This window comes from Diprion similis, chromosome 1 (genome assembly GCF_021155765.1).
Source record: "Diprion similis isolate iyDipSimi1 chromosome 1, iyDipSimi1.1, whole genome shotgun sequence".
Classification (NCBI taxonomy): domain Eukaryota; kingdom Metazoa; phylum Arthropoda; class Insecta; order Hymenoptera; family Diprionidae; genus Diprion; species Diprion similis.
Genome location: NC_060105.1, coordinates 12,707,761 through 12,829,656, shown reverse-complemented (window position 1 = coordinate 12,829,656; position 121,896 = coordinate 12,707,761). Strand labels below are relative to the sequence as shown.

General features: G+C 37.7%; 5 protein-coding genes across 7 annotated transcripts; 2 read left to right on the top strand and 3 right to left on the bottom strand.

Annotated features, from left to right (window-relative positions):
- Positions 1-15,356: 15,356 nt before the first annotated feature.
- On the bottom strand, positions 15,357-18,713 carry LOC124408191 (nucleolar protein 11). Of its 2 annotated transcripts, none has more exons than XM_046884944.1 (4): positions 18,473-18,713; positions 17,428-17,959; positions 16,297-17,336; positions 15,357-15,518 (listed from the first exon to the last, which is right to left on the bottom strand). In XM_046884944.1, exons 1-4 carry the CDS (start codon positions 18,602-18,604, stop codon positions 15,390-15,392), a joined length of 1,833 nt encoding a protein of 610 aa, XP_046740900.1. In that variant the 5' UTR covers positions 18,605-18,713; the 3' UTR covers positions 15,357-15,389. The 2 variants fall into 2 exon arrangements, with proteins under 2 accessions (XP_046740900.1, XP_046740908.1); XM_046884952.1 differs by lacking the exon at positions 18,473-18,713 and having other exon boundaries at positions 17,428-17,739; positions 17,877-17,959.
- Positions 18,714-21,701: 2,988 nt separating this feature from the next.
- On the top strand, positions 21,702-44,297 carry LOC124408153 (SRSF protein kinase 3). 2 transcript variants are annotated; one of them, XM_046884901.1, is made up of 6 exons: positions 21,702-22,344; positions 33,000-33,195; positions 36,364-36,679; positions 38,943-39,536; positions 43,092-43,407; positions 43,619-44,297. In XM_046884901.1, exons 1-6 carry the CDS (start codon positions 22,136-22,138, stop codon positions 43,908-43,910), a joined length of 1,923 nt encoding a protein of 640 aa, XP_046740857.1. In that variant the 5' UTR covers positions 21,702-22,135; the 3' UTR covers positions 43,911-44,297. The 2 variants fall into 2 exon arrangements, with proteins under 2 accessions (XP_046740857.1, XP_046740849.1); XM_046884893.1 differs by having other exon boundaries at positions 32,982-33,195.
- A 2,317-nt stretch (positions 44,298-46,614) lies between these two features.
- On the bottom strand, positions 46,615-66,850 carry LOC124408168 (zinc transporter 9). The gene is made up of 11 exons (XM_046884912.1): positions 66,618-66,850; positions 64,358-64,888; positions 63,991-64,186; positions 63,808-63,890; positions 63,495-63,618; positions 53,186-53,324; positions 51,832-52,155; positions 50,753-50,965; positions 50,458-50,592; positions 50,274-50,387; positions 46,615-47,036 (listed from the first exon to the last, which is right to left on the bottom strand). The coding sequence occupies exons 2-11, from the start codon at positions 64,860-64,862 to the stop codon at positions 46,992-46,994; spliced, it is 1,878 nt and encodes a 625-aa protein (XP_046740868.1). The 5' UTR covers positions 64,863-64,888; positions 66,618-66,850; the 3' UTR covers positions 46,615-46,991.
- A 13,207-nt stretch (positions 66,851-80,057) lies between these two features.
- LOC124409252 (macrophage colony-stimulating factor 1 receptor 2-like) lies at positions 80,058-86,570 on the top strand. Its single transcript, XM_046886760.1, has 12 exons — positions 80,058-80,145; positions 80,603-81,217; positions 81,461-81,763; positions 81,830-82,120; positions 83,302-83,408; positions 83,509-83,659; positions 83,944-84,168; positions 84,266-84,422; positions 84,783-85,029; positions 85,194-85,525; positions 85,635-85,740; positions 86,428-86,570. Exons 1-12 carry the CDS (start codon positions 80,058-80,060, stop codon positions 86,539-86,541), a joined length of 2,736 nt encoding a protein of 911 aa, XP_046742716.1. The 3' UTR covers positions 86,542-86,570.
- Positions 86,571-90,387: 3,817 nt separating this feature from the next.
- Positions 90,388-98,157, bottom strand: LOC124408254 (glutathione S-transferase 1-like). Its single transcript, XM_046885055.1, has 6 exons — positions 98,132-98,157; positions 95,515-95,680; positions 95,373-95,431; positions 92,327-92,468; positions 91,263-91,430; positions 90,388-90,720 (listed from the first exon to the last, which is right to left on the bottom strand). The coding sequence occupies exons 2-6, from the start codon at positions 95,656-95,658 to the stop codon at positions 90,577-90,579; spliced, it is 657 nt and encodes a 218-aa protein (XP_046741011.1). The 5' UTR covers positions 95,659-95,680; positions 98,132-98,157; the 3' UTR covers positions 90,388-90,576.
- Positions 98,158-121,896: the final 23,739 nt, after the last annotated feature.

Below are 121,896 nucleotides of genomic sequence, written 5' to 3'. Positions count from 1 at the left end.
GTTGCTCGCAGCGTATCGGGACTGCGATTAATCGATTCCTCTCGCAAAATCACGTCGGAATAGTACCCCAAAGAATTAATTGCAGCACTTTTCAAAGTCGTCGAAATTTCCGCCAAAAATGCAAAGGGGTTAGCCTTGGATTTTTTTTGGCCGAAAAATCTTTTGTCTGGGAATCGATCCGTATGACGCTTTTTAGACTAATTCGACGCCCAGGAACTCAGAAAACACATGAAAAATAGCCTAGGACCAGCAGCGGAGAAATGACGATGAAAATCTGCAGTTTTTCGGCTGTAACTTTGCAGGTGTTGCTCGCAGCGTATCGGGACTGCGATTAATCGATTCCTCTCGCGAAATCACGTCGGAATAGTACCCCAAAGAATTAATTGCAGCACTTTTCAAAGTCGTCGAAATTTTCGCCAGAAATGCAAAGGGGTTAGCCTTGGATTTTTTTTGGCCGAAAAATCTTTTGTCTGGGAATCGATCCGTATGACGCTTTTTAGACTAATTCGACGCCCAGGAACTCAGAAAACACATGAAAAATAGCCTAGGACCAGCAGCGGAGAAATGACGATGAAAATCTGCAGTTTTTCGGCTGTAACTTTGCAGGTGTTGCTCGCAGCGTATCGGGACTGCGATTAATCGATTCCTCTCGCAAAATCACGTCGGAATAGTACCCCAAAGAATTAATTGCAGCACTTTTCAAAGTCGTCGAAATTTTCGCCAAAAATGCAAAGGGGTTAGCCTTGGATTTTTTTTGGCCGAAAAATCTTTTGTCTGGGAATCGATCCGTATGACGCTTTTTAGACTAATTCGACGCCCAGGAACTCAGAAAACACATGAAAAATAGCCTAGGACCAGCAGCGGAGAAATGACGATGAAAATCTGCAGTTTTTCGGCTGTAACTTTGCAGGTGTTGCTCGCAGCGTATCGGGACTGCGATTAATCGATTCCTCTCGCAAAATCACGTCGGAATAGTACCCCAAAGAATTAATTGCAGCACTTTTCAAAGTCGTCGAAATTTTCGCCAAAAATGCAAAGGGGTTAGCCTTGGATTTTTTTTGGCCGAAAAATCTTTTGTCTGGGAATCGATCCGTATGACGCTTTTTAGACTAATTCGACGCCCAGGAACTCAGAAAACACATGAAAAATAGCCTAGGACCAGCAGCGGAGAAATGACGATGAAAATCTGCAGTTTTTCGGCTGTAACTTTGCAGGTGTTGCTCGCAGCGTATCGGGACTGCGATTAATCGATTCCTCTCGCAAAATCACGTCGGAATAGTACCCCAAAGAATTAATTGCAGCACTTTTCAAAGTCGTCGAAATTTTCGCCAGAAATGCAAAGGGGTTAGCCTTGGATTTTTTTTGGCCGAAAAATCTTTTGTCTGGGAATCGATCCGTATGACGCTTTTGAGACTAATTCGACGCCCAGGAACTCAGAAAACACATGAAAAATAGCCTAGGACCAGCAGCGGAGAAATGACGATGAAAATCCGCAGTTTTTCGGCTGTAACTTTGCAGGTGTTGCTCGCAGCGTATCGGGACTGCGATTAATCGATTCCTCTCGCAAAATCACGTCGGAATAGTACCCCAAAGAATTAATTGCAGCACTTTTCAAAGTCGTCGAAATTTTCGCCAAAAATGCAAAGGGGTTAGCCTTGGATTTTTTTTGGCCGAAAAATCTTTTGTCTGGGAATCGATCCGTATGACGCTTTTTAGACTAATTCGACGCCCAGGAACTCAGAAAACACATGAAAAATAGCCTAGGACCAGCAGCGGAGAAATGACGATGAAAATCTGCAGTTTTTCGGCTGTAACTTTGCAGGTGTTGCTCGCAGCGTATCGGGACTGCGATTAATCGATTCCTCTCGCAAAATCACGTCGTAATAGTACCCCAAAGAATTAATTGCAGCACTTTTCAAAGTCGTCGAAATTTTCGCCAAAAATGCAAAGGGGTTAGCCTTGGATTTTTTTTGGCCGAAAAATCTTTTGTCTGGGAATCGATTCGTATGACGCTTTTCAGACTAATTCGACGCCCAGGAACTCAGAAAACACATGAAAAATAGCCTAGGACCAGCAGCGGAGAAATGACGATGAAAATCTGCAGTTTTTCGGCTGTAACTTTGCAGGTGTTGCTCGCAGCGTATCGGGACTGCGATTAATCGATTCCTCTCGCAAAATCACGTCGGAATAGTACCCCAAAGAATTAATTGCAGCACTTTTCAAAGTCGTCGAAATTTTCGCCAAAAATGCAAAGGGGTTAGCCTTGGATTTTTTTTGGCCGAAAAATCTTTTGTCTGGGAATCGATCCGTATGACGCTTTTTAGACTAATTCGACGCCCAGGAACTCAGAAATCACATGAAAAATAGCCTAGGACCAGCAGCGGAGAAATGACGATGAAAATCTGCAGTTTTTCGGCTGTAACTTTGCAGGTGTTGCTCGCAGCGTATCGGGACTGCGATTAATCGATTCCTCTCGCAAAATCACGTCGGAATAGTACCCCAAAGAATTAATTGCAGCACTTTTCAAAGTCGTCGAAATTTTCGCCAAAAATGCAAAGGGGTTAGCCTTGGATTTTTTTTGGCCGAAAAATCTTTTGTCTGGGAATCGATCCGTATGACGCTTTTTAGACTAATTTGACGCCCAGGAACTCAGAAAACACATGAAAAATAGCCTAGGACCAGCAGCGGAGAAATGACGATGAAAATCTGCAGTTTTTCGGCTGTAACTTTGCAGGTGTTGCTCGCAGCGTATCGGGACTGCGATTAATCGATTCCTCTCGCAAAATCACGTCGGAATAGTACCCCAAAGAATTAATTGCAGCACTTTTCAAAGTCGTCGAAATTTTCGCCAAAAATGCAAAGGGGTTAGCCTTGGATTTTTTTTGTCCGAAAAATCTTTTGTCTGGGAATCGATTCGTATGACGCTTTTCAGACTAATTCGACGCCCAGGAACTCAGAAAACACATGAAAAATAGCCTAGGACCAGCAGCGGAGAAATGACGATGAAAATCTGCAGTTTTTCGGCTGTAACTTTGCAGGTGTTGCTCGCAGCGTATCGGGACTGCGATTAATCGATTCCTCTCGCAAAATCACGTCGGAATAGTACCCCAAAGAATTAATTGCAGCACTTTTCAAAGTCGTCGAAATTTTCGCCAAAAATGCAAAGGGGTTAGCCTTGGATTTTTTTTGGCCGAAAAATCTTTTGTCTGGGAATCGATCCGTATGACGCTTTTTAGACTAATTCGACGCCCAGGAACTCAGAAAACACATGAAAAATAGCCTAGGACCAGCAGCGGAGAAATGACGATGAAAATCTGCAGTTTTTCGGCTGTAACTTTGCAGGTGTTGCTCGCAGCGTATCGGGACTGCGATTAATCGATTCCTCTCGCAAAATCACGTCGGAATAGTACCCCAAAGAATTAATTGCAGCACTTTTCAAAGTCGTCGAAATTTTCGCCAAAAATGCAAAGGGGTTAGCCTTGGATTTTTTTTGGCCGAAAAATCTTTTGTCTGGGAATCGATTCGTATGACGCTTTTCAGACTAATTCGACGCCCAGGAACTCAGAAAACACATGAAAAATAGCCTAGGACCAGCAGCGGAGAAATGACGATGAAAATCTGCAGTTTTTCGGCTGTAACTTTGCAGGTGTTGCTCGCAGCGTATCGGGACTGCGATTAATCGATTCCTCTCGCAAAATCACGTCGGAATAGTACCCCAAAGAATTAATTGCAGCACTTTTCAAAGTCGTCGAAATTTTCGCCAAAAATGCAAAGGGGTTAGCCTTGGATTTTTTTTGGCCGAAAAATCTTTTGTCTGGGAATCGATCCGTATGACGCTTTTTAGACTAATTCGACGCCCAGGAACTCAGAAAACACATGAAAAATAGCCTAGGACCAGCAGCGGAGAAATGACGATGAAAATCTGCAGTTTTTCGGCTGTAACTTTGCAGGTGTTGCTCGCAGCGTATCGGGACTGCGATTAATCGATTCCTCTCGCAAAATCACGTCGGAATAGTACCCCAAAGAATTAATTGCAGCACTTTTCAAAGTCGTCGAAATTTTCGCCAAAAATGCAAAGGGGTTAGCCTTGGATTTTTTTTGGCCGAAAAATCTTTTGTCTGGGAATCGATCCGTATGACGCTTTTTAGACTAATTCGACGCCCAGGAACTCAGAAAACACATGAAAAATAGCCTAGGACCAGCAGCGGAGAAATGACGATGTAAATCTGCAGTTTTTCGGCTGTAACTTTGCAGGTGTTGCTCGCAGCGTATCAAGACTGCGATTAATCGATTACTCTCGCAAAATCACGTCGGAATAGTACCCCAAAGAATTAATTGCAGCACTTTTCAAAGTCGTCGAAATTTTCGCCAAAAATGCAAAGGGGTTAGCCTTGGATTTTTTTTGGCCGAAAAATCTTTTGTCTGGGAATCGATCCGTATGACGCTTTTTAGACTAATTCGACGCCCAGGAACTCAGAAAACACATGAAAAATAGCCTAGGACCAGCAGCGGAGAAATGACGATGAAAATCTGCAGTTTTTCGGCTGTAACTTTGCAGGTGTTGCTCGCAGCGTATCGGGACTGCGATTAATCGATTCCTCCCGCAAAATCACGTCGGAATAGTACCCCAAAGAATTAATTGCAGCACTTTTCAAAGTCGTCGAAATTTTCGCCAAAAATGCAAAGGGGTTAGCCTTGGATTTTTTTTGGCCGAAAAATCTTTTGTCTGGGAATCGATCCGTATGACGCTTTTTAGACTAATTCGACGCCCAGGAACTCAGAAAACACATGAAAAATAGCCTAGGACCAGCAGCGGAGAAATGACGATGAAAATCTGCAGTTTTTCGGCTGTAACTTTGCAGGTGTTGCTCGCAGCGTATCGGGACTGCGATTAATCGATTCCTCTCGCAAAATCACGTCGGAATAGTACCCCAAAGAATTAATTGCAGCACTTTTCAAAGTCGTCGAAATTTTCGCCAAAAATGCAAAGGGGTTAGCCTTGGATTTTTTTTGGCCGAAAAATCTTTTGTCTGGGAATCGATCCGTATGACGCTTTTTAGACTAATTCGACGCCCAGGAACTCAGAAAACACATGAAAAATAGCCTAGGACCAGCAGCGGAGAAATGACGATGAAAATCTGCAGTTTTTCGGCTGTAACTTTGCAGGTGTTGCTCGCAGCGTATCGGGACTGCGATTAATCGATTCCTCTCGCAAAATCACGTCGGAATAGTACCCCAAAGAATTAATTGCAGCACTTTTCAAAGTCGTCGAAATTTTCGCCAAAAATGCAAAGGGGTTAGCCTTGGATTTTTTTTGGCCGAAAAATCTTTTGTCTGGGAATCGATCCGTATGACGCTTTTTAGACTAATTCGACGCCCAGGAACTCAGAAAACACATGAAAAATAGCCTAGGACCAGCAGCGGAGAAATGACGATGAAAATCTGCAGTTTTTCGGCTGTAACTTTGCAGGTGTTGCTCGCAGCGTATCGGGACTGCGATTAATCGATTCCTCTCGCAAAATCACGTCGGAATAGTACCCCAAAAAATTAATTGCAGCACTTTTCAAAGTCGTCGAAATTTTCGCCAAAAATGCAAAGGGGTTAGCCTTGGATTTTTTTTGGCCGAAAAATCCTTTGTCTGGGAATCGATCCGTATGACGCTTTTTAGACTAATTCGACGCCCAGGAACTCAGAAAACACATGAAAAATAGCCTAGGACTAGCAGCGGAGAAATGACGATGAAAATCTGCAGTTTTTCGGCTGTAACTTTGCAGGTGTTGCTCGCAGCGTATCGGGACTGCGATTAATCGATTCCTCTCGCAAAATCACGTCGGAATAGTACCCCAAAGAATTAATTGCAGCACTTTTCAAAGTCGTCGAAATTTTCGCCAAAAATGCAAAGGGGTTAGCCTTGGATTTTTTTTGGCCGAAAAATCTTTTGTCTGGGAATCGATCCGTATGACGCTTTTTAGACTAATTCGACGCCCAGGAACTCAGAAAACACATGAAAAATAGCCTAGGACCAGCAGCGGAGAAATGACGATGAAAATCTGCAGTTTTTCGGCTGTAACTTTGCAGGTGTTGCTCGCAGCGTATCGGGACTGCGATTAATCGATTCCTCTCGCAAAATCACGTCGGAATAGTACCCCAAAGAATTAATTGCAGCACTTTTCAAAGTCGTCGAAATTTTCGCCAAAAATGCAAAGGGGTTAGCCTTGGATTTTTTTTGGCCGAAAATTCTTTTGTCTGGGAATCGATTCGTATGACGCTTTTCAGACTAATTCGACGCCCAGGAACTCAGAAAACACATGAAAAATAGCCTAGGACCAGCAGCGGAGAAATGACGATGAAAATCTGCAGTTTTTCGGCTGTAACTTTGCAGGTGTTGCTCGCAGCGTATCGGGACTGCGATTAATCGATTCCTCTCGCAAAATCACGTCGGAATAGTACCCCAGAGAATTAATTGCAGCACTTTTCAAAGTCGTCGAAATTTTCGCCAAAAATGCAAAGGGGTTAGCCTTGGATTTTTTTTGGCCGAAAAATCTTTTGTCTGGGAATCGATCCGTATGACGCTTTTTAGACTAATTCGACGCCCAGGAACTCAGAAAACACATGAAAAATAGCCTAGGACCAGCAGCGGAGAAATGACGATGAAAATCTGCAGTTCTTCGGCTGTAACTTTGCAGGTGTTGCTCGCAGCGTATCGGGACTGCGATCAATCGATTCCTCTCGCAAAATCACGTCGAAATAGTACCCCAAAGAATTAATTGCAGCACTTTTCAAAGTCGTCGAAATTTTCGCCAAAAATGCAAAGGGGTTAGCCTTGGATTTTTTTTGGCCGAAAAATCTTTTGTCTGGGAATCAATCCGTATGACGCCTCTTAGACTAATTCGACGCCCAGGAACTCAGAAAACACATGAAAAATAGCCTAGGACCAGCAGCGGAGAAATGACGATGAAAATCTGCAGTTTTTCGGCTGTAACTTTGCAGGTGTTGCTCGCAGCGTATCGGGACTGCGATTAATCGATTCCTCTCGCAAAATCACGTCGGAATAGTACCCCAAAGAATTAATTGCAGCACTTTTCAAAGTCGTCGAAATTTTCGCCAAAAATGCAAAGGGGTTAGCCTTGGATTTTTTTTGGCCGAAAAATCTTTTGTCTGGGAATCAATCCGTATGACGCCTCTTAGACTAATTCGACGCCCAGGAACTCAGAAAACACATGAAAAATAGCCTAGGACCAGCAGCGGAGAAATGACGATGAAAATCTGCAGTTTTTCGGCTGTAACTTTGCAGGTGTTGCTCGCAGCGTATCGGGACTGCGATTAATCGATTCCTCTCGCAAAATCACGTCGGAATAGTACCCCAAAGAATTAATTGCAGCACTTTTCAAAGTCGTCGAAATTTTCGCCAAAAATGCAAAGGGGTTAGCCTTGGATTTTTTTTGGCCGAAAAATCTTTTGTCTGGGAATCGATCCGTATGACGCTTTTTAGACTAATTCGACGCCCAGGAACTCAGAAAACACATGAAAAATAGCCTAGGACCAGCAGCGGAGAAATGACGATGTAAATCTGCAGTTTTTCGGCTGTAACTTTGCAGGTGTTGCTCGCAGCGTATCAAGACTGCGATTAATCGATTCCTCTCGCAAAATCACGTCGGAATAGTACCCCAAAGAATTAATTGCAGCACTTTTCAAAGTCGTCGAAATTTTCGCCAAAACTGCAAAGGGGTTAGCCTTGGATTTTTTTTGGCCGAAAAATCTTTTGTCTGGGAATCGATCCGTATGACGCTTTTTAGACTAATTCGACGCCCAGGAACTCAGAAAACACATGAAAAATAGCCTAGGACCAGCAGCGGAGAAATGACGATGAAAATCTGCAGTTTTTCGGCTGTAACTTTGCAGGTGTTGCTCGCAGCGTATCGGGACTGCGATTAATCGATTCCTCCCGCAAAATCACGTCGGAATAGTACCCCAAAGAATTAATTGCAGCACTTTTCAAAGTCGTCGAAATTTTCGCCAAAAATGCAAAGGGGTTAGCCTTGGATTTTTTTTGGCCGAAAAATCTTTTGTCTGGGAATCGATCCGTATGACGCTTTATAGACTAATTCGACGCCCAGGAACTCAGAAAACACATGAAAAATAGCCTAGGACCAGCAGCGGAGAAATGACGATGAAAATCTGCAGTTTTTCGGCTGTAACTTTGCAGGTGTTGCTCGCAGCGTATCGGGACTGCGATTAATCGATTCCTCTCGCAAAATCACGTCGGAATAGTACCCCAAAGAATTAATTGCAGCACTTTTCAAAGTCGTCGAAATTTTCGCCAAAAATGCAAAGGGGTTAGCCTTGGATTTTTTTTGGCCGAAAAATCTTTTGTCTGGGAATCGATTCGTATGACGCTTTTCAGACTAATTCGACGCCCAGGAACTCAGAAAACACATGAAAAATAGCCTAGGACCAGCAGCGGAGAAATGACGATGAAAATCTGCAGTTTTTCGGCTGTAACTTTGCAGGTGTTGCTCGCAGCGTATCGGGACTGCGATTAATCGATTCCTCTCGCAAAATCACGTCGGAATAGTACCCCAAAGAATTAATTGCAGCACTTTTCAAAGTCGTCGAAATTTTCGCCAAAAATGCAAAGGGGTTAGCCTTGGATTTTTTTTGGCCGAAAAATCTTTTGTCTGGGAATCGATCCGTATGACGCTTTTTAGACTAATTCGACGCCCAGGAACTCAGAAAACACATGAAAAATAGCCTAGGACCAGCAGCGGAGAAATGACGATAAAAATCTGCAGTTTTTCGGCTGTAACTTTGCAGGTGTTGCTCGCAGCGTATCGGGACTGCGATTAATCGATTCCTCTCGCAAAATCACGTCGTAATAGTACCCCAAAGAATTAATTGCAGCACTTTTCAAAGTCGTCGAAATTTTCGCCAAAAATGCAAAGGGGTTAGCCTTGGATTTTTTTTGGCCGAAAAATCTTTTGTCTGGGAATCGATCCGTATGACGCTTTTTAGACTAATTCGACGCCCAGGAACTCAGAAAACACATGAAAAATAGCCTAGGACCAGCAGCGGAGAAATGACGATGAAAATCTGCAGTTTTCCGGCTGTAACTTTGCAGGTGTTGCTCGCAGCGTATCGGGACTGCGATTAATCGATTCCTCTCGCAAAATCACGTCGGAATAGTACCCCAAAGAATTAATTGCAGCACTTTTCAAAGTCGTCGAAATTTTCGCCAAAAATGCAAAGGGGTTAGCCTTGGATGTTTTTTGGCCGAAAAATCTTTTGTCTGGCAATCGATCCGTATGACGCTTTTTAGACTAATTCGACGCCCAGGAACTCAGAAAACACATGAAAAATAGCCTAGGACCAGCAGCGGAGAAATGACGATGAAAATCTGCAGTTTTTCGGCTGTAACTTTGCAGGTGTTGCTCGCAGCGTATCGGGACTGCGATTAATCGATTCCTCTCGCAAAATCACGTCGGAATAGTACCCCAAAGAATTAATTGCAGCACTTTTCAAAGTCGTCGAAATTTTCGCCAAAAATGCAAAGGGGTTAGCCTTGGATTTTTTTTGGCCGAAAAATCTTTTGTCTGGGAATCGATCCGTATGACGCTTTTTAGACTAATTCGACGCCCAGGAACTCAGAAAACACATGAAAAATAGCCTAGGACCAGCAGCGGAGAAATGACGATGAAAATCTGCAGTTTTTCGGCTGTAACTTTGCAGGTGTTGCTCGCAGCGTATCGGGACTGCGATTAATCGATTCCTCTCGCAAAATCACGTCGGAATAGTACCCTAAAGAATTAATTGCAGCACTTGTCAAAGTCGTCGAAATTTTCGCCAAAAATGCAAAGGGGTTAGCCTTGGATTTTTTTTGGACGAAAAATCTTTTGTCTGGGAATCGATCCGTATGACGCTTTTTAGACTAATACGACGCCCAGGAACTCAGAAAACACATGAAAAATAGCCTAGGACCAGCAGCGGAGAAATGACGATGAAAATCTGCAGTTTTTCGGCCGTAACTTTTGATCCGTTGCTCGCAGCCTATTGGGACTACGCTTAATCGATTTCTCTTGCAAAATTACGTCAAAATAGTACCCTCAAAAATTGATTGCAGCTTTTTTCAAAGTCGTCGAAATTTTCGCCAAAAATCCGAAGGGGTTAGCCTTACTTTTTCTGCGATGTTTGGAGCTGAAAATTTCTGGTCTCCGAATTCATTCGTGTGACCATTTCTTGGCTAATTGAAACCCCAGAAACTCAAAAAACACATCGAAAGTAGCGTAGGACCTATAGCAGAGAAATGACGACAAAAATTCGCAGTTTTTTGGCCGTAACTTTTGATCCGTTGCTCGCAGCCTATTGGGACTACGCTCAATCGATTTCTCTTGCAAAATTACGTCAAAATAGTACCCTTAAAAATTGATTGCAGCACTTTTCAAAGTAGTCGAAATTTTCGCCAAAAATCCGAAGGGGTTAGCCTTACTTTTTTTGCGATGTTTGGAGCTGAAAATGTCTGGTCTCCGAATTCATTTGTGTGACCATTTCTTGGCTAATTGAAACCCCAGAAACTCAAAAAACACAATAAGAAAAGCGTTGGACCCGCAGCAGAGAAATGATGACAAAAATCCGCAGTTTTTTGGCCGTAACTTTTGATCCGTTGCTCGCAGCCTATTGGGACTGCGCTCAATCGATTTCTCTTGCAAAATTACGTCAAAATAGTACCCTAAAAAATTGATTGCAGCACTTTTCAAAGTTGTCGAAATTTTCGCCAAAAATCCGAAGGGGTTAGCCTTACTTTTTTGCAATTTTTGGAGCCGAAAATTTCTGGTCTCCGAATCAATTTGTGTGACCGTCTCTTGGCTAATTGGAACCCCAGAAACTCAAAAAACACATTGAAAGTAGCGTAGGACCTATAGCAGAGAAATGACGACAAAAATTCGCAGTTTTTTGGCCGTAACTTTTGATCCGTTACTCGCAGCCTATTGGGACTACGCTCAATCGATTTCTCTTGCAAAATTACGTAAAAATAGTACCCTAAAAAATTAATTGCAGCACTTTTCAAAGTCGTCGAAATTTTCGCCAAAAATCCGAAGGGGTTAGCCTTACTTTTTTTGCGATGTTTCGAGCTGAAAATTTCTGGTTACCGAATTCATTTGTGTGACCATTTCTTGGCTACTTGAAACCCCAGAAACTCAAAAAACACAATAAGAAAAGCGTTGGACCCGCAGCAGAGAAATGATGACAAAAATCCGCAGTTTTTTGGCCGTAACTTTTGATCCGTTGCTCGCAGCCTATTGGGACTGCGCTCAATCGATTTCTCTTGCAAAATTACGTCAAAATAGTACCCTAAAAAATTGATTGCAGCACTTTTCAAAGTTGTCGAAATTTTCGCCAAAAATCCGAAGGGGTTAGCCTTACTTTTTTGCAATTTTTGGAGCCGAAAATTTCTGGTCTCCGAATCAATTTGTGTGACCGTCTCTTGGCTAATTGGAACCCCAGAAACTCAAAAAACACATTGAAAGTAGCGTAGGACCTATAGCAGAGAAATGACGACAAAAATTCGCAGTTTTTTGGCCGTAACTTTTGATCCGTTGCTCGCAGCCTATTGGGACTACGCTCAATCGATTTCTCTTGCAAAATTACGTAAAAATAGTACCCTAAAAAATTAATTGCAGCACTTTTCAAAGTCGTCGAAATTTTCGCCAAAAATCCGAAGGGGTTAGCCTTACTTTTTTTGCGATGTTTCGAGCTGAAAATTTCTGGTTACCGAATTCATTTGTGTGACCATTTCTTGGCTACTTGAAACCCCAGAAACTCAAAAAACACAATAAGAAAAGCGTTGGACCCGCAGCAGAGAAATGATGACAAAAATCCGCAGTTTTTTGGCCGTAACTTTTGATCCGTTGCTCGCAGCCTATTGGGACTGCGCTCAATCGATTTCTCTTGCAAAATTACGTCATAATAGTACCCACAAAAATTGATTGCAGCACTTTCCAAAGTCGTCGAAATTTTCGCCAAAAATCCAAATGGGTTAGCCTTACTTTTTTTGCGATTTTTGGAGCCGAAAATTTCTGGTCTCCGAATCAATTTGTGTGACCGTTTCTTGGCTAATTGGAACCCCAGGAACTCAAAAAACACATTGAAAGTAGCGTAGGACCTATAGCAGAGAAATGACGATGAAAATCTGCAGTTTTTTGGCTGTAACTTCCGATCCGTTGCTCGGAGCGTATTGGGACTGCGCTTGATCGATTTCTCTCGCAAAATCACGTCGGAATAGTGCCCTAAAGAATCGATTGCAGCACTCCTCAAAGTTGGTGAAATTGTCGCCAAAAATCCAAAGGGGTTAGCCTTACTTTTTTTGCGATATCCAGAGCCGAAAATTTCTGGTCACCGAATTAATTTCTGTGACCGTTTCTGGGCCAATTGGAACCCCAGGAACTTGAAAAACACATCAAAAGTAGCGTTGGACCAACAGCAGAGAAATGACGATGAAAATCTGCAGTTTTTTGGCCGTTACGTTTGATCCGTTGCTCGCAGCCTATTGGGACTGCGCTCAATCGATTTCTCTTGCAAAATTACGTCAAAATAGTACCCTAAAAAATTTATTGCAGCACTTTTCAAAGTCGTCGAATTTTTCACCCAAAATCCAAAGGGGTTAGCCTTACTTTTTTTGCGATTTTTGGAGCCGAAAATTTCTGGTCTCCGAATCAATTTGTGTGACCGTTTCTTGGCTAATTGGAACCCCAGGAACTCGAAAAACACATTAAGAAAGGCGTTGGACCAGCAGCAAAGAAATGACGATGAAAATCTGCAGTTTTTTGGCTGTAACTTTTGATCCGTTGCTCGGAGCGTATTGGGACTGCGCTTAGTCGATTTCTCTTGCAAAATTACGTCGGAATAGTGCCCTAAAGAATCAATTGCAGCACTTTACAAAGTTGTTGAAATTTTCGTCAAAAATCCAAAGGGGTTAGCCCTACTTTTTTTGAGATCATCGGAGCCGAAAATTTCTGGTCTCCGATTTAATTTCTGTGACCGTTTCTTGGCTAATTGGAACCCCAGGAACTTGAAAAACACATTCAAAGTAGCGTAGGACCAACAGCAGAGAAATGACGACAAAAATCCGCAGTTTTTTGGCCGTAACTTTTGATCCGTTGCTCGCAGCCTATTGAGACTGCGCTTAATCGATTTCTCTTGCAAAATTACGTCAAAATAGTACCCCCAAAAATTGATTGCAGCACTTTTCAAAGTCGTCGAAATTTTCGCCAAAAATCCAAAGGGGTTAGCCTTACTTTTTTTGCGATTTTTGGAGCCGAAAATTTCTGGTCTCCGAATCAATTTGTGTGACCGTTTCTTGGCTAATTGGAACCCCAGGAACTCAAAAAACACATTGAAAGTAGCGTAGGACCTATAGCAGAGAAATGACGATGAAAATCTGCAGTTTTTTGGCTGTAACTTTTGATCCGTTGCTCGGAGCGTATTGGGACTGCGCTTAGTCGATTTCTCTTGCAAAATTACGTCGGAATAGTGCCCTAAAGAATCAATTGCAGCACTTTACAAAGTTGTCGAAATTTTCGTCAAAAATCCAAAGGGGTTAGCCCTACTTTTTTTGAGATCATCGGAGCCGAAAATTTCTGGTCTCCGATTTAATTTCTGTGACCGTTTCTTGGCTAATTGGAACCCCAGGAACTTGAAAAACACATTAAAAGTAGCGTAGGACCAACAGCAGAGAAATGACGACAAAAATCCGCAGTTTTTTGGCCGTAACTTTTGATCCGTTGCTCGCAGCCTATTGAGACTGCGCTTAATCGATTTCTCTTGCAAAATTACGTCAAAATAGTACCCCTAAAAATTGATTGCAGCACTTTTCAAAGTCGTCGAAATTTTCGCCAAAAATCCAAAGGGGTTAGCCTTACTTTTTTTGCGATTTTTGGAGCCGAAAATTTCTGGTCTCCGAATCAATTTGTGTGACCGTTTCTTGGCTAATTGGAACCCCAAGAACTCGAAAGACACAATAAGAAAAGCGTTGGACCAGCAGCAGAGAAATGACGATGAAAATCTGCAGTTTTTTGGCTGTAACTTCCGATCCGTTGCTCGGAGCGTATTGGGACTGCGCTTGACCGATTTCTCTCGCAAAATCACGTCGGAATAGTGCCCTAAAGAATCGATTGCAGCACTCCTTAAAGTTGGTGAAATTTTCGCCAAAAATCCACAGGGGTTAGCCTCACTTAATTTTTGGGGCAAAAATCTTTTCTCTCGGAATCACTTTGAATGGCTTATCCTCGACTTATTGGACTCCCAGGACTCTAGAAAATACTTTAGAAATAGGGTAGGACCACAGCACTGAACTCACCACGGAAAAACCGGCAGCAGAAAAATGCAAAAACAAAGCGTTTTTTTTTTTGCTGTAACGTTCAATACATTGCCTTCTTACAAGGTTTGCTTATTTCAAAATAATCCTACAATTAAACAGTTTGGAGAACTGTGAGTGTTCGATGATACCGAATTGTCAATGAGCATTCCAGCAACTCTGATTGTATGAAATTTGGTTTGAGTCAAATGTACCTTTGCCACTGATTCAGCATCTGAAAGCCCCCATATGTTATTGAGAGGGACAATTGACACAATTTGCAGCACTAAATATCGACACCAAAAGTGGGGGAGAATGCAAGAAAAAATTAAGTACGGCTGAATCTTTATACGCTCATTCCGGACTCAACCATAAAGTCAACTTTTTGGACCTGAAAAGAAAGACGAAACTGACATTTTTTTCTCGCTTAACTTTTTTTCTCTTATTTACGGGAAAAAAAGTTTTTTCATCAACTAGCAGAATCAACCGTGATTTAAGTGCGCTGACTTCAAAATTGTACGTTAAAGTCGGTATTAGGGTCAATTTCATCCCAATGAGGAAAAGGAAAACATTAAATACAAACCGCCCAAAAAGGGCACCACCCACTCGCGCTGCGGTCGACATAGAACACTCAGCTTCTGTGCGTGAGTGATTCTCACTGTTTGAGTCAATAAATGTGGCCAGAGTTGAGTCGGAAATAAAGTCATATATGTAACAAAGGAATAAAAATCGATTATTCCCTTGGGTGATTACTGCCCGAGCGAGCCACGAGAATAATCTCCGACTTTATTCCCTTGTTGCATAATGTACTATTTGTCTAGGACGTAATATGTGTGTTTCCTTCTTGTTCTAAAGTTAGTATTTTATAAATGATCACCTATGACCTTTTTATGCCAGACAGCTACGATATGAATTGTGAAACAATCCATATAGAATGAATTCTGGACTCGCTGTGATTGATTCATGACATAAGAAGAACTAATATTAAGTTAAACGAAATGCAGATGTCTTAATGTGCAAATTCATCTTTATTTCTTAGTACCTAGTACAACTTCACTTCTTCAATGGAATAATATTTCGAAGCACCCTTCGGAGTTGGCCCGAGAGATTTACCGTCGGAAAGTCTTTCTACCAACGATCTTACAGTTTGTAGATCATCAATGACATGAAACTGGAAATGATGAAATAAAATTATAACATAATGATAACTAGTTACTATCAAAGAGTCAGTTATTGATAATGATATGCTACCTTATAAGTGTCATAGCTCAACTGAGTTTTTCTACCAATTTCATAAATTTTCCTATAATTACCGCGTATTTATATTCGTAATTAAACAATTCAAAATCAGTGATAAAAAATTTGTTTTTAGACGAACTTTTTTTATTGCCAAACTATTTCTGTAAATTATTGGTTCGCTTTTCTGAATGTATTATACTGACTATACTACAAACTTAGCTGTAAATATGACTGTTATTAGTGCCGAAGATATCAGAGAGCAACTGCTGCCCAACAAATGATTAACATATAATTTTTACAAGCTTTTAATTGACATAATACTGTTCACATTAACAAAAATTTAATTTGAGATGATCAGGATTAGACATTGGTAGAGTTGGCGTAAAATATCCAATATGATAGTCTGAATGATGTACAATGTTCAAATGTAATTAATAATTTAGCAAAAACAGTATCTACTTGACCATGTACATAAGTTGTCCACGGTATTTCCGTAATTTTTTATAATAAAAGCTATTGATTTCTATCCATATTCAAACGACTATAAAAAATAACAATCGAATTACGATTTCTTTAAATTTGAATTTTGAAAGAGATCAAGAATAGAATATTTTCTAAGAAGTAATAAATGAAGTTGTTTGTCAGTACCATTTTAAATCTTGCAGAAACCTTTTATACTAATTTTATTGAAAGTAAATGATGATACTTACGTGCACTTCTAGCACTGAGCTGAGTTGCTGTAGCAATGAATAGACTTTTGGGTCTTGCGACAGGAGATACTGTTGATAATGCGAATCGAGTAAAAGGCTGGCCCAGTCCAGTAGCTGTTCTTCACTAGGCTGAGATGTTCCTGTATGTGGCATTTCGCGATCTTCTTGTGTAGTGTCCAGAGCAGAAGTCAAATAATTGAGTAAAATCAAGATCTCATTGAAGCTAAGACCAGTTTTTAAATGAGACATTAGGCAAATGTCCGAATAATGAACACTGAGAATATGATTCAGAAAAACAACCCTCCCATAAGGCTCAACTATAGAAAAATTGGTGAATCCATTTTGATCGGAATCGAACGAATCGTCACATGTGGTAAGACAAAACGATAAAAGGTTGATCAGAAGTTTTTCAGGGACATCTCTGAAGTTCTTTAGACACCAAATTATATTTTTAATATCTCTAGATTTTATTAAAGCAGGGATTAATGTTTCTAATATGACAGCTTCAGGCAGACCATCTTTGACTAGCGTTGAGAGCTGTACTTTTATATCTTTAGGCACAGGATCAGAGAATGTTGCAGCCTCCGTCACCTCTGATCCCCAACTAGCAATTTCCATCTCTTGTATAACAACAATTTCGTTGTCGTCTCCGTTTACATTGGTATTCGAATTGGGTGCAAGACGCGAAGATCCGATCATTGCTTCAATTCGCTGTGGTGTTAGGCTGAATGGAGCTACTGCTAAGTGGCGATTGGCCGCTAGGAGCAGCTTGTCTTCTATTCTCCACAACTTTGCCTCTTTTGTATAAAGTTTAAGTTTCTGGATTGCTTGTACCAATTTAAACGAAAGGTTGTAAATAACCAAAACCGCTCCTTCCTCTTGAATATCAGCACCGTAAGCTGCAATTGTTATTTCATTCAAGGGAGTCATTATGATCGGATGCTTCGTGTTCAGTGCTGTTACGACACTCAGTAAATTCCCTGGTGGTGGATTAGCAGAGCAGCCAAGTAATGGATAACTGTAAAGTCGTCCATGTGACCCTGAAAAATTAGGTAAAGTTGAACTATATTTGAAGTTTATTTAACACAATCAGTCAAATTTTGATATCATTACTTGATTTCCTTTACTTACACAAGGTGAGAAGGTAAGCATTATTTGTATCCTGGATAACTACATGGCCTACAAGTTTTTCTGCAGTTCTTTGCAGCTTAATCCTCTTTACATTTTCAGAGTCTTCAACATATGTCTGGCCATCAAGTGGAACGACAATATAATCATGGAGATTGTCTATACACGTTAACATACACAAGTACATTTTTGAGCCAATATTTATGAGCTGAGCATCTCTTATATTCTCTTCCTTTTGGAGCACCCCTTTGCTATACCATGACTTTCGGTTTGTCAAAGCCCAAGTAAGAGATGCTGTCGAACCATTTTGACAGACTAGGATTGGGGGATACTTATCTATTCGAAGTATAGCGTGAAACGGGCTATGAAATTTATGCTTCTTTACTTTGTCAAGGTCGCTAGCACTCTCATGCCATACCCTAAGGTAAATTTCATTGAAAACTGCCACATACCGACCATCTATTTCATCGTAGATTACTTGTGTCGTAAGACGGTCCTTGGTAGACCAGCTGCTTAACTGTTTCAAATCCTGTAACTGCAATGGAAAAATCAAATTGGATAACTGCAGAGTTGAATCTTACCATTTTGATAATGGTATGTGAATATTTATATAAGTATTTGATCATACAAAAAATGTGCAGGCAGCATAAATCAGAAATAATTCCCAACCAGATAGCATTGTGTTGCCAAGAAATTGTGTCCCTATTTGATTGTTGTATTTGAAGTGCCTTGAGTGAATTAAATTAGACTTTATGTAGCTCTTAGTAAAAATGTGGCAATAAATGGAAAATCACAACTATGCAATCTAATGAAACGGTGAAGTACAATAAGTTTCTGTCAATCTGAGGGTGAATTCTGCATTGGCTAGCATTTTGTTGCTATAAATGTCGATTGCTAAAAGGATATGTGGACACTCAATTTACTGCATTTTTGTTCATTATAATCAAAGACTGGTAAACAATTAGGCTATCTGGGTGTGACAATTAAAAATTTTTTGGCAGTTTCTAAGGTTGCGGAGAGTGTGGAAGATATGGTGTCTGAAAATAACCTTATATCTGATAACGATATTTTTTCCCAAAGTAACTATCACACATCCAGGATTACAATCCTTTTCGACGCCCAGAAGATTCTGTTGATCTATAAGTGGGCACAAAGTGTAATATGAACTAAGTTTAGCCATTATAACATATTAATAAACACAATACGTATATTATGAGATCTGTCCGGTTGCACGTGGCTATTTAAAATACGCTGATATCTCCACACTGGTTAGTAGTTTATATTTACATCAATGATCTCTGTACTATCTGGATCTGAGTTTGTCTCAGACTGGATTTTCATGGGCAGCAAAATGCTGCCGCGGTATTTTGCTGCCGAACTTTTGACCAATAGGAATGCCAATAAAGAGGAGCGCTACTTGCGGTGCGTTTCGAAATTAGCTGGCAGTGCTAAAAACTCCCTAGGACAACGAACTCGTCAGTGCAAAACTGATAGAAGGTTGTGAACAGGGGGCTCATTACAGGTTTCACTTCTAACATTTCTCACCATTCAAGCATTCTGATTAGTTGATTAAACGTACTAAACCAATCAGAATGCTCGGATGGTGGGAAATGTGAGCAGTGCAAAACCGTAATAAGCCCCCAGTACAGACAGTATACTAAATATCGGAATGCGACCAGCGACGTGTGACGTCACAATGGTCACTTCTGGACAAGTTAAGAGTTAGACTCAAAATTGAGTTGTGAAAATGAACTGGGACATACGATCAGTAGTTTGGGTCGCCAAAATATCGATTAAACACTGACGTGTAATGGATAAGCATCAAAAACCCGCGTAATTGAACTATACTTTAATTATTATGTGTAGTAAATAAGAGAATGAACTTGATTGGAAATAAGAGTTCGAAGAACTTACCTTGCTCGCTCGATTCAATATTATATAATCGGCAACTAGTTCTATGGTGAAGCGAAGGATACCGTAGGCAAGTTGTCAATAAGTGAGGAATCAATTGATGGTTTTAGGTTTTGTAATTAATAAATAATTTGAATTTTAACTTTGACCTCGGTATATTTACTTCAATATTCCGAACTGAGTTGATAAGAATAGATTACAATCTAAAGATAATTGGACTCAAGAATACCCAACCGGAATTGAACAAAAGAATGGGCAGAGTAACGATATATCAAAATGCTCTATGGTCAGAGTAGCAATGTATCAATGAGAACTTGTATTAAAAAATGCTCTTGGGCAGAGTGACGATGTATCAATTAGAAATTTGTATAACGAAAATGCTCTCTGAGCTTGATCTCCACTCGTTTATATAGGGTACAGGTCTCCTATGCTCCTATATAATTTCGGTTGACAGATTTATTACATTGATTACACAGGTCCACAAAAATAGCAAATTTGTGCGCACTGGGGGTTGGTCTGTGTTTCCCTTGTGCATTTTCTCTTGCTAAATACGAATCTGCAGTCAGAATTGGGGGTCGACGTAAAAAATATTTAAAAAAAACCACGAAAACCATATTTCGCAATTTTTTCTTATGGCTATTGCATCTAAAGTTTTTTCGTCTGTTTTTCTCTGTAACATACACCAGTACTCTACAAATATGTATTTTTACATCATTTGGGACCATTCCGAGTTCATACATAGTTAAAAACATGTTTGTGATTTTTTTTTCATACGAGCGGAACAAATACCATCAGAAACCTGCTACCACGCTGGCTTCGATACGACGAAATGTTGAATGAACGAATCATTCTACACATCCCGTTAAAGAGTAATTGTCATCGCAGTCAAAACACTCCATGGTAGCAGGTTTCTATCGGCAAGTTGTAGACACTGGTCTTTACTTGCCGGCTAGTTTGCTAGCTACACGGAGAGAAAAATCAAGCTTTGAAACGATGGAAACATCTCAAGCTTTGAAGGCTTGGAAAGACCATCCTTTTAAAGGATGAATTCAACCTTCTAAAGCTTGGAAGGAGTTCTGCTCGAAACGCATGAAACTCATGCTTTTGCAGCAAGAACCTCGTCGTTTTGGGACCATGAATACCACCGGGTAGAAGCTTGCAGTAGCCCATGGTCCGAAAGCAAGACTTTCACGGTTCTAAACTGTGAACCTCTTGGTCTCGAGTGTTAATAAGCCGCTAGAGCAGGGTGGGGAAACGCTCAAAACTCACAGTTTCAAGCGGTGGAGTCCATGGTTTGGAGGCTTGAATCATTCCGAGCGTTCAAACGATAGACTCCATGCTTTTGGACCACGAAGTCCATGCGGCTGAAGCATGGATCTCCTCCTTCTAGCCCGTGAATAGAATCTCGCTTTTAAACAATGAATTCACCGGTTAAACTCGTGAAATTCATGCTTTGAAAGCATGTAAAAATTACAAGGTCCGAAAGCATGAAGGTTCATCGTTTCAAAGCTTGATTTTTCTCTCCGTGTAGATGCTAGTGCTCCTGACCGCAGTCACCCTCGATTCACACTAGCCACGCTAGCCCCGCAAGGGCTGCGCGAATACTGCTTTTGATTAAATCTAAAACTACTAACGATAAATTTTTCAAGGACGCATTTTTTCTATGCTCCCCATTAGAGTTAAGTCTCCTTTATTCTAGTCTCCATGCTATAGTCATGATGTTAACAATGGAGATTGGGTCCGCCTCTGAAAAGCATTCCTGTATACTAGTAGGCTACATTGTCTGCAATACGGCGGCGTAGAAAAATCATATAATTTGAATTAGATAATTGCTGTTATAGTTTTCAGATGTTCCGCGGTAATGTGTCTTGCATTTGAAGCATTAAACTATATTATATCCAAGCATTTGAATAATTTTTACTTTACACTAGAGTACATACATTGGTAAGTCACTATGTCGTCTCATTTCTAAGATAATATAAAAATGAGTGTTATGAATATCGGGTTGTCTAAAATAGTGATTAAGCATGTAACAAATAGTCTTGAAGGCTATTATTTAGATGGATATCAAAAGGATCTGTAGTGTATCACGTTGTTATACACCGTACAATAAAAGTTGTAGTTCTTTGTAGCAGCAAAATAGTGCGGCAGCATCTTGCTGCCCGTGAAAATCCGACCACAGTCTGCTGATCTCGTAATTTCAACATGGAGGTCTGGGTGCTGTGGGTGCTAGTATATTTTGGCATCTCTCATCTAGGGATATTTTAAGTAGTGAGATGATTAGCTTATATGTAGTTTAGATATTTAATCGCAGGATTCTGACATTTAAAATCGAGTTGGTTTAGAATTAGTAGTATAAAATGGCGATAGATAATAAAAAATACTAGCATTCCGGTCGGATGTTACAACCGAGTACAATTTCCCCAGTTTTCAATCAATAGCAGAAGCGAGATCCTAGGAACGTCGTACTCAGTGCGCACATGGTGTGCATCGAGTGCAGCCAGTGAAAAGCGTTTATATATTTCAAGTCGTTCGAGTGCTATTGTTTCGACGATCGCAGGTGGCGCTCGCTAAAAATAAAATCAAAGGTAGGTAAATCTCTAAACGGCGTGTCGGCCATACTCAAACAATCGCCGATTGAGACAGTGTGCGAATCCGAATTGCGACTGGTCTGACGGTGTGACGAAATGGTGGGATAATAATCTGAAGGAAAAAGTGCCGAAAGCTTATCATCGTGGTTTGAAATTGTCGCTAGTAACGTGGGGGTGACGGGCAATAAAGTTAACATCGCGCTTAACCGATGAGCGCTAAAACCGACGTGAACAGGCGAGTCCTCGCTATTCAGGCTAAGAAAAAACGTCATAAGCCTGGAAAACGGAAGGGCAAAGGCTCGTCAGGGGAATTAGAGCCCCCCGGGTCAAACGCACCTCAGGGAGGCTCGAAAACTGGATCGTCAGCTCAAGAAAATACCGTCCCACGGTTGGTTCACTCCGGTGGAAATCGTAGCAGGTACTGATTTCCTTGTTCTGCATTCTATCTATCCCACTGAATATAATAATATCTCCACAGGTCCTCTCCAATATATTTCTTTGCTATACTCGGGCACATTGATTCATTCTTTTTAACTCTGTTCGTTGACAGTTCTGTCAGAGGCAGGGTCTTTGGCGACTAGTTGCACCCACAATGAAGTATGTGTCGTAACGTATACATACATTGATGTTTGTTACTCGTGACATTTAGCAAAGTTCGTATGAACTTTGTAAACTTTGTACGACATTGCAGAGGTTTTTGGATTATGGATAGTTTCTTGTCTTTTCCTTGATTGTTAGATTGAATGGCGCACCTATCTAAGTGTCTCAATATCATTTTCTAATACAATTTGGAAAGTACCAATCACGCTGCAGTTGCATTTATTTCAAACAAGATCCTTTTAATTTATGCCAAATAATGAGATCACTGCCATACCAGGAATAGATACTTGACCGTTGATTAGATTACGACAGTGAAACTGGTATGCATATATTGACCGACTCAAGCTTGTTGCTCCGATGACAGTAGCTTCTGCTGGTTTCACTGTGATGCTTAATTTCTAAATCATCCAATAATTAGTTATTCGAGAAAATGAAGCTGAAGCTGGCAATCAGAATTGATAGCCAATTGTGTTAAGAAGGAAAACCACCTGTATTGGAGTTAATAGTTCTTATTTCATCAAATTAGGTGTGTTTGATTCACTGTAAAAGGAAATGATCGATGAATATTTATCATTTGTGATTTCAGTTTATAGTCCTGTGTCATTTTGCAGAGAAATCATTGATATCTGTTACTTGCAACCGGCATGAACGACTACCAGAATAACAAAATTCAGATTCAAATAAACATAACTTTGAAAATTAGCAAAACAGGTCTGCTTTCTGATTGAATTTTCCAAAGTGAATTTTGCAATCAATAAAATCTTGAGCTTAGCTAAAGTCACTTTTGTCACAGATATTAGGTCCAAATTTTCAATTGTTTACGATTAGATAAAAATTTGTTGGGATATACAAGTGGCCAGACAAAACAATGTGATTTCAAAGCAAGGCTCCAAGTTTTACAATTCATTACATTTATATAACAATTGTTTATGCAAGGATAGAATTTTGTAATAAATTAAGCTGTTTCCGATCCATCTGCTTCAGTTTCGCATCATTATCATTATAAATTTCCACTGCGTTATCTCGATGAAAAGCACTATTTGATATAATTTAAAAATCATATCTATAAACATTTGGATAGGATAATTCAGTCGTTTCCCAGGTCGTTTTTGAACATAGAGAATCTGTAAACACCAATTTTAACGCGGTGAATTTTCTCCGAATATTGCCCATGCGGCTTCGTCTCTTTTAACAGACAGGCGATGTGCGATTAGTAAGCTGTGCGCTCACTGAGCAAAAGACATCTTGATAGTGAGTATTATAATATTTATCAAACTCTCCAACACCTTGCTTGATTTGATTAAAATTCAACTGAATGAAGGAAATTTGTGAGGTTGAAGTTGGTAACGTTATTGTAACGATGCGTGTTTAGGAAGCATCGTTATTTCGCACGATTAGAATTGTCTGAAATTTAGTAAAGCATATAATAAACGATACATATACTCATAACTTCAAAAGTCAACTTCTCGAAAGTCATTCCAAAGTTGTATGTACACAATAATGAACTTCTCTCTGATGTTTCGTTACGTTAACGTTTCTAACTTCAACCTTGTGGAAATTTGTTAAGATTAATTTATTTATATTTTTATTTTACTAAAATGTTTCTTTAAACTAGGTGACTGTCGTCTAAAGACTTTTCAAATGATCAGACTATTTGAATCCCCAAATTTTATTCATTTGGAAAATTTGGTGAGTCAAAAATCGTTACTTTAATAATTTTACTACGAGATATTAGTGCATCGAGTATTCATCAAATTGATATATTCGTGAGCTATAAAAATTTCTTTGGACATATCAGAATAATAAAATCCAAAATTATAAACGAAAGCCCAGATATCGACGTTTTATTTTACATTAATTCTAAATAATGAAAACTCTGATAAATTTATTCGATTTTACTCTACAATGACTTAATATATTTTGAAAACTTATTTTAACAAATTCACCAAAACAAATTTTGTTTCTTGAAATATTTAATTCAATCTTGCTATCTGCTGATCGTGATTAATATTAGTGCTATATTGTATACTTAAATATTCAACAATCCCAACATAATAAAAAGAAGTGTTCCGGTGGAATTATACAAAATTATATCTTAAAAAAAAGTAGCCATCGTAAACGAAGATCGAAAATATCTACTAGGCTTTTCATTACTTTGTTGTCATTTAAAACTGAACATTCCATAACCAAGCTCTAAATAAATAATCAGTTTGTAACCATTTTGTAAGAAAATTTGTCAAATATTTCTGGCTCACCAACCTCCTTTCCATAAATAAGTTTCAATCATTTTCGAGTGCTAGATTAATTTTAGTAAATCCACTAAATAAAGTGACTTGAAAAGTTGAGTAAAATCTACTCAAATTACGCAAATAAATTTTACTCAGCTAAAATTCAACTAATATATTAGATTTAACTTGAATTTACTGATCGAAGAAATTCGCCAAAGAAGAGTTAAATTTTTTAGTATCAAGAAAACGATTTGAAGATTCATATGAATATATATGTGTTCCGTTTCCAAAATCCTTACATGATATATATAATATATAGTTTAAGAAATAATGTAAATGAGTTTATCTACAAATGCATCGATCTAGCAATAAGTGTACTTCTTGAATTCAGTTGTATTGCAATCAAATCAAATAAGGTGTAGTGGACGTGAGCTAATATAATACTTGCTGCTGGAATATTTTTTTCTCAGTATGAGCATATAGCTTCTCACTCGCTTTCCACCTGACCTAGAACGAAAGACGTCTGTGAAGTTGGCTCGGGACATTTGTCAAAAAACGAATTTTTGTTCAAGAGTTATGGCATCTTTTGAAAAATTCGTAGAGTTTCCAACAGTTTTTATAAACAGTTCTGGCGATATCGGTTTAAAAAATGTATTTCAAAAATATGGGACGCCAGCTGCATGATTGATCCATTTTTGGAAAAACCGAAAAAATTGACTTAAATTTTAAAAGTGGTGAAGTTTCACGTTTTTTGGTGAAATCAAAGCTGCACGAGTTCTGGGTTGTGCCACCAAAATACAGTTCTGACCATTATAATCATTTCCTTCCTTACTCCGTTTTTTGGGAGTGCAACAATTTTTTGTTGTGTTGTCTTTGTTGACTTTATTAGGATTTATGGAAGAATGATTTTCTTCTTTACTTCCGACGATTAGTTTTCGAATATTTCTATGGTTCCTTATATGACGAATAGTTGCAAGTGTTGATGACGATGAAAAAATTCGACAACAAAATGACTTCATCATCCAGATGTGTTTTTAGAATATCAGTACAAAACTGCTCGGCGCATTGGAAAATGATTTCGAATGTGAATTTTCGGCTCACTGTTCTAATTTATGTCAAATTTTTTACTTGACTGTCGTTTTCGAAAGGAGGATAATAATTTTAATAATTTTAGAATTGTTCAAAATTGATCTGGAATTGTTCAAGATTTTTTTAGAATGGATTTTAATTCTTTCTCAAGTTCCGAATATATTCAGAAAATGTTAAATTTGAACTCTTCAAATGAATTTAACTTGCATACAAATTGAGATATTGATAGAATACATGGTTTTTTCCGTATCAAATCCTGGATTTCTGGAAAATGATGGGAAAAGAAACACCTCCTAAAAATCCGTAACTTTCCGATTTTCTAACAGAAAGAATTTGGTATAAAGAAACTCCAGTTTTATTTTCGCGCGCAAAATATCAGTGAAATTACTCGTTGTTATATTTTTATTATTGATTTGAATTCAAATCATGTTAATTTTTTCACGGAAGAAAGTTGGTTTTCCGTGAATTAAGAAGTTTGCCTCAAGAACTTTAAAATTTGGAAATTTCTTTTCATTTTTCTACAGAACAAGTCTTTCACAATTAAACACAAATTTTCACACTCTCTAAGAGTTGAAATTTTCTCTATATTTTTAATCTCAAAAAGAATTAAGTCAAGATTTTTAAGAAATTGTGAGAGTAGTTTTCCCAAATCTATCACGGATGATCTTTCACTCGATAGGGTTGTTTTATCAAGTTAGCACTGCTACATGTTTTTTTTTTTTTTAAATTAATAGATTCATATTATTTCCGAGTTATGTTTTTTTCGAGAGTTTTTTATTCGCTGACTTTCCCACGGGGTTAGATTCACGGATAAAAACAATGGATTTTCTGAATGAAAGGTGGTTCGGGATTGAAAGGGGTGTAACATTTAAATCGAGTAAATTGTATCTCTGGAACTCTTAATTATCTTTACCGTTGTTCATTTTTTTTTTTTTAATTCCTTTTGTGTGGCGATTCCAGCTTAATCTCAAACCAGTACTGCCACAGGCTATTTTTCTGAACGAAGAGTGTTAATTTCTGTTATAACGTATTTAGAGTGTCTTTACATAGTCTTTAACTTTGGCCACAATTATTTTCTGAAATCAGCCGTTATTTACGTTTGTCTTTGTCGTGGTGGTTCTACCTTGATCTTGGTAAACCAGAACCGCCACGGGTTTTTCTTTTTCAAAATTGAAGAGCATTAAACCCGGGAGTAAGGTATTTAATCAGCATTTAATTAACCACTAATTATACTGTGGCGATTTGCTCGCATTTCTTGCCCCGAAGCCTTTCTTCTGACGCTTATCGATGCAACTACTATTGAAGAATCGTGGTGCAAGTAGAACTGATGTTATTGTTGATTTGTGGATTCTTAAATTTTCGATGCTAGATATCTCCCTCCCTCCCCCTCTTCTTTTCATCCCTCCCCGCTATCTCTCTTCCTTCTGCTTCTTGCATATTCAGCTAGACTTTGATCGCTTATGCTACCCGCAATTGCACTTACTAAGCTGCATGTGTTCTCCAACTTTTTCAATCTGATGCACAATTCAAGTGTTCACATTGTACGTTGTCTGTAAATGACTTCTAGTCCACCTTTCACCAAGTGCCCATTATTTTGAACATTCGTCAAATTAACTTTCATTTCGTCTTTCATAAAGTACAATCTACAATCTTAACTCTCACATTCTCAACACGTCAAGTTCAATTTCCTCTTCCAAAACCCTGATAATCAAAGTTCTGAAATCTACTCCACTTATTAAAATAATTTATTTTATTGGAAATGGCCAACTTTACAAAAGAATATGGACCACGTAATTCAGTGACATAGGTTAGATGCACTGTTTTTGGCCATTACACCATCTTTGGTCACACTTAAAACATAAAATGTTTGACTTGTTTGCAGTACCGTGAATCTAACCTATTATTAACTCGACTATACGAAAACACACCTTAATAGTAATAATAAACCAAACTCCTTATTATTTAATTGTTCAAAACCCAATACTTACAATTATTAAACGTGATCATACAGTTGTGTGCCTTTTGTGGCCAGGTCCTTATTTAGAGGTAATCTTATGACGACAAATAATGGATCAATCGATCGCCACATACGGTGCTGTGGTGTCCAAGAACGCCTAGTAGTCACGATGAGAATACTAAAAGAGAGTCGGTGCAGAAATTGATTTTACCGAAACTAAAAAGCGCACAATTCACTCTGGAGAATACTGTGATCGATGCTGTCATGCCTGCATGCGAATCTAGGGAACGGTAGTAGTACTCGTGTTCAAATCCCCAGTGAGTCGAGGACGACTTAAGCCACACCACACAAGAATGTAAGACGGGTCACGTTGTTTAGGCGCCGAATTTGCAAGCTAAGGTTCGAACTCAGTGTAGCTATATCTGGGCAAAGTTTTCTGCAATTTTCCTTATCCACCGTGCAAATGCAGGCGTTTCTGTTTAATATCTTGAGACGGCTGCGATGCATAATGATTATCATCAGCATCATTATTATTATTATAATTGACGTAGTCAGTACATCTTTCCCAAAAATCCCAGAATTTCTAAAACGTGATATATCTGATATACGTGCAGTTTTTAAAAATTGTGCCAAGTGATCGACGAACTGTAATGAAACTGAGATAACTCGTTAGAATGGTTAGAACTGACCCAACTCGGCAGAAATGTTAGAAGTGAGCTTACTCGGTAGAACGATTAGAACTGAACCAACTCATCGGGAAAGTCAGAAACGTGGTGTGAGTATTCATGGCGTGTCTAGAACTCCTACGACACGCCCCTTTCCAGGGTGTCAAAGCCTTTACGTGAGATGTGTACCAACTGTCTAAAAAAATCCCTGTATTGTTAGGGAATCATTTTTCTGCTGAACGCTACCCTGCTCGGTAATGCCATCATGTAGAGTTGTGGTGTGAATTATTTAAAGTCCCGCTCATTTTTTTTACACGCAGATTCAACGTCGCAACAATTAATCACAACTTATCTAGGGTATTTTGGCGTCGTTGGTACACATCTTACTTAAATCCAGTCCAGCGTGAGCGAGAAACTTTTTTGGAGAAAGAATCTGCAATCCTAAGCACACCATGTATACTCACACCATGGTCAGAAGTGACTATTTATGTTATAGACTGTACCGATTAGAAATAATGGGTGCACATTAGAGTCCCGAACTTCAGAAGTCCCGAATACCCCAGCGCCCTGAAAATGCATTGTCCTGATCGCGCGTTGTTTCGAATTACAAAAGACACGTCTGTTCGTCGCTCCGACCTATGTGAACCTGGCTTACGAGACTGAAGTAAAAATTTTTTTTCTCCGATGATATTCGTTTGTGTTCGTACCACTAAGGGTAAAAATTTACCAGGGAGTTGAAAATACTCAGCCCCTTGTTTTGAAGAACCAGAATTTATCTATGGCAGTTTGTGGTAATCTGATTTTACCCGCTGGTGCCAGTGTGAATTTTGGTTGTACCCCAAGGAATGGAGTGGTGTTGAAAATGGTCAGCCCCCCATATGGAGTGCGCCCATAAACCGATTTAATCGTTTCTCCCGCAATTCCTATTTTTTGAGAGTGCCTTCGAAGCCTGATGAATGCCGATATTAAGATCGACAAGGAAATCAATAGTGGCACGTACTTGCATAATCCGGGCACGAACGAATACCGCTCGGAAAACTTTGGCTTGTTAGAAGGGTTGAAGGACTTATTATTTACAAAAATATCCGTATATATATTCTTACTGTGGGGGGTAGGGAGAAAATTCTCAGTGGCTCAAATGGGCACAAACGGGGCACAAACGGGGTACAATCGAGGGTACAATAATAAAACGACACTTCGGAAAATATTGTCACTCAATATGGGCGACTGGCCATTCTTAATACTACTCCATTTCTTGGGATACGACCAAAGTTCACACAAACTGGTACGATCAGAGTACAATCAACTGGCGTAGTTAAAAACCGGATTTTTCAAAACGAGGGACTATTTTTAACTCCCTGGTAACTTTACACCCTTCATATCCTTAAGGAAACAACGAAAAAAATAGCACAAACAAGTGCCGACGATAAAAAAATTTATTTCACGAATAAGTATTTTCGGAAGCAAAATAAACGCGAAGGAGTCTACTGTAGTTACCATAGAATAGATATATCGTTCGTGATCACCTTAGTACCGTATGTGGCCCTATCTATACCGTGCAAAAAAACAAAAAATAATAAAAAAAGCGAATTGCCTATAACCACCTTTGGGCAGCGGAGCTAATCTACTATACAGTATACTTTATTGTAACTACAATAAATCCCTTTTGTGTTTGCGTTGTTTCGGTAAATACTGATTTGTAATTTGTACCGTTACGACGATACGAGCGGTCGTAAAATTTGTGATTCGGGACAATGCGAGCCCTGTGAAGTTGGTATCCGATTTTAGAGAAAATCATTTTTTTTAGGGAGTACTGGAGCCCTTTCGAGGAGTTCTGGATTTCCTGATGATTATCAGAAATATTTCCGGTCGATAAGGGTTCGAAAAAATATGGGGCCCTAACTTCAAGAGGCACCTCATTTTGATTTTTCAAAAATATTGTTTTTTTGTAAGTTTTGGATAGTTTTAGAATAGTTCTATAGTTCTATGCCCATAAGAACAATATTTCTGAATTTCAATCATGAAGAATGCTCAAAATTAATTGGCATTACAAGCAATATGCGTAGGAATATTGTTCAATATTGCAGTAGCTAGCGCAACGGAATATAAATTCTTTACTACAGGGAACTGTAGAACAGAACTGTTTCTCTTCCATCCCATTTTTTGGCAATGATATTTTGAACCCTTATCGACCAAAAATAATTTAAAAAATCATCAGAAATTCTAAAATTCCTGGAGAGGATCTCAGAAGTTGCAAAAAAAGATTAATTCTTTTAAAAATGAGCTCTTGTCTTCAGAGACGTTCATTGGGTGCAGTTTTAACTGGTCCGGTGCGTTAGCTCAGTTCGACCCGTTCCACCGAGTTGGCTCAGTTCTAATCGTCTCGACGAGCTAGCTCAGTTCTAATATTTTTGCCGAGTTAGCTCACAATCATTTCTAACCGTTCTGACATGTTGGCTCAGTTCCAACCGGCTCGCGAGTTAGCTCAGTTCCATTAACTAACCTGTCGAGTTGTGCCTAGACATGAAATGAAAAATCTGAGTGTTCAGAATTACAACCTTACGACGTGACCCCTGTGAATCTAGCCCCTCAATCTTCTATAATGAAAGTTTCATTGAGAGTTCCAGATGGCGTTTTGGGGAGTTCTAGAATCTCTGATGATAATTCAAAAAAGTTCGGTCACCGAACGCGAAAAAACTGATTTTAAAAATATGGGGAGCTAACTCCACGGCGTCGCCCCATTTTGAATATATTGGAAATGCGAATAGAGTCCTGGCTCTAGAAAATAAGGTTCCAGAGTTCTTTTATAGTTCAAGCAATAGTTCTGAATCCCAGAAAAATTTTAAAAAGTATCAAAACTGCGATACATCGTAATCCAAATTGTAAATCACTTCGCGAATTTAAATCTGATTGCAACAAGCGCGCTCGAAATTCGAAGAACTTTTGAGACGCTACACAAAACTCTGAAACAAATAAATTTTTGATTGCGACATGTAGTTTTTTTTTTTTTTTTTTTTTTTTTCTTTACATTGTCCGCTTTTCGTGCAGTAATATTTTTTAAACCATTTTGAACTTCTGATGGTAATTGTGGCTAGCCCCCCATGATTTCTGTCGATGATTTCATTGACACTAGGACATTCAAACAAGTTCAAAAAAATTTTGGTCGTTTTTCGATTCCAAAAATCGAAATTTCTCTGTTTTTTGATCACTCGAAGTCGTGTCGCGACGACTGTGCCTGACAGTCCGAAGAACTTTAGTGGGGCTGCCTAGAACTCTGGTATGGGGGGTTAGCTTTTCGGTAAGCTGGCTTCGCCACTTTCGATAATTGATCTCTTCACCACAGAGACGCGCTGAAAAATCGCTGTCATTTGTTGCGTTACAGTGTTGACAATTAGCTCTTTAATGTTTTCTTTCATACATTTTTTCCACCAAGTGCGAGGGAAGGGAGCAGTTTCACGGACGTCTCATCTGTGCATGTTTCCTTCTTACTAATAATTTATAAAATTTTTAAGACACGTTCTTGCTTGTAAGTTTATCACATATGAGCAATATGTAATGCAGATTTTTTACGAATATCATATAAATAAGAATGGGCGTCCTGTTCCAAAAAATGGAAGGCCTAGAACCAATCAAAGTGTAAAAAAATTATAACGAATGATCACAAAACTGTTAGATTGGTTGGGTCTTATTACTGAGTATAAATCTATTTTTTATGGCATGGGCATTGAAAAGTCCACTTTTTGTGGCAGTTTTCGTTCCGTAAAGTGACGCTTTATACGGCAGCGAACAAAGTTGAGGAATAAAGTCTTTATTCCGCAGTTTTGATGCGCAGTTCGAAGTGCGCATCCCAAACTGTCGAATAAAGTAGCTTCGTCGAACAGATCGCGACATAACCTCACTCTTCGTTTTGCTTTTCAATGCCCATGCCGTAAAAAATATTGTATGTGGCATCCCTGTAAACCGTTTTTTGGCTCGGATAAATTCAGTACTCGCTTCCGGCTCGCCTACAGCTCGTCCTGAAATCTTTATCCTTGCCAAAAAAACAGGCGGTTTACGGGCATGCCACATAAACAGCTATTCTCGGCATTTATTTCAACGTGGTTTGCCTGAATGCAGATTTCATTAGATAAAAGACTGACCATCACAACGGCTAAACAGTAATTGATTTTCATATCCTACATACATTGTCATACATTACATTTTCAGATGTTTTGTATCGCAAGCGGGAGAATTTGTATAAACATTCACCGACTTCTCTTTCCCAGTGGATTTGCAAATATTCAATCTCCAAAAATGTGGTGGCTGTTACGCTTTTGAAGTCCATTGGACAAATACGATGCAGATTTTCCATGATATAATTCTTACCTAATGGTATCGATAAATCGGTTTACTGCAATCGGTCTCAAGTTAAATTTTTTCTAACAAACAGGAAGGCAATTTTAATAGTGAAATCATCTGATGAATATATTGTCTCACCTCTTCAATATCCACCCAAATTGCTGGAACGCTAATACAGGTTGGAGCCTTGTCACAGCTCAAGCAACGAGACAATCGAGGACGACGACGAGTTGTACAGCAGCGATGACGAAGAGCAGGAAGACAGCAGCGACTACTGCAAAGGAGGCTACCATCCTGTCAAGATTGGGGATCTCTTCCTGAATCGTTATCACGTCACCCGCAAGCTTGGATGGGGACATTTTTCAACCGTATGGCTATGCTGGGACCTTCAGGTAAAATCCTTTGACTTCTGAATCAGGTATACCTAAAATAAATATATGGTAGATATAAGTCAGATATGACAACGTGGATGAGATTCTTGGAAATAGTTATGGCACCGTAATTATTGTCATTTCTAGAAGATATTTGAGAACATCTGTCTTAAAAAATCGACAGTTTACCAAGAACATTATGCTAACGGTACGATGATCAATTTGGCGGCGATAATGACGACAATAAATAATACACATCGAAATAATACAGTATATAGAATTTTGCGAGTGTATTGTTTTCTAGTAATGCCAAACAACTCCCAGTAATGAGCCATGAATGATGAACAGCATTGTACACTCATGATAAGAGATGAGAGTCAGACCGGATATACGAAGAAGGGGGTCATTACACATAGTTTGTTGATATGGTTTGAATATGATTTATTCATTAAAAATAGCATGTTTATGTGATTCAACTACGAATTCCGGGGGTGATCATGAAACTTTAGACACGGTCGCGGGTCATTTCCTTTTTTTTTTTTTTTTTTTTCATTTAAGAACTCAGAATCGCTTGTCCACATGCTCATCGACGTTTGTGCAGTGATATTTATGTATGCCCACTTGCTATCTATTTTCGGTCTGAAAATGCGGATTCGGTTCTATACTAATTATGTGACATTGCGTCCTCTTTTCTCACGTCGGTAGCATCCGTGGGGGTGAGTATGCACGGTATGCCTAGGAGTGCAGCTTTTTTTTCCAAAAAAGTTTCTCTCTCGCGCAGGACTGGACTTGTGTAAGATGTCTACCAACGGCGCCAAAATACCCTAGATCAGTGGTGATTAATTTTTACGACGTTGAATCTGCGTGGGGGAAAAATGAGCGGGACTTGAAATAATTCACACCACAACTCTACATTATGGCATTACCGAGCAGAGTAGCGTTTGCCAGAAAAATAATTCCCTAATAATATAGGGATTTATTTAGACAGTTGGTATACATCTCACTTAAAGGCTTTAACCTCAAAGAAAGGGGCGTGTCGCAGGAGTTCAAGGCACATCATGTATACTCACACCACGGTTGCATTGCCAGTCATTGTCATAAAATTTGTGTGAAATCGAACTCGCGTTTTGTTTCGGATCGAAAATAGGTAGCTGGAAGTGGATAAGCATACATGAATATCACTGCACTATCTCGTGCGTTGCCTACGCTGGCTCTTAAGGAACTCACGCATGCGTACGAGTTCGCAACTCTCCCGCGGCGTGGCGCGGCGGCACACAGTACTGTACTTGAGCGTCTTGACTCCACGACGTTTCGTTATGAATGAACTGATCGTTTCGGATCTCACCGCGGTCGCATGCGCATGCGCAGAATCGATCGATTTATCGGACTGGCTAACGTCTTTTTCGCCCTAATGAAACTCTTTGTAATGGGCTTATATCATACAATACACAATCTTTGTTACTACTTATGTTTATGCGAATTTCTTTAATAGTTACATTCGCTCAGTAGTTCAAAATACGTGGGAGTATTAATGGTGCCTACCGTTTCGTTACGAATATATAAAGGAAAATTCATAATAACAAATAATAATCACACTTCATGTATATGAATAAGGCGAAGAATAATGTTAGTCATCGGAGTTTGTTTGCTCAAGATTTTTTCTGCCTTATTGTTTATGGAATCTTGAATATATCCTCTAATTAATAAACTTTATTTTAACCTTAATGAAATGATGCAAGTAGGGCATATTTTTGAACCCTGTTAATTGCTGTCTACCTCTACTTTTTTTGGACAAACGGTTTTTTTTCGAATCTGATATTGTAGTGAACGCATTTTGAATCAGCGAATAAAAGAAGGAACGAAATATTACAAATATAATCAAAAATGATAGATATTATAAATCTCCATATTTCGTGTGAACATCGCAATAAAGAACCATTTTTAAGTAATAATTATTTTAAAAAATTGTCCGAAATATAGTATAAAAGATTTTGGAGATTTGACATAAGTACAATTTTGAGTATCGAGTCTTGAATAATAAAGCAGCAGTGAATAAAACCGAAAAATTGCAGCTTTTAGTGTACGGTACGGAAAAATACAAACATTCTTATTTAAAAGCTTTGACACTTTCGGCGTAGTTCGAAAACAAAAACGGCCTACTATTATTGATCAGACCCATGGATATTTGAAAAAAAAACCACGAAAATTACGATAAGTTTTCCGAGGTAGTACATACAGCCATAAAATCGATTTCGACCCGGAAAAATTTGGCATAATTTAAACTTTTAAATACAAATTTTTTGTAGAATAGAGCATACTTGAAGAGTATGTTTTTTTATACATGCAGATTTTAGATCAAGTCATAGAAGTAACAAAACAGAAAAAAATGTACTCAGTTGTCTGTTTAACACAGCGTTTTGTGACAGACCTATTTTTGAAATCCTTTATTTGAAAATATAGTGCACTCTATCAATAGGATCGCAGCATTACAGGAGGGAAATAGATTTTTCAGGAATCGGAGGCCCTCAACTTCGCGCGAGAGTCGCATCACGAAAAAGTTGTTAACTCTCAGTCGGGCCAGCCTCTCATGGACGCCCGGATACATTATTTATATCAGTTAGACTCCCATTTCATTGTTTATCCACACACCCCTTTTTTTCTTTATAATTATTCATTTAAACGTTTTACATGAGAGATTGTGTGTTTAACGGGAATAAATGTGTATTTGTGGTAATAAAAATTACAGAATCATTGCGTTTGCTGCATGGCCCTATTGAGAGAGTTGTGCTTCAAAGATAAACTTGGGCCAAGAAGTGGGGGGCAACAACCGATTACGAAAGCGGGGAAGCAACCCTATTAAGGACCTGCATTATGATAAAGAGGTCTAGAATATTGCATTTGAACATTCGACAAAGCCGTATCATAGAATGAAATGAATTAATTTGCATATGAGCAATTATTTATGCGAATAATTCAGTTCATCATATCGTGTTTTATGATTTAATCATTATTTAATGGACAGGGACATAATTAGTGTCGCGCTTTTAAGTTATCCAAAAAATGCAGTCCTGCGTGACTGAGCTACCTTAATCTATTAAATGTGATTTATAATCAGTCTTCTTTCAGTCTTTACAACGTATAGTTTAATAAAGTTATTTTTCTAAAACTACTGTGAATGTTTTATTACAGGATAAACGATTTGTCGCTCTTAAAGTTGTAAAGTCAGCATCCCACTTCACGGAAACTGCTTTGGATGAAATTAAACTACTCAAAGACGTCCGTGACACAGATGTCAACGACCCAAAGCGGAATAAGACCGTTCAGTTGCTGAACGATTTTAGAATCAGTGGAATTAATGGCCTCCATGTGTGCATGGTGTTCGAAGTCCTTGGTCACAACCTCCTCAAACTCATCATAAAGTCGAACTACAGAGGCATTCCAAGAAACAATGTTAAGAGCATCATCAGACAAGTTCTCGAAGGCTTGGATTATCTTCATAACAAATGTAATACAAATGAAAATACAATTACTTAATGTCCAATTAATAATTTCGAATTTTACGGACGCATGTGCAATTCGAACGACTTTCCCCTCACGGTAGTGGCTAGTTTGAAAGCGCGGAGTCTTTGTCGTCTTTGTGCTTAGTGGAACCCGTGGCAGTAAGACGAAGGCTTAAGGTGCCTTGCCACTAAAGCAAACATTTCTGGCCCACTTGTAGAGCTACGCCACATGGTCCAAACCGCCAAAAGAAAAGCAAAGACCTCGCGTGTTGTACCAAAAACTGCAATCCAAGACTGTGCTGTGTTTCTAGAGAACACTTTTGTTCGAGGGGGTTAATTTTGCTACAATAGAACCTCTCAATAATGTCACTTCCAATAGTGCCGTTACTACACTCCGGCGGTTTTTACATTCTCTCAACAATGCTGCTGGTGAAATGAGAAAACGAGATTCTAAGAAATGTATTCCTCTTACAGCCAGTGAGCGGCTTTATTGAGAGGTTGCACTGTATTTACATTCCATATGTTCTACCGTATATTCAGTATACCGTGAATTTATGGTGAACCGGGAAGTTCGAGTGCGCATGTGTCTAAGTATGTACAAATTTAACACGAGTAAACACATGCTACGAACTGTTGCGAGAGACTCCACTGAAGTAATGTGGAAAACGATTGATAAAATCGATTTTATTGGTAGCAAGTGATAACTTCAATATTATATACTAAGTTTCTTAGTCAGTACTGAGTATTGGGTTCTGGTCAAAGTTCTGAATGATTAATAGCCCGAATGGTCAAACCTTCAAACGGTAAAAATTCTAAATGGTTAAGACTTGGAAAATCACACCAACCTTAACACATGTGACAAATTTGTTCACTTTTTCGGAACATACTTTTTTGTGTTACTGTTATTCCAGGTTCACGTAAAGCCAGCGAAATTACTTTACTAAGAATAATTGTTCTTCTTATTCATTTATATGACGCCCTGCTTCAAAATATAAAGAACCATAAGGTTATCTTATTTGAGAAATAAACTATCGGTTCAAACTGAAAGTAACCACTAGTACGCTTATTGGTCGGTAATCTCTTTTCTAGGCGTCTTTTCTGGGTTTGTTTGCTACTATTCTGCCCTTTGTCTTTAAATGTATGAATTTTTCGTTTTATTGGGAAAATTCATTTGAAGCATCGTAAGTACTATTGTAAAGCTACTCAAACCTTTCAACAATAATTCTAGAATGGTCAAAATATTTTTTGTCAAGCCATGCGCGTATATATACATATATGATATTTCAGTAACGCAATGTAATATAAAAATTTTGACCGACAGCTCTAAACAGAAACTTTTCTGAATCTTTTTGGAACTCAGAAAAAATTGGTGGTTATACAAAAATGGGGTACTGGTATTTCTTCTTCTTATCATCAACAACCAAAATTATACACTGATTGTGTACCAAAGAGGGAAAATAGATTTTTTTACGCCGAGCATAAGTTTGCAATATGAATTGTAGGTGAGCGCCTGCGCGAGAAAACGAGTTTTCGAGTTGAATCAAGGTTTCGAGGCATGTGTGATAAAATATACTTTATGTAACGCAAGTATGGTTTATGCATCTTTTTTTTGTTTGTGTTCCATATGTAAATCGTTTTTGCGACGGTGCAAAAAAGAATATCTGAGTACTAAAAAGTGCTTTTTATATACTCTTCTGTGAAAAAATTTTTAAACCTTACTTTTGTTGCACAAAGTGTCGTGTGCATCATGGCAGTAAAGTATTTTCAGCCTTGCGTATTTGCTACATCATGTGCAGCTCTGTTCGTGGGTTTCATGTTGACTTTATTATACGGTCGTTTTGGTTTATGAATCCAAATTTTTCGACTGCAGTGATAACCCTTGCACCTTTCTTTTATTAGAGGTTTGTTATGCGAAAGAAAATTTTTTATACACTACATACGACATTAAAAATTGATTTCGATTTTATTTTTGAACCACAGTAGCGCATACATGCATGGATTTACAAATAACAACATCGAATATGAGTATCAGTGTCATCACGTATCAGAAACTTTGACTCGACAAGGCATCTAATACTAAATTTTAGAAGAATCTTGTGAAATTTTTGTTGCATTACTTGATTACCGAGCTATTTTTCTATTCATCTCTATGCTCTGTTCCCAGGAAATTGATTTTTCATTGCATAGATAATATTTTTCATCATTTTTACATACATTACTGCTAAATTTTAATCTTTGAAATAATTTTATCATATTTTGCTGTTCCAGGTAAAATTATTCACACAGATATAAAACCCGAGAATGTATTAATTTGCGTTGACGAAACTTATATTAGAAAATTGGCATCGGAAGCAACAGAACTTCACTCGTTGGGTTTGAAATTGCCAGTGTCATTGATATCGACAGCACCAAAAGAGTTTCAAGAGCCCACAACGAATATGAAAATGTCAAAGAACAAAAAGAAGAAGTTGAAGAAGAAGGCAAAGCGACAAAATGAATTGCTGAAGAAACAGATGGAACAAATTGAAGAGATCGAAGAGCAGAGTAAACTCATTGTAGATACTGTAGAAAATGGTGAAGTTCAAAATAACAGTTCAGATCCAGCGGATGTAAACACGGAGAGTATCGAAGATGTTGCACCGGAAAGCAAAGGGTCACCTGACACATCGGACACTTCTGTACCTCAAGTAAATATACCACAGACAAATGGTGTTGATGGATTAGCAGGAGGAGAAAAAATGGAAAACCAACCTCCTGACGAATATCAAAATGTTGACGACATTGTTCTGCACGATGTTGAAAAAAGTTGCGGAGAAGGTATATTACCACCTGATCAGGAGGAGACGACTGAATGTGGCGAAGGTAATCTATTCGTTACTTTGGTTACGGCGTGTATGTGTGCTACGTCGCAATTGTTAAACTTGGTACAGATATTTTACTGGTAAAAATCCTTCACTCCGCAGGTAGTCTGTAATTTATTTAATGATGTACACTAATATTCATTAATGCCTTACACTTCTGGTTAACTTGTTTTCGGTCTGCAATACAACGTGAGTTTAATTCTATACGAATTATGTGACTGAGGGACGCAGATGACGTGAGAGAATACATGAATCGAATCTCTCTTTCCTCTGTGTTTTTGTCCTGTCCACCTTGTTGCTTCTCACCATCTGATTCTCCTCTTATTTCTGGCCTGCTCCGATGCTTGACACCCTCGTCATCTCCCATACCGATACCTGTTACCTATTCTGCTCGGTCCTACTTCGTTATCGCTTCTGTGCTACCTTACCCACCGCCCGATTGAGTTCGTGGCACGATTCAAAGCAGTCTAATGTTTTTTTTCTGTTCTCCTGACCTGAGCTTCAAATTTTACTCCTTGTTCACAATCCTGACTCATTTTGTTTACCTTTACTTCCCGAATTGATTAACGTCACCTTATATAATGCCTCCCAGTACTCTTCACCATTTACACACACCTTAATTTCTTTCTATCGTATATAAGTTATGAATGAAGTAAAAATGAAGTGAAAAATTTGACTTTAAAGATGAGTCTGAAGTAAAGAATGAAGTTAGGAGGCACGCTATCAGACTAACTAAAGAAAACGAAAAACTTACCCAGTATATCAGTTTGAGTTAAAGAGTAAGCCAAAAAAGGTCATCTTACGGGTACACATTACACATTTGAATGAGTTTTGATTACAATTATATATGGAAATTATACTACAAATGGAGTGCGCTGTACACGTTGCCGCAAATCTTCTTCGCCACTCCTCGCACTGACGGTGCAACTAGAGGGATCCGAAAGTGGGGGTAATCTGAACTCCAACGATCAAATTGTTTCTGGTCAATGAATAATATAGCTAAAATGTAGCACAGGGATTTTTCGACGTAATTAATCACTTGTTTCAAACATTTTTACAAGTTTAAACATTTAGAGAAATACCCAAATTTAATTTTCAAATCACTCCCATTTTTATACTTGAATTTCTTTTCCAAAATCCCTGTACTACATTTTAGCTATAGTATTAATTTACACCAAACGATTTGATTTTTTGATTTCAGATTACCTTCATTCTTGGAACCCTGTAAACCGTCAGCACGGGGAACGGCGGGGGAAATTCGTTGCAAAGCGTACAGCCTGCTTACAATTAGTTTTCAATCTTCATATAAATTTGAATTCAAACTCATTAAAAATAACGTCTAATAAAAAAAAAAAAAAATTTCATGTACTGGCTAAGTCCAAAAATTGATTTAATTTTGACCTGTTTCGCCAAGAGATAACGATATTATTTCTGTAAACGAGGAAAGAGATTAAGCTTTTCAAATCGTTGACGATTTTATTCGACCAACATCATGAAAAATTGGTACCTAAATCTCTCAGGGTCGAAGCAGAATTGTCTTCATGTTAATTTGCACTCTTCTGTGAGGGAAAACAGACGACTTTGTACGGTTTGCACTTGCTATTTTTCGCACGAGACACGTACACCTTTAACAGCAATGAGATTATCATATAGGTACTTGAAATTTCAATTGATCAAACTTGATTAAGCTTGACTTAACTTAACTTGATTAAAAAATTGAATTCTTGGAAAAAAAAAAAAAAAATTAAAGTTGTTAAGCTATTCGAAAGCATGAAATGATGCACGAGAGGATGAATATATCACTGATTCGTATTTAATTATTATCACATCTCAAATTACTCAGATAAGAATGTGCATCTAAATGTTGAAGCAATATGCAGCAACGCCTGCAAAGTGCTACTGGTAATATGAGTACAAGGTGTGTGTCTTCAATAGCTGTAAAAATGAGAGCAAACTATTCTGAAAATAGTCCTCAACATAACACCCACGAAATACAAGCAAGCCTTGCTATACTTACACAATAATTATTGCTGTAATGTTCATCTGTAACAGATAATTATTTTTAGGAAACATTGAGAAAAACGGCAAAAAAAATTGCATCAAGTGGTATAGACTTCTTGCACAAACACACATAGTTTTAGTTACCTGGGTAAGCAGAAACTTGAGTTTTTCATCAAGCTTAATCGATTGATACTTACATACACGTACGATTGCGACGGTGCTTCGCGATCAATTTGTTTTGTCGAGTTACAACGTTTGCCGGATTCCGAATCTTCGATTTTTTTCTTTCTAACACGTGCTTTGGAAGTCCAATTTCGAAGTCTGTGAAGTGTGTGTAAAGTACTCCATTCCCAAACAATGCCATAAAACAACGTTGGCGCATGCGCACAGGTGGAATGATTGGTTTTACACACTGGGGCTTTCTTTGGTACATGCGCACTTTAGAATATCTCAGTTTTACGCACTGTGTCATTAACAACGTAAGTTATCTACCGTTAATTTTACGCGCTGCCAATGACACATTCGGTGCTTTCCAAATTAAACTTTGATGTTATGTGATGATGTGATCAATACACACGTGTTGATGGTCGCAGTAGTCGCCCTCGCGGCTCACGCAAACTCACACTCATCGGAAATCGCCTACTTTTTGCACTTGCAACACAATGTATTATTCTTCAATGCGGTAAAACACTGTAACGATCTGAATACTGGTATTATCGAATTTTTTTCCAAGAAAAACTACTAGAGAAATTGCTTATTTTTTATCCAGAAGTTAAGTTATATGCCAGAATTGTGTTTAATTCACATGAGTTTTAATTATATAATTTTTTTGAGTAATTCTAAATAATCCTATGAAGTTTAAAACAGCTTTTTAATTTCAAAGTTGAGCTATGTTATATTGTGTATATATATATGGCTGGGATAAAAACTGATAGTTTCGAGTTGGTTGTTTTAAAATAAAATGTTTAGGATGGGAAAAAAATATTGAATAAGGTAAAATGAATATTTAGGAATAATATATCAATTTTGTTCGTCATTTAATAATTGGAAAAATAATATAAAAACAAAATTCGTTTGTACTTTTGGTTAGGTTGTACATTTGGCAACGTCGCCAGTATGCACATTACGCGCGGTATGCAAATTATTTGTTCTCTGCTGTTTAGATAGGTACGGTATTGCCAAAATACTTTAGTTTTATTTTTTTTCTCGCTAATCTCCCCTTACATTGTAACTGATCTGACAATATGATTCGCAAAAATACAGGTTATAGCAAGGTAAACACCGCAGGTTTAAACAGACACACGCAAGAAAATGATGCGACGTTGCCACATTTATTTACTGATTATTTCAGGAATACCGTGCTTACGATTATCCGTCGGATGGCGTTACTGTCGCTACCCAACTAGCTTAAATTATGGCGAAATAATGATGAATTTGTTTAAGATAGATCAAACCAACTTGTACCAACGGTCTCCCCTAATACAATATGTTTATAATTTCTTTCTCCCACTATGTTGCACATCTAAATTTTCTTACGTCATTGTGTGTATAATAGGTAATGCAGTGAACAATGTGCGGACACTAAACGCTCCAGAGACGAAGCAACAAATAAAACGTGCATCAGTAGCTCCACTGGATCCAGCGATAGTCGAATGTGAAGTGGAGGTGAAAATTGCTGATTTAGGAAATGCTTGCTGGATCCATAAAAAATTTACAGAAGATATTCAAACCAGACAATACAGATCTCTTGAAGTATTATTGGGAGCTGGCTATGACACTTCAGCAGATATATGGTCAACGGCGTGTATGGCTTTTGAATTAGCCACCGGTGATTATCTTTTTGAACCTCATAGTGGCGACGATTACTGCAGGTGAGGTTCAAAATAATTTCATTATGCATAGTTCGAAGAAAGATGCAGACACAGTTTTTGAAGCATTACTCTAATATCTTAATATAAAATTTGAGACAGTCAAATTAAGATTTTTATAACTTGCTCAAAACGTTTGATTTCCATGTCTGTGGAGTTTGACTAAAGTACTGTAATAGTGCTTATTTACCTAATAGCTATTTCGATGTTTCAGAGACGAGGACCACCTAGCCCACATAATAGAATTACTTGGGGAAATCCCGCGACGAATCGCACTTTCTGGGAAACACTCGAGAATATTTTTCAATAAGAAAGGAGAGTTGAGGCATATCACGGGTCTCAAGCCCTGGAGTCTCTACGAAGTATTGACAGAAAAGTATGATTGGTTGCCCAGTGAAGCGCGTGAATTTGCTGAGTTCCTAACTCCCATGCTTGACTTCGATCCAAGCAAACGAGCTACAGCAGCCGAGTGTTTGAAACATCCGTGGTTAAACCAAGTCAAATGATTACGTTTTTAATCTTTTTATTATCCAATTTTTCAACCCTTCACCCTTTCCGAAATAAAAAGGAAAGAAAAAAACTTGAGCTCTCATTACAAATAAGAGCGCAGTATCTGAACAGCCACCGTATTTATAAAGTACTTGGAGATATTAAAAGAAAATCTTATTTATGCAGTATATCGTTGGCTATAGTTGCGGTCTCGAAAAACTGAAGCCTCAGATGTTCTTTCTTTTCGATTTTCTGTGCAAATTGACAAAACAAGACTAGAAAAAATAGGTGTCGAATGCAAATGGTTTAAGCTTCTGGAATGTTAAAAAATAAAAATTCCAATACGATTTAAATCATTAGAATATAAATTTGAAATTATTGTGTATAACGTTGTAATAATTTATAATAATAATGATTTAAATTATATATTTAAAAAAGCGAATGACCGCTTTTGTCTATTATTAATATTTCCTATTATAACCTCAGTTTCACTTTCAGTTTTTAAAAACGTTACTCCAACAGAATCAGTGGACATACGAAAACTATATTTTGGCCATTAGAAAAACGAAACATGTAGTTTTTGCAATGATGCCCTTCGACGTTCGACTCCAACACCAACCAACAACTAAACTAAAACACTGATAAATACAGTTACCTTTGGGAGCCACACGCCTAATGCTTCCATTCAAATAACCGACCAAGAATCTACAACTCATTTCAGACCTCAGTCCCGCTGATGTTCAACAGCAAAACGCAACGAACTTTACTCTACAAAAAACATCTCTAAGCTTAACTCTCAAGTTTTAATCCCTTCTCGACTAATGCCAGGACTAGAGTGTCAAGCTCCGCCACGCGGAGTCGAAATTCGAACATAGGCGCTATCAGTCACGAAAACTCTCCAAATCCTATTGGTTCTCAGATTACGAAATTTTTAAATCCTAGCTCATCGCTACGTAGATTTCCGCTGTTGCGGGACGCTGATTGGCTGCCGGGCTCGCCGGTGTTCTATCATTCGGCAGTGGTGTGGTGACGGCTTCGCGAGGCTTACGATGCTGGTGTTTTGCGGGAAGGCTATGGCTCGCTGGCCAATAACGGGAATCTCATCCGCATCGGTTTCCCTCGGCTTTCACAAGACGCTATCAAATTCGCCACCGACCTCCTGCCTAGTGTTGCACATACGCGAATCAAAAATAAACAAAAAACCTGAAATACGGAATTTGCTAGCCTGTAACGTGTCCCTCTCAGAGTTTCGGATGCGTGACCCTTGTCCTGGTGCTCTGTTCGAAATTATTGGCGATTATGGTTGCGAAATCCCTACTTTTGGGTTCCACCCAGATTTCAGGGAGCCGTTTGTAACACACATTCAAAATGACACGTTACGGTACTTACAAGCTACCAGCATAACTGTCTCATATAACATTTTTCGTATTCTACCCAAGATGATGTGTATTGTACTTCTTTGGCCCCTTATAATAGTTGGATTTATGATATGATGTTTAACCTTTTTTCTTTTGCAATATTGTCCGTAAAATTCGATTTTAAACACTGTTATTAGTACTAAAATGGCACTTTTCGATACAATTTGATGTTAAAGTAAGCTGTAAAACCACCCCAATAGTGTATTACAGCGTTCACGTAAATAATGATATAATTGTAACGTATCGTACGTGATACTGAATATTGTGTTCTCATATTGTTTCTGAATTCCATTCGTTTTTTATTGATTCTAGACGTTCATATAAGCTAATAATGTAATTAATGTTGTGTAATACTAATTTGGGATATTCAAAACTATTCTTCGTTTTTGTTCATCTTTGCATTTACATCAAACATGAAAAATAGAATTATTACGATGATAAATTCTCTTTCTGTTAATCCAGTTTATATTACTACTCTCTGTTAATTGACCGACCCGCGCGTGGACGATTCAAGGGAGAAAACGGGGGAAGGAGATAGGACCCAGGCGTATGTATTGGCTCTATAATTTTATTTTTGAGGTCTGATTTGCACTACACTCATGTTGTGACTGAACTCTGAGTGCAGATCACGCCCGCGGCTAGCCCCAGGAATCTTCTCCCCTCTCCTCTCTCCAGAAGCGTTTAGCTGTCCTTAGCGCATGCGCTCGGCTATCGTCGGCGCATGCGCTCAGCCGTCTGCTCTCGCTAACAGCGAATGTCTCGATAAGTTGATCCACTTCGTTCAGCTGTCCGATACCGGATACATAGTCTCTTACCCCTTCTAACCACCTTATGTAACAGATCAAACTTGCCGCCACCTTATGTGGTTAACTACTTTTTTGTTACCCTGTGTGATAGGTCAGTCTTTTATCGCTCCCCTATATGGCGATTGATCCTTTTTAGTCACCCTATGTGACAGATCTATCTTTGATGTTTGATTACTGATCTTTTCTTGTTATTTATCCATTTTACATATACATATTCTTATGCTTCAATTGCGCACTTACGCGCTGAGCATACGAAAACAGTGAGGAAGCAAGTAAATTAACGAATAACGCTAACACAACCGGTTCTGTGACCATCAATTAAATAAACTTTGGCAGTACAAATGAGAGAGAAAATGGATAGTAAGATTGGCGTCGGTAACCTTCACCAATAGTTGAAATGAGCTAGAACCCCCAATATACATGTTAGTCGAGAAAATTATTCAACGAAAAATATTTTCCCAGGTGAGGCTTTTATTATTGTCAAAGAAGTTGGACAGTTTCAAGTTATCTCATAGTATATTTCAATTATACAGGTTCAGATGACATTACTTATTATAATTATTCTACAGATCATTATACTTCCACCTAGGACAACTGATCGACAAAAATCAATCGTTATCGATTAACACACAAATCGTAAGAATCATAGCTTTAGGGAAGTGACTGATTAGAATAAGAATATTTTTACAAAGCATAGAAAAAACGAAAATACTTTTTCAATTAGTTAATATATAGTATGCAGTTTCAGCAAACCAATAAAACCTAATTACAAAACATCTGCCTATAGCTGTTACTTATCAAATTATAAAATATTATTGTTGAAAGCAGTATTTACATCGCACATGATAAACTTTATTTACCTAACACATGCCTTTTATAGAACCTCCAAGTCACAGTGTCGAATTTCCGGGTGGCTTTTCTGGAATTGAAATATATTATCCTTAATCTTATGATTCAACCGCATGGAAACTGCCTCAGCCTCCAATAATAGTTTTTCAAATACTCTGTATCGAAAGTGATACGATGTTTTATTTCAATCTGACCATTCTGATGTCTCAAAAATACCATTTTACAAATAAAAGTTTTATACAAATGTTTCATAGTTTCAAAGGTGACAAATGTTGGCATTGTCTATTTAATCGTAAATGCCTTCATTTGCATAAAATAAAAAAAAAATTGAGAAGACCACCATTTTTAAACGGATACTGACTCTTTCAGTAAGACAAAAGTTGTTGTAGATGTAAAGGCAGTTCCTAACACGTATTTTTTCGTGTCTTGAAAAAGCTATTATCAAGTTATTTGTGGTGTTTAGGGTAGAAGCGTAGTTCTTTCGTTCCATAACTCGGTATAGGTTCGGAAACTGGGAACGAGTGATGAGACTGCAGTAATGAAAAGCCTAGTTCTACGAGCAACAGTACGAGCCTGAGCAAAACGAGGCCGGCAATCACACGACTTACGATCACCAACTTTTGGCCCGAGTCACACACGATGATTTTTATAAGAAGTGAATGAAAAGTGGTGACGAGACTGAAGCTAGCTGTCAGAATTAGCAGCTAAACGTTTTAACGTTCATTCAAATAAGGTTGTGAAATTCGAAAATTAAAATTTTATGCAATACTTTGAACCCCCAATACTTTTATAGAATTGTGAGCATAATACTAAACTGCATTTTTCTATTTGCAAAAAGTTCAACATGTTTGACTGCTAGCTTTAGCTACATAAAGTGGTGGGGATTTACGTGGTAGTTGTGCGGGACGCGAGTGATCAATTTTTTCTCCCTAGGGACGAAAGTGATCTTTCAAGAGACGAAAGCGAAGCAATTGTGGACTGCGCGTGCGCCAACCTGGCTTTACAACACTGAGATGAAACTGGCTGGTTTCGTCCCGTTAAATTGCTATGCAAAGTCCCACTTTTCATGCATGTGTGATAAAAAATACAACACAGTGATGCGATTCAAGGTAATACGTCTATAAATGACCGTCGTAACAATTGTTCAAAAATACATCCTTGGACGGAAATACATTGCAATAATCTTTGTCGGAATTGTTGAATCATGCAGAATGATATCCGGTAATGCATCGTTAACGCGTGTTATACGATTTCAAGTTTGCAGTACGAGTCGCAGATTCGCAAGCACGAACGAAGAGAGTGCGCATTTCGAACTGGAAGACTAGTAATGCAAACACACACGGCAAAAAGGCCCCTCACCCTTGGTTCGCACCACATTTTTCTGCATCTTTACTAAAAAGTATTTTTTAACCCGTAATAACCACAACGGCGCAAATTTACACTATCTAACGTGGTTGGCACGTATGGCATGATAGAAATGTGGTAACTACAGGTTAATCAATAATCAAAGATGTTTAAACAGGAAAATCGCCATAAAGTATTTGCTCAATTTGGGTACATGACCGGCACAAAGTTTAAAACAATGTAATATGGTGTGATAAAAATGGGGTAGGGTTTAAGGGGGGACAAGGGTCTGAGATACCAAAAAAAGCATATTTTTGTGATTTTTTTTTACAGAGTACCTTATTTTAAAGGTATTTATTTCAAAAGTTCTCGAAAACCTTCAGACCGATTTTGCCTAAACTTTGCACACTTCATTTACATACGAAATACTAGTTTCTGAACGGAGGATTTTTTTTTTCAATTACAACTTATTTTTTAATTAAACAAAAAGAGCAAATCAAAGTTTAAATCAGAGTTTTTTGATTGCACCTTCACCAAAAATTCAAAAATGAATATTTTGTTAATTCCTTCCTTCAAATTCAAGATAAACTTCTGTACTAAAGAAATCCCTTTCGTTTTTTAATTTCAGATGAAGCAATCATGAGTTATCCTGACTACCGCATGGAAACTTTTTTTTGAGGTGACTCGGTTCTCACCACTACCACTGGTTGAATTTTCAATATTTTTTATGAAAATGTAGCAGAATATGCTTAGAATAATGCTTAATAATGTACAATAAGTTTTAAAATATTAACAAATAAGGTACTCTGTAAAAAATATGCTTTTTTTTTGGTATCTCAGACCTTTGTCCCCCCTTAACGTAGAATGATTTTTTGGAACATCGGCTGTTCTACTTTACGCACCGTAGAGGATACGCGAAGCGGTCGATTAACTCGTGTAAATGCAGCACTCATCAGGAATCGCCAACTTTCCGCACTGTTTACATAATATATGCCACAAAGACCCCCTTCAAAATATAATCAATCCCACATTCGTCAACACGAACGGACATATCACAAACGTTTCCCCGCCGAATTCCGAGCTCACAGATCTCTGCGACCGTTTCAAATAAGCCTTCTGTCAAACTAAACCCGCAAATGAATTGAAATACCGAATTAACGTTCGTATTGCGTCAGGATCATGTTGGGTATAATACGAACAGACAGAGAGACGTTGAGTTCTATATATGTATGCAGAGATGAGCATGCAGCTTTAGATACTGATTATACCGAGAAGCAATGAAACGTATTGTGATAAGTAGGAGTAGTACTACAAGATGAAATCTTTTTAGCCGTCCGAAAATCACTTGAATTACAAAACTAGTTTGTCTATTTCGACGGATCCATTCACTTGGATTTTCATACAATACCACATTGCTAAGTGAAAAACCTACGGTTTTATGTAATTGAATTCATAATTTTAAAGATTAAACTGTAGATAACTTCTTCATGTGTTTCATAATAATTTGATATTATTAAGACTTTTGCAATGTAAAACAATTAACATGTCATTTACAGTCAGACCTCGACTAACCGGGTGAAATGGGACTAAAATGACGTAGATATTTTTTAAGTTTACAAATAGTTATTAATTGACTTTGTAAGTATCCCTTGCAGTATAAGAAGAATTAAAAATTATTTATAACCATTGCATCGTCATTATATCAATAGAAAGAAATATATTTATATTTTTAGAATAGCTTTACAAATCTTGGAGTTTCGGTCAGAATTTACTGGCTTATGTGTACAACAGAATCCTTTAATACACATAAAGTCAATTTGTCGATGATAAATTGAATTTGATAAGTAAAACCGAAAAAAAATATTTCGCAAAAAATTCGGTTAATCCGCATTTCCGATTATCTCTACTCGATGAATCGAAGTTTTACTGCAATGAAAGTTTAATATACTTGCCGCTATCTTACCTTCAACTTCAATTCTATTCTGTCGATTTCCCCACCTAACAAATCGACGATGTTTTCTCCGTGTTTCAACAGAAACAATTCGAGTTCATCGATATTCTCCATTTTCTTCACCTCCTGAAATGGAAAATATTCTTGGGACCTTCGAATAAGTCATACGCATATGATAAACCTGTTATGAAGTAACCTCCAGCATAGCATTAAGGTCATGCTTATCGAGATATGATCTAGTCAACTCTCGTCCATCGAAATCCAATTCGGCTTTGTACCTCACCAGCGAATTTCCCATGTCAATTCCTTTGACGTCATGTATAGCACGAATCTAAAATCATGGTTGAATGTCTTAGACGCTATTTTTTCAGACAAAAACAAAATAATAATTTCAATATACTGATACGTTGACTGATATTTATAAAATTTACGTTCAACTTAATGTTGCTTTATAAATGAGATGAGAAACGAATGTTAGAAAAAATTATCACCATAATATCAGCTTCCAACTCAGCATTGATTTTGTCGAGACTTTCTTGAGGTATGCTACGCCCAACCAAAGCTGCCACGTTTGTATAAATGATGAAGGATGCTACACCACCTAGTAAGACACCAACAACAAGAGATCCAATCGCATCGAACATTGGATTACCCAGGTATGATGTTAACCCCATGCAACTGGCAGCAGCCGTCACTCCCAAGACCTGTATAAAACAAGCAAGGCTTGATCTTGCGATAAGCTTGTTCTAGACCGACATTTTCGTTTGCATAATATCAAATTTATACATTTTTCACATGCAGATTATGCACGGCGAGAAGAAAGAGAGCAGATTTGACTCAAAACTGCAGGAAAAGATGCCACTCGGCGGTGATAAAACACACATTTTGAGCCCAGTCCCATGAGATTTGATAGTGAAGTGACGAAATGGCAGCTGATCTGGTTTTCAGTTACAAAGAACACCGAAATCTCATTTTGGTGACATTTGTCGGTAATTTCTTACCGACATTACACGCATACATTACCGGGATGCGCGTAATGTCGGTAACAAATGTCGCCAAAATGAGAGTTCGGTGTTCTTTATAATCGAAAACCAGATCAGCTGCCATTTCGTCACTTCACTATCAAATCTCATGGAACTGGGCTCAAAATGTGCGTTTTATCACCGCCGATTGGCATCATACCGGATAGTTCGATCCATTCAGTGCAACTGTGAAAATTTGGCCAATTTCTGTGGGTGGTAACCAATCTGTAAAATTTTTTTCCAAATTTTAAAAAAGTAAAATGACGCTCCACTTTTTGCCAAAATAAGGCATTAACTGCCCAAGTTTCACTCTGATCGCTTGAGCGGTATAAGAGTTTTGCGTCCCCGCATTTTCGAGGTGTACAACGGGTCTTTATAAGCACCTTAAAGTGTGCTTCCCATCAGGGATGTGCGCGGTACGGAAGAAATTGGGACAGTTGTGAGTCATTCTTTCCGTTAACGCGGTATGGATAGGATATATGTATGTACACTCCATACAAGGTTGGTGACTTAGGTGTAAATATTGAATAGTTAAATCTAAAACTGACCGCTGCTAAGTCTTCCATCAGAACAACATTTACAGATGGATCTTGACCACCAATGACGTATTCTTGGAATGATTGTCGCCTTTCCAAAGCACCCTTCTTTATTGAGTTAATGGCAACCAGCAATGTCGCTCCTTCAGATACCAGTGATCCACCCAATATAAAGTATGCCCAATAAAAGGAATCCACAGGCTCAGGATAAACCAAACCATGAATACCATGGTAAAAGGACAAGCCTGTCCCGACGCAAAATATTCCAACTCCAGAAATTAAAGAGGATACGTTTTTCATATTCGTGTATCCATATGGGTGATCGGGGTTTGGGTTCTAAAAAATCAGATGGTACTGTAAAACAACATCAATTGCAGTACAAAATTGAAGTCATTAAATATTTTTGCGATAATTTGTAACGAGATGTATCAACATTCAAATTTGTTGGAATATTTAATATTTTCAGCTAATAATCATGAGCCTATATGGTATGATATACCTATAACATAGATTAAATAGTCCAAGTCGTTGGTGACAGACAATACACGTTATATCACGAGAAAAAATTTCGTTTCATTATATACTCTTAACGGGGGAACCTGGTTCAGAGCATCACCTTTATTTTGCTTTTTTAGAAAATTTTTTACGATGATTTTTGAATACAGAGATGAAAAAAATTTGAGGTTTGTAGTTTAACAATTATCGCATTTGCAATGTTAACATTCAAGCTACATAAAATTGTTCGTTAACTAATGCATAACTACCTGAAAAACTGAGATAAAAAATTTTTTCAGGCGGATTATTGTTCATTTATTTATCCAGTAAGCCCCTGAATTTTTTTATTTCTTAAATTTTATATTTAATATGTTAAAATAATTTTTATTAATAAAGTGTCCGAAGTAGGCGCGGCTTACGCAGGCCAGAGCACCCGTTTTCGGCCCTATTTTCATCCCTCTGGGAAAATTATAAATATTGGTCCTACAGTTCCGGGAGTCTGGACTTTTTGTTACGAAATTTCATCCTCTTTTTGAATCTTTTTTCAGATTTGAAATATCTCGAACAATTTTTGAGAAATAATCAATAAACCAAACCCCCTTTTTTTTTAGTTAATTGTTTATAACTTTTGCAATTTTTGCGAGCGGCCCTTGAATTTTTTCAAAAACCTTCTACATGCGATTACGAATCGAATGACACCTCAACCATATTTTTAGGAGAGAGAGAAAAAGTTTTGACCTAAAAAGCACTTGTTGACTAGACTAGTAACTCCTTAAGGGAATATACTTAAACAAAATCTATTCTTAATGAAGTGACGTGAATTTTTTGTCACCAGCTCTCTAGTAAAAACTTTTTTTTTAATATATCATACCTGTACAGATTTATGAATTCCGTATGCTAAAATCAACTGGTTACACGTGTCAGCTGCCGAATGTACACATTCAGAGAACATACTGTGAGAACCAGTGTACAACCAAGCGAATAATTTGAATAGAAAATTACTAGCGTTTCTGAAACAAATCAAATACATATCGATCGTCAGTTAAATTGATACAATGATGAATAATTGATACAATAGAATTCTTAAGACTACGTGACGCCTGCATTGCATACAATATACCTAATGGCAGAAACGAAAAGTTATTTTCTTCTGCTCTTTGCTTTTTTCAGAGGTGAAAAAACTTCAGAATTTCTCTATAAGTTTGTGAAACAATAGTCAATTTTGCACGGGAGAATATGAGGGTTTCGATATCAAATCGAAGGTCTGCGATTTCGCTGATTCCTTTCATTTTTTTCGTTTTTGAATGCGATTTAAAAACATATTGAAATTATCGGCTATGAATTGTTTGAGCTTTTTTGCATACAGCGATCCCCCGTGATACCTAATCGAAAAATCGGGTTTCAGAAATTCAACGAGTTTTCAGATCCACGTAGTTTCAAATCGGGGAGACCCACGAAGAAAGTTGTTATACAAAAACACTGCTGTTTCCTATGAAATTTTCAGTACTACTGCAAAAATAAAATCTACCGCCGTTGAAATGCATTCTTACCGAAAGCTGCTTAAATCAGTTGTAACACGAAAGTGCCCTTAACCCTTGACTGGCAAGGCGAAACGCAGTTTGCGTGCCATATCTGGCAGAGGTAAAATATTAATCAATCCTTATGAAACTGTATATACAAATTTTTTGGGGTCACCGAATTTCAATTTGATATTGGAATCCCAAAATTCAAAATGGCGGACAAAAAGTTCAAATTTGATCGAATTCGGTTAAAAAATCGAATCTGAAATCAAATTTTTGAAAATTCATGATAGTGGATCTAATATAGGGAGCAAGAAGTTTAAATTTGATCTAATTCAGTTGAAACAGTTTTCGTCTACCACATTGGATCCGCTATCTTAAATATTTCAAATCTGATTTTAGATTCGTAATCAGCCACCCTGAAAACCCCTGAGTGGTACTTTTCGAATAGATTTGATCAAATTTGAACTTTTCATCCGCCATATTGGACCGGCCTTGAATTTTGAAAATTTGACCTCAAATTTGAATTCAACGACGCAAAATACCCCTGAGTTATAAATTTCAAGACGATTGGTCTAGTCGTTTCAGAGATATTGATGAAATATTTAGAGGACGTTTATAAACGTCCTCGCCAGTCAAGGGTTTAAAAGACTATAACAGGGTAAGCGTGTCAAAAGTGTCCCCGCTTCAAATGCATTCTGCAAGTGACCTACTTTTTTCTTACGGGTCACGAATTATAAAACTATAATGAAAAAAAAAATTCAGAATAACGTACTGTAATGCTGGCAACCCATTTTTTAACAATGATTTTGAATTTGCTACTTCTGCTACTCATTTGTAACTACTTATGAAAATGATTAAAATCACTGGAATGTTTCGAACGAAATCCAGAACTCAATCAAATTTTTTTTCGAAAATTACACGCTACCTTCACAGACGGTTTCACCACCAGGTGCATTTTTGAAAAATTCACACATCATTTCATTTTTTTAATCATATCTGGAGCCACCCTAGTTGTAGGCATTATCCGATGTGTTCCGACCCCCAGAAATCGCCACGTTAGATGAAACTGTTTTTTTTTCGTTAAGTGGTTGTTTGCGATTAAAGGGGATGCTATCTGACGTACTCAAATCGGGTGAAACTTATTTCTGCAGTATTCATTTATGTACCTCCAGGCACCCCTGCGCGATATCTTTCAGGATAACATAAAACGACGAACACCGGTAGGGTGGACTACACAGGCTGGGGAGCGTTTCGAAGCATCCAAGAAAGGCTAGGGCAAGCCATGTTGCTGGTTTACCCTGCAAGCGATGCTGAACTCGAGATCGTCAACAATGCGGCAGATTTCAGTGTGAGTAGCTCTACAGCAATGTGTGAGAGAAGACTGTCCAGCCCCGTGATTATTTTCGAAAATGCTTAACGCAGGTGGACAAGAGTAGATTGCATGCAATCGTGGCTACTTGCCGTCTACCTCGTAGAGAAAAACTTCCGGCACGTTATCGATGGAAGAGATTTCACGATCTCCACTGATTATAAGCCGGTCACGTTCGGGTTCTAACAAAAGACCGATAAGTGCTCACCTCGCTGATTCCAATTCGTCATTATTCAATACGAGACAACGAACTGCAGGCGTACCTACACGGGGGGTTGTTACGGCTCAGAAAAATGCAGCTTTCGAGAACCAACGTAACCTTCTATTGTGACGTTTGGATCCAAGCAACATAACCATTCATGACAAAATCATTTCGACAATCAGTTTTATACGCCGTACAGCGGTTCTCGCAATTTGGAATTAGAGCGACTCTTCGAGGCGACTGTTAAACTCGTGAAGCAACGTTACGCTTCACAGTGAGGAATTTTCACGAAAACATGGTCATACATTTGCTAAATCAGGTACACTACTGTTTTTGGGGTCGCTGATTATGAATCTGAAATAAAAATTACGAAAAATAAAATGGTGGCTGCAATATGGCAGGTCGAAGGACGAATTCCAAAAAAAAATTTGATTGCAAATTTACTTTCCCGACGTTTTCGGGGTCGCTGATTACAAATCTGATATGAAAATTGTGAAAAACAAAAAAGCGGCTTGAATATGGCAGGTCAAAACACGAATTTTGAAAGAATTTCGATTGAAAGTTTACTTTCCCCATTGTATACGTAGATTTTATCCGTTAGTCAAGTGGGAGACGCGGGATGGGGAGATTTAGTGAAAGCATTGAGGCGGTCTATATTCAGTCAACCTATTATGGAAAATTCGATATTAGAGGGAAGTACAGGCTTGATCGGTAAGCGTGTCGAATATACTATCCACTAGCTTTGTCGGCCTTGTCGGTTTGAAGAACCGTGAACAAGTGAGCGTGCGCTCGGCTCCGATTCGCCTTAAATAGCCGCTGCCTGACCAGCTGAGGGCGCCACTGAAGCCGGCGGCGAAGGTGGTTGCCGCTGGTGTGAGACGCTATTAGACTTCCAGTGCCACTGTATGCCATATTAAGGTGCTTGTACATCTCGAAAACGCGGGGATACAAAACTCCAATACCGCTCCAGCGATCAGAGTGAAACTTGGACAGTTGATGCCTTATTTTGGCAAAAAGTGGAGCGTCTTTTTACTTTTTCAAAATTTGGAAAAAAATTTTACTGATAGGTTACCACCCACAGAAATTGGCCAAATTTTCACAGTTGCACTGAATGGATAAAACTAACCGGTATGATGCCACTCGGCGGTGATGAAACACACATTTTGAGCCCAGTCCCATGAGATTTGATAGTGAAATGACGAAATGGCAGCTGATCTTGTTGTCGATTACGAAGTACACCGAAATTTCATTTTGGCGACATTTGTTACCGACATTACGCGCATGCCACCATCAAATCTCATGGGACTGGGCTCAAAATGTGTGTTTCATCACCGCCAAGACCGGATAGTTCCATCTATTCAGTGCAACTGTGAAAATTTGGCCAATTTCTGTGGGTGGTAACCAATCTGTAAAATTTTTTTCAAAATTTTGAAAAAGTAAAAAGACGTTCCACTTTTTGCCACAACAAGGTATTAATTGCCCAAGTTTCACTCTGATTGCTTGAGCGGTATAGGAGTTTGGCATCCCCGCGTTTTCGAGGTGTACAACGCGTCTTTATAAGCACCTTAAATGTGACACCCATGTGTTCGTCGTCGGCGATTACGAACCTGATATCAAAATTTATATAAACACAAAATGCAGGATTGAAAATATGGAAAACAGGTTCGGAAATTTCAGGGAAAATTATTATCTTGTCATAATATGGCAATCAAAGTCTTTATTGCTACAAATTATAAAAATTATGTGAATCTGAATTCGGTTAAATATTTTCATCCACAATACTTTGGTTCGGTAGTAATGAAACGGTCTCGGACAATAGCTGGTTTGATTCCTTTTGAGGTAGTTACCCAAATTTGTTACGAAGGGGTCAGATGACATTAGCGACCAATTAAAAACATCCTGTATGGCATTTTCACGCGATGATTCACGAGAAAATCCGTCCCGAAATTTCTTGATATCTTATTTCTAGCTTCTTGAGCCTCCTATAATAATTGTCTAATGGGTAAAAGAACCGAAGCTATTATCAAAGGACCATGGATCACTATTTTGTGGACATTTTTTCTCGTATAATACCATGAATAATCGCTCATGAACAGTTTCGCAGTTTCCAATGCGTAATTCTCGAAGTTGTCCACAGTGATATCGCACGCACTGCAGATAACTTGTCGAATTATGTGAAAACTTTTTATGAGTTCTTCTTTTACGCCAGTTATCATTGATGTTAATTCGTGGTTTCCAAAAAACACTGTACAGTATTTTCATCATTGATGCTCCCACACTCAGATTTTGGACGATCGACTATCAACCCCAACCCGGACTTCAAGGATCTTTGAATCACCGCTTTTCGATCGTTAACCAGTTTTTTTTCATCTTCGGATCATGCCTACCACTTCGTCATTTGGAGTTTGTAAGATAGATGCAAAAGGAATGCAAGAATCGGATCCATGCATGTAACGTAGTTATTCCGAATTTCAAGTTCTTTTCATTCACCTCTTTGGTCAGAATTTTTGTCGAAATTGTTAAATACTTTTGAAGTAGACCCATAAAAATGGCATCTCTGTGCAGAATTCGTAGGCGTAGCAGTATTGCAGGTTTTTCAATCTATCACGGGAAAAAGCATTTTATAATTAACTATCACTTTCCTGTCATGAATTACAATTTCCAATGGTTTTAAGAATGATATTTGTTTCTCAATATATTCTATGTCACTCTTCGTAGATTCTGTATTTACGTACAGGATTTGCATTCTTATAGGCCGGCAAAAGCGAGGAGATGGTGCCTCGGATTTTTTCACAAAATTCTATGAACGAAGTCGATAGATTCACTCTAAAAATATGTGAGTTGTAACGGTACAAGGAATGTCAAGAATATATATGCATCCAAATTTCTGTCATCGTGAAATTTCTGTTTGTATAAGCTTTGTCCGGAACTTCCGTCACACCCCCATTTACAGATTAAATCCACATTTGCCGAGTTAGGTTTATGCACTGTTACCAGAATTTCTCTCTGATTAAAAAGAATACGATTGCATGTATGATTCAGCAAGTTTTGTAATTTAATATCAGCACAATTTCCGGTAGTAGATATACTAGACCGTGGTGGGTAATATAATGCTTTGGCCTCTCCAACTGCTCCGTAAATTGGATATATGTGACAGTTACGATGTTTCATCAAGTTTCTTATAACATTATACTGACGTCTGGGAAGTTTGACTTCGACGATAACCGAAAGAGCTTCATCTATTGATAGTGGAGTATGTTTTATCCTTGATAATGTGGGTGCAGATTCAGGTGTTACAACGTCTTTGATCATTTTCGACGAATCTAAGTCTTCGGAAGAGCGGAGACTCATTTACGCTGCATAGCACAAACTCCACTGCGGTATGACTTTCACGAAGTTCTTCCGTTTTTCGTCGATTCGATCGCTCACTGGATGCAGCAAAGTTCAGTGAGGGACGACCACCACGTGTGCTGGTTTGATTCGGTTTTTAATCAGCAGGAACGGTTACATCCATCTCTAACCATCACTGTTTCTTATCAAGAAAATGTTATTTTCCTTCTCGAATTTAGCCATTTTGTGCACATTATGGAAAATAACTTCGACAAATTTCGCTAGGTATCTTGATGAATTACAATGACACATCCACTTTTCTCGGATAACTCGTGTTCCAAATGTCCAAATGAGCACGTACTTTTGCATTATCGAAAAGATCTCCCTTCCTTTGAATATGATAAGGGGACTTGCAGAACCTACAAAGAAAGAATAGTAGGTATTTAGTATTAATTATAAATATCACAGCGATCCGAATTAAGATTAGATACATGGGACCCTTTTGTGCATTTGGTTATAATTCATTGGATGCGAATTCGGCGTTCCGAATACAAGAAAAAATGCTCTGAAACACGCGTCGCACGTTTCCGCACTTGCAACGACATGCCACTCGAAAGCTGAAATTCTGAACTAAAATTTAAAAAAAGAACAAAGGTCGGGCCTTGCCGCGCTCCCTACTAAAAGTCTATGCAAAGTCAATATTTATTTCCGAACAAATGCACTTTTCAGGACTATGCTTAGATTACGTAAACATGGACAACAAATACTATTTTTCAATTATAAAACATGAAAAATTTTCTACATACCTTGAGGACCAGTATCCATTTCGTAAAAATTGATCATCACTTTACACTGTTAAGATATGAGTATTCAAATTTACGCACGAAAGACTGTGAGGAATAAAAGGTCGGGACAGCCAGGACCTTGAACAGAAACTAGTTCTTAGCCAATTCCTCCGGTTCTTATACCTGAATTTGAAAGTTCGTTTTTCGAATTATGACCAAGTTTTCGTAAAACTTCCCAACTGTGCGGCTGGCCATCAGTGGACTGTCTAGCGAGAAGACCTCAGAGGAATAAAAATGTAGCAATTGCGTTTACGACCCATGCTGACGCTCTCAAATACTCTTACATTAGGCAACTCATGCAATACTTCGCAAAACCTACATCCTTCACCCAGAACATGGAATGGTGATAAACAAGCGTTCGTTAAAGGGCCTAGCTAAGGCCACCAACGTGTTTACATGCGTCGATGCCCAGAAAGATTCTCTGCAAAAACCGTACCAAGAATTTTTTTCTGTACTCTGATAAAAACATGGTATCGTCTCGATTGACCGGCTGAAACCAGTTTACAAGACTTCCTCGGATGAGCGGCCTGCAGAGGAGATAAGAAGGGGTGACAATAACACGTTGTGCTACTTGGAGTACGTTTTCGGCATATTACTCGTCCTTTTTTAGAAAGCTAAATGAAAAATTTCAGAATCGGTCAAAGATTTAAAAACCAAAGATACAACTTTTTGTTAGACAGCATTTTTGAGTACCACATTGAAACCGAGTAGAAATGTGAGTGTAATGACTCAAAAGCACGTTTCATTAGCTATATATACGAGAATCACTGTAAACAACTAAACTTTCCTTACTAAACAAGTGAGATAAAAACCGCAGAAAAAGAGACTATGCGTGAAAATAACATTTCTGTTACCTCCGCTAGGTAGCCAACTAGCCCAGAAAAGTTAGCATGTTTCATTAAAGTATTTCCGTTTTCTTCTCAGATGTTGGTACGCAGATTCATTTTCATGTCAGAAACAAAATCTGAAAAGTCCCCGAGTCTCCGCACAGACTTTACGTCAACCATGTGCGGAAAAGGTGCATGAAAATGATTTTTCGTGGACCTGTCCGTACGCGTTGAACCTATGACAAAAATACTGATTGTGAAAAATGAAGCTTAGTAAGTTTCCTACAAAAAAATGTCCTGTACATAGTGTTTCTAAAAATTATAGTTCCGGGAGATATGATGTGGAAACATCGGTAAAATTTGAACGCCTGAGTGCCGTATCTATCGAGTTGGTGATCAATTGTCAATTTTCGACATATCTTGTTGTAGAAAAAACAACGCAGTCGATGACTTTGGGGAAAAATTCAAAAACTTCAGAGTCATGAGTGATCAAAAGTTCAGAAATTTGAAATTTAAAGTAAAGATTTTTCGTCTCTTTCGAAACAGACTGCGAATACCTTTCGAATCTAATATAAGAATTTCCATCCTGGAGCCCAAGGATATTCTTCCCTCTGAACGATGGATTTTACCCTGTCTTGATATCTAGAATCTTTGTCGAGATATAAATATTTTAGCTTCTAGCTTCTAGGATTCAAAAATGAAGTAGATCTAGCGCCATAGCGTATGTTACAGTAAAACAGGTTCATCAAAAAAAGTAAATTCATTAGCAGTTACAAGGAACCCTTAGTAGGTCGACCGCTCCTATTTTGATCTACTTTATATATGTTGTAGTGCATTGAAAACTAACAGTAAGAGACAAGTTTATTTTTTTTATGTGTTAATACACGGTTTAGAGGGGTGAAAACGATACCTAAAGATGGGCACCAAAGGGGGTGATATCTTGATGCTCTTGATGGATTTGAATGAAGCCAACGCGGAAATGTTTCTACTCATTAACAAAACCCCGTTGAATACCTATCTTTGGGGGTCGATTTCACCCCTCTAAGCCGTTTATTAGCTGATAAAAAAATATACGTATCTTGTAGTTTTCGATGCACTACACACACATGAACTAGATCAAAATCCGAGGGGTTAATCTAGTCAGGGTTACTTCTTAGTAGAAAATACCCGGTTAAGAGGTCAAAATCAGTGACGGTCATTCAAAAAGACGGTCTGCTTACTGTGAAGTGAATCTTTTGACAATGAACAAGAATAATTGGCAAAATTAAATCAAATATTAGAAGCTCTTGAATGAGAGTCGCGTATCACTGAACGATAATATTTTAGTAACGAGGTAAGTGGTTCAAACTAGAAATTCTAAGATTTTGACCTCCTATAAGAGAGAACGTCGTGGGACGAAGTTTGTAATAGAGAAGGCAAATTCTTGGTAGATATGAATTCATATGATAGCAAATAATGTGTACGTTTTACTGATCGTACGAGCGGTAGATGACATCCTGATGCAAAATACTTTTGTAACAAAAGGGAGAGCTTCGGTGATTCACCTTGGCTGCCTTAACCAAAATAACCTCAGTAGGATTTTGAATTTTCATGTTAAACACTTTTCAAACAGTTCTGACCACTTTCCTGATTCAGTTGCATTTCAAACTGAATCACCACAAACAAGATGTAACAAAACTAAGATTTACAAATTGTTCTGGGGAAGCAAAGAAATTATTAAATATAAAGATCTATGAACAAACTTCTTTTTTGAACTACTTTAGTTGCACTTTTTCGATAGGACAATATACTTAAATGTAGGGATAGCCCTGAATATGTTTCATTAAAAAAGAAGATTCAATCAGAAAATCTCTTGAAGATGCTGTTTGTAATGATAATCTTACAATCCTTTGTGAAAAATCATTATTTTGCAACTTTTTTTGGACTGTTTAAAATACAGTAAACCATCGTTACGTCCTCCACACCTCAGATTGCTTTCCCATAGTTTTCTAGTCACTTTAAACCCCACATCCTCTCTTTATCTTCACCTAGCTGCCTCGGTTTCCGCATCGAGTCAGCAGGTTGATCTCTAAACTGCAACTAGCAAGTCTCCTAAACTCCTTAAACTAGTTACTGTCATCCTACATAGCTTAAACAAGATTCACTTCCAAAGCCCTGCTACCAAGCCGACTTCATCACATTGACCACAGTTATAATTCAATTAATTGATCATTAATAATAAACCAACTGTACCATTTAAATCGTCTACCTTCCTTAAACCCGATTCCTTCACCTTCTATCATTCCTTTCGTTGAGAGTATTGGCAAGTAAGTGCATAATCGACTTGTACAAAGCCTGAAAGAGCCAAATAACACCTCGGCTGAACATAGAAGAAGTTCCGATAGCCGCTTATCAAAGTCTACACGATCTACTCCATAACACCATAATAAGGTAAAACACACTCATATTTTGGAAAACACTTTCAAAGTTATCTATTGTGAATTTGCAAATTAGTGGTACTCTTCTACTAATTTTCTTCTTAAATACTGCATTGCGATAAAAATACTAACTTTAACGACGTAAAATCTAGAAAGTGCCGACATATGAAAGAAATGGATTATCATGAAATATCGACATCGTTTTTTCTCTTCAAATTCCTGAAAGTGTTGTAAAAAATTTTCTCTGTATTAACTCATTAATTTTTAAGATGTTTTCCCGACGCAAATAAATGAAGACCAACATATAGTCACACTGCCATTTTCATCCGTAATGCAAAAAGTTTTATATAAAATTGTTAGAAAGTGCTACGCAAAATTAGTTGTTCGTGGACCATTATTCCATGTCAAATTCTTCATATTTACATTAAAAAAAAATGTAGAAGTAGTATGAATATGTCAGTTGGCATAGTTATAAATTTTGTTTCAATACAAAATATTTAGAATTGTAAACGGAATAGTAGTCCACCACTAACTAATTTTGCGTAACAGTTTTCAATAAGTTCACATAAACATTTATCCACTAAGTATAGTCAATAAAACCTTGAAAAAATATTTAACATTATTATTTTAACATACGAAATCCAGTTTAATTCAGTTTGTCACTCACATTATTATCGCTGTGAGAACAACTTTACCAGATCTACCAAAGAGTCCATCTTCATTAACTGATTTTGCCTGCTTACCCATTTCACGTCTGTAATCTCTGAGTCTTCTTTTTACAGTAAAAACATCTGAAACGAAATTTACAAACAAATTAATAAATGTCAAATGATTTCAGAGCAAAAAAAAATTAGCTATGTTCAAAATATTAAGGAAAACTATCGTATAGTTTTTTTATCCACACATTAATAATGTTTATATTGTTACTAATAGTCATTTTGTTAACTAACAATTTTAATATCATTGTCAAAAGTAATTACTTTGCTGGTACGTTTTCCTCTCCAGTTCTTTTCTGAAGAGCTCCTTCAACAGTGCCTCTCGGGATCCCCATACTTCTACAGCTCTAAAATAACAATTTCATTTAAAATCTCATCAATTACATGATAATATGCAAGTTTAATAATGAGAAATAGTAAAAATTTAAAGAAAACTAATATTCTTACTTAGCTTCAACATCTTTTCTCCAATAGACCGTTATCGGAGGTTCAAACTCGTGTGGTGATCTCCTTTTCGTTTTGGGTAAAGATTCTAAATCTGCTGGCTTCAACAGGAAATCTGACATGGCCCGAATAGGAGTAATAAAATTCCTTTCCAAAGAGGAAACAGACAGATCGACTTTGACTCTCTTCTTTGGTGGGTCTTAAAGAAAGGATACACTAAATCAGGGCTCAAGTATGAAGTATTTCAATCTAAGTTGGAGGAGAAAAAAGTGTAGAGGCTTTGCGTTAAGAATTGACTTGATTCAATAATTCAAATATCACCCGTCGAAATATTATAATAAATTAAATAAGAATATGATTAATTTTTTACTGATAATTGGCCTGCTGATCGGTACTTCTCTGGCTGTGGCATCCTTGGATTTTTCTGGTTTTTTTGTTGTAGCCTTAACAGCTTTTTCTGCGTTATTATCCGTATCCAGAGGTCGTTCTTTAATTTTCCCTAACTTTTCTGCATTCAATTCGATAATCTTTTCTGTCACAGCAGTCTTGAGTATCTTCTGATCTGCATCGGACAGCTTATTCTTTTTATCATTTCCAGATTTTTTTTCTCCATCTGATATACTAGATAAACCAGATGCTGTAACGTACCTCCATTTAGGATTTACATACGCAATTATGTTCAGTTTATGCTGTACTCCCAGTTGTGGTGAATTCAATACAAAATTACTGTTATGCTTGCTATTTGCCTTTGATGTTATAAATATGCTTGCATGTCTCTTTGTTTGTCCAACAAGATAAATATAGCACTGATTCCTATGATGGCAAACAATATTTTTCCGAATGAAACTTTGCAGGCCATATGACTGGTGTAACATTGTCGCTACACTTCAATCCGACTAATCTGCACAGACAATCAAAAATTCGATTAACTTTAAAAGAGACGTTTTTTATATCAGTACGATGCATGCTAGAAGTATATAATATTGGTGGTTCTTACTTTTTACCTCAACTAACAGATAAGGTTGAAGTTAGTAATGTTAAGGTAACAGAATGCTGAACGAAAAATTATCATTTGCACATAAGTAGAAATTGAATTGTATGAATAAGGTTCTCTAAGCATTCATTTTAACAAAAATATAAACAATTCTATATCAAGCTAGTTGTTTTGCAAGACTTGTTCACTGTACATGACAATTATCTTAAGAATTAGTTACGTTTGATAAATTGGTATTATAACTTGTGAAAATGTTTGCTGAAAAAAATTGCGTGGTGCAGGTTGTTCAAAGTTTTGTTCAAATGACACTTGAAGCTTCAAGCATATATTTCTCTGTTTGATTAGAGTTGACTGAATATCAGATAATTCTATTCTTGCGACAAAACTATTCTTAAAACTACACTGGTTATCCCAACAATTTCATCGTCAAGCTTACTTTGCTCAACTATTCAAGCATCTTGACCCCTTTAAATATACTTTTTACCACTTTCCATCTATTAAAATTAAAAAAAGAATACAAACATATCTTTTCTTCAATATCTAAGAAACAGATTGGTGGATGGACAAAATTTCTACGTCAATTCAAAAATAAATGAAAGACTAAATCAGTGGCGTAAATTAGTCGGTATCCTCAGATTGGAAACCAACATAGATTTAAAAGAAAATATATCAAACTAAAGTACATATGGTTGAGTTATCAGATTTTTGAAAATTTGACAATCTAGTCACAATGAGCATTAAATATGTTCATGTGCTATGAATGAAGTACAATAATTGGTTAAGTCGAATCACTATTCACTATCAAGGATTCGAATGAACTGCTTCAGAAATTTTTCAGTTGAATGAATCAGTAATAACTAGAATTTTGGTAACGATGGTAAATAATCAATAATGAAATAACAAATACATTGTAATGAACTTGGTATATTCCATATCCAAAAAAGTTATACCAACTCACATTTGTGAACTATTTACAGTGTCGTATTTATGATGGGTTTCAATATTTGTACAGCGGAAATAGAAATTAAAATAGGAAAATGATGTTACTTATAGAAAACTTAACGATTAGTGGGTAAACAAATATTTCCCATTTTAATGAGAGTAATTTTAATAAAAATTTAATAACAACAGTTGATCATAAATGTCAGTAATAAAAAATACCAATCGGTTGCAGGAAAAAGTTTTGTTTCGGTCTACCGAACTATGGAATTTTTTAATTGCGTATATTTTGGATATGAACATTAGAAATCTTACTAAGAAAATTATTTCCCAAGCACAACCGAAAACAACTAAGGATCAAAAATTTCATCGGCGACTTGTTGAGCGAGTCAGAATTAAAAAGCTCATTACAAGCGAGAAAACGAATGACAGCTGTATAAGCAAATCTTGTGTATCTGACAAGTGCAGTTTTTAGTTAAATATAACCTAAAAGCACGAAGACGTGGATATAAATCGATTTTACAGTTTTAGACACAGATATCCCAGAAGCGATATATATAAATCAGAGAAGCTATTATGTCGCTTAATTGTGAAAGTTTCATAGTAAATCACGACATGAGTGTGTTAAAAGAAGAATAAAGGAAGATTAAATGAAGAATTAAAATCCGTAAAAATATATAAAACTCTAAACACAAACCTCTTTAAATTTTCCGGTGCAGAAATATAACCTACAAATTTGACATTCTAAGGTACAGCGTTGTGGCTGTAGTACACTGTGTACAGTCCTTCGAAGGATAATTTTGAATCAAATATTTGAACTGAAGTTCGGTTGGCAAGGAAGAACTTCAGTAGATTTTCGGAATTTAAAATAAAGGATTATTACAATTAATAGTTAATGATTGGTAATTGTTATGGGCCTCTGTTTATACGAAATCAGAAATAGGAATGCTGATGGTGATTTCCACTAGCTGCACTCGGTGCCTAGAGCATATACTACTGTCGCCAGATGGCTTCAATCAGCTTTCTTCCAAGTCAGCCAACACTTGCTCCTAAATCCCCCTAGATTAGAAATAAAAATCCCCTAGATTTTTTCCTAATAAGATGTACATACATACACATGTTTTACGCTGAGCGCAGCGGCCAAGACGGCCAAGGCAAGCTTAAACAAAAGCGGTCGAGGTATTGCCGCACAAAAGATCGAAACGAGCATCGAAACACGTCAAATCAAACAAATTCATAAATTTCTGTCGAATGATATTAATTCTGATCAAAAATCCATTTGAATTAATAAGGCAATATGTGGATCCAAAGCTTAAGAGGTCAAAATAAAAACCCCTGAAAAAAATCCTGAAGGTTCCTTCCCCCTAGACGCTTCCAAACCTTCCCCTAAATATAAGGGGAAACCCCTTGATCTGATAACACTGAATTAGAAGCAATAAAACAAGATGATGCGCAATGAGTGCAATTCTCCAAGGTTTCAACTAATTGCGGAAGGGGAACCATCAACCGGTCAAAATGCATGAAATACATTGATTACTAGATTTCAAGGATTACGATTGGTTATCGCTCGACCGCACTCTGTGCCTCCGCGCTCATGTAAACCTAGCCTAAGAAAATCGCATGCAGCGCACACTCAATGGTGTTTTTCACTAGCTCCACTTGGTGCACCTGTAGGCCTCTGGCCCAATCATAGACATATAATAATAGACCGAGGGAGGGCGAAGGTAGCCCGTTCGTGAATACGATAGTGCAATAGAAAGAGAAAGCCGCATATAGGATTCCTCTATCCTTGTCTGATGCGTTCTTCGCCTCGTAGTAATACGTATGCCCAGCCGCACATGGCGGCTAGACGAAGACAGAGAGATCCCATATCAACATCCCATAGTGGTCTCCTAGAGTTAGACACAGAGAGAACGCCGTAGAGGTCAATTGCTCTCTCGTTTTAAGAGTTTTATTGGCTGTGTGGATTGTAGCGTATAACGCGCCAGGGACGTGATAGAGACGTGATCTCCCGATGCCCCAGTATTATAAAATTTTCTATTTTATCCTAACTAATCCCTAACGTTCACTGAGAAAATTGAGTTTCCATACAAATTTGAAATTTTTAAATACTGAAACCTACAATAATTAATATGTTACGAAAAAGAAAAAAAAATCCAGGCAATTTTGGTTGCGGGACACAAAATTATTAATCGACGATCCTGCCTCTATCAATGTCGTCACCCGATTGCACGTACATACAATGACACATTTTTCATCCATCTAACGCTTGCTTGTGGTTGAAATTACTTATTTGGGTCCCTATAAGTTTGTTAATTTAATTAACGTTCATTTTATTGCAAATTCGAATACGGAGTGCACGTGGAAAAATTTGTGTTCCAGCCGGCCATATTCTACTGGCCTAATCGTAGTCCATACTATATGTCAATGATTCGTATAGTTCTATGGGCCCAATAGTAGATTTTTCATCATCTGTGAGGTCTTAACGGACATTTCCGGACAATTCAGGAGTTTGATTCTGAATTATGTCACGAAAATGGGTGCATTCCTTAATTAGCTGGCAGCGATGAATATTCCCTAGGACAGAGGCAGAGCAACTCTCGAATTAATGCCTTTGGCCGCCGGCTCACTTGTTTTCGGTTCGAAACAAAATGCGCGCTCGATACCATACTAATTACGTAACAATAATGACCGGAGATCTAGCTGATGTGAGAAATTGGAAATCATTGTCATATAATTTATATAGAATCGGGCTCACAGTTTGTTTCGGACCGAAAACAAGTTAACCGGAAGCTTAAGGTTTAAATGAACATTAGTCAACATACAAGAATCAGTAGTTTGGAGCTGCCAATATCCGTGCCCTTTGATAATTGACAAAGTAAAAGCTTTATATTATTATGGACCTCCAGGGGTCATGTATCCATCGATATAGAGAATGGACTGAGAGAGTAGACCAAAAATATGTCCGCAGAATGGAAATAAACAGACAGCAGTACAGGCCTATTTATGTCCTGGTTTGAGTTATGTCGATGAAATATTTCGCCAATAGCGGTCTCAGGAAGAAACTTCTGTGCTACCTTCGGCAACACCTCTTCCGCAAGAGTTTCCTTTTGTAAATCCGTTGACTGAAAAATATAATCACATAGCTTATCGAGATAGACTGTGCCATATCTGTCTCTACGGGGCCACACAAGCCGAGATCGAAGGACATAGGAGCGGATCCACGTCACTTCACTCAAAAAAAAACCGTCAAGTCACGGATCTTTGCGCCATTTGAAATATCCGTAGTACTATGTAAAAAAAAAATACAATTTTAAAGGTTTTGAAATTTTTTCAAAAATGGCCGAGTTCGAGCTATGTAAAGTTTTGTATACCACTGTTGCACTGCTATGTTTGAAAATTCATATCTCCGAAAGTATACATCGGAGCGGACTGATCCTACAATCATTCTGTTCGTAAAAAAATGCGCTTCGATAAAAAAAAATTATAAAAAAATAAATATAGTTAGTCCTGCAGTGGTCCTTTCTCTGTCGCACCATCAAGAGGGTGGGGAGCAGCCGTCACACGGGGAAAGCAAATAATTAGATAAATAGATAAGTAATTGTTAAATATGTTATAACAGTGGAAGAGACTCAATCACTGCACTTTTTTCACCTATTCCCAACAATGTATGTTTAACCACAATCAGAACAATGTCCACTTCCCCATCATCTTCAATAACTAAAGGTTTTTAATCTAATTCTCGTACTTTGTACATTTTAACAAAAAATATATGAAATAAATTTGAAATTTTCTACAACTTATGTTCTTTTATTCATATCTAGAGTGGAAAAGAGAGTGAGAAAGGAAAAAGAAGGAAAACAGAATAATTATTGAATGCATAATACCAATTGAATTTTTTTTTCAATTTTGGTTCATTATTTCATTTTTCGTGTGTTCATGAAGAACCCATCTCAATTTATTTGAAAAATATATTGAAAAAATTTTCAAAACTTGGGCGATGGCAAAAACAACTTCTCAGACTTTAAGCTCAATTTTGAGAGCTTTTCACAAGCGTCGACGGAAGAAGAATATTTTTTATTGAAAGCTTGTACGTTCTGGGAGAACGTCTGCGAGAGATCTTCGATTCGCTGCTTGAGTCAGATTAAATTTAGGTTCACAAACCTTTCGATGTCCCATGCGTGCGAACTGTAACGTGCGGTTCGTTCAGGTTAATGGTTCAGCTCTCCACTATCTACGAATTCGGTTATTTTGGGTCGTGCCAACTATCACTATGCGTGATTTAAATAATTCTCTTTACACAAACAATTCAATTTAAAGTACATATTCATTACAGAATAACAAGTTCTTAGATCAATTCTTAGCATTAGGTTTTAACAATGTTTATTCCGTCGTAAAGTTGTTTAATTATGATTGCAATAGCAACAGTTGAGTTCGAAGTTCGGAATCTAAGAGTTTGGTTGATTTCGGTTTATTTTCTCTGCACTTGAATTTGGGAATGATTGCAAATCCAATTTAGTACTGTGACGAGTAGCTAGCTCGTGCAGAATATGGGAGGAGAATGCGGATGAGAAGCAGGTTGAGAGGGAATAATTCGCGAGATTATACGTGAAACTTGATGTGTATTTTCGGATCAAGGATGACTAAAACAAGAGTACGGTCCCATGTAGCAATTGGTCACACTCCAATGGATAGCTTTTCTAATTCTAATTTACTCTAAGCGTATGTGTGGGTGGCGAGAGGAGCGGGTGTGTGGGAGGGTTGATAGGAGAAAGTGTGACGTCTAAGGGGAGACTGCAGTGACGGCAAAACGAATACAGAAGGTAAGGCTGACCTTTGGAGTCGGTGGAAGGGAAGGGCTCTTCTCTCTTCTCATATCTCTGGCTGCTTTCAACTCTTATCACGAAATGAGCTCTGGTGAGTTCCCGCGTGGCCGAGCTGCCCGAGTTCGGAGGTCTTCGGGGTGGTTCGGCTCTGTTCGGCCCTGCTCGGCCCTGCTCGGCTCTGCTCGGCCCTGCTCGGCCCTACTCGGCCCTGCTCGGCCCTACTCGGCCCTGCTCGGCTCTACTCGGCTTCACTCCGTGGATTTGAGGAAAGGATACTAATTAATATCCTTGGGTTTGAAGTTTATTGTAACGTGCATATAGTGGTGCAGCGTCACAGTACTTGATTCTTCAATGTCAGATTATTATCTGAGTTCTAGAATGATTCTGAGTTTTGAATAAGTTCTTTATTCTTTGATGTCTAATTATGTTTTGATCTGTGCCTTTCGTGATTTCTGGAAAGATGGATAAAGGGGGAGTTTGAGAAGGAGCTCTTTGTTGATTAGCTAAGCTCTTAAATAAGTCAGCACAGCATGATTGGTCCATGAGGGCCAACCGGCGGGTGCTGACAGGGCATCTTGTATATTCGCGATTAAGGAATAGAGGATGATGAAATGGTTACGAATTTCCTGCCTAACGCTCTTCACATTTCAGAACGTAGCTTTACTTTTTTGTCTTATTGTGTCTAAAGTCTGTTGCAAGAGTTTATTAATCTGAATTTGAGATTATGCATCCTGTGTGTAGGCTAATGTTGAAAAAGATATGCAGTTCAAATGTGAAAATATATCTATACTGCTTAACATTTCGTAGCTACGAGTTGGTTTGCTTGATGACAGATGGTATGATGCATAAGAATCATGAATGCAATAATATGTGGATCGATGTAGATCCAAGAACTTATGGTAATTGCACGTCGGTAATTATAGTGGCGCGGAGAGGGCGCAACCGCGATTACCGGCTGGGACGTAACAAACTGAGTCTTTTTTACATAAAAAACGAATTCTTTGGAGTAGCAAAGATACAAAAAACAAAAACTAATAAAACAAGAATTGGAAAACTCTATGGAATACCCCATTCAATAACTTGAAAAATAAGAAGGGAACAAATCTGAGAAAAAATGGAGATACTGTTTTTCGATGAGGACTTTCAGCTAAAAAAAATGGCGGGAAGATTTGAGGGAGCGAAGCCGCATCCGACGTCTGGAATTGATGAACTTGCTCATATTTAAATTCTCATACGGATATGTTTATATTGGGCTGTCACTGCGATCTGAAATAAAAAAATAATATAACTTTTTCAAACTATTAAAAATGATGAAAAAATTGTACAAAGAAGAAGGTTTCTTTGTTAATAAATTACATCTTACACTTTGATAAACAACTAGTGTCCATTATCGTCCAATGTGAGCTTAGTCAAGATATCCCCTTGCATTAAACAAAACTGCGACCTCACCACCACGCGCCACGGTAAGTCCCTGTAGCCAATTCAACAGCTTCAATTAATATCCCTCGTAAGGAAGACGAGCCATCCATTCTACATATTACCCGTATGTAAAGGAAAGCTCTCACGTAATCCATTTTGTTTGTCTTCGTAAAAAAAACTTTGTAGTATTTCTGCTGTAAAAAAAAAACACTAAATTAATTTTTATCTACCAAAGTCAAATCCACGTGATGCAAAATAAACGTAAAAATTTTTATAACTGCACTAATTCTAACCATCCACCTTAAACGGATTGATTCCTTGGACAGAATTGATTTTATCAAACGTATGTATATAGCACCACTCTTCCTGCCACATCTTCATGCAGGGTGTGCACATTTGAAACCATATGACATCACCTTTACGTAGAATGCATCAAAGTTTCAGCAGCTTCAATTTAACACTGGAAACAGTGTAAGACAACTCGCTCCAGATGGACAGTACCTATTATTACATTTCCATATATCTGATGAGTTGTTCACTATCATAGCTCTATGGTACATGAGGTGTGTGAAACTTTATCACCTAGAATTCCCTTACATCTAATCATTACGAATTTGTTCAAGAAAGATCCCCGAAAAATATTGCATACAGTTTTTAACTTTGACTCGTGAACTAGAAAAAAAATGAAGTCTGAAAAGTGGTGAATAGGTACAAATAAAGAATATTTTAGATGGCACATTTTCGAATAAAAAGAAATCAATTTAATGCAAATTAGTAATTCAATGATCTAACATTCGAATGAGACAAAATTCAATAAGAAAATTTTAAACAAAAACCGTTACTGACAACTTACCTCAGACTCCATAACTCAGAATAAAATCAAAAAGGCAAAATTGACAACAACGATGCTTATACTATAAGGAAAATATCCTGAAATTAACTTACAAACTAACTTACAGTCTAATGGGAAGGAAAATAATCAGACACACAAATGTTACGACCTTCAGGAATAAAAAGAGTTCGGCTTCGCTTTTACGTCTTAGGAAAACCGGAGGTTAGGTTCATGGTTGAATAACTTGTTATATTTATGACATCAGTTTATGTTTATTGTCAGGTAGTTTATACGAGGTGTGAAGTTCAGAGGGTAGATGAGAAGTGTGTTGGCGAGAGCAGAGCGCAACGTGAATCGGTGCAGAAAGCAGAGTGCATGATTAGGGTTCTGGGAATACGAGGAGATAGTCAGGTGTGCACAGGATGTGCGAGAGATAGTTGAGTCTAGTGAAATAAAAAGGCTTCTAGATAAGAGGAACGAAGAATGAATTGTGGGTGCGAAGAGGGCCTGAGCACGGAACACAAATAAAAAATCAAATACGACAAAAGGTCGATAGCTGGACACCGTCGCGATAACACGTGTTGACCAACATCGCTTCGCGAGTTAACTAGCAGTGAATATCGGACGTTGTCGGTTTCCAAGTGCGCCCACTAATAATTCACTAATCACTTATGGTGCGTTTTGAGACAACCCGCTTGTCTACCAACTCATCTTTACTTTTGTAGAAACTGCATAGTATCGCTGACTACAGTGATACTTGCATTCCAACTAACGTAATGCCTCCTACCGAGAATCAACCCCAGAAAGTTAAAAACAACGTTTCTTTTGCAAGAATAGTTAACCAAGTTTATTTCCTACTAAAGAACAAGCTATGGTTTTAGATGCTATTGAAGAACATACTGTCCAAGAATATACAGTTGCACTAGGTACATTAGTAAATCCTTCGAACATTACGTATCGCGTATTTCTCATAGCAGAATATGTTTCTATTTAAACAGTAAAGTGCTTGTTGATAAACTCGTCGATGAAGAAACTAAGGTTAAAATCGGTAACACTCTTCTCACTGTACGACCACTAATCGTTAAAGCTAAACGCATCATAATATCCAACGTATGTCCAACTATACCGCATTTAGTTATAGAAGGCGAGCTAAACAAGTTAAACATCTCTCCTGTCTCACAAATCACTTCAATTAGAGCAGGAGTGAATGAACCCGGATACGCCCATATCCTTAGTTTCCGTAGACAAATGTATGTCCAGCAAGAAGAAATTGAAAAACTACCTAACAACATGCAAATTAATTTCGACGACACTAACTTCTGGATATACCTCTCTGCTGAAAAGCTAACTTGCTTTCTCTGTAAAGAAGAGGGGCATCTAGCTAAATATTGCAAAAACATCGACAAAAACTCAAGAAAGTGAAGAGCTCAGCTCAAACGGCTCCCTACGATGTTGCCAAACTTCTGGAACCAGCTGTTCAACATATTGTAGATAACACCGACAAGTATCCAATAACCAAAGATGAACTTCCCCTCTTTATCGCTAATACCTGTGGCAACTCTAATATAAAAGAAATAGCACTAGAATACACCGACAAACTCGAAAGCCTTCACTCCATGCTCTCTAACATACACGCCCTTGTCACAGAGAGAAAACTTAAATTAAGGATAACGCGTATCAAAGATCACCTCTTACCCTTGAATACTGTCACTCCCGACGAATCAAAACAAAGAGACATTGACGAAGCGAAACGTACTTTTCGAAAGAAAAAGGCCGAGTGTTTTAAAAATTTTGCACAGAGCATTAATATTCGCACGAATCCTACCTAGGTTTGGAACAAATGCAAAATCTTTAAAAATAACTGGGTAAACGTCAGTAGTTTAAAATCAATAAATCATGATTTGATTCTTGAAAGTAAAATAAAGTGCATCAATTCAATTAGTCCACCTTGGGCCATGACTAATCCAAAATGTCTTCCTTCTTGTAAAAATAACGATTTTTTCGACAATTCTTTCACTCTCTGTGTATTAAATGCTGTCTTTAATCACTGTAAGACAAGCTTATCCCCAGGACTTGACGGTTTTGACTACGAAATTTTACTACGCATGCCCCTAAAATTTAGGCTACTAATACTTGATATATACAACGAAATGTTCTCACATAATGATTTTCCTACTGGTTGGAAAGAATCTTTTGTTCACTTAATCAATAAATCAGATGGATTGGCTGTACACCCCATTGCTTTAACTTCCTGCCTGTGCAAGACCTTTGAAGTAATGGTAAAAAACAGGCTTCAATGGTAGATTGAGAGCGAAAATCTGCTCCCTGATAATCAATCTGGATTTCGAAAAGGACGACGCTCTTGCAACGACAATTTGGCTTTTCTCTCCTACCAAGTAGATAAAGCCTTGATAAAGAAAAAGGACGTACTAACAGCGTTCTTAGATGTATCTGGCGCATTTAACAATGTTAACATCGATATTTTTCTTACTAAACTAGCTGACATAGACTGTTCAATTAACCTCATTGAATTTATAAAATTTATTTCGTACGAACGTACTATTTTCACTGACGTAGAGGGCTAAAAAAAAGAAAAGTTTTTAAAGGAATCAAACATTACTAACAATCTTCCGGAACACGTAACAGTTTCACAATTCGCAGATGACATAGAAGTTTCTTGCTCTTCGGTCAATGTTCCTTTCTCACAATGCAAACAAAATTTAGAAACGGCCATAAATACCATCAAAACAAACTTGTACTATCTCAACTTGGACTTAAAACCCAGAAAAACTGAATTTGTACACTTCAACAACAGAAACATTCTACCTGGCCAAACTGAGATAAAAATATCTGATCTGATCATTAAATCTAGTGAAACAGCCCGTTTCCTTGGAGTAATTTTTTATTATAAAATGACGTTCGAATCACATTTAAACAAAGTACAAACGAAATGCAATTCAGCGCTAAACATTGTTAAATTTTTGCCGCGGAATCTGGTGGGGTACCGACCCATACACTCTTTCGACCTTATATAAAAGCTATGTTCGCTCTATTATTGAATATGCTATTTTTATATACTCTCCAATCCGTAAGGCTTCAATACAAAAATTAAAAAAAATTAGAAAAAATTCAGTTTGCAGCCATAAGAGCTGCGCTAGGCTATCGAAGAAGTATGCCGACAAACATTCTATTATCAGAATCCAAGCTTCCTCTAATAATTGAGCGAGCCAAGCTTTTGGGCAACAGATACGCCATCAATACTATATCGATTAAAAAGTCACTTATGCATAAAATAATGATATATCGACCTCCAAACGAAAGAAAACGTAAAAGAATACTAGTTGATTGTCTAGAGAAGGCCAGCGAGCTCTTGGACTCCGTATGTCTCAGAAATTATTATTGCTTATATGAATTCGACTACGACATTGTTACAACGTCTATCCCCATCGATATTAAATTAGGTCAAGAATTGTAAAAAAAACAGTAAACCCAAATCTTGTATTCAAACAATTCCTGGAAAAATGTAACGTTTCAGCGATATACACCGATGGTAGCAAAGTCTCAGGCAACACTCTTGTTGGCTGTGCTTGTTTCCTTGACAACAGTTCGATTCAAGTAACCAAAAGTATTAATAATAACGCCTCAGTGTATACAGCTGAATGTATTGCTATAAACCACGCAGTGGATATTTCCCTACATATACCAGATTATAGTATATTGTGTAGCTAGTGCGTGAAGCAGGCGATATCCGACGGGTGTGAAGTTTGCAGCACAAGCCGACAGGCGAGTGCTGCAATCACACGAGGCAGGTATCGCCTTCACGCACTAGCTACACACGCTATTTTTTGTAACACATGCGTAGGAAAGTGTTATTTGAGAGGCAAACCAACGTCGAATTGTATAGTGTGCCGCGCGCGAGGCGGGGTCCTAACCTGAAGTTAGGCAATAGTCGAGACCGTACATACGCCGCTCAAGCCAAATGGCGTTGCTGTCGACTGTGTTGTCGGTGACAAGAATACGCTGCACCGGGAAATAGAGCATATCGAATGTGCGCATGCGCTAAGAATCTTCCGCACCGGGAAATAGAGCATATCGAATGCGCGCATGCGCCAACTCTATTATCCAGGAATAAGGCACTTAACGCACGCTACACGACCCTCGAAAATGACACTTTCCATGCAGGTGTTACAAAAAGACTTTTTCATATTTTCTGATTTCCTGAGTGCTCTACTCAGTCTTGAATCTACTAAACCTAGCGTCAAGACTAACCCTATCATCTTTCAAATAAAACAAAAATATAAATTATTTCACAATACTAATCCAGAGCGTTTCCTGAAGTTTTTCCGGATACCATCTCACATTGGTATTCAAGGAAATGAAAAAGCCGATTTGCTTACAAAATCTGCTACGGAGAAGCCGAAAGTTAATGTTTCTCAAACCCCGTTCACAGACTATAATGAAAATTTTAAACGTAACGCAATTTCTGAAACTCGAAAAAACTGTCAAAAATCAAGGTCTATATAAAGCAAGAAAATACTTTGAGTTATACTATAAAGATAAAAGTGCGCCATGGTTTCACAATACTACTCTACCTCGAGAAAGTATTGTAACTATCAATCGATGCCGAGCAAATCATTATCATCTAGCTGCATCTCTTGCTCGCATTAATGTTGTTGATGACCCTACATGCGACCAGTGCCGGATTAGCCAGCGCGGGGCCCGTAGCAAATTCTATCAAGAGGCCTTCAGTTTGCTTTAGGTTCGTAAGATCAGGGTGTTGAATAAAACAGAACTATTACAAATAATCTTTTCTGGATTTAATGTATGCAAATTTAGAGATAAGACTATTCATATCGATTTCTCTAAGCAAATCATATTCTTTATTCGTCGAGGTGAGATTATTTATATGTTCTTGACCCATCATGTTCCTTGACTCATTTTTATCATACGTTTTAATGTTGAAAAAGAATCTTCGGTTTTTTAAATGTTTGCTTATGGGGTAGTCCAGCTTATTTCGACCTACGTACACTTCTTTGACTTATGGAATTTGACCCGCAATTTTTTATATGATTGTTCTCACTTCGCTAATTTATTTTTTTTATATTTTTTCGCACGCTTCAAATTTTCCACAATTGAACAAAACGATCTTATTGATCGACATAATTTAAAAATCTGACAAAATCTGAAAAAATTCTGAAAAATCATGTGTGAGATACAAAAATTTTTATGCTTGAAGCCGGAGTGTGGAGATTTTTCCTTCTTATTGTTTTCAAGCTTCTTCTGGTAAAAATAAAGTTATACAAATTAGAAGTGGGAGTCGTTTTGCTTATGTGGCTTATAATGTACAGTTGCTGAAACATTTTCATGTTTCACACCAGATTGCTGAGAATATTCCAGACTTTTCGTAAGACCACCTTTTTTGCTCTTCAGTTTGCTGATAAAAAAATTGCAAATCGTAAAATGGTTCGGAAAAATCTAAAAAATTTACAAAAATCCAGTATGACGTAATAAAATGTTGCAGCAATGATATAGGTATAGTAAAAAGACTCCCGTATTATGGGGTAGAACGGGCAAGTCTTGATTCACGTTCGTCAAGATTCACGTTCCAACGGCGCTGCGGGGGTCCAAAAAGAGCCGGGTCGGTATGTCCAATGTTTGGTATATCGCAAAACGATATGAAGTAGTGAAGTTCGGTAGCACCAGAGTGTCACTATATTATTGAAATTGGAGACTCTTGATGCAGGGCTTTCGTCCGTGGCGAATTTTTGATTTGTTAGGTACACACTCGATCAGTCGGTGTACGCTCGCGATGAGGCTGTCACCCGTTAGTGTGACATCAGAAATTTTGCGCGTTAAACACTCGTCTTTCGTAGAAAATGCGAAGCATTGCACGCAGAATATTACGGGGTAAAACACGCAGATCGAGATTGCGATCAGCAGCAACCGCAAACTTATCTACACCAGCCCAGGTGTTATTGGCTATTTTTAGGATTCGTACCGTCGATCATGCACTTGGGTGCGATTACTCTCAATGCAGGGAGTGATTGAAGAGGTGCTCGAAATGATGTGGTTGATTTATTAGCTTTGATATAGGAATTGATATGTCGCAATGGTCGACGTGTAGGAGTCGGGTCTCGAAAAAGAGGTTATACGTGACCCGTGTCAAGGTTAGGATAGAAGTGACGAGCTTACAGAGCCGTGTAAGACTCGCTGATTACAGTGCAGGGATGAGCTGAGTTGGCGAAGATGAGGAGAGGATGCAGGGTGTATAGTGACTGTGCGACGGTGGGAAAGTAGTGAGGTAACATCCGCTTGTAATTTTTTCAACGTTTTCTCACCAGAGAAGGCTTGAAAACCGGAAGAAAAGGAAAATGTAAGAAAAATTGAATATTATTGAGAATTATAAAAAACAAATATTGGTTTATAACTGATTGAACATCTTTGGCGTCTCGAGATTACGTGTATATATCTTGTTCGCTGTCCCGGCTGTAGCGATTCGAGTCATTCAGAAATACCTAATTGGAACATAGTAGACAAGAAAATTAGTGCAGACATCATTCATAATTCATCTACAGTTGCTTTTTGTTCAGGAGAATTCACGACCGTGTCCAATGGAATGGAGATCTTGGCAATAACGTGATGTTCGTTACCAATGGAGTCGTCGCACTGAGTCGGGCGTGGGAATTCGTGACACGACAAACTTACAGGAAACAAACAGTAAGATGGTCGATGAGGAGAATATGCAGAATAATTTCTCCAGATTTCGACCTTCACCACAAGATTTAGTTATCGGCTCACTTTTCGCTGATAACAAGCATTGGGCGTCAAGGACTAGGAACCTTTCCACTGCGTATTTACCGACTTCAGCGAGAGATTAGTGTTTTTACGGTAAACCACGATTCTTATTTTAGCCTTTTTATCAGAGTTGACGTATGTTTGCGCTAATACTGTAACCCATTTTGCCCTTTCCTACACGTTGAATGCTTTGAGTATAGTTGGTAAAGTGAAGTTCCGCAGTCGAAAAGAATCCGCGATTCACGGTGTACGGCGAACGGACGTCATGTCGCGGGATCCTCGAGCCCTGCTGATGGTGATACCATTACTATTTGGTTGTCTCGTGTTGGCTGCAGGTAATTCTAAAAACACAGGTAAGTGGAAATATTGAGGCACTCGGAGAGAAAGTGATGTTAAAAATCTAATTGAGAACATGAAATTGTTGACCGAATTTTCAAGTCATGATATCCGCATTACTGGAGTTGCATCCACGCCACGTCAGTATAGAATAGGTCCTATAGTTCTTCATACATAATTTTTTTTTCTTTACTTCAATACGACACAAAGAAGGCGTACTCGCGTGTGTCGATATCTTCTTCCTATTCAGAGCCATGACTGATTGAGAATGAAGAAATATGGAATATGTTTTATTGTTTGGAAATTCATATTGCTAATGTGATGCGCTGAATGTAAGATGAACATCATCAAATTGATGAGCAGGTCACTTCGACCAAAAACAACTGTTTCAAAAGAAATTGGTAAAGGTAAAGTCCCCGCGGGTCAATAACCTGAATGTCAGTTGGCATGGACAACCTCACACACCCTTTCCAGGTTTTCTGTACTTTGTGCTAGGTCGGACTATTCCGGATGCCACATTGGTAAGGGGAATTGAAGGAAATCCAACGGCTCTAGCGTGCGACATGCTGGGATCTGTCGCTGACTTTGGGTGGCGAAAAATCAGAGGGCGACCGACAAGCGAGGAGAACTTAAAGACACTCACCGAAACTTGGTGCTACAACAAGACGTATTCAAGAACGAGTCTATATTTCCCAAACTTCTTAAAGAGAGATGAAGGAACTTACGAATGCTGGGCAAATGATGACGAAAACTTGACAACAAGCAGTGGCATTATACTTTCTGTTGATAGGAATGTGAACTATGTACAGTTGCCTCTCGTTGCTTTGAATCAGAATGAGATTTGTGTGAAATGGAAGATTTCATGTTTTCTTTGTGAGGATTTGGTTACGTCGCTTCGCATTGAATCCCAGGAAAACGAATCACGCGAATGGCGTGACGTGTATCAGACGTCAGTTAAGTTCCTCAGTGGTGTCTATATTGCGGAGAGATTGAATGAAGACACAGACTACTGGTTCAAATTTATTTGGGGATTGAAATATTCAGGAAATGTTGTTACTTTTTCCGGACCAACAAAGACGCTGAAGAGAAGTATAGGTATAGTAGCCTCTCAATTCATTCAAAATTACACATAGCGGTAATAAATATCACTCTCGCTGGGAAAATTTTTAAACTGCTTCGAGAAACTCCGTTCATTTTTGTATAATCAGAGATTTTTTAAACATGTATGGAAATAAATTTGAATATTTATTTTTGTCACTTTATTCGATGAAATCTGTGCAAACCGATTTCGTATTTATGTAAGGGAATTCACTGTGATTCATTTTTATGCAGAACCTCTATACCTTCCAATCGTTTCGGTTAGAGAAACGTCTGTTGATTCAATAACGATTGAATGGCCGGAGCCACCTCTGGAGATAGAAAATTGCTTTGAGCGGTACAAGGTTATTATGTACGAGTCAAACAGCAGGGAAGGATTGAGGTTGATGAAATCAGAAGTCATCGGAAACACTTATAGAAAATTTGAGAATCTGAGAACTTCAGCCGCTTATACGTTTGAATTAAGATTATGCACCGAGGTTTGGTGTCAACCTGGCGAAACTTTCTGGTTGAAAGATATCGTCCCGAAAGACAGAGGTATTGATATTACAATAACGGGTATACATTGGCGAGGAAAAATATGATGAAACTTGAAATTTCCAGATCCGAAATTCACCCCGAATGTTTCGGTAGTCGAAACGGGAGTTGCTTCAGCAACGATTGCGTGGAACGCACCACCAGCGAACTTCGAAGACCGCATTTATTACTACAAATTAGCGTTGGACAACGGAGACTTCCAGAAAGAACTGTACGTGAACAAAACTGAGAATTCTCATACATTCAAAAATCTACCGCCGAACACGACTCATCGATTCAAAGTAGCGGCCTGCAGCGATTACAAAACGCAATGCGGTAATTGGAGCGAAGAACGAAAAGCTTTTATACACGTCACAGGTATGACAGGGAGATATCAAAGAATTCTAGTGGGAATACAAAGAAGACTCGACATCACTCACTTTCTTTAGAATTGGTTGATCATCATTGTATTTCTGTAACTAAACTGGTAGAATGCGTGACATTTTTCGGCTTCTTGCTTATGTTCAGCTGCGAAGTTTAAATCGCAATCCATTTGCATGTGTGTTGACAAGAAGTTGGGACGTATGAGAGAACGTATTTGTCATACTTTACTTATTATGTAATACGTATAACATATTACATGTTGTAACGCTAACTTTCTGTAACCCTCAGCTGAGGATTTGCCGTTGACACTTTGGCGCGATTCTGTAAGTATTCGGAATTCTGATGAGCGACAATAAAAGATATTCGTTGGCACCAGACGCTTCGGCGTTTCAATTATGAAAGATCGGTAGCTTAGACGACAGAATATTGATGACAGTGGTTGAATTAATAATTTACATCAGTCAAAGGTACGAGGTAAAACTAACAAAGAAATTCGGATTCATAATTAACGAGCGATTATAAAACTATGATAGTGAAAGATTTAGAAAAGGGTTTACGAGATAAAGTAATACACTAAATACACCTGATTCCGATAAGCAAAACTCAAATTAACAAAAAAATACGGTATTTTAAAAACATGAAGAATATAACAGAAGAAAAGATAACGATACAAGAATACCAGATAAATTACAAAAGCAGTTCTACCTTGGAACTACAAAAGAATCGGAGAAATCAGAGATACAAAAGATATTCATTCGAAAGTTACGAGGTCGCTCAACGATAATTTATCGGAATCAATTGTTCAACGAAATCATGCAGTCACAGGACGTCTTACAACAACTCATTGTTTCCGGACCATGACGCGAAATGATTATAATCCTTACCGATAGGAAGGCTGCGTCGATCTTCGGAACGAGGGCTCTATCAAACTGGATCCGGATTGTGGATGTCCTGGTACCTGGTTAGATTGCGCCAAGGCACGGAATTACAGAATTGACAATGAAAAATATTAGTGACTAGTAGTTGTTGCCCATTTTGTATCAGGTTTTGTTGGAGTACCCTGCCAGGGACGCGTTTTACGAGAGTTTCCTTTAAACTTTTGGCCTTGTAACGGGCCATTCTTAAATGCCACGGTACAATGCATTATTGATTTAATTACGTTATCCGATTATCAGATTCCACAAGTGTGATAGAAGATGAAATATGGCTGATCACGGGAGCAATAGCTGTTCACCTTGTCTTCGTCGTTGTAACGATGCTGGTTCGGAACTATCGCAGAAAGGTACTTTATACCCTGATAAATTCAGTCTTGGCTCTCGTGCCACGATAAACGAAATCATTAATTCGTTAACATGGAAAATGGCTCTGACTTTGTTGTACAGGCACTGAAGCGAAAAATCATAAAAGCACGACTGGAGAACTTCAATTTCAGGGCCCGGATTTCTCTAGATCCAGAATTGGCTGTGAGCGATCAGGCCGAGTTACTGCCGTATAACAAGAAATGGGAATTTCCACGGGATCTCCTCAAACTCGGTAATCCACTGCTTTATTTCTTCCCCAGTAGTAGAAACTGAATACCAAACAAGACACGCGGTATTTATAAATAAGGATCAAGTATCGAAGGATGAGATTTTTCAGTCAATTGACATATTCTTTCTGACGTGAAATCATTCACTTGATGTTCCGCAAAATAGTTTCAGGTCTTTTCGTCATGCTTATCCGACCCAGACCCTTTGTCCGATACCCAACTCGCTCTGTCGAAGTTTTTTCAAGTACAACTAATCGGTGGTCCGTCATGCATACTATTTACCTTTCAGACGAAGTACTAGGAAGTGGTGCATTCGGCGTAGTGAGGATGGGACATGCAAAAACGATTTCATCACGCGAAACAGTCACGACAGTTGCCGTCAAGACGGTCCGACCGACGGCCAACCTGAAGTGCATGAAGGCCCTTTATCGCGAACTCAAGATTCTCGTTTACCTGGGTCAACATCTGAACATCGTCAACCTCCTCGGCGCGTGTACCAAAAATATTGATTTGGGTGAGTCGGAGTAGGTGATTGATGGGTAATGAGTCTGTCGTCACACCATACGACGTCATGAAGAATAACACTCACGTATTCCGTTGGATTTCGATAGGAGAACTGTTAGTCATCGTCGAATACTGCCGATACGGGAATTTGCACGACTACTTGATACGACGCAGAGTCAACTTTGTCAATCAATTGAATAGTTCCGGGGAAAAAATCAGCGTTTCGGCTGCCTGTGAAGACGCGATGAATATCGATGACGTTGGGTAAGTCATCTGACCCAACACTGACATAAATGTTGGTGATTTCCGAACCATCTTTGTTGCGTCTCTATTTATTCTTTTCATGATGTATGATTTGTTTGATGATAGCTACAGTTGACTTCGAATCGATTTCCACCTTTAGGACCAGAGTTTTAATCACTTATTTTCGATTGGTCTCGGGAGGATATCATGACTTGATATGAGCCAATCAATTTATCTTGTCGTAACTAAATTGCGATGAATCTCCGAAAACTAACCGTCATCGTCAAAACGGTTACGCTTCTGTCCAGAGGATTCGTGAGAAACGAGTGCATTATTTCACAATCCAAACTGTAGCTTAATTTTATTGTGTTATTTATGCAGTATAAACACGGATAGAGATTGCGACGGTAATTCAACAATAGTCAACTGCCCGAGTGACATTACTTCCACGACTACAAATGCGAGAGTAGAAGACTGTTCCACTAGTGGTAGTCTATTGCGACTCACCGCGCCATTGAAGTATCCAGGTGATCAGACAGATTTCAACTCAAGACCGACATGCACGTCCGACTTGGTGTGTTGGGCTTGGCAGGTCTCGTGTGGCATGCAGTATATCAGCGAGAAAAAAGTATGAAAAAATTCACGACCGTCATCTTTTTGTAACAGCAGTCCCAAATGCTGACATACTTCACACGTGGTTTTATTCGCTAGCCTTCGACCAACATGAAAAATCACCCAAGTCTGTACTGACATTGGTGCGTAGAATGGAGTCTGCAATTATTCGTGTTTCAGATAATACACGGTGACTTGGCAACGAGAAATATACTTCTAACCGATGACAACGTGGTGAAGATCTGTGACTTTGGTTTGTCCAAGTCTCTCAGGGAAGAAGAGAATCAGACGAGCACGGAAAACGGTCCTCTTCCTGTCAAGTGGATGGCCATCGAGTCGCTGAGAGATCGAGTATTTTCTACCAAATCGGACGTCTGGTCTTTCGGGGTGGTTTTGTGGGAACTGTTCTCCTTAGCGAGAACTCCTTACCCCCTGATAAGACCCGAGGAAATGTGCCAAAAACTGGCCGAAGGTTATCGTATGGAGAAACCGCAATACGCGTCCAGAAGCATGTGAGTGGCAAGAGCCGATTTCATCCGAATCATCAGCGCACACGAAATATCTATACTATACGAAACTCATAGGGATGTTTTAAACCAAGGTTTTTTACTTGTACTTAAGTTACCAAATGATGCTTCGCTGCTGGAAAGTGGAGCCAGCGGAACGACCGTCGTTCGAGAGGCTGAAGATCGACATTTCCGCGTTAATTGAAGAGCATGTAAAAACGGTAAGCTCAATCGCTTGTAAAATTTGCAAGTATATTCATCGTTACCTGCTAAATTATCTGCATCAATTATACATGATAAATTGTAAAATACAACACTTATTTGTGTATTCAACAGTGTGATTCACATTCAAAAAATTTTCAATATCCCTTCGGGCGTATGCAAAAAATGTTCCCTTCAGGTCTGAAAATAAGCCTCAAAAAGACTGAGCACTGTGGCACCAGTTTTAGCGTGTGAAAAAATATTTTTCTATAAACGTAAAAAATTGATATCCGCAAATTTTCAACACAACTTGTCTTTCTTGAGTCTTAGAGAGAAATGTATCGTGTAATTCTTGGCGTTCTATATCGCTATTCCTTTGTTATGCGCTTTAGATAATCATTTTCGGCCGTAACGTGTTCCTTGGTACAATATGAAAAAGATAATACGTGTCAAAGGTTTGCTAATATCTATTTAACACTAGTTTAAAAAAATAGTTCTTACACACTTCAAAACCGGTGCTGCAGTGATCAGTCGTTTTGACGTTTCTATTCAGACCAGAAGCAAGAATTTTTTTCACGCGCCCGTAGGAAAGTCAACAATTTTCGAAATGTGAAACACCTGACTATGTATACAATGTATAACCGAATGATTTTGTTTCCACGTTGCATGATATAACGCCACGATGGTGGCATGGAAACACATTTCAGTTTTACCTAGATTTGGGCAATCCGTACACCAGGATTTACGGAGATATCTGGAATCGCGAAAGAGAGACTCCGGCAGGTGCGGAAGAATCGGGCGCCCTCCGAGAAGATTCGTAATGAAATAAATCCGATCAACGTATTTAATGTTGATTCGTGTTCGCCTATCTGCATGGAAAACCTCTGAATTGTTATTCTTAATGAAACGTCTTCAAATGAAAGTCACGTATCCGAAGGCTTAAAAATCACTCTGATCAAATCAGCCATTTTCAGTGCTCATACGTGGTAAAACTTATGAAAATTGTAAATTAAAAAATTTGACGAATTTCGAAAACTCAATCCTTCTCACGCCTACAAGTTACGATATCGACAAAAATATGTATGTTGGGTAAATCCCGATTGGATTGTAGACCAGGAAGGAGTTTCACACTGCATAAAATATTGTACACGGAAAACTTTGCAAATATATTTTACAATGTATTCTCTTTACCGAATAACAATTCCATGTTTTTAAAATAAGCTAAGAACTTCACACAGAATGTCAACATGAATGTACGGAAGAGTCATATTTGAGAATGTTATTTATTCTCCATACAGAATCTCGAACACCGGATGAACGTTTGAAAGCGTTTGAAACATTCTATCCCAATGCACAACGGTGGATAGAAATGAAAAAAAACTACACATTTTGATCCTGTTGCGTTAGCTTCGAACAAGTTTTTTGCGATATTTATTCATATCGACAACTGGAGATAAAAATATCGATATTTTACGTCGATATCTTACAACTCACATAATCGATCCTCGTACTGCAATATCGATAAGAGTATATCAAGATCTCAACTGCCAAAAAATAAACTGAGAATAATTCGATTTAGAGAAACCTGAAATACTAATATTAAATGCTTTTTTCTAGCTTAACCGTATCATTGTAAGATGAATGTAATTATCGAGGTATTATGGATTCTGCTTAGATGATCAAATTTAATTTTCTGTACGGTAAACTGTTACGTACAATGAATATTTCCAACACTAAAGTAAGTCTAAATAAACAACTAAAACTAAAGCAGATTTACAATTCTTCTTCCATAAGTAACATATTTATCGATATTTTCTACATCGATATCGAAGAGTGCGATCAATATCGATATGAAATATCGATACACCAGCGAAATCACCGAACACCATTCAGACTGCTGCTCCTTCTCAATATTCAATTCCAAATTCAAGTTTACAGGTGAACTTTAACCCCGCGTTGTATATCGCAATGTGTCACTCGGCAAGACATTCCAACGAGAAAATGCATCGACTAGACACTGTGCTGCCATCTTGTAACAGCCGACTAACAAGCACACACTTCCTTGGCTAAAAGTCAATCGATTCAATCGCAAACTTAATGCGACTGTGGCCAGGAGTCACAAACTATAAACCATGTTTTATGGCAATGTGAAGTTTATAATAATCTACTAATCGGATTTCTTAAAGAACTGTTACGCTTGAAATTACAACTACCTCTGTGCATTGAATCAATTGCAGAAGCCAATATCCCTGCCTGCAAAGCTACGTGTAAATTTCTGAGAAACTGTAATTTCAAACTTTGAAACATATCTATTTATACCTTTACATTATACCAACCACTGTGATACTATTGTAAATTGAACCAACGTATGCAGATATAAGCCCTTACGTGGGTTTCAAATGCTTGAATAGAAAAGAAAAAAAAAAAAAAAAAAAAAAAAACTGATAAAAAGTATATTTTATAAATTCACAAAACAGACGGTCGACGAATACTACAGTAACACCATTCCGCGGTCCATTTTACATGAATTAATACTTGAGGTCATATGTTAAAAAGCTAATATGCTTCCAGAAAGCGCCATGCTAGTTGTGAGGGAGTTACCAGGAAGTAAGAAGTCACAATGCTTGTGCTGCGCAGACGATGAATATGAGCTTGAAGAATCAGAGCTCTGGACACGAGTATGTGATGGACCCCAGTATGACGATTTCGTATACCTATAACGATGACAAGTCACTGACAAGACATGCGCAGGACAGAATGACGACGATATTGGGGTTAGGTTTCGTGTAAATAATCTCTTGCTTTGTCGGTTCTTGAAATCATCGCACCAGAGGTTAATGATGGCAATAACGTGCGCCGTAATGGAATATGAATGTTTGATGAACTGTTGTGCTTCTTGAAAGAAAAGAAACGATCGAGCATAGACAGCTTTATAAACTTACCTAATCTGTACCGGTTCATACTTCTGAATTGTTATACTCAACTTTGATTTTTCATAATCTATCAGATGTGAATAATACCAATATGAAAAGCAAACGCTAACCCCTGATGGACCATTGACGAATATACATTTCATGAAGTTATGTAATTGATTTTGTTATCTCTTATTTGTGCGATGATATTACACCGTCCATTTCAATGATATTTAAATCATAAATCGAGATTAAATGCGATTTCGCATTGATGTATTCGTGCATGTATTATGTACGAGTTATTCTCACTCGTATATCATAATTGCCATACACCTTTGAGACGGTGTATTTTCTGACAAAGACAATGTGACGAATATTGAACAAAATACACACCACCTGCCGCGGCCGTGATCCGTCGGCTGACAGGGCTCCAAGCTAATCAGTTAATTGACTCTATAATTTCGTTGGGCGCCAATTAGTTTGAGGAACTAATACCTAAATTTCCTTTTTATAATTTGGACATTAATGAATAACTAATTAAATAAGGAACTCGACTAGCTCGATTATTAAGATAGAAGAGACAACACAGGGAGGATACGTGGAGGATCGAAAGTAATTGCAAGACAATAGAAAAGCGTATAGGCGGAGGTATATAATAGTACATTGTATAACAAGGAGGCAAAGACTGTTGTCTCCATGTTATACACGATACTTTATATAACAGGAGTATGTTACACGGTTTTTCGCGCAGCACCAAATTGAGGTTAGGGTCGCGAAAAGTGAGATCAGTTCGCTGTGTTTGTCGCGTCAGCGCCTGAGAGCCGTACAGAAATGACCAACTTTGACTCCTAGGAGTCAAAAGCGGTCGTTTCAGTTCTCCGCGCATGCGCGATTCGCAGACTCACTCGACCGGCGTAGAAACGGGTACTTTGTGTACCGAAAACACCTAAGAAAAACCGCGTGAAACATACTCGCGTTATATAAATTTATTTACTTACTATTTGTCGAATACTGGATGAAGTTATCCCTGTTAATCGACGACAGACGGTCGAAGAACAGTTTCACTGAACAAGTATATAATATTAAATTTCGACGAGATCGACTTAACATGGCAGAGACTCCTCGAGGACTACTCCCAAGTAAGTGTGCAAATTATGCGCAGCCAGTTTGCGCCGATCTAGCGTCTTCGCTTTGTTGCCGATCTGCGACAACGTGTGCAGGCAGGAGTGCTTATTTCGCGGTTAAATACAATGTGAATCTTTCTTCGTAGAGCGTGATATTTGGTATAATCTATAGGTTGACAATACAGATGACGATTATGTTTCACTAATTTTCTACCTACAGGGTTAGTGTCGATTATTAGGGTTCGGGGTTCATCGAGTTCTCGAGGAGTCAATTCGAGTTTTGACGTCAAGGAAGAGTTTTATTTTCCTGTCATACCTTGTAAAACTTGTAACGAGATTTCACTGTACTTACTTACCTTAAGCATTTGTAGATAAATTGTCATAATCTATTGATTTCTAAGCGCTGTCATAGTAGATTACTGTAATAAAAGAAATTAGAAAAAAAAAGGAAGCATGCAGGAGTTTATGTTGGATACATCAGATGCATGTATTGGGGTGATGATGAAAAATTCTAATGCACGAACTAAAATTCGATTTCTAAATAATTGTATAATTTGGATTTTATTCTCATAATTATATCGTAGGCAGTTGTTGTCACGGTTTTTAATAGAATCAAGAAATTTATTCACGAAGGAGCTAGAGTTTTGCACCGGATGTGCCTTTAGAGGTATAATACAGAGGTCAAATATCGTGTTGCAAAATGGATACATAGGTATGTGTGTAACGAAAAGTTGCAGTTTCATTGTATCATCGTGATTAATTTGACAGTAGCTCTTTTACATGTCACTTAGATTTTTACAATGGTAATCATCGTGTGCATCTAGGCTTTTGAAAAGAATTTTCCAAACATACTGTGAAAAATTTTAACTCCTGTGACATTTAACTTTGCGTAGTCAGGAATTTTGTCCTCGCATCGTTTCACCCAAGCAGCCAATTTAGGATACGGGTCCAAGGGTACGAAAATCTGAAATAATTAAATTAAAAAGAAGCGTTCATTTTCCGTATCCGCCAATTTCACTTGTTATTTCCGTTACAAAAAAAATAGAATATATGAGTATTATTTATTTATCCGTGAGATCGTTGAATGTTTTTAATCGGTTTTTATCTGCTCTGTCACGTGAGAAAACTCGTTATGTTACTTTTTCCGTTTACTACGAAATCTTTTGTTCGACATACAAAACATTTCCCTGAGAATTTATCTATGAACCAAATTAAGAACAAGTGATAGATATTGGAGTACTAAATTCGTAAAAAAAGTTGCAAATAACTTTCTGACCTGAGTCATCATTTGCATGTTGAGTGAAATTTACATTATTTTTTATATGAGTTTTGAAATTAAAGCATGGAAAATTTTCATTGGGAAACCTAAATTTTTGGAATGAGATCGCTACGAAACCGCTTACGATTTCGCCAGATATTACTGTTATAAATTAATTTGTAAAAGACAGTGTGGTACGCCGATTGTTCATAGAAAATAATCATACTCTCAAAAAGTGTTCTGATTACCGTCAAGGACGTCACTGATGCGATGATGCTGGTATCAGCCAAAGTTATTGTATTACCAGCCATCCAGTCAGAGTCTCTCAGAAATATTTCTAAGAATTCGAAATTTTGCTTGACGAAGTCAATCCGATCTTGGGGTATTTCAGTAGCACCTTTGTACAAAATCGGAGCCTAGAAATAAGAAATAATTATTGCAAAAAATGGGTGTTTTATACCAATGATGAGAGGGTAAAGATAAAAAATGTTTTTATAGGTTGGAATTGATCACTCGACATGATGTACAGTTGTGGGGTGAAGTGATCCAGTTGGATCGAAAAAAAATAGAGGAGCAATCTTATTTTTACGGCACAGGCATTGAAAAGTCCACTTTTTGTGGTAGTTTTCGTTCCGTAAAGTGACGCTTCATACGGCAGCGAATAAAGTTGCGGAATAAAGTCTTTATTCCGCAGTTTTGATGCGCAGTTCGAAGTGCGCATCCCAAACTGCCGAATAAAGTAGCTTCGTCGAACAGTTCGCGACAAAACCTCACTCTTCGTTTTGCTTTTCAATGCCCATACCGTAAAAAATATTGTATGTGTCATGCCCGTAAACCGTTTTTGGGCTCGGATAATTTCAGTATTCGCTTTCGGCTCGCTTCCGGCTCGCTTTCAGCTCGTCCTGAAATCTTTATCCTTGCCAAAAAAACAGGCGGTTTACGGGCATGCCACCTAAATAGCTATTGTTAACGTTTCGACGAACAGTTTGTCGTCCTCATCAGAAACTGATTTATTCAACAAAACAAATAGCGTAAAGAATGGAAAAGACGCAATTCGGAACCGTGACTTTACTCAACATTCTCAACAAACAAAATTCTACTCAATTCAAATACGGGAAACTCAGGCTACGGTCAGCAGGAAAAATAATCCGCAAACGAATTTCGAACACGTGTCGATAACGCGAATTCAAAATGGCTATCCGTTATTCGGCAAGCCGTTATTTCACTACTTTTTGAGAATTGTTTAGTAAAGAAGTGATTCATCTTTTTCATTCACTCCGTACTTTGAACGAATATTTGTTTCAATACTTACAGCAATTTCCCTTACAGCAGGAAAGAGAATCGAGTTGTCGAAATGAAGGCGTTGATCGACCACTGCACGTTTCTGAAGATCCTTCGGGTACAAAGAATCATCCTTTGCATATTTTTCGATCAGATACGTGACGATTGCGTGGCTGTCAAATGAAAATTATAGTTAACTCAAATGTAAAATAAACATTTCTAAATCATAATGACTAGAAATAATATAATCCAGTTATTTTCAGGGATGAAATCGAGAGGAATGTGGAGGGGGGTGTAACCTGATATGAATGCTGATAGTCGTAATCAAAGTTGACTTAATGCAGTACGAAAATTTCTGAGTATTAAAATTTATCTTGACGTTACCTGGCAACTTATGTAGTTCATGTGCGTGAGTTGAACGTTACAAGCACTTATGCAACTCACACACTTTGATCGTGTATCTACGTTAGTATAACATCGGTGATTGTATCAAAAAGGATGGAGCACCCACGATATCTCAAATTGGAAATGTTTCATAATATGTTGTTGGGGACAAAGTATTTAGGATTTTCGATGAGGAATCTGATGGATCAGATATTGGATCTGAACTCATTTACTGACGCAGTAAAACCCGGATCAATGTTTTTTAAATGGAACCCACTTTCTTATAGCGGGCTTAGATTCAAAATTTTTCACTTTCAGGTATGCGTCTTCCATTTCAGGTTCAGGTCCTCTCAGGGCTCAATAAGGCAACAATCCATCTTTCAACTTTCGGCTTTTTTTTTTTTTTTCTTTTGAGAAATAAAATGATGAGAACATCAGTGAGATGAAAAATGAAAAATCAAGTAATTAGTAATTGATAGATCTCATGAACGAAATTGTGTGTTCAGTTGTTTAGACGAGTTTTTGAACTGAAGAAAACAAGGCTTGAAAAATAAAAATGTTACTTAGCTTTGATATTGAAATATTTATATAAAATTAAGGGTATAATAAAATGATAATGCAATATATTTTCTACGTACTCCCAAACTTTTTTCCTTTCGCTTTTGCATTTTTTATGATGAGTCAATTGGAGTGTATCAAAGAAATTGTATAGCTTCAATCGTATAATATCTAAACAATAATTGTAACTAATATTCTTTTGAATAAAACATAGCACGATAAATGAAGGAATAAAATTTAAGAACATAGATATTATTCAAGAGCTGCCAAATAATAAAACAATAATTTTGTTTTCTAATTCTGGTGTACTAAGTATTCAATTACAATTATTTATCGTGTTTGCGAGTTATAAAATAATATACAATTTTTAAGTTAATCTCAATCCTTATTGGATCTTGATACTGGCATCGCTTACTTAATCGTTCATGTTATTATTTAAAATGATTTACACACATTCATAATGAATACACAATATGTACAACTCTCTTTGACTTTGACTCACAAGACTGGCTACAAAATTGATTTTAGGTTATCTGTTTTGTTTGTTGATAAGAAATTAGAATTTTGTAGTAAAAAAATGAGATTAAATATAATCATTGATCAAATTATTATAATAATATAGAACTGTGATGAAAAAATACCACATTATGGTCACCTAGATCTTTGCTCAAGATTGTGTTCACTTCTGTTCTTTTGCGTGACCAACAGTCTTTACACAAATTTCACGTTTTAATGGTATAATGATTAAAAGATTGGTGAATCAAATAATTGACAGTGCAAATAATGTTAATCAATACCAAGCCTCTGCTATACTTTTTGTGTGACGATTCAGAAATATGCTCGATCTAGTGATCAATTATCTAGCTGCCGAGGGTGAAGGACTATAAGATGACTGGATTATAACCAGAATTTTTGGTATGTTATCGTCAAAGCCCCATTATATTTGCATTACCTAGGACAATGTCAGTGGTACTGACAAGTCTGAACATACCGTTTGAACTACTTCGACTGGAGGAAGACATAAAAACGAGAACGACGAGTCAGATCAATTTGTATGCCAAAACGCTCTCATCTTCAAACATAGTAAAAATTTAGGGAAGCCATACTTGTACGGAAATTCTTCGGCTAATTTGACTATTGAATATTTCAAATGTAGTAAGAAAGGACCCATAAAACCGTAAGAATGAACCACGCACCAAATACCTCGCTTACTGTAAAAACAGTTATGTAATAGATACATGTAATTAAAAAGGTCATATGCCAAGGACTATACAAAGCAAATTTTTGAGAATATAACAACCAGAAAAGCGGGAGACAAGAAATGAAGATTCCAAAACGTCACATTACCGTGCTTTTATAACTGTGGACCTATCAACTGCCGATATAAGTCATATAAATTCGAAGCACAACCGTAATGACTGGTGGTAGTATCAAAACTGTGCTAATAAAATATGAGTGGGCTTATAGATTTTCTGTAAAAGTCATCTACTTCTGTTCAGTCGACCTTTCTAATTGAGGTTCCTGGCTCCTCCTCTATTTATTTTAACATGACAATTTTAGTAGTTTGTAGGTGAACCTGTGACTACCGGAGAACAGGACTAAATGGACTTCTATTTTGTAATTGAAATAAGGGATGAATAGACACTTTCATAGATACGAGTAATTCATAGGGCTAATTTAAATGTTATTATTTTTTTATTTTATTTTTTGTACGTATAGAATAAAAGGTTCTAGTAATTAAGAAATCTTGGGACAATATATAATATTTAATCGTTTCCGATAAATTTTTGTTTCGGGTGCATTTAAAGTTTTTTTTTTTTAGTCACTTTTTCCAAATAAAAGCTATAGGCTGTGTTTTTGAAAGAAAGATTAGCAAACAGAAAATTACCTTTTAACTGGTCTACTTCTAGATTTTTTCTTAGAGTGATCATTTATCTTCACTCTCTTCTATATAGTTCAGCAAACCTCTGAGGTTCATGAAGGAAATTACAATCCACCAATCACAGTAGTGTGTGTGTGTGTGTGTGTGTGTGTGTGTGTGTGTAAAATGTGAATAAATTTTTTTTGCGAGAATAGTGCAGTACATACATATAAAAGTAAAGTGAGAAAATAAAGTGTTATAGAAATTTATTCACCTGTCCCAAATGTGAAAACCGTTATCATCCAAAGTTGGTAGGGTATGCTGTGGATTCATCTGATCGAAAAAATGTTTAAAATGATTAATAATGATATCCTCCAAACCTTTTCAATCATATATTGTCACCAGTGTTGCATTACCTTGAGAAACTTTTCCTTGCGATGCTCACCATCCGCAAGATGTACCTCTTGAACATTGATTTTGATCCCTGCAACTGCTGCTGCCAACAAAACTCCACGGCACGGTGGACTGGCATCAGTGGAGTATAAAATTGGAGGTGCCATCTTTGTCTCTTGGATTGTAAAATATGCATAAAAAAAAAAAAACACAAATTAGTTATGATTATCACTATTATTATTGTCGGTGGCATGGTTGTTATGTTATTGTTGTTATTATGATTCTATAACTATCGTTATTTAGCTTAGTTGTATTTGAGACTAGTCAATGTAATCCGAATTTCATGAGACACGTATTCACTAGTCATTTCATTCCGTGTGCAACAGTTTTTGAGAAACCAAAGAATGAAATTTCATCCTATCAAACACGCGTTACTCAACGGAGGAGGTCGAAGTTAGTTCATATAAGTGTTCGATTTCCAATTCTAATGTTTTTCTATTTAAAATGTAAGGATTTAGAAAAAAAAAAGGATTGTGTGATTTAGTTTTTCCTCTTTTAATGTAACCCAAGGCAAATTTCATTAGTAGGTAGCATCATGAGTCTGTAAAACGTGTTGAGTTGACTTGTGCGAAGTGTATTAATTTGCTCGGGAGCACGGTTCATGTCTTATTATGCTCTTCGTATACTTATTCTAGTAGCTGTAAATTCGTAAACTGTACTTGGGTGCTCTGTTAGGGTGGTACAAAAATACCGACTTTTTTTTTTTTTTGAGTCTCGTGTGACAAAATGTTAGTTTTTAATGTTTTAAGAGCCCACTCCAAAGGACAGCTCGAAAAAAAAATTTTAAGAGGTCGCTCCAAATTTAAAAAAATGTAAAAAATCGTCAAAAAATCAAATTAAAAAATTATATCTTCAGTATTTTGTTTGATTTTTAATTCATGTCGTGGTGTATTGTTATCGATTCTTTCTTACTAAATAAAAGAAAAAAAATTTATGAAATTTTAATATGAATAGTAAAAGGTCGCTCGAAAAGATCTAAAGAAATGCAACAAAAAATTGAAAAAAAATTATGAGCGACCTTTCAAAATTCAAATCTTGAACTGAAACTTACGGAAACTTTTTTTTTTTTTGTCTATAAAATTATACCGTAACGAAATTTTTTTTTTTTTTAAACAAATTGATTTTTGACGATTTCTGACGTTTTAAAAAATGTGGAGTGACCTCTCAAAAATTTCTTTTTGAACTGTCCTTTGAAGTGGGCTCTTAAAACATCAAAAACTAACATTTTGTCACACGAGACTCAAAAAAAAAATAAAAAACAGTCGGCTTTTTGCGCCACCCTAGTGCTCTGTGGAATAACTGCGAAATACTAGAGGGACTAATACTACTAATTGCCGAGTTACCATTACTCTGGCGCTTTACCCGTGACTTTCCTATTTCAAATAACTTGCTTAGGCACACATCATCAACTCTTCAATCAGGCTCATATTTTTGTATGGAATACAAATGTTTTCTAAAACATTAGACGAATATTAAATTACAGACGTCCCATCCTTCGATAAATATTGGAAACGTATTCTATAGGTGAAAATTAATGTATACTTTCTGCAGGTGTTATTTAATATATGCTTATGGCAGTGATGGATTACATTTTGTGTGGATAAAGTACGTATCAGCATCTATCTCTAGTGCACACTTACAACAACATTGTGATACCGAGTAAATGTGATAGCGTTTATCTAATGTTATGAAAACCTTTTCATACAAATTATAGCTCTGGGCGAGAGTGGTCAGTGAAGGCCAATTGAAAAAACTTTTACGGATGTGATTCTTCGGGATATTGAGTAATAACACATTTCTGTACGTAGCATCAGGTATGACGCATCAAAAGTATGTCATAATACTACTCTAATCGTTTGACTTTGTAGTTGCCGTATCTTATTGATGTTAGCCACTGTAATTAGGCGACCAAATCTGATTTGAAATGATTTCGGAACCCAAGATGATTGTGCAGTTTTTTGAATATTACTTGTCATGAACGATTTTATGATTTTTATTACAAAAATTTTGAAGAATGTTTGCAAGAAAAAATTGAAAAAGAACTTTGTTTCTTGTTATAATTACACTGAAATTAAATACCATATTCAGGTAGAGTATAAATGATTTATTAAACAATTATAATTAACGTAATAAATGAATAATTTATTAAATTATCTCCATTTATAGACGTTCGAGTGTCGACCGAGTTACTTCAGATTACAAAATCAAAAAACAAATAAAAATGATCCTATCTTGCCAGTGGATTATCAGATTCTGATTATTTTGGTCTTATTGCTAATTGACGCAGCTTTTCGTATCTTAGAATTGGTTAAATTTTTGACCCTATCATTTCGGTGGTTTAACATTTATTTATATAACAAAATTAAAGAAAATATTTCATTAAAATATATTCCATATTCTGAAATCCCTGCGGGTATAACTTTCTTGTTCAATAAATGTTTAATCAGATCTGCCATTTGTTTTACAGTATGCAACACATGAATTCATAGACAAACCAGGAATATATATCAATCACTACAGTTATTCCGATATTTATCCGATATCTATTCATCTTTATATGACGTACAATGAATTACTTACGATCTGTCTACAGTAGTTGAGAAGCGAGAACGTCTCGAGCAAAAATAGTCTGTACTCGTTGGCCAGTCGTTAACGACAAACCTCAAACCTGCTTGTCTCACTGAAAGATTTTATAACGGAGGTACTAGGAGTAGGGGAACCTATACATATGCCTAGTATCAGATATGGCGGTTACTTGGATAAGATAGTAATTAGACTATGATAATCTCACATCACAAGCGTGCGATATTAATTTTCAGGTGTGGATCTAGGATAGATTTTGAACGGGTAGCTGGATGAAGGGGGGAGGGGGGAGGGGGGGGGGCAAATAAATTCACCAAATAAATTTTATAAATATGAAAAAAATACTGTAAATCTCGATTTTGTTTTTAAATTTTACACTTTCTCCAAACTGTAAATTAAGGTTTGCCGTGAAAAATTTTTTGTTTGTATTTTTTCAAAGACTGTAATGTGAGACGAATTAGTATTAACAGCCTTAATGTATAAAAATTGTATCAAATCACGTCGACCCGATTTTTTGACAAAAAGCAGTGTAACAGGTAGAAGTTACATTTGCTCTTGATAATCAAATGACGTTTATATGATACAAATGTTTTTTTTTTTTTTTTTTTAATTTTGAAAAGTAATGCGGATAAGTTTATTTTAAGGGGGAAGACCACTGTGGCGGCCGAAAAAATTAACGATTTCTTAAAAAACATTTTCACAAGGTTAACTAATTAATAAAGGAATCCGATTATTGGTATTTTCTTGAGTGAATATTAAACTTGTATTATATTAATTATCTCTCGGTCTAATAAAAAAGTCATGTACCGCATAGCAACAGGTAAAAAAGATTAAATCTTAAAACTTTTAGTGAGATTTGTGTTACTGTTACATACCAGGAGTGGATTCAGGAAAAACTTAACGTCGCCGTTACGATATCCGTCGTATCTGAGCTTTCAGAATTTTCAACTTTTACATTCGATCCATTCAAATTATGAAGTCAGTTTTCTAAGTGTTTAACCTCCACATCGAATTATATGAGAATTACAAATCAGCTGAACAACTTCTGAATTTCTTTCACCACCACCACCACCACGAACACCATCACCGTAGAGTATACAACCCAAACGGAAAAGAAACGTTAAATAATTGAATTCTACTATTGTTAATTAAAACAGAACATCCTAAGTTATTTATCGTAGATAGAATGAATGGAGAATTTTTTACATCAACTAACGGAATATCAGTCAGAAATATGGACATCTTCACATACGTAAATTCTAAATTAATTTATCTCGAAAGACATGTGAGAAGTCAAATCATCGCCTTATACAATGACGCCATATTACAGCAATGCGAATTAGAAAACAAAGTTTTACGTACCACTCTTACGACAGCTCCATTAGCACCCGCAGAATTTGCATTCCATCTCATGAAAAAATCAGGATACATTGCCTATATGGCAAGAGAAGTAGTAAGAATAGCTAAATGCGTGCCAGTAGATGTCAAAATACGAGAAATGGATGAATGTTATCAAGAATTACCAGTTTCCAGAGGAAATGAAAGCCTCTTTATGTTACCAAGAACGCACATTCTAGTTAAATCAGGAAATCAAATCGAATGTAATATATTTTTAGCGCCAATGTTTAACATCAACAACGCCTGGTATAGTATTTCACCAAATCTAGTACCTGCAATAGCTTCAGATGAAATCTCAACAAACACTAAAAAATCATGGAAATATGTAATGCTAGAAAATCTTGCGTCAGGTGGAATTTACTCAAACGAAGATTTAGAAAAACTTTGCGAAAATATAATGTTTCCTATAGAAAAACCAGCTGTTTTGAATACAGTAGCCAGATAAGTAACTGGACAAACGTCAATTAATCACGGATTATCTGTCAATTCATTTATAGACAAAGATGCTATTAAGAAATCTCTAGAAGAAGCATGGGGAAAAGTTTACAATTTTTTACCACAGTCGGAACATTCAGTGCAACAGTATTAGGAGCTTGGATTACATTCAAAACAATTAAATTTTTAATCGACACTATAGTTCATGGCTATGCTTTGCATTCTACATATGAATGGAGCATATGGCTCATAGGCGCAATTTGGGATTCAGTTACGAATTTATTATTACATTTAAGCAAGTAACTGAATGAGACTAGACGAACACAACAATTAGATTCAGACATAGAAATGCAGACAATGAGCGAAATTACAGACAACAGAGACATTTCAAAAAATCAAGAAACTATCAAAAAGCTTTCCGACAAATCGTAGAACACAGACGACGACAGAGTAAAAGAACAAACTTCAGGAAAATCCAGCAGCTCATTTGACAGAGGATATTATTAAAATTAAGACCTGCAAATAATTTACAACTAACTTACAGACTATCAGGAAAGAAAATAAATTTAACACGATACAACAAAATTAGTAATCAAAATTCAAAATACATGTATTTTAACAAAAAAAGAGAAAACAAGGGACACAATACACGGCTTGAATCCTCCCAATCATGATCTCCATTAAGGTGTTGTTGAAAATAATCGTTATCGCCCCGCAACTCCATTCTTTCGCGGCGGTGCTCGCCAAATTCTTTAACCTTCCTCCAACCGCAGGATTTCAAAAATCACTGTAACAAAACACAAAATTCACATAAATTACGAAACTCATGAACAATTTATGTTAAACATATGAGGATCCAGAAACTCGAGTAGAATTTTTTTAGACAAACTAACAAACACTTCATTGTTTCACACATAAACCAAAATAATAATGAGACCCGCGGCTTCCCGCCAGGCCGGGTGATCCCAATCGTCGAAAGGACTCCGTTGGCCTCACCACCCCTCCATGAGCCAGCGAATCCCGCAGAAATCAATAGCATCATCCCCTTAATGCCACGTATCGTCAAGAAACCGGTAGAAATATTCGATATCTCCGTGGACCTCCTGTCTCTCGAAACGTTTTTTTGCGGAATCGCTGGTCTTCACCCAGTCTAAGGTCTTCAGCAATTGCTATAAAACGACAACAAATAATTAAGACAGGTTAAGAACTTCAAAATTAATGCTGTTTCGTTTTGATGCATTGAATTATGTTTAAACGAATCGCTCTTTCAAATTCTACCTCAAATCTACTGGACGACTCTATTCATCTATGAATTTCTTTCTCAGACTATGGTACCTGACGTCCATCGTTCACTTCAGGAGGCAGATGCATCTATATTCAGAATTTCGATCCAAAACTACCAAAGTTGGATCGAATACATGTGCCTATTGTCATCGATGATCGATTGAATGAGGGGGAGTCAAATGAACTCATCGACGTTGTGAATTATCTGAACTCCTTCGTGAGAGGTGTACAAACTTTTTTTGTGTTTCGGGATATACTCATATATATATAACGATATTTTCACTGCAAGAAAAAAAAAAATTTACAGCCCATCCTAATATATATATATATATATATATTTTATTTAATTAAAGATATTAAGTTCGTTTGAGTATTTTTCTTTATAAAAGATAATTAGATTTCTAAACGATAAACTAATTTCTAAATTTTGCAACTAATAAATAGTGATATATATATATATATATATATATATATATACATATATATATATAGGAACTGGTCACATGGGCCTGAGATCCTTGATCAATTATGAATAAACAACTACTAGTTGAGCAAACACATATCAGAGTTTCACTAATAATAAAATTAGCCTTACACTTTGATGAAACACCATTTGTCATTCTCTGCATTATGCAGGAGTTCTGCTAACACACCAACTCTGATTAGGACATACATACCTAACCTTGCTGGTTGTTGTTGTTGTTTTTAATTTTTCTAAATTCATGAACATTTATATGTGTGAACTCTCAAATCATGCCGATGTCCACACGTGTCATCCATTCCAATGAAATCATCAGATATGACGTTATTCCATCATGTTGCGTTTTAATGGATGGCTTCTTTCCACAGTGAAGAAACAGACTCTAAATTACTTATCTACTCAAAGTAAATTTGTCAGTTGTACAATAAAAGTAAGAACTGTTCTGTAACTGCATTGATTCTGATCACCCACTTTAACGGCACGCAAGATTACAGAGAGCTGATCAGCCTAAAAAACAGGTAGTCTAAAAAACCTTGAATAATTGTCCAATAGTAACGATTTGGTTTCGCAAAAAATTCAATTTCTTTTGCAAAAATTTCAGATCCACAGCGTTGTCTTCTTTTACTGGATCAGCTATATTCCATAATGTCCTTCGGCAGTTGTTGGAAATCCAACACCTGGTGAACCGCGAGTGTTCGCAGCAGTGCTCTCATTTCGGAAATGATTTAAAAAAGCGATGGGTGTTGGCTAATAAATGATTCTCGCTTCTGGTAGTTCTTCGAAAATCAACGTTATTTCATTGTTGTGACTTGTATTCTCAGCCCCTTGAAACGTCATCCCAGGAATTAAATATCATCCGTTCTGATACCTTGTCGAGGAATCCAAGCCTGAGGGAGCAGATCACCTTTGCCCATATGCTTTAACGACTGTGAGACATACCTCTGCCTGTCTCCATCTCTGTCGAATGTCACGTCGGAACTTTAATCGCGATTCATCCGGGCTCTACCCCCACCGATCTGCAGGCTCGAGATACTGGGGCCCTCGGTACACGAAACGTCCCAGTATTTCGCCTGACAATGGGATTCAATGTTTTACATACAAAAACAAAATTCAGACTAAATCCTGTAGTAACGGACCGTCAGTCCAATAGGTATACTCAAATCTCTTGGATTTTACTAGAAACGCAGACTGTCGAGTACGGCAGTGTTTGGTTTCCAGATTAAAAACCATCCTCATCCTCCGGAGGAGGCGTGAAGCTCAGCTGTATGAATACTCCACTTTTGGGCCACAGCTGCCACGAGAATATCACAGCTTCATCCATCGGCAATATTGCATAATTCTCCCCTTTTTCTTCTTATACTTCTTGTTACTCGCGAACAACGACCGGCTCTAATTATCCACCCTGAAAAGAAATTGTGCGTGAGATCATACCAGAATACCAGTTACTTCTCGTTTTAAAAAATTTCCTGTACCTTGAATTTACAACACATCTATCGAACTTGGACGTGACAACATTAAGGTTAAGGCCTGTGATAAATCGACTTCTGCAACGGGCTCAATAACTTCTATCACTATACGCGTTAAAGTAGTTTTTTTTTAACTTCTTAAAAGACCGTCTACGCAAAACGTATCGAACAAACAAATCATCTGGACTTACCACCACGTTCGGCAGAATTCACCCTCTCCACGGGCCCATCCACTTGCTTATCCACCGCGGATGCAGTTACTTCCCGTTCTTCGCACAAGCCTTGTAAAGAGGTGCTTCCATTTCCAGAGTACCGTTCAGCATTGATAAGAAATCTATCGGACGGAAAACTTGATATACCATTCACGAACCATATATTTACACACGTTTACTCCATGCTGTGACATATCGAACAGACAAATCATCTGGGCTTTTCATCGCGAACACGAGAAATCGGCTCCACAGCTTCCTCCAAAACCATCGCCTCGTCCACTCAGCGTTGCAGCGCTACCATCTCATTTGTCGCTTGCTTTTCTCATGAGCTGCCTCATTTTCCAAGTCATCCACCAAGATCGATCTTGATTCTAGCGGATGAAAAACTAGATGTGATTTTTTCCGCAAGGCAGTTTTTTTTTTTTTAATTGTTTTATTTTTTACCTAGCGCCGAATAAGTGATAACAAAAATTCCGAACTGGTTAGATCGCACATGTATGTGTAAAAACTTGATGTGAATTTTTTCCAAATTGTATTTTTCGTTATTTTTCACCCCATACCGAATAATTGGTTATCCAAATTCTACATTGATTAAAACCTGCACCATTTATAGCACAAACACCTGAACTTACCTGCGCGCTCCTCGAACTCTGCCATCAACTCGCGAATAATTGAGAAACCCACATGGCCGCACTGAGGCATTCGAAATTAGCCAATGCAGACCGCCAGGAGCTGCCGCAATTGCTGAAGCAATTCCGCAGGTGTCATGCGGAAGAGCATCTCCCGATGGAAAACGGGACACAAGCACCGAAGAATCGCGTTGCTCTTTCGAGCCAGGCTGGATGTCTTTACTATCGCGTACCGCAAATCGTTGATTTTTGACATTTAGAATTATAATGATGTGGTAAAATTTAACGAAATTATTTTAGTTCAAAATTTTATGTAAATCAGGTAATACAGTTTGACAGCTTATAAATACATAAATTGAAATTAATGGCTAATTGAATGCAAACATTTATATTAGCGAGATTATTACACATTCATTCATTTAAAATGCACCGATTAGCGAACTATAGTTGTATTAAATAACATTTTTTGTTCTTTGCTTTTTAATTCTAATAAATTTAAATTCTGTTCTACAAATGACTCTGAATTATATGAGAGAGTGAAGTTAAGTTAAACAGAATTTTTTTAAGATAAGAATAAATTTATGTATTAATCGTAAAGGTACTAAACTTAACTGAGTTTGTGATGAAGAATAACGGTCCGTTGCACGATACACTTACGATCGTGTGCTTATGTCAAGTTTGTCGAGAAAAATGAGGTCTTCTAATTAAGATAATCCTTGTTGATCTCACACATGTCCTCCCACAGAGTTCGATGTATGATAATTCGTTGTATTATGATTGAGACCGAGATTGGACTATTGTCACATTGACGATACGTTATATTTAGTTAAATTATAAAGACTTTGAAAGGAAATTGAAAAATGACTCTACGAGGAATATCTGTTATCGTTATGACTGATCGTGTAGGCGTCTTCTCGCAGAGTGTCTGCTCAAAGCTAAATCTCTATACTTCTACCCACCCATCGACACCCTGCTTAAACCGTCGTCGAGCCTATAGCGCGCTAATATTTGAATCTCAAAAGTTTTTATCCTCACGTCCCAATCTGGAATTTTTAGTAACTTACGCCAAATGTAGATATGCAAGTGATGCTCAAAGTTTCAGATTCGATATAACAGATTTAAGGACGCCTTTTTCGTGGATCTATATTTCGGCCACTGAGTGTGGTGAGATAGTTCACGAAGGGCCAAAGATACATTGCACGCTTAGGGGTGAGTCTAAAACTGAAGTTAAGAGTCAACTAAGGCACGTGCCTCCTAGAATGATACACCTTCGGACAGCTGAGAAAATCGATCGTGAAATTGCTGAGGATGGACATATGCAGGAGCTCAGACGTCTCACAACGTAAGAATGATACTATTTTGCGCTCGAACGATTTGTCAGATTTGTTTCAGCAACATGTCTTGGACGGAGAATCCAATGAACCTTACATTAGACAGACGGGCAATTGAATATTATCGAAGCTGAGGACAATGTCGTTAATTTGGATTCCACGGGCTGCGTTGTTCGTAAGCCAAAGGATGCTAGATATAAACGAATAATGTATCACGCCATGGTAATAAACAAACATAATACTGTTATTCCTATAGCTGAAATGGTAAGTTCAGAACACGACATTGCATCTGTAAGTACTTTTAAAAAAAAAATCGTCACTACGTGAACACGAAAAATGTAACCTGGCCAATGTTCCGTGTCATGGTTGTGGATTGGAGTTGGGCATTGATCAATTCCGTTATGAATTAGTGGAACATAATGTCCGTAACCGATTACTTGAGAGACGTATTCGACTGCTTAACAAATGAAATAAATCCCAATTTCAATCTTATCGTTGTTTATATAGTTGTTGTGCACACTTTCAAAAGTGCGTCTCCACCAATATTCACAAAAGATTTCCGAATTTCACCTGCATGTTAAGAAATTAGTCCTCGAATGTGTTGGTCTAATGATTCACTGCCGTACGATGGTAGCTTTCTATGAAGTTTTTGATAATTTCGTAACCGTACTTCTTACCACGAGTACAGATCAAGCCTGCGACTGTCTTGTTAGACTTGATGGATTACATCACTTGAGAAAACGTATTAACGATTCGAGTGAACTCATTGAAGATGAGAATCACGCAGAGTTTCCGCTAGATGAAACAAATCGTTATAAAATTTAGAGAGAAAACTCCATAAATCTAACAGACAATCAGCACATGGCAGATATGAATCATAATCGATTATAATCTTGGCCATCCGAAAACCCGATGTGTTATTAACAACTGCAATCTCAATTTCACTAAATAAACTTGACCTGAGGAACCGCCATCGAGGAGATTTTTGAAAACATCAACAAATAAGGGAGTTTTCCACAACGTAGATCATCGGCGACATCTATTGGACTCATCAAAATAACGTGGTTGGGTATCTCATCGTCTCAAATATCTTCGATTCAGGTAAATGTAACCAAAGATAAGTTTTCTTTCCAATACGTAAGTTCAACAGCATCTTTCTTCTGGTAAATTTTATTTAAACAAATGTAAAACTTCCCAAGCAGCAAGAGATATTTCATCTGAGTGTATCGTAATTTTATAATTGAATGAATGGATGTATGGATGAATGTGTGTGTTATTTGTAAATTGATTACCACTCGCCACGTATAATAGGGCCAATTTTGAACCCGAAAGAAAAAAAAAGAGCCTCACATGTGTAATTGTTTATAGCGACATAGACATAGAATTTCATTGCTAAACTTGCCAACAATAATGGTTTGTTCTAATAAATTCAGCAACTTGGGACCACCAAGGTATTGCGTATGGTTCGTCAGTTATTTAGCATTTAAACCTTTTCTCCGTTATTTAAAATAAAAGAAAAAAATGAAATTATTGACAAATAAATAATAGAAAAAAGTTAATAATTTTACACAAATGTTACGTCCAGCGTCCCGCCACACGTCTCATCCACCTTCCTCGACAACCTCTCGCCTCTACCTGCCATTTCCATCGTAATGCTACTCTCCATATCTTGTCCTCCTATTTCCATCTTGCCTTACGCCACTCGTTATCGCCCTTACCTTGCTTTTTCTATTCCCCTCTATCCTGGATCCTCGCTCCTTTTCTCACGCCGAAGATGCACTCGGATCCCAACTCTCTAACCTTCAACATCTAGCTCCAACTCCTGTTCCCCAAAAACTCACCTCAACTACTCCCCAACGACTTCGCCGCATATTTCACCCCATTTCCAAATCTCAATAAAAGTTTATTCCTTATCAAAGATAATCCTTCTCTAATTATTATTCTTCCCTCTTCCATTCCCTGAACAAGGACAGTGACGAGAACGGACCAAAAAATAGCACCCGAATTAACATCTCGGGTGGGTACAAGGACCGCCCCTCTGTACCGTAACACAAATGTCGAGTGCCATTTCAACATAGTCAAAAGTGAAGTTTTGAACGGTCAGGTCAACTTGAAAATTGGAAGGTTTTTGAGAAAAATGAGCGATCACAAAAAATGGTTACGTGCAGAGGCGGCCTTTACTTTTCCTCTAAAGCTTTCGAAAAGTCTGCGACGCGGTGCGCTAAATCGTTCGGGGCGAAGTGAAGATGATCTGAACAACCCGTTGGTGCAAGAATTAAATGTGGGGAGGCGCAAAAGAAAGGCGCAGTATAGCCATTTAGAAGGTCGTTTGTTCAGTAAAATTACAAAAAATATAAAGACTGAAGATATTCAAATAAGTACTCCAAAATCGTTATGTAGCCCGAACGTTTCATTCGTAAATCATGAGCAATCGCTTGTGACGATACAACCTAATTTAAATAGTGCGTGCTCTAAATCATATTTGACTTGTGTAACGCAATGCGTACAATTGACTAGCTACGTCACAGCCACCTAGAATCAGGTGTGAGGGCGAAGAGAAGATAGAGAATAATTCACTCCAAAAAGCACGGTCGTACATACAGGTCTGGAAATTCTATAAAAATTTGTGTGGTGGGGGTAGGTCGCTTACGGGCGAAAAATGTTGTCACGAATCACCACGCGGCGCTGTGATCTCGTCCCCAGTTAACAGAACCTCTAAACTCGGATCAACTGTAATTTTGTATACAAAAGTCACTTTTTGCCGGCAATGATCTGTATAATTAGTAGTTAATGATACCATCATAGTATACATTATTCAATCAATATTCGTATAATTCCAACATTTTTTGTATGAATAACATATTAATAAATTTTTTTTTTTATTCAGCCCCATATTTAAGAAATACTCCGGAAAGTTTAAGTGAAAATGAATTTCTTTTCTATTTTATAAGAGGTTTAGTTTCTTCAATACCCATTTCTACAGAGGTAACCGAACATCAGAAAGGAAGGTAAATATGTGAATCAATCGGCCTAAACAAGATTTTTTTTTTTCATTTCAAACACTTTCTTTCGAGATCTTCCTAGTGTTACGTCCCGGCGAACCTTTTTCAATAGTTCTCAGAGAGTAACCCAAAGACGTTTTATTTCACTCAACATCTTGAACGGTTAAGAATAAGTTACGGCGTAATAAATAACGCAAAATATCATATTGCTTCAACCGACGAGTTCCACCCCTCCTAGAGAAAGTCACGTACAGGCCCGCGTATTAGGTTTAACTTAGTGCCATATCTAACATTACCGAGAACGCAAAGCGTGAAGTGGTGAGATAAACCCCAGCGGGGCTCAACCCAAAAGTATCTCTTCTTTTTAAGTCAAAATTATCATCAACAATTAGGCTAAACCATGCATACAATATGTACCAAATTGAAATAGGTTGTTTATTAAGATGTATGGATGAATGTGTGAGAATTACACCTCAATATCTTTTGCTCGTAATTATAGTATGTAACCGACGAGATTGAGAATCGTCGGAACATCGTCGGAGCACTCGAGTCAGGCCCGAAGTGACGCTGACCATGCCGATTCTGGCACCGGGAGGTCGCCCTAGCATCTCATTGGCTAATTACCGCTGTAACTTTGTTGCACCGAGGGCTCTTGGACCGTCAGGCGCAAGACGCCATGTCTTTCGTCTGTCAAGTCGCGAGGTGCGTGGACGTCAACCCGTATTAGCCCTTCTGGTCGATAGTAGTGTTCGGAAAATCTTCATTGTGACCGGCCTAAAGTACCGTGCTAATTCGTTAACCTCAAGCTTTCAATTTGTATTGTGAATTACAAAGACTTACTGTCACCTTATTTCAAATTCTTTCCTGTTCTGTACTGACTCTCTTATCTTCGCGAATAGACATTTTCATGATATTCATTTCCTTAAATAAAAATCAAATCAAGTTCTGCCCTGATTCTACCGGGTCAGGTAATTTTAAGTGATTAATAATAATAAGATATAAACATTCGACTCCTTGTTTAATTATATTTCAACACTACATAACTTTTAAACGGTGTTAACCAGTAGCTTCTTTCGCCAACTTAATTGATCCAAATTTAACGTACTGCTTGAGTGACTGTAATCCGAACCTACGATCATCAACCCCCAAGTCTGCTTTGGTGGCTGATCTCGAGCTCCTTCATCCATACGTAATCCATCTATTCGTACGACTCGAGGTGAGGCTCAGGTCCAGATTACTAAGACCCTGACAAGAAATTGGCATCTTTGGAGAAAAGTTCGTTTGTTACCTAATGTTTACTAAAAGAATATGGCGACCCCGTCATCACACCGACAATACTACATACATCGCATGTTCACTGACGCTACACATACACATTATATTTTTCTTCTGAGCCGCTAGGGGCGCTGTAATAGGGCGATACGAGTACCTTCCGCTCTATCCTATACTCTTTGATTCACTCAACGAGAAGACGCCATACCTACCGAACACCTCATCCCTCGTTGCATTCACATAATCGTATTTAACCCCTTCTTATCAAAACTACCGAACTTAAAGTATTATTTAGGGATACAATGATGGCAGTTACCGATTACTTTGAGGATACGTGGATTGGACGTATATCCAGACGGAAACGTCGTCGATCTCCGTTGTTTCCGATAAGCATGTGGAATTGTTATTCCGCAGTGTTGGCAGATGAACCGCGCACCAATAATGCTGTTGAAGGCTGGCATCGCGGATTTAACGAGTGATTGCGAGTTAACCACGCTTCGATGGGAAAATTCCTAACAGCTTTGAAATTGGAGCAGAGTACGACCGAATTACTAATCGAGCAAAGTGTTGCCGGGGCGACTGTGGTACGCCCAAAGCGTCGGAAATACCGAGATTTCAATGAAAGAATCAAGAATATAGTACTGCAATACAAGAACGATAATATGCTGGAGTTTTTGCGTGGTATAGCACACAATGTATCGTTGTAAAAGTGGGTAGCGTGAGCTGAATAGCTAAATATTTATTTTTCTCGTTCTTTGTTTGTTGTTTATTCGGTAGCGTGAGCTCGTGTTTATTGTATTTTGTGAGATAGTGAGATATATTGAATATTGATCATTGTCTTCATATTATTATATTGAGTTGGCAATAATTATCTATTTTTCTTATATATATGTACAATGTTTGTAGTTATTTTTTCCTTAGTGGTATATTTTATCGCAGGATATTTTGTCGCGGGATCAATTGTCATGTAACCAAACCGAACGCACTCACGCGAATTGAATGGAATGAGGTTAGGTGCACAAGTAACCGACCTCTTGAGAAAGATGCCTTCAATTGTGGGGTGTACGTCACGTACTATTTAAGATGTTTTTTAAAAACCCTAGATTACGACTTACAATTTCAGCCGGATCAATATAGAATTGAAGTAGCCACATCGTTGTTGGAATCGTCAAATAATATGAAGGACAATTGTCAATGCTGCTTTAGTCGAAGGCAACCAGTTTCCATTATATGTAATACTTGCAGACGCTGGGCCCATATTACTTGCCTCAATCGAATAGAGAATGTCCAGAGAACTTTGGGAGAATGGACTGATCCCATGATTTGTTACAGATGCGCGCTCTGTGGAATAAGGCAGTGGATGCACTATTGAAGCAGACTCCGGATCCAAGATTCAATTGAAAATCGATTGTCTGCCGCAGATATCGATGAACTTATAAATCTGGTGACGAGACTAGACAGCATCATTCAATGGGTCCAGGCGTTCTTCGCATATCGCGATTTCCTTCTTCAATCGACGTACGATGAGGGACATGGTACGCGTTCAAATAGAAGCTAGAATAGGGAAATTTAGCCAGCGATACCAGGGTCCATATAAAAAAGTCAAAGTCTTGGCAAAGAACATTAAGCATGTTGACAAACTCGAATTGACTTACTCTTAGTGATAAGACGCGGACAAACTAACGCGACAACACGTGACAAGCCAAAAAATAATGAGTATTCATTTTTGAAGAAGACGAAAGCAAGAATATAAAATAACGATGTGGAAAACGATACTATTATTCATAGGAATATGGCTATGGAAGGAAGGAAATCCGCAAGACTACGACGTAACGGATTTTAATAACAACCCGGGAATTTATTTCGAAAAACTCCACAATTTGAGACTCAAAACGGTAGAATAGCGACTATTACTGTTTATTGATACGAACTATTTGGCCAACATGATAATGGAACTTCCGAGTTTGAACTCAACATGTAATTTAGAAGTGGGTGGTAACGACATGAATATGAAGACCGAATGTTTTAAGGCGGGAAAACGGATTCGTGAAACACGTAGATAAACTCGAATTTACTTACTGATTGACCATGGACGAATGCAACCTAACAACTGGAAATAATCAGCATTCATTTTCGAGGAATACGAAATAAGGGGATAAGAGGATAATGTGGGAACTACTACAACTACTACTACTGTTTTTGGGATCATGGCTAGTAAAGGAGGGACTTACACAAAACTACAACGTAACGCAATTCCATAATAATCCCGGGATATATCACGAAAAAATACAGAATTTGAAACTAAAAAGGGCAGAATGGAGACTAGTTTTATTCGTGGACACAGCCAAGTATCAACAACACCGATACTAAAACGGAATGCTACCGCGTAATGAGAGAAAATGGAATAGGACGAAGCTACTCCAAAATCGCGGAATTGCTGAAGGAGTTAACGTCATTAGCAGAAGAGTCATCCGTAGAAGACCAAGAAGATCTACCGCGAACAATTTCAAAGCGTGATGGACTGGCGGACTGGCACCGTATGCAAAGAAACGACATGTGACTAAGCTATTCAAGATCTACGGACCAGAATCGATCATCCTACCGGAGGCTACATCAAGGATGCAGAAATATGCATACGTGACGTTCCAAACACCCGAACTTGCGACTTTTGCGACGAAAAAAAAGCACCAAGACCTATGCTTCGAAGAGGACCCGTTACCGGGATTCAAGCCAAAGGAAGCGCCACTACTACCTGTAGAAATAATATCGTCGATCGCAAGACACCTGCCGTATAAAGATCGAGCCCGGCCGGAATTAGTATCAAGACAATGGAAAGCTGGAAGCAAAGCGTCGCATAGGCCTACCAAAATTCTCAATCCCAACAGCTGGGAATGGACCGTCGGATGGAATCGAACCTTCAACGACCAAGGATTATTCTGGCTAGTGAAGAGATGTGGGGATTACATCGAGGAAGCAGACCTACGCGGAATACAGAACCTGAGGTCCACAGCCGTGACGATCCTGGCGAAGAACTGCCGAAATTTAAAAAGCATAAGATCAACATCATTAACAATTAGAGAAGGCGCTACGAGATCCATCAGCAAGTACTTAACCAAATTAGAGATACTGGAATTGGGGCAGGTGATCGGACCAATAGATGCAGATATTGAGAAAATATTAGTCAGTAACACTAGGCTAAAGCGATTGGCGCTGCATACTAATGAAACAACTGGAAGGGGCTTGGTATACAGAACATCGCTAGAAGACATGGAACATGGTAATGGCTTTGCCCTCACAAGACATTGAACCAACACCAAACTTTCACATAGGCAAACCACCAAATTCTGAGTTTACCACAGCCCTCGCAGGCAAATTCTATCCAATAGGTCCACGCAGACCAGAAATTGGCCAAAGACTAGCCGGCTTCGGAATCACGAGTACCACGTTCAACGAATATGTTGCAGGTACAAGATTCCACATGAAATATCTGATATCAATATCGGACATGATTGGCAAAATGGAAACTTTCAGAAACGACAAAATCATTTTCAAGAATGTTGGAATGATGGGTGGAGAGACGCAGGTCATACAAACTAGACCTAGCGAAATAGCAGACACCAAAAAATGGTATGAACGAAATGTACTTTTTCGTATATTCGTATATTCAAAACTGCGACGCAATACAGACAGAAGAACTAGCAAAGACGATCCAAAATCAGAAAAGACTCAAGAGATTGGAAATTAAGCACTGCAAGTAACTAACGCGGCCTTATTAAACGCACTAATCGCAAACACCAACGTAAAGGAGCTGACCATCTATGGAGACGGTCCTGACAGCGAAACCGGAGAGGAAGACGGAATGGAAGAAAATATAGTAGGAGACTTCATGGATCTGAACGAGTTACCGGTACAACCGAACCTGATGGACTCCTTAACAGCGTTGCAACGCCTGTCACCAGTGGGTTATGGTTGGGTAAATGCCACGATGATCTCTGAAATGGGGAGTTGTCACATCCTCGATGCCCTCTGCCCCTACTCATTAGTTTTATTTCAGTTTTCGATTAAATTCACTTGTATCTTATATTTTTGAGTCTCCGTATGCATTGTATGCATACGGCTTTCTTTATCATTTTTTACGGCTCTGGGCAATAACCACCCTCAGCTTATAATAATCTTACTCATTAAATAATGTTACGGGATAATCCTTACCTAAACAGACTAGAATATACAAACTCTCTAAGAGTAACCAGATGACCGGAAATCGCTTCTCGATATTTCCAGGTATGCAGAATCTGGCATGCACGTGCAACGGATTAAAATCCATACAGCCATCTTTGAAGTGTCTGTTTGGACAGGGTCATCCCGAACATACAGTAGAATATTTTTTATCATGTACCAAAACAAGCACGGCAATTCCCACCCGCACTCATGGAAGAGGCGGAATTAGTTAAGATAGTTTTACATGTTACACCGTACCCAAAGGGCGGGGGTAGTTAATGGCGAATAGGAAACTCAAAATCTTATCAATACTTCCTTATTGGGCAGCTCTCTCAAAGATGCTGGGAACCAATCAGGAAGTAGTTTCTCTCAATTCTCAATTCTCAGTTTTTCTGAACAAGCAGTTGTTACCGTTTCGTAAATCAGTCGTGGGATAGTCGTCAAGCAGTTGTTACCGTTTCGTCAAGCAGTCGTTACATTCTTTTCGTCAAGCAGTCGTTACATTTTTTTTCGTCAAGCAGTCGTTACATTTTTTTTCGTCAAGCAGTCGTTACATAGTTGTCAGCCAGTCTTCAACAGAAATCGTTCTCTCAGTTTTAGGCAGATCAATCAGACCAGAGAATCTGTTAGAAATTCAAAAGGTCTTTTATTTTTATTTAATTTAACAAACTAAAGCGCTAAAAGGGAATTCCGTGACTTTACATTTAAACCTTCCATCTTTTATAATTAAAATCATTATAAGAATTTTCTTTAACTTAATTTGAATAAACAAATACTCGTGTGTTAAACCCTAATTGAATAAACAAATATTCGTGTGTTAAACTTACATCGCGAGTTGAACAATGAATTACCTTTAACGCCTAATATAAGTTAAACGATCAGTAACTTTATCCAATCTCACCACCGGCCGAACACGCAGAGCCGCCCACATAGCCCGATTCAACGGTCACCAGCAAAAGGTAAGTGACCATTTTATTATCAAAGTCGGTTCAACCAAGAGGGAAAACGACATCAAAATTCAAATAATTCACCATCCGGGAGAACTAGTCCGAGCCAAGCGTTATATTTTTGGGAGTGGTTTGGTCATCAACCAACCCAGCCCATAACAGAGTAAGTTACAACACCTGACACGCCTGGACCTAAGTATGTGTACCAACATACGAGGGCAGTTTGCACTGGAGCCGTTGGAGAACTTGTCGCGATTAAAATTCCTGGCACTCAACAATATGCACCCCTCTGTGGGAGGAAGCTTCCTTCACAACTTGAAGCAACTGGAGTGCTGTGATAACGTGGTGGCTCTTACCTTCTTCGAGCTTGGTCGCAGACTGTACAGAGACTGAGCGCTGCTTGCTTCTCGCTCGCCCGACTCGCCGCCGCGCATGCGCAGTGCGGGCGCTCGCAATCGGCTGACCTCAGGCGTGAATATGGCGCCACAGCGCTGCGCTCGTGAAGGCGTTAGACTAAGGTGCCCGACGCTTGGCTCGCCTTCGATAACTTGATGAAATCATGTAAAGTCGAACTTTAAAGCGTTTAGATGGGTGATTAAAATCATTGCAGTTATTAAGTTTTCTTGGGATTTTACTTGCATGAATAGAAATAATTTAACGTGTGTTTTTTTCAGGTTATTTTAAAGAAATTTCAAGTACGTCTTGATTTCTGTCGGTAGTTTGTACCAGAATATATCAATTTTTTTAAATTATCACTTCTGTGATAAATAATCGAGACTTCAACCATGTGTTCAAATTCTATCAAACGTGCGGGTGCCTCAAGAATGGGCCCACTATCCTACCTCGAAATTTTGTAGTTAAAGCGGTTCAATTCGCCATCACAGCTCACAGGAATGGGAGCCGGAACGACATTCTCATTTACTAAGTGGGTGTGTCACCTCGCTTGGTAAGAGAGGGAAATGGTTCCTGGTTATCCCAGAAAGTATGAGATGAAGTTATATTAATTTTACAGGATTCATTGGTTTGATAATAACATTTTTTGCAAAAAATTTTTTTCAAGTATTTGGACAATGGTTTCATAACTTTTGTAAAAAATTTAATGAGGTGTCTGGTTTCTTTATTTTACAAGAGTTTTATGATGTTTATGACAAGTTCGATTAATAGGTTTCTTTATTTTACACGAGTTTTATGAGTTTTATAACAAATTCGATTAATCGATTTTTTTTTAATTTTAAAATGAAAACTACAAAACTTACGCGATTCTAGGTATATTTATATTTTCTTAAGTTACATTATTTGTTGTGTGTGTGTTTCAGATCAATATAACAGCGTTTAACAAGAACCGTATTTTTATAACTGTAGTTTCAACGTAGTTACGAACAGTCTTTTTGTAAACATGATGTATAACGTTTTGCAATGAACATTTTTTTTTATTCTTGAAAATTTACATCATTTTATTAAACCGGATTTAATGAATGTCCAACGAATTTATACTCACGCAGATATAAAGGCCCGAATTAATGACATTAGGTATAGTGACGAGGTGCAAGGGTAGCTTGACAACCTTCATCTTTGTTCGTTGATGCTCAGAATAGTACTTTTTAGATTTAAAACTCAATTCGAAGTTAAATTCTCATATTACACGTATTACTATAATAAGGTATAAAATTGGTATGTGATATTTAAGTCACACTAAACGAATTGGAATTAATTGTATGTTTCTGAAACTATCATCATCTTCTGGAACAGAACTTCATCTTCTTGGACATCTTTTGTTACTCGATTCGGCATAAGAACCCTAAATGAATCCTCCGAATCCATGACACTTTTATCGGTAAATTTCGTCTTAACTCGATAAATTCCACTGACTTGGTAGTCAAAGTAGACTTTAAGGTCCGCAAGCTTTTTCAATGGGAGAAAAGTCTCCAGTCGTGCAACTTCGTTCAATTTTGAGAAATCTATAATTCGCACTATTAATACGTATTTAATCAAATTCTCTTGTGAGTTGATTCAGTTTAAATTTTATTCGCAGTAGATGTTTCACTTTTTTGATATTCTTGATACAAAGTTCTAATCGCTTCCTTAATTAACCTTGTTGGAGAGCGCGGTCGGTAAGTTAAGGTACAGAGAGAGTAATGCTGTAATTAATGGCTGGTACGTAACAACTTGTTATTGTGATTCTCAAAATGTTTTTACTTGCAAAAAAAAAAAGAATCACAGCGTCTATTCAATTGTATAAAAACGGTATTAATTAAAAAAAAAAAAAAAAAACTTGGCGCAGTGAAGACAAAAGCTGACGTTACATTAACTTAATTACTTTCTCACATCTGTAATTAGATTTTGTCCAATTTTGGTAGCGATTGGTCTAAATTTCTGATCGACTAGCAACGTGATCATAATAATCTAACGTCAGTCACAGTTGTTCTCTACTCCTTCTAATTCATTTATTAGAACGCGTCACCTCGGATTGTATTAATTATTTTTTAAACAATTGAGATAGTTGTATGCGCGTATAGGTACGCCAATTTGATGAGCAATATTGCTATGTCGCGTTCTCGTCGTGGCATTTACAAGTCATAGAAACGATATTAGCATCTCAACAGGTATCAAAGTTGTAGCTTATTGAGAATTGGTTCATTGGTTACTAAGGTACAGCAGTATCATTAACGCACACTTACAAAAAGTAATGCATTTTAGGAAAAAACATCTGAAATGTAAAAAAATCCACTAAGTTACCAAAACTACATCACAATAAAAATACAAGAACAACAAGCCTGTTTCTGTCATGTCTTAGGATTTCTCAGCAAGTAGGTGTACGACGTGAAGTTGGCTCTCACTGTTTCGTGCAGTGATATTGAAACATCATTCCAAGAATTACGTACTTGGCGGGCATATTTTTTTTGACAATTAATTATGAATGCTATAGTGACAAAGTGATTGCGAAGATTAAGCTATTGCATTATTAACATGGAATCAGGACTTGGAAATATTAATTTTACATGTTTTATTCAGTCAGACGAAAGAAAAAGACGATGCTGTATAAAAACAGAATGCTTGAATACTTTACGTGGCATAAGCAATAAAAGCTCTAATTCGTACAATTCACCTGTCCAACGTCTTTTTCTTACTTGTTTGCTACAAAATATTTTAATATTCACTCACTTTGTCCGAATTCACTTTTAATTATATGCATTTTTTTAATATCCTAGCGCTCGAGTGAACGGAAGTGCTGAAGTGCAGGCGCTCCAGGTGTCTGCACGCCAACACGTACGTTCACTCGCATGCATCGATATTCATACTGCAATCAACGGCAATTGATAGAATAAAAAAAAGCTAAGGAAATGCAAGTATCCAATCTAAAATTGACAATCCGATATCTGTTCGAAGCTGATTGATCAATCTACTCAGTCCTATTAAGTCCTCAATTTTACAACATATGAATCTAAACTGCGAGTAGCAGAAAGAAATAATTTCAAATTGCATAATTAGTTAGTAATATTTAACAAGCTGACATCAAACAGTCATTACAATTCAAAATTAATTGTGTTCGAAGAAAAATACAGTTTAAAAATACTTATTATTATTATTTAATGATAAATGCAGATCTTCGAGACCACATTATTACCTACATGGGTACACATGTGACATGAGCAAGTATAATCACTTCAATACACAATACAAAGTGAATTAAAAAGTAGTTAAAGTAGCAATCGATTTTGGATTATTCTTGCTCACAATTGGTTTTTGTTTTTTACTCCCATGAAAGACGCAATATTACATCAATTTGTGTGATTAAAGTTTGAATTATTATAATTGTCTTACTTATTATTATTATCAATATTATTGTTGTCTTACTTATGTGATATAATAAGTGAAAGATGAATGAATATTTTAACCTGAAGTTGAAGAAGATTTTGAATGAAACTATGGATTATCAAAAAATTTTTACGCTATTAAGACTACATACTGAAATCCACGAAATTTTGGTTTCAAAACGGTTAATCGACTAATTTTTACAGATTCAATCGAGTCATATGCGATAATTCGAATAAAAAATGTTAATCATATTCGATTAATCGAACACTATATTCCAGCGTTTACTGCATCGCCAGTCGAACTCTTGAACGACCTCAAGAGTCGATCTGCTCATAACTTAGTCTAGCTTTGTACAAACTCAAAAATAGCTTAAAGTTAATGTCATGTTAGAAGAGTAAACAATTAGTCAAATGGTAAACAAAAATCGGCATAAAAAGACGTAATAAAGAAACGTGGCTTTGTACCCAAGACACTTCCCCTGGTTAGAGAGACACTGCCAACCACATTTGATCCTAGGTTAATTATTGCGCGTTATAGTTCTCAATATTATCTGCATTTTTATACTTATTCAAATAATTTAAACTAATATAATTGTTATGTGTCTCTATATTATCCTTAGACTACACTTGGTAAATCGTAGTTAACCATTTCACTGATCACTCGGGATGTTTGGTTCCATCTGGGAAAGGGGCGAATGTTCATATTTCTCACCATAAAACTTTTAGAGGTTTTCACTATAACGGTCGTGTAATACCATCAATGTCCGAATGTGTTTGTATAACTCGACCTATCAGCCATTGTTGAGGTGGCAGGTTATCATCTTTGATGACGACGGTCGTCCCTTCTTTGATATAATGAACCTCACTGAACCATTATTGTCGAAAATTTAGTTCGTTTATGTATTCTTTGTACTATTTCGTCCAAGAATGTTGTTTTACTTCTTGGATGTGCTGTGAAGTTGTAAGCCGATTGGACATGGAATGTCTGCGTATTCCTGCTGTAGGAAATTAGTCAAAGATTCACCAACCAGTAAGTGACCAGGGGTAAGGATAATTGAATCGTTAGGGTCAGTGGAAAGACGAGTAAGAGGTCAGGAATTCGATGTTGCCTCAATCTCGGCCATTAACGTATTAAATTACTCAAACGTGGATATTTCCTTTCCTACAACACGTTACAGATCGTGTTTGATGAAGGATTTCACCGCTGCTTCTCATGTCCCAATAAAGAGAGGTGATTAGGGTGGATTGAAATGCCAGTTGATCCCTTTTTCAGCCAAACGATTATGTACTTTTACGTTTAACTCTTTCGTTTTTAACAATCCGTAAAGAAAGAGGCTAAGGAGATCAAAGTTCTTTCAATCTCGGAGAATGTAATCCGCTAAGTCACGTTGCTTGCTGCAACTAGACTTTACTCTGTAGATAATGGCGTCTTCGGAAGAATTCCATCGAATCCTCAATGTTTTTAGCGCCTGCTCTTCGTCACGAGTAGTTGGTGATTTATTTCATTTCCGACGATCCGTGTAAGGTCCTGGGTACGTTAACTGAAACTTGCTAGCTGAAGTTAGTTTGTCATCTGATGAGGCGAAGATTGGCTTTGGATTTCCTCTTGCAAGCATCTGAAGAGCGGTCCTACGCGATGTCCCTAACTGATCTTTTTTATGGTTAAATGGGAGGCTGACGACGTATCGTCCATCCTCATTTTGCCTTGAGTGTCGATTGAAGTGCGCTTCGCAATTGACTTCATCCAACGATTTTCAATTCCTCAATTTCCCAAAATTGGATAATATCCGTGGCATGATACATATTCCTCCGAATCCTAGGATCCTCCTTGGATCCGATAATGGTGGCACCTTGTCCATTTATTCTGCCGGCGCAATCCACTCGTTTTGCCAGAAAGTCGATCAGGGTTGTACAGGAAGTCAATCTATCATCTTCTAACGTACCTCTTACCGGTGATTAGTGTTCTTACATACTTTTGACCATATTATATATGTAAGAAGAGCATCCCAAATTTCGAACAGTTGTACACCGTCCAGCAAATCTTCTAATGCTTCAGGTGCATCCTTTTCTTCTTCTGGTCTTCTAAGTATTGCCGTGTTTTTCGATAAAAAAATCCCATGCATTCATGTAGTTGCTGCTCGTGATGTCCAATGCATCTGCTCCGGATCCGCGTCTTCGATTTTCTTCTGTATCGTGTCGAGTTCTACAAACGTACCGGCAGCGTGCTTAAATTCATCCTTAATTCTATCGTAATCTGGTTGGTGTGCCAATCCATGTATTATGGTCTTGATATGAGTGAGTTGTTCCTTTAAGTACCTTCTGGGATTTTTGAGGCTGTTGATTCGTGTTTGTAAGGCATCAACCATGTTGCAGGTGAATTAAGGAATGGGACTAGATTAACAAAATTTGGCGAACCCATTAAGTAGCTTGCCTTGGTGATGCGTTAGGCGTGCGTCTGCTGTGAATCTTGAAGTTAAGGTCGTAAATATTGACGCAGATCCTGAGACTGAGTGGTAATCGTTCAATCATGAAGTTCTTGTTGACCCGTGGAATCGACGATAACTGTATGAACTTTTACTCAAATTCTAAGCTATATATAATTTTGATATAATGATTTGATCATGTAGCTCCTATTGACTCGTCGAATCGGTAAAAACTCACTCGTGATACTTTTGGACAAGTTAACGACTATTGGTAACTTCACTGAGTTTTATATTCTAGATGTTTTTTCAGTTAATAATGTGTATTTATAATCAAATTCTTAGCTTTAAGTAAAACTTATATGATACTTGTAGTTTTCATTTCTTGTGAAACCCGTAATAATCCTAATATTTTTGTATCTTTATAGAGGTGAACTTGTTTTATATTGTTTCGTAATACGCTTATAAGTTTAAATATTTGTTGTATTCGTAACAAACTTGTATCATTATTCTAATGTTGCCGCTCTAGCGGACTTCTATTTTTGATATCTTGCTTACATGATGTTGCCTTGACGACATTTTCGATACTGTTTTTTTTTTTTTTTTCTAAACTATTAAATTTTTTTTGCAGAGAACTTGTGCGGGGTGATGAGGGGACTACTAAGAATTGTTTTCTCATGACCACCACGTTCCCACGAGTCCTGCATCGCCAGTCGAACTCCTGAAGGACTTAAGAAGTCTATTTGACCAATGTCTTGAATGACAAATGGCAAATTGGCCCAAGAGGCCAGTCGTCGCGTGAAACTTCAGGCTGCTCGTTACTTACAATTAGTCTAGCTCTGTACAAACTAA

Excerpts from the sequence above, each read along its gene's own strand:
- LOC124408254 (XM_046885055.1), bottom strand. The coding sequence starts at position 95,658 with ATGGCACCTCCAATTTTATACTCCACTGATGCCAGTCCACCGTGCCGT. Across the intron at positions 95,432-95,514 it reads GCAAGGAAAAGTTTCTCAAG|ATGAATCCACAGCATACCCT; the intron begins GTAATGCAACAC and ends TTTTTCGATCAG. Across the intron at positions 92,469-95,372 it reads GGTTTTCACATTTGGGACAG|CCACGCAATCGTCACGTATC; the intron begins GTGAATAAATTT and ends TTCATTTGACAG.
- LOC124408153 (XM_046884893.1), top strand. The coding sequence starts at position 22,136 with ATGAGCGCTAAAACCGACGTGAACAGGCGAGTCCTCGCTATTCAGGCT. Across the intron at positions 33,196-36,363 it reads GGCTATGCTGGGACCTTCAG|GATAAACGATTTGTCGCTCT; the intron begins GTAAAATCCTTT and ends GTTTTATTACAG. Across the intron at positions 39,537-43,091 it reads GACGACTGAATGTGGCGAAG|GTAATGCAGTGAACAATGTG; the intron begins GTAATCTATTCG and ends TGTGTATAATAG.
- LOC124408168 (XM_046884912.1), bottom strand. The coding sequence starts at position 64,862 with ATGTTACACCAGTCATATGGCCTGCAAAGTTTCATTCGGAAAAATATT. Across the intron at positions 53,325-63,494 it reads GTTCTCACAGCGATAATAAT|AAACGCTAGTAATTTTCTAT; the intron begins GTGAGTGACAAA and ends GATTTGTTTCAG. Across the intron at positions 47,037-50,273 it reads GAATAGAATTGAAGTTGAAG|AAAAGCCACCCGGAAATTCG; the intron begins GTAAGATAGCGG and ends TTTCAATTCCAG.
- LOC124409252 (XM_046886760.1), top strand. The coding sequence starts at position 80,058 with ATGTCGCGGGATCCTCGAGCCCTGCTGATGGTGATACCATTACTATTT. Across the intron at positions 80,146-80,602 it reads AGGTAATTCTAAAAACACAG|GTTTTCTGTACTTTGTGCTA; the intron begins GTAAGTGGAAAT and ends CACCCTTTCCAG. Across the intron at positions 85,030-85,193 it reads AGTATATCAGCGAGAAAAAA|ATAATACACGGTGACTTGGC; the intron begins GTATGAAAAAAT and ends TTCGTGTTTCAG.
- LOC124408191 (XM_046884944.1), bottom strand. The coding sequence starts at position 18,604 with ATGGCTAAACTTAGTTCATATTACACTTTGTGCCCACTTATAGATCAA. Across the intron at positions 17,960-18,472 it reads ATATCGTTATCAGATATAAG|TTACAGGATTTGAAACAGTT; the intron begins GTTATTTTCAGA and ends TTTCCATTGCAG. Across the intron at positions 15,519-16,296 it reads GCTCAGTGCTAGAAGTGCAC|TTTCATGTCATTGATGATCT; the intron begins GTAAGTATCATC and ends CATCATTTCCAG.